We start from the raw sequence: 144,179 nt of genomic DNA, 5'->3' as shown, positions 1-144,179 counted from the left end.
ATCGCCAGGAGCCACATAGTCCTTCCATGCATTTCTGAAGGGGATCCCTCAGAAAATTTTGAAAAAAATTTAAAAAATATTTCGTTCTCAGATTTTGATGCAGAATGATGGAGAATCAAAATACAAATCATTTAAGGTATTCCGCTCAAGGATCGGATGGAAATCGGCCAAGATATGGCCATCGCCAGGAGCCATATAGTCCTTCCAGGCATTTCTGAAGGGGATCCCCCAGTAAATTTTGAAAAAAATTCAAAAAAAATTTCCTTCTCAGATTTTGATGCAGAATGATGGAGAATCGATCCATAAATCGTTTAAGGTATTCCGCTCAAGGATCGAGTGGAAATCGGCCAAGATATGGCCATCGCCAGGAGCCACATAGTCCTTCCATGCATTTCTGAAGGGGATCCCTCAGAAAATTTTGAAAAAAATTTAAAAAATATTTCGTTCTCAGATTTTGATGCAGAATGATGGAGAATCAAAATACAAATCATTTAAGGTATTCCGCTCAAGGATCGGGTGGAAATTGGCCAAGATATGGCCATCGCCAGGAGCCATAGAGTCCATCCATTTCTGAAGGAAAAGGAACTGAAACTAGAGTTTTTAGAAACTATGTATATATTAAAAAATAGTCGAAAAATAATCGAAAAAACCCGAAATAATATCCCTGAGAACCTGTAAAAATGACCAAGCCAAATGATCGAACTTTAAATTAAAAATACCTCTCCTTAAATTAAAAAGGAAACCATTCGAAAAAAAACCAAAACCGAATGGAAATGGTAGCCATTTATTTTTGGGAAGGCCATCAAGGAACTGCGCAGTGCGAACCCAATTTCTTTCATTCTGCGAATTTCATTTTATTTTTTTTCGTACCACTGGCCCCGTCTATATAATTAAATGGGCATTGGTTACGCCCAGTAGAGCCCACACCCCCCAAAATGGAATCTACCTCCTCCCCCCCCCTGGATGATGACAGGGTTTCTGGGTCTATTGTGAGCTATTTTCGGAGAAGCCGAAAACTGAAAACCGAAAACCAGCGCAACCTGATGACAATATTATTGTTAAATTGCAAAGCGCGCAAATCAAATTAACAACGCGCCCTGCACTTGCTTCCCGGCCGCAGAAAAATTGTCGTTGGCAACCACAGTGGTGGTGCAAGTACAGGGTTCACCCCCGATCCACCCAAAGCCCATCGCCCAAAAAAAAAAAAAAGAAGGTATGGGCTAGAACATCCCAGTCAGACAACCACCCGGATAACTTGGCCTTTTCCCCCACTCCCCCTACCGAGCCACCTCCCAGCCCCTTCCAACTTATCCACCAGCTGTGACCCGACAGCGTTAATGACGCACAAGTGTGACGGTCGCCCTCACCTCGCCCCCTCCAAAGGTCTTCCAGCACAGTGGGTCAAAAAGGCATCAACAGTGGTTCAAATCAGGGGGTTTTCTGAGGGAGTTTTTATTTTAGATATATTTTTAAAAAAATGTTAAGAGCGGAATTGTTTTTTAAATTATTAAAAAGTGTATATATCTATACATTAAAATATAAATTAAAATAGCTAACATTATAAAATTAAAAAAGGCTTCAAGAACTTCAAATAAAATACAAACATTTATTTTTTATATTTTGCATACTTTTTTATAACTCAATAATTAATTAATCCATTTTTTTATCAGTGTACTTTTGTGGTAGCACTGAAAAAAAAGTAAAAACAACAACACATAGAGAGGAGCAGCGACAATGCAGAGAAACGAAACAAGGAGCAGTAGCATGAATAAATGAAAGCAGAAAATCAGTTGATTTTAATATGAAATTTCACGCTTCCTCCCTCCCTCTCTTTCACAATTTCTTTTTTTTGTTTTGTATCCTTGGCGGAAAAAAAAGGAAAACGCAGTTTAATTGAAAATTATCGCAACATGGTTGTCACGCAATTATTTCACGTTATCACCAAACCGAGAAAAAAAAAAGAGGAAAGAGAGCAACTGGAAAAGAGAAAGGGGGAAGAGGGAAAGCCGGAAAGGAGTGAGGGGGAAATGAGGGGTGAAAATAGCTGCTGAGAATATCATTTATAACACGGGCATTGCGAATTTCCTATCAAACAAGTGCAACACGGGCCAGAATCTTGACAAAAAATGAAAGAAAGAGAGAGAGAGAGAGAGAAACCACCACCAGTGGTGGCACCACCTGACGCCCACACACACATCAATTTTGTATCTTTTCACGTGTTGCCATGGCGTGAAATTTTAATTGCCCAAAAAATCAGTCACCAGAGCCTTCCAATCAAAGGCCATAATTATGGGGGTCACGCCCCGCAATACAGATCAAAGGTCACGGCGTCAATTGCCAGAGGAGAGTAATATTTGTAGTAATTTTCTCCACTTTTGATCCTTTCCTAACTTTTCGCTCTCAAAATTATGGCAGTGCTGATTTTTTATGCATTTCAGCGCTCCCTAACTGTTTCTTTTCCACTCTCATTGTCTAAATTCGCCATTAAACACTCTCACTCCCGCTCTCCCATTAAGGATCCCACATTTCATCTTTCCTTTGCCTACTTTTCGCATTAGCTTGAATTCTGCTCCCTCCCACACTCTCTCTCCCTGTGCTTAAATGGCGCTGTCGCTTACACCTGCTCTCTCGGCTTTTCGCTCTCAATGCTTAAATGGCGTCGCAGCTTCAAAAACTGTAGCCTACAAATTTGGCTCTCTGTTCGACTCTCTCCTTGCGGGATCCTTCATTGCGTAGGCTTAAATGGCGTTGGTGGCTCCAGAAGTGTTGCCTACATTTGCTCTCCCACTTTCTTGGAGATTGTCGCTTTCAAAATTATAGCATACATCTGCTCTCACAGCTTTGCATTTTGTCCTTTTCCATTTGTAGTGCGTTCTGGAGGCTTGGCGAGTAAAGAGGTAAGTCATAGAAATATGGATTAAAATTAAATCATAATTTAATTATTTTTGTATATTTTTATTATATACTTATAAACTTATTCATGTTTTATTATTTTTCATCCTGTTTCTGTTCGATGGAGATCTGGTGGCCCCAAAAACAGTTATTTGTGTGAAAAATTTACAGTTATTTGGATTGTGATGGAAAAATTAAGTAATCGAAAGTGCACTTTAAAAAGGACTCTGGCGAGTGAAGAGGTAAGTCATAGACATATGGAAAGTAATACAATTATTTGTCTTTTTTTTTGCTCTATACTTATTACATTTTTCTTCCTTTTTCAGCCTGCTCCTCTGTGTGTGGAGATCTCGCAGCCCCAAAAACAGTTATGAGTGAGAATCGTCTTAGAAATTTACAGTTGTTTGGATTCTCTTGGAAGGATTTCGTGAAATAGAGATGCGCATTTTAAAGAGGATTCATGGAAGTACTAAAATAAGGACTATGGTAAGTGCTCTAGTTAATTATTTATTTATATTTATTATTATATTATTATTATTTTGAAGACATATTTAATATATTTATTCTATTATTATATTATATTAAATACATAATATTTATTTGTGTCTATTTTTACTTTTTATTTTTCTTCCTTTTTCAGCCTGTTCCCCCGGCCCCAAAACAAGAAATTTACAGTTATTTTATTGGAAGGATTGTGTTGGAAGGATATTATGTGATAGAGATGTGCATTTTAAAAAGGAGTCATAGAAGTACTAAAAAATGGACTATGGTAAGTGATTTTTTTATTTTTTATTAATATTTTATTATATTTGCTTGAAATAATCTTTAAAATATTTATTCCAATATTATATTATTCTATATATTATTGACTTTGAAACTTGAATATTTTGAAAATTTACAAATTTCCAAACTCTAAAAAATAAAACAGTTGTCAGACCTCCCATTGAGTCGCTGAACCTGCGACAGTTTATTGAAACATTTTTCATGATTTCTTAACACAAATCCGTGGTCTTGGCAACTGGAATAAACTGGGAAAAGGGGGTGAAGAATGGGAATATCCTCATAAATCATCGACACATCGATGTATCGGTGCCGGGTTGTCTGGGGCAGCCAGGGCCATGGAATTGTTGACTCTAAAAGTGAAATCCAAAACTATTATCGGGGATTTTTCACTCTCGTTCCGAGGGCACCTTTTGTGTGGTTATTTTTTGGGGTTTTCATTTCAAAAAAAAAACTGAAAAAGAAATCCAAAATATAAGAAATAAAAGCGAGGGGGATGGACATGAAATGAAAACATCAAATCATTCATAACACTTGTTTGGCTGGCAGTGATTGAGCCAACAAACAACACACACCCCGTGATCCTGACCATTTCCTTGTTATTGTTTTTAACCGAATTCTCAGTTCTCGATTCCAGTTCTCAGTTTTTTTTTGGGTTTAATTCCCAACAACCTGTTCACTTTCATTGAAGACCTCGGGAGCCTCAATTGTTTACGGAAAACATTTCGAGTTCGGGTGAATGGCTCATTGTTTGATTCGAATTGATTAATGTGCCCCTGGTTTCTCTTTTTCTATTCATACTTTCAGCGTTTCCCTTTTTGTTTGCTTATTTTATGAAAAAAAAAAAGAAGTCTTTTTTTTTTTTGGTATTTTATTGAGAAGATTCGGGGCACAGGACCTCGACAGGTTGAGTTCGGTTAATGAGGCCATCAATAAGTCAATTAGTTGACGGCAGCAGGGGATTAGGGTTGATCCCCGTTTTGTTCCCCATTCCAGAGTTCCCACCTCCTCCTCGGCTCGACTCGGCTTTCGATTTGGTCAATTAACTTGTAGGAGATGATGGCCCTCCGAGATGTCTTCTTCAACAGCGATTTTTAATAATGCCATTACGAATATGACTATTTTTGGAGGGGTATTACAATGAGAGCCCTAGATATCCCTTAAAAGGCTTGGAATTCAAAAGAAAACTAGGAGAAGTCACATGAATCCTTACTTTATAACAATAATATATTAAAAAACATGTAAATCTTTTATAATATCATCTATATAATGTCTAATTTTGATACTTAAAGCCTTAGAACTTGATTTAAAACTTAAATTTCAATACCAAATTCCATAGTTCTTGAGTTATAAGAATAAATCATACAACCCATTATCCATAAAGATTACTTTTCTTGGAATGAGGACCTTAGGGCTTTGATTCTTGACTTGTTTTTCAATTAAATTCCAACTAGATCTGTATTATAACGTAGAGTACAGAGTTTCAACTTAAAAAAGTCTCAAAATTTAGTTTTAAACTTCAATTTCAATACGAAATATCCTAGTTCTTGAGTTATAAGAACAAATCTTTAAAGAATCTATAAGAATACTATCTAATTTTGTGGTATTAGAACCTAGGACTTTGGTTTTTAATTTATTTTTGAATAGAATTCCAACAAGATACTTTGATGTTATCTGATATCTATGTATATTATGTCTTATTTTGATACTAAAAGCCTTAGGATTTAGCTCTAAACTTCAATATCAATACAAAATACCATCCATCTTGAGTTATAAGAACAAATCCCCCAGAACTCTATTAGACTACTACCTAATTTTGCAGTCCTAGGGCCTAGATATTTGCTATTTTACTTATTTTTGAGAGGAGTTCCAACCAGAACTCTATTATAAAGTAGAATACAGAATTTCAGTTGAACTCTTTTGATATTTATTTCCAAACACCCCAGTATCTCCCCCTTCTGAGGAGGATAAAATAAAAATCCTTGCGGGCAAGGTGGCTAATTTCCACACAAATTCGATTTCCGGCCCTTGGGGTCAAAGGCGATGGGCGAAATGTCATTAATCAGAGATCCCTGAGAAAGTCCCCAAGAAAGGCCAACACCAGAGGCCATAGCTCGGCGGCATAAATAAAAAAAAGGATTTCCCAAAAGGCTAAAAAGAAGAAAGGAGTGGTAAGCGTGTGGGAAGCGTGTGTTGCTAAACTGCACCATCCCAAGGAACAGGTAGAACGGCCTTGACTCCGCATCCCGCATCCCACATCCCTAATGGCATCGGCATCCCTCCCAGGCGTTGCATAAAGTTCGCTAAGCGCGTACAGGTAGACCCGCCTACGGATGACACAACAGAATGCAACCCGCAAAACCGCTCAGCCATAAAAACAGAGACCAGAGAGTCCTGCCCAAGGAGTAGGACTACCGAGAAGATGCGGGACAGTCCCGACCGATTGGTCTCTCAATTGTCTTTAGCCTTTTGTAGTTTTATTTTCTGGCCTCGCCTCGGTTTTCCGCCGGCGATGTCCTATCCTGGCCGTCCTGGCCGTCCTGTCCCGTCCTGATCCTGCCGGCTAATGATTATTCATCGGAATCGGCCTCCGAGGGCAGATTCTGCTCCTGGGCCTGGCTGCGAGTGTCGGGCATGGGGCGATCCTCCACGGCGGGCACCTCTTCGCCCTCCCCGGATATGTAGCCGGAGGGACCCACCCGCGGCTTCTCCCTGTTAATGGTGACGATCCGCTCGCCCTCTCCGGTCCAGTAGACGCCATCGACCTCACCGTCCCGCATCTGGTGATGGGGATCGGATGTCTCCTCCACCTCCGACCGGAGAGCATCCTCCTCGTCCAGCTCGGCCTCCGGCTCCACGAACTCCTGCTTCTCGGCCGTTTCGCGCAATTCGTCGCCAATATCGGCGTCGCCCCCCTCGCCGCGCTGGGTCATGCGAACGGTGCGGATGTCCTCCTTGTCCTCCTCGGTGAGGTCCTCGCCCCAGGCCTCCGTGCTGGCCGAGGCGTAGGGGCCGGCGGCCGCCTCCTCTCCCTCCATGTAGCGGCTCTCGTCCGGCTGGTCGAGATCGTCGGTCTCCTCATTGCCGTGCAGGACATCGCGCAGCTCCTTCAGCTGCATGCCCAGCCGCTGGCGGAACTCCTCGTCCTCGTCGCTGCTGAAGCTCAGGGTCCGGTCGCCGATCAGCAGCCGCAGGAAGCGCGGCGGCACCGGTCGCCCGCCCAGGAGGTAGAGCCGGCCGTGGAACAGCCTGCCCAGCAGGTCCAGCGAGCTCAGAAAGGATCGGCTGCGATTGGGCTCCACAGCGGAGGCGGTGTCAGTGGTTCTGGCAGCAGCAGTAGATCCTGCGCCACAGTCCTGCAGCTCCTGCACCTGCAGGGTGGTGTGATGGTACTCCCGCTGCTGCTGCTGGAGATTCATTTTGGAGAGGACGCGGTAGCAGGCGGCTTTGAAGGCAGTGCGTTGCATTTTGGAATTTATTTTCGAACTCGCCACAAGAAATCCCGAAAAACTATTACAATTTGAATGAGATTTTCTCCTTTTTTTTTTTGAAACCAAATAAAAAAACTGTAGAATTTTGTTTCACTAAACTGGCCAAAAGGAAAAAAAATGTGAATTTTGTTGTGTTGTTGAGGAGTCAGTATCCGGCTAGAGACTGAAAGTCACAGGCCCCATCGGTTAAATCTCAACTAAAGCCAAAGTCAGAGCTTGCTTTCTCAGGAAGTGGCAGTCAGTCCCCAAAAGATAACTCCGATCGGGGACTAGGTGGACTTCCCTCCCTGCCATCAGGATCAGGGTGCTGTCCTCGTAAAACAATTGACTTTCTGACCATTTAAGGGAAATGGGCATAAAAAGGGGAAAATCAACCAAAAAAACGGTTATAGTTTTCCCCGAAAAATAGCGAGAAAAAAAAAGGATTTAGGGAGGGTTAGGAGGTAAAGAAAATTCTTGCGAAATTGCATATTTTTTTTTTGGGTTTATGATGTCAGTGGATTTTTAGGGTTACAAGGGGTAGGGGTGCGTAACCCTAGCCTACCTACGGGGACCCTAATTATGTCATTTGGAAAGTCAAGGCTGCAAAGTCAATTGCCGAAAAAATGGCAAAAAAAAAATGGGAAAAAATGCAACATAAACGAGTGCCATAAAGGGGTTGGGCTCGGGAAACTGGAAATGCAAGCTGCAATATTGCCAAATATGTTAGAGAAAATAATCAAAAATATTAAGAGAATAGAATAGAATAAAATAAATAAAAAATGTTACAACTTAGAGACGGAAAAAGGAGGTTTTTCTTGGGGAGCACTCACACACAAAAGTTAGTAGAAATAATATTATCCTGGCAGTGGCACTGGGTCCTGCGAAAAACCCACCAGCATGTTGTCGTCAGTGTCCAGGACAATTTGCCTGCAATATTGCGTTGACAGCCACGAGAAATAATAGCCCAACAATTTATACAATTTATGAGTTTGTGTGCGACATCAGTGGTGGCGAAAGGGTTACAAAAAAAAAGGGATTTCATTCCAAAGGATGAGGAGTCTGTGGGTGGTGGCTGGTGGCTGGTGGCTGGAGGGAACAAAAAATATAATAATAGCAGAGAAATCACAGCCGAGAATCATAAATTCGGCATGTCTAATGACATGAGGGGTTACCGAGCAACAAAAAAGCAAAAATAACAGAATGTTTCAAAGACCTAGCCCGTTTTATTGTTTTGATTTTTTATGCCAGAACATAAAAGTCATTTGTAAGGGGAATCGATATAAAAAAATCAAAATAAAATTGCTGCGATTGGAAATTGAGGTTTTAGGGTTTCATTTTAAATTTTTATAAATTAAGGGTTATAGAATTGTTTTTTTAAAGGGAGGAATTAGTGAGAGCTTAAAAATAAATCCATATATCATATTATTATATCTACATATCATCCAAAAAAAGAGTATTAAAATTATTTTTAATAAATAACTTTGTTATAATATATTTTCAAGAATGAGGAGTTCAAAAACATTCCCATTTTCAGAATTATATCCATTTGTTTCTTCTAGAATTGTTCCTAAATAAATCTTTCAACAAAAGACAATTGTATCTATATGGGATAAGATCTGAAATTATAGAAAATCTGTAATATAGTTACTCCAGATTCTGGTCCTGATATTTCTGCAATTCATGTAGTTCTGAGAGTTCAATTTTTAAATAGTTTTTAAAGACTAAAGTAATAACTTGTCTCTAAATTTTAAATATCCAGCTTAAAATATTTCTATAAAGGTATTAGTTTAAAAATGTATACCTGAAACTATTATAAAATTTATTTTAAAGAAGGAAAATGTATTTCTTAACTTAGATCCATATATCCTCCCCAGAACTGTTCTAAAAAAATCCTGCAAGTAAAGAATAAATAAAAATTAGCACCTCCTATGAAGCTAGACCCGCTAAGCAGCTGTTTCCCCAGGACATTTATGAGGCCCAGTGTCCTTGGAATGGCAGACGCATCCGCAGTATAAATCAAAGGCTTCCAAGGATCTCCTCAAAACACTCTGTTGATCTCATTGTGGGCAGTGTGGAGATGGGTTCATCCAGGTCCTGGCCTTCATCCTCGGAGGCCATAACTCATCCGCGCCACGAGAGCTCTGGGCCACTGTACTGGGCCCTGGACCCTCTCTCTTACCCGTTACTCTGGGCCGAAAATGAAGCAATCAGAAGGGCGGCCAGGAAACAATGACGGGATGGGAAGAATGGTAACACTGGGCCCGGTCCGGGTAATTGTTGTTTGGCATTTTGGCCGATGATGTCACCACACACGGAGAGCCCAGCCATTGTCATTTCCTCTTCCTGTCCCGGTCCAGAACCAGAAACTTGTACATGTATCTGTATCTGTAGATGTATCTGTCTATTCTGTTTCATTTCGAGACGTTTTACGATTGTTTACGGCTTCTGTTCTATTTCTGGGAGAGAGACAGAGGAAAAGTCCCCCAACCTCCCTAAAAGCCAAAAACCCAAAAAAACCCAAACCCATTGTGGCCAAGGCACTTTGGTTTTTGTGTGTCAGCTCGTGGGTGTTCCCATACAGTGTTGTGTCCACTGTACAGTATAGCATATAGCCATCCCCCTTACCTAGTAATAATGCCCATTGCCAGGCCCATTAAGTCCCGATAAATACGCATTTGATTTGGGTCCAGGCCATCCCAGGCCATCCCAGACCATCCCAGACCATCCCAGACCATCCCAGCCATCCAGGCGGGGCAGATAATAGAAATCGAATCGGTTCAACTTATTAAATCAACCCTTTTTTTTCGCCTCTTGTTTACCCAAACTATTAGCCAAGTCGGAGTTGGGAGGTATCGGAATCGGAATCGGAATCGGCAGCTGAATCGGGGGATTTGCGGCCACTGGCCATTGAAAGTTTCTGACCCGTACCAGGAGCCTTTCTCCAACTCGGAGGGGGTCGAAAAACACAACAAATGTCAAGGCGGAATAATACAGAAATTATAGTAAACAAGGGGACTCTTAAATGCTCTATTGGGGGGTTTATTTTCTATTTTTTAATGGGACTTACTGCTACTAGCTATAAGGGAACTTGGTCTAAATAGGAGGAAGGAATATATAGGAAGATCTATTCTCTGTATGATATATTGGCTAATAGAGTGTAGTTTATAAGATTAGACACTCTAAGATAGAGTTTAGTTTTTAGAGTTTAGTATATATTGAGTCAAAATTAGATCCTTAAACCCCACAAACATACTTCCTTTCTCAAAGTTAACGGCTTTTTGGAGAGATATATTCTCTGTAAGGTGTCTAAAGGAATACCACACTCTATACACAATATCTTACAAAATCTTCAACTCTATTACCTATCTTATCCTTGTATGCACTTCTTCTCAAAGATTCTGGAGATCTGACTTTTGTAAGATCTATTTAAAAATAATTATCTCTATAACTTAACAAAAACTTAAGAACCAAAACCATATGTCACGAGTTGAAATATGTATCTCAGACACTAACCCATCCTATCCTTATAGGGAGACCCATCTTCTACAGATCTTTCTATCTATCTTCTGTAAGAAAACTCGAAATAGCCTCATGGGCCACAACCTATCCCCATTCATCCATAGGCCCTCTCCGAGTTAGAGTATCCAGCAGCTGCCAAGTAGAGTGACATAAAAATAAGCATAAAATTAAATGTGCCACATTGAGGAATGGTCAGAGAGTTGGACCCAAGGGGTTAAGGCGGTTATCCTTTTGGGTCAGCTGGGTCATCTCGGGGTGTGTGTGTGGGTGAGGCGTTTAAGTTGATTTCGTTTTGAATGTTTATTTTATTGCGTGGAAAATGACGCCAACGTGGCCAAGAAATGGAGTTCCCACTGGGCCTCTATCACCCACCCACGTCCACCGTTTTGAAATCCGTTGTGAAGCTCGTTATCCTGCCATTTTCGGGGCAGCAGAACGGTCGAGCGAACCTGGCCAGGATCGGATTGGACCAGGATTGAATTGGATTGGCAATGGTCCTTTGGCTCCAGTCGCTTTTATAGCCCAGCGATTCTATCACAGCATTACGTATGCAATAAAATTCAAATATACTCGCGATAAAAATCAAATCTTGTTGGGACATTCCACACCCAGCTTCCATTTCTAGCTTCCAAACTGTTTCAATTCCCTCTTACTGCCCCCAAAAATTTAATTTTATTGTTTAGACGTGTGCGATTTTCCTTCAACGTTGTTGCTTTTATCATTTTATTTTATTTCTATTTTTTTTTTTGGCTTTTCTATTATTGTTTTTTTTTTTTTGGAGCATTTTCCGGTCAAAGGCCATAGGGTCCGGGGTTTCATCTCCAAAGTCCATAATAATTTCAAGACGAAATCCAAAATCACAGTCCAGGTTGTCGCCAATTAAGTGTCGCCCTACTCATCATCCTCGTCCGAGAAGCTATCGTCGAAGGTGTCCATGCCGGTGCTATCCGAGTCCGAGTCACCGATGTCGCTGCGGCACAGGGGGCATCTGCGGAACAAGTGGAACCGGCGGGCGTACACGAAATTCTTGAGGCACACGGTGCAGAACGAGTGGCCGCAGTTGACGAACATCGGATTGCGCTTGGGACCGCGGCAGATGGCGCAGATGTCCTCCTCGGCGGGATCGGGCTTCTCCAAGTCCGGCTTCTTCGATCCCTCGGGCCTCTCCTTCCCGGCCCCAGCTCCGGCTGCTGGAGTCCTCGATTCGGTACCAATTCCGCCAATCAGACTCATCTTTCTGCTTTCAATGAAAAAAATATTACTTTTTTTTTTTAGTTTTTTTTTTTCTTTGAAGACGAAATTTTTCTTTAGACGAAAACTAGTAGGTCTGTCGCTCTCGGGTTGGAATTAAATAATGAGATTCACAACTTCTTGCTCGGATTATGGAAGAATTTTTGGCCACAGCCTACTTGATATGGATTTTTAAATTAATTGTTTTCTTCAAAGACATGAGAGCTTTGGTCTCATTTGTTCATCTCACAAGATATGGTCATACTTTTCTTGAAGACATAACTAATAGAAAGCCTTGGGGGTTTCTTTTTTAAAGCTTACTTTTCTTGACTTTGATAGAAATTGTAGAAGGTATAGGCATTTTTGCATTTTTTGTGACTTTGGTCTCACTGAAAACTAATTGTCAAAGCTTTGGTCACACTTTTCTTGTAGATATATGATGCTGTATAGTGGGGAGTAAGTCTATATCCTTTTTCAAGCCAACTTTCCATAACTTTAATTGCAAAAACCAAGTGCATATTTTGAAAGTGTGGTCGTACTTTCACTAAATCGCGCTTTTTACAGCTTTGGTCATACTTTTAATGGAAATATCCGAAGCCCCATAAATACGCTTCTCATCCAGATCACTTCTGAATTAGAAACCAAGCCGAAAACCAAAATATATATTCAATAAACACGAGGAGAGTGATTGAAAATGCCGCCGCCAGCCCTTGAGCTCCGAGAAAAGGTGAAAAGTAAAGTTGAGAAATCAATTTCCATGGCTTGGCTTGGCGACAATTTCTCATAAAAGGACACCGACACCGCAAGAAAAATAAAACAAAAATGCAACCAGACAAGGATACAAATTCCAGGAAAGTGACCAACTGCGGTTTCTGATAGGCCGTACGTCAGTTTTGTTTCAGGTTGAGTCTTAGTACCATTTCGAGTTACTAATGAAGTGCTCTTCTGGACACCCTATCTCCAAGTATCTGTATCTCAATCTGTAGAGTTAGAGCCCTCCTGGGGCGTGGTCGGATGCATTTGGCAAATAAAACACCTACCGACAAGGCAGCTACGAGCCTGCGGACACAAAGGAGATCCTGCGCAACTGGAACTGCTGCCAAAAAAAAAAAAAGCAACAAATTCAAGACAACAGTAGGAGCCTGGCAGGACACTGGCCAGGCAGGACCCTGGCCTAGAATCAGAATCACTATCGGGAATGGGACTGTAGCTGTAGCTGCAGGGCAATTAGAACATTATCAAGCGGCAATAATCGGCTCGTTTGCACCCAAGTGTCGTCGTCCTGCTGTTGCCTGCTGCTGCTCCTGCCTTCTGGCATTCTGTCGTAATAATAAAAAGGACACACCATCTCTGCTCTCGATATCTTGTGGAGCAAAACACAACAGGACATCTAGGACGGAGTCTGTCCTGTCTGTAGCAATGTAGCCAAATGCATTTTCATCCAAAAACCCCGAATGCAAACCAGTCGGGGGAAAAATGGTTAGATAGCCAGCCGACAATGTCCTGGCTCGGCGGCAACGGCGGCAACGGCGGCGGCGACAGTCGGCCATCAAAGTCGATTATCACAATTTTTGGGATTTGCCTTAAATCACGCACCATCACCATCACCATCACCATCAGCATCACCAGGAGGAACAATGGGCCATCGAGGGGCAACCGAACAACTCAATTAAAATTCCAGGAATGTGAAATGCATTTTCCAAGGCGGTTTCTGTGGTTTCTGTTGGCCTATCTGGGCCTCTGGGCCTCTCTGGGCCTCTGGACCTCTCTGGGCCTAATCCGTTAAATTAATGATAATGCGCGCAGCAAACTCGTAAATATTTTCGGCTTTCTGTGTAACATGTTACATGTTTGTTGTCTCTCCCCCCGCCACTCTATGCTCTAATTTCTTTTCACACATGGTGTTTTTTTTGGGAGGAGGGATTAGAAGCTTGGGGACTTGACTTGGGGAATTGATGGCTTGACCTACCACCGCAAGGATCACGACTTTATGAATCTCTAGACATGCGCAAATATTTTCCAGCCCCGCCTCTCTATTCTATTGAAGGGAACTATGGACTGACCATGACCCTGGGCGGCCATATTTGGTTAAAATGGGGTGTGGAATTAGCCGCAGGGGGGATATTTTGGGGTTCTAGTTAAGGGATGATGATGGGTTAACTAGAAAAAGGGGTGTTTACATAAATTTTCTTTAAAAAAAAACAGTTTAAAAATGTAAATTATTAAAATAATTAAACATTAAAGTCAAGAACACCTTTAAAGTTTCGATTTTTTTAAGTCAAAAATAGAGTTTGTGCAACTCCTGTCCTTTGGCTAGTGGCTTTTTAAGCAAAGTCCCCTAGTCTGGTCCTTGTCCGGCATCCCATGTGTCCTGTGGCCCGTGTCCTGTGTGTGTTGTTTGTGCCACCATGGGTTAACTGTGCCAGAACCAACGCCAGTCCCCAAATCCATCTGGTGACGAAGGCAATTTGCATTTGAAGGGGTCGTGTTAGCCACTGGGTGACTGGCATTAAATAATTAACTCGCATTCAACATTTACCAACAAGGACCTTCCGCGGGAAAATCTACAAAAAAAAAAAAAAAGGGGGAAAAAAAATAGCATTGGAGGGAAAAAGGGGAAATGGGGGAGTGCTTTTCCGGACTTCCCCCGGGGCGATGGGAAGCTCAGACAATGTCAAGTAATCCCCAAAAGAATAACATTCAACATACGTAAGTGGCAATTGAATTAAAAACCAATAATATCAACCGAAAGACAGGAATAGCAATTGGCAGGCAAACAAGGATCAAGGATCCTTCGGAGGACGAGAGGACTGTAAGCGGAACATGTGTAGAGATATTTATTTAACAAACATTGCAAAAATAACAAGCTCGGAAAAAAAAGAGGGGGTGGAAAATGTGAGGAAAATGGGAGGAAAATGCGAGGAAAACCAAACAGTTGGGGGAGAAAATCTGCGAATGCAAAATCAAAGGTGAAAAGATGTGAAAAGCAAACGGAACGTGCACGGGGAGCGTTTAACTGCCCCCGAACCTGCCCACTCTGCCACCCTGGCCCCTCTGTCCTCTGTCCCTCTGGCCCTCTGTCCTGGCCATAGCCACCCGTTTTCCCCATTTTCCATTTTCCGGGTAAGCCGCTGCCGGGGCACACATGACGTATTGGCACCAGGTCTCCCAAGGCACTGAAAGAAAACTTATTACTTCTGCTCTATTTATTCAATTTCAAGCTAAGAACTAGGGGATTTTGAAACAAGAAGGTGTTTCCTTGAAGAGAGTTTAAGAATCATGAGAATAATGTTGAAATTTTTCATATTTTTGAGGTCTAGTTCTGTATAATTTCCCCGACAGTGTAGCCTCCTTTTTGGAGCCCAGGACCCGGGGCTTCCGCTCTTCCGAGCTCTCCCAGCTCGCCCAGCTACCGGGCACTTGAAAGCCCCGGCATATCTTGATTGTTTGCATGTAAATCTACACAAAATCCCCAAAGTACCCAAGTACCCAAGTACCAGAGTACCCGAGTACCCTGAGGTGCCCAAAGGAAGCGACCAACCGACCGACCGACCGACCGACCGACCGACCGACCGACCGAGTCCTTGCTCTGCTCTGCTCTGTCGTTGCTCCTCTAGGATTTTCCTCTTTTCCATTTTGTAGCCCCAGGACCATGTGCCTGTCTCCCCCCTCCTCCCTTCTCGATGACGATAATGTCCTTGGAGCATCGCAATCCCTTGCACAATTGATCCGAATGGGTGAGTCGAGTTACCTGTGCCTTTTGGCCAGGTGTGTCGGGGTTCTTGGTCCTTGGTCTTTGGTCTTTGGTCTTTTTTCCTTGGTCCTTGGTCCTGCTCCTGGTTCTGTTTCTGGTTCTGATTCTGGTTATGGTCAGTTTAAGACGAAGTCCTAAAGGTCCTGTAAGAGGTTTTTTCTTTTTATTTAGGTTAAAAAAGGATTCGATTTATGATTTTGTAAAAATAAGGTTAGATTTTGGACTTGGAATGTTAGAAAAAATAATCAAATAAATATTTAAAAATTTAATAATTAATACTATTTTTTAAATAAAATATTAAATAATGACTCCTTGAACTAATTTCTTGATCTATTCTTGTTCCAAATTATTTATAAAAATATTTAAGAACAAAAACAAAATGTTATTTCTTCAAGATCATAGTTTTAAATTATTAATTAAATTTTTATTCCAATTTTAAAACTAAAACCCCTTTAAAAACTCCTATGGCAACAGCACCTCTTCAATAAAAACTCCCTTTTGTTCGAGCCTGTAAGTCATTCAATTGGTCCTGTAAACTTAATCCTTTAAGGACTTTTCGCCACTTCTCTTTTCTTTTCGCAGCAATCCCACATTGCGTGGCCAATTTTCCGATTTTCTACGATTTTCAGCTGTTTGTTTTTTGCATTTTTTTTTGTTTGTTTGTTTTTTTTTTTCACAACGCCCGTTGTGCGTGTGTAGCTTCTGTTTTTTCTTCAGACAGACAGGAGCTCACTTCCTCTGGTGCCCCCATTTGGGGGCATCCTGGTACAGCCAACATCCTGCATCCTTCCAATACGCTCCTTTGGCAATACCTTTATGGCAGCCACGCCCCTTAGCATTTATTGGAATTTCACAATAAACTAGGAGTGATGCAAAAAAACAAAAAAATGCAACAAATTGTGAAATAAGGACACAGGCAGGACATGCAGGACATGCAGGACATGCAGGACACCATCGGTGGCAGATACTCGTAGGCCAAAGCCAAACCATGGCATTTGTACAAGTTTTTGGTTTGGTCGGGAGTGTGTTTCTTTTTTTTTTGTTTTTTGTTTGCATTTTTAGCTTTTGGCCTGTTTTTCCCTCGGGGGCATATTGCAATTTGTTGTTGTCCTTTTTTTCTTGTTGTTGCTGTTGTTGGTGTTGCTGTGCTGCCCCCTTTTGAAGGATGTAATTAAAAAAAAAAAAAGCAACAGCAACAGCTCGCTCAGCCGGCCGGATCTGGGGGGAAAAAAATGAGCTCCGGAGCTTGTAAACTTTGCTGCACACGACACTCGAAGTTGCGACATCGCCGCACCACCAACGAGCCACCTAGCCACCATCGCCAGGCTCAGTCTCAGTCAGTCACTCAGCCAGCCACGCCCTCCCGCCCAGTTGGGGGGGCCGAGGGCAGTCGGGCGGGGCGGCCAAATCGATGAGCTGCTCTAACGATATCCATAGCTCAAAGCCAAATCTCGGCACAAACAGGATATACATATGGCTCGGCAGTCAAAGTCAATCCTTGTGGATCCGCAACGGCACTGAGAGAAAACCTGAGTTTCTTTCAACAAAGAGAGTGTATTTTAGGATGAAAAGAATAAGAGAAAGTTATTTGGTCTAGAGATTATAGGTTTTTAAGTGTCTGATTTCTAGAAATGGCTTTTAAAGGGGGAGAATCGTATTTGAACGACATACTCCTTCAAACGACATACATATTGTCTCCGATTTATGTCGTTTTGAAATTATTTCCTAACATATCGTCATAGAATTGTCAATTATATCTTTTAAGACCTATAGGATAGATTAAAAAATACATCCCAGATATGGTTTATTCTTAGTTCTTAGACGGATATATGTCGTTTTAACAGGTTCCTTTTTAAAACGACATAAATAACGAAGAAAAACTGAATAATTTATATTAAAAAGTGTGCCTGGAGAAGGTATATCCTAATGCCTTTAATGACTTTTGTAGATAGCTTAAAAAATTATAAAAACCAGAAGAAATTCTTATCTTCTTTAGGCCCTCTTATGTCGTTTTAAAATCACATTTTCAGAGCGACATAGCGCTACCAGAAATACAGCTCTTAAGGACTCCTAAAAAGTAACATTCTCTAACAAAACCCTCCCAAAAAGAGTTTACTACGAGTCTATAGAACTTTTTGAAAAGTGTACTCCCAACATCCCGGCATCCTCCTCTCAACTGTTTCCCATCGAATCTGTTCGATGATGCCGCATCCGTTGCGACTTGGGTTTTGTAGTCAAGTCAGCTTCTGTTTTCCCTTTTGGCCACCTCTCGATGCTTTTTTTTTTTTTGTTTCAGAAGCCTTTGTTTCTTATCCCCCTGGTTTGCTTTTTTTTGCGGGTATTTTCCCTGTGATATTGAGCCGGCTGGCACTCAAAGGAAAGCCAGAGCTTTTCCTACTACCATTCCCATTCCCATTCCCAGCCCCAAACCCCATCCCTGTTTCCTTGACGTATTTGGTTTAGAGTGATTTGTTTGGAACTGGACTGGGTGGTGGGAGCTGGGATCTGGGAGCTGGGATGGTTAAAGCCGGGCTAAGAGCTGCGTTCGCATTGCGATTTCATGCTTGCTCCGAAATGGGTGGCCATCAAAACTGGCCATCAAACGGAGCTGAAAGTGAAACGCTTAGTCGCCATCCCGATTCTCATTTTCTCATCTCTCCCCCAGTCGCAAATCCCCGATTCTCCGAATCACATATCCAGATTCCGTATCTCCGGACTCACTTGAGTGGACAGGGCAACAGGAGATGAGTGCCAGGGGCATCCTTGGCCAAGGACACATCAAAACTAATACAGATTTAAGCGAGTAGTTTATAACTTTATGAAATGAGTTAAATAGTAAAGCTTACTATCTTTTATCTTCTCGTTGAATCATATTCTTCTACTTCAACGAGTAACGAACTAATCTAACGAGTAACGAGAGTTATCCTTCCCCTCCAAATAAAATACATGCCATTTTTATGTTATAATGTTCTTAAATCTTCTTTAAATACAATTTTGACATGATTTTTTGCAAGTACCAGAATATATAACGATATTTAATTAAACACAAAAGTCTTGCTCCGCATGTTAGTTTGAACGAAAGCGTTGCGAAACGTAACAATGGATCTTTTTCACGGGCATGTTGGTTGCCAGTTTTGTCTAAAGTAAAAATTATTGATTTTGATATCGATTTTTTCCGTTTTGGGGGCTAGTATTGTATTCCGGGACGGATCCGTTAAGTAATCAAAAGGGGTAGCCGGCATCAGGATCAGTCTCACATCCTCCGACATCCTGGCTCGTTCCCGGTCGCTCTCTAGTTGATCTTGTCCTGTCGCCCAGAATGCAGCGAGTGGCGAGTAACGAACTGCTTGCCCTTCGGCTTCCGCAACTCGACCTCATGAGCCAGTTCGCGATGTTTGTCGTAAATGTATTGAACTCTCGACTGGCTGACCGAGTGGCGGCGGCTCAGCGGGTTGTACAGGGGCCTGCGTGGTCGTTCCTCGCCAGTTGCCTCCATCTCCTTGTCGGCCTTCTTCTCCTGCATCGGGTTCATATCGTCCAAGGAGCTGGAGGCTCCGCCAATCCAGCGACGCGGTCCGCCGACCAGCGAGTGGCCAGTGGCCTCTTTGAAGGACAGGGTCTTGGTATCGAAGTGTTTGGGGCCACCAACCGGGAGGGCGCTGAATCGGCGACTGTCTAAAGGGGTTTTAAGAAAAGATATTGTAGGGTTAGACCATAACGAGATAAATAACTGAGAAGTTTATAATGATTAGATCTTTATAGAATAAGAAATAGAAAAGGATCTATAAGAAAAGTATGAACCAGAACTTCAAGAACTAAGTTAAGAGCCATCAGAGCTTCAAATCAAAAGAGGTTAGGAAGGTTTTCTTTAATTCTTTATGAGTTTCAATATGAAAGAAAACCTTCCTCTCCTTAACTTCTATTCTACCACGAATATTTTGATTTAAAAACTCACTAAATCCCATCGTACTCTTGAGCAGCTGAACCTGCAAATTGGCACGCATCTGAATCTGACGAAGCATCCTTATTATTATAATGGTTATCAGTTAATATCACTTATTAGTTTGGTTATAATTAATCTAAAAAGCGCTTTGAATTTGGAATTCAGACTTCTTAGGCAGCAGCGGCAGAATTTTTAGCTTGATTTTCGCACAAAACAAAATTGTATGGATTAAAAAACACAAATGGGCAATACGGTTGGCGGGATAGAGAGTTCTGATACAAATGATACACGGCACACACGTTTACTGATTTTGATTAACAACTCCCTAGCTAGGTCGATGATGCCGTTTTCGATTTACGATTTTTCAAATATATATATTTAAACCCGATTTTTTCCCGATTTCAAGAATACCAGATTCAAAAACAAAAACTACTTTATATTTTTTTTTTATGATTTTTAGATTTTTTTTTTTGCCAGAGTGAAAAATAAAAATGATACGACCAGAAGAGTAAAATGTGCTCCACGAAATGGAATGAACTGAACTAAAAACCCTCACAATCGTCGTTACTTGGCTCTGAATGAGAAATCAAGGCCTACTACTCCTCTATCGCTCTACAGGACTACTCTTTTTTTTTTTACTTCTGGGGGGGCCTACTTGTACTCTGAAATATTTTCCCTCCTTTTTTTACGTTTCACATTTCCACTTGGATGTTTTTCTTTTCCGTTTTCCATTTTCCGACCCGACTACTAGTAGTGGCCAGCCACTTGCCATTCCATTTCCACCTCCAGCTCCAGCTCCACTATTTTTCCGCCATTTTTGTGCCTTTTTTTCTGGCAGACTTGCATATTTATAGTTCCGGCTGTTGACAAATATCGCGCCCTGTTGACTGACGGCCCCAAAAATCGTGGGCAGTCGGGGGAACCGGAAGATGCACTGATTAGAAACATAGTGTATCCAAAAAAAGCTGGGAAAAAATGGAAAATACGAAAAAAGACTGAAGGGAATGGCCAAAAAACTCTGGAGAGAAAAATTCTGACGAAAATTCTGTCACATCCTAGGGTTTCATGGCATTTAATTGGGGATCGGGGCTTTAGAGGGAGTTCTAACTCTATAAGAGAGGGGTTTGGCATTAATAAGTTATTACTTTTGTTAAATAATAATTGTTTTGAAACAGGTAACTGCTTATTCCAAATATTTGTTATATTTTAAATGAAAGTAGGCCATCAATTTTATACAAATTTAGACGATGAAAGCCACAAGATTGGATTTAAAAGTCAAGGAACTAAAGACAATGTTTTAAATTATTAAAAAGTTTAAACAGATAGACTCTGGCTCTTAACAGATAAAAAAATATTTCCAATTAATTTATCACTTTCAATGGATATTATTCCTTTACTTTATCAAGTAACCTTTAAAAGAAAAATCTGCCAGAGAAGACAAGGGGAGTACCGGGTATCATATAGTGGGAAATAAAATAACATTCCTTTTTAAAGATGGTATACTAGTAGTAATAGTATTAGATAGAATTATATAAAGAATAAATGGTTAAAGTGTGTTATAAATATCTGATCTGTTTCCTTAAATATAAAAATGAATCTAAATCTTCTATCTATATCTCACAAACTTGTAGATCTTGGGAAGTTACAATGTCGAAATATTTAATTAACCATCAATTTGAGGACCAAAAATGAGTTTAAAAATATTAAAATTAAAAAGAAAGAATTTTAAAATCAAGTAAAGGAATATTTTTCAAAGTTTCTACATTTTTTAAGCAAATCCTCTGCCATGAATACATAATGAGGTGCATCGAGTGGCTAGTTTGTTTAAAATATTAATAGAGAAGATACAGAAACAGCTACAAATAGAGATACAGATACAGATACAGATATAGAATCGAGTGGAGGATGCAGGATATGAGATATGAAAAGAGGATACAGATAGTCGGTGGCAGCGCCGGCGCTACACTTGTCTTTGTTCAGCAATTTGCAGGACAATGGGACAATAAAAGCCACCCAGGACTACAGGTATCACTCGCATGTGTGGATTATTAATCCCTGATCCCTATACATGGACGGCATATATATATATATTAGCATTCGGCTAAGCCGCACTTAGGGCCCATGAAGAAGTCCTGCTTGCTGCCCGATTGCCAGACAGCCAGTCTGGGATAATCCTTTATCGTTCGATCGTGCAGGTCCTTTGTTTTGGCTCTAACCAGGCTGGTTCTTCGGGCCTCTTCATTGTGCAACCGACACTTGTCCTCAGAACTGAATACTTCACTGAATAGAAAAACAAACAAAAGCACACCCGGCCACAATGGGAATACACTACTTCTTCCCTTCGGGTTTTTGGTCTTTTGTTTTTATTATTTTTTTGTCGGTTCTTGGTTTTTGGCCCAATTGATCCACTCAAGATAAATTAGACCACAAAGTATGTGTAAGCTTAGCCAAGGGATCAGATTGGATTTTGTAATTTTAGAAGGTTTGAGGACCAAACTATATGGATGGCCTATATGGATGGTTTCTGGAACTCTCAGACGGCATGTCTTCCGGTTGGCGATTGCCATAAACAAACAGGTTGAACCAGAACCCAATGCAGATGTGTTTGAAATTATGCCCATCATAAGGATAATACGGGATAGGGAGTTTATATTTTTGGGAGAAAAAGGAAACAATTAGGGAGGCTATGGGGCTATTAGTGGGAGGTCTTTGGGAGGGGTTTCAGGAGTTCGTTTTTATAGAGTTTCCTTGAAGGATTTAAAGTGGAAAGTTTCTGTATTAAAACTTCATATACTTTATAGGAAATATTTTATTAAAAAAATTTATAGAGATTCTGATAGGCAAAGGACTTATTTATAAACTTCAAAGATAGTTTTTTAGAAGAAATATTAAAAAACAAAAGATTAAATCAAATCATAGACAGAAATTGGAAAAGTTTAAGTAGAATTTAGAGACTATATAATACCCGGTACTCTTCCCAATAAATTATTATTTTTTCTTACCTGGTAACTAGTACCAGGCCTAGTAATACCTACATCTCCATCCTCTATAAAGCCAAGACCCCTGTATTTTCCCCAAAAACATATTCTAACTTACATTTTTCGAAGAAGAAACTCGGCAAGTACATAAAAAATTACAATACAGAAAAGTTTATTACGAAAAATCCATGAAAATCAATGGAATGCGAGTAATAAACCGACAAGAAAACAACCAACAAGGATCCTGGATCCCGCAGGCACCAATAAGAAGGGTCGGGGACTGAGGGGGCTGAGTGCAATTATTAAAATAATGTCCACAGGCCATTGAGTTCATAACGCGAATGAGGCCGCAATAAAATAAATAAATGAAGAGGAACTTGTCCTCAAATGAGGCATGCAAATGTTGCCAGGACGAACAATAACAAAGGCGGGCCAGGACTTCAGCAGTCATCAGCTTTATCATGGCCATGTCCTGGCCCATTCTGGCCATGAAATTTATTAAAAACAACACAACAACAACAACCCGGCCCAGAGAGTTCACAGTACAGAGTTCACAGTTCCAGAGTTGGAGGCCAGAGAAAAAAAAATAAATATATCGAAAGGGGAGGTCCTGGGCTTTCGGATGGTGGATTGCTCAATTTTCGGCCATTGGCCACAGCTGTTGGGTCTGATAGATTAAAGGCCAGCCAGATATTAAATCTGGGGCTTTCCTTCTTTTTTTTTTTTTATTTTTATTGCCTGCCCTAGCATTCCTTTGGCGCGGAAATCAGAGCGCGAGACAGCTTGGATATTATTAAAGTTATTTGAGAGATTTTCAAAAGCATCTAGGGGACAAGAAATGAGAAGCTGGTTCTTGGAGAATAGGCTGGAAAGTGGTACTAGAGGTTAAGACTTGGATATTATATTGTACAGACTACTTAGTATCAGATATGTTTATGGTTTCAAAGCGAACTTCTGTACTTCTTCTATAAAGAGTTGGGGTCTAAAGATTCCCAAGTGATCTAGAACTATATATAGAACTAAATTCTAAAGATTCTTAAGTAATCTTTTTATGAAGAACTTCATATAGAACTTGGACCCAAAGATTCCTAAGTTGTTAAGTTGTAATAGAAATAGGGTCTTAAGTTTCCTCAATAGTCTTCCATATGAAATTGGGCTCTAAGGTATAGGTTTCTAAGTAATATTCTGTATAGAGGAGAGGTCTACAGACTCTTCAATACTTTTCTTAATAGAACAAGGCCCTCAAGATTCCCAAGTACTATTCTAGAACTAGAGCCTTAAGATTCTAGGGATTTCCAAGTACTCTTCTATTTAGAATTCGATTTTCAACTTTAGAGATTCTCGGGAGAGTCTCAAGTACTCTTCTAACTCTTTGATATTGAATAGCAATATTTTTTTTATAAATATTGCAAAGTTTAATGATAATACTACCCAAGTATTACCCCAAGAACCCAAGACTTAAAACCCCTTCCCCTCAACAAAGTAAAAACTTTCTCGTATGCTGACTTTCCCACACAAACTTTGTATGAGAAATTCGCTCAATACTTTCGCCAATAAATTGTTGCAATTTTTTGCGGCAAGATAGCCCTTAAGGAAGTGTGACTGTGACCGGGAGCGATTTGTGGGATCAGGATCTGTGAACTGACCCCCGTCTGGAAAGTCCTTAACCAGCCAGAAGTCGAGGGGGTGGATTCGTAAAATAATAAAAAAAAAAAAATAAAATACAAAAGGCATGAAATGTGGCACGACCCGTGGAGGTTGTGGATGAAAAAAAAAAAAAATGAGTTGGAAAGTTCAAGTGTATAATTTCGTAACAATTGGGACAGTTTTAGTGCTTCGCCGGAACCCAGAGTGTTGGCTGGTGGTTGCTCCTGTTCGTCCTGCTAAGTCCTGCGGCCTGTGTCCTGTGTCCTGTGTCCTGTTTTCGGGCAATGATTCCCCCGAAAAACCATTCGGCGGCGGGCGACTTAAATGCGGTTTCGTGTTACACATGTGCGTCTAATTAGCGACTGTTTAACGATAACAAGGACAACAAGGACGGCGAACGGGTCCTGTAACTAATATGCCAGAAAATTAGGCACAGGGCGAGAGTCCTGCCAGGGCGAGGGTGAGGTCCTGCTAACGAGCATGAAATTATTATCGAACTACTATTAATGGGTCCTCCTCGACACAGGACAACAGCACAGGAAACTCCCTGACACTTGTCCTCCGTGAAATGTGTGAAGCAGGTCATATTATATTATCTGGGATATCCTTGGCATATCCCTGACATATCCTTGCAACACTTTTCACACGAATTCCGGCGCCACAACACTCTCAAGTACCTTTGTCGAAAAATCCACTTCCGTCACCAACAAAAATCAAATTCGATTCTTAAATCTCGGGGGGGATCTGGCAGAGCAGCTGTTTTGGATTTATCCTTCCTCCAAAAAAGGACACTAGCCATCACTTTGCATATCATCCCGGGGATTGACTTGCTTTTTCCCGAAAACGAGTCCGAGGACCGAGGCCCCAAATCGGATTTGGAGCTTTAGGCGTTAATATTTTTGGACCCCGACCGCTCCGATAAGTGAAAAGCTGCCACTGTCCTTTTGATCCTGGGCCGTGGCTTACCCTGGAAGGGGTAGTGGTGGGGTATGTTGGACTTTAGAGGGGCTTTGTGGTTGGGGAGATAATAATAGTTATTGGACTGGGTATTTTCTTATAGAATTTTCGATTTTTTAAAGAGTTTTTCATACATTCTTATGCGTTTTATGCGATAATATTTAAGCTATTTTGCATACAAATATTTTATTACAAATTCTATATTTTTATAGTATTTTGAAGCTATTTTTCTACACTCTTAGCTAAAATTTAATGGAGGTTGGGGTAAAAATCCTTTAATGAGGTTTCATTTTAAGAGTTCTTCAATAATTTACATTATTTGTTGAGTTTTAAGGAAAGGTTTCATAAGAACTTAAAAAAAGATATTATAAAATATTATTAAAAAAGAATAATGATGGAATAAAGTAAAGAACTTTATAATAATAATAATAATAAAAGTATAAAAATTCAAGAGATATTTCTAAATATTACTATGATATTATAAGTAAAGATATAGATACTTGTATTATAGTTGTGTTAAAAATATCTATTAATAGATATCTATTATCTATTTAACTATTAAATCATTTTGTATAATCTCAATTGAAATAAATTATAAGGACTTGAGGTCCTTATGTAGAATATTTTTAAAAAATTTGGACCCTTTTAGAGACTTACTTTTTGAAGAAAATAACTCGTTTCTTAGCGATTTTTTATTTTAATGATCTATCTATAATCTATATCTATATCTATAAAAGCCTGCTTCTTCCAGGGTATCCCTCCCTTCCATGTCCTTTTTTCCCCTTTTGTGATACAATACACTGGCCTCTTGCCCCGAACTTAATTTTTTTGCTCCGGCCCTCCTTTTGTTTTGTGCAAATTGAGTTACCCCCGAGAGTGGGTGTGAGGTGGGGGGTGTGGGTTTGAGGTGGGGGTGTGGGTGTGGGTCCACCCGTGTAGGTTTCGACTTGGGCTTCGGGTTCTACATTGATGCCCACTTTGTTTTAATGCGCGCTGATATGTGAGCCGCAGGGCTTAGGCCAGACACATTGGCCCAAAGGACACGACACAACGAAAAAAAAAGGGCAAGAAAAAGGGCCAGGAAGGGGGCCTGGGGAGGCGGAAATAGAGAAGGAAGACCTTAACCCCCATATATATATATATATATATATAAGGCCACACATGACCAAGCCCACACAGCTCTGTTGGGGCCGACTTGGTGTTGATTTTTCAACCGAATCGAGAAAATTTGTTGGCTGAGATCCGTTGAGGCGTAGACCATAATCAACTTCAGTGGCCAAGACTCAATTTATATTTTGGCAATAACTTGCAGCAGCTGTGCGAGAGCACTGCGAGAAATACTATCTAAAACATATTTATTTTTATATTTTTTTTAGGGGATTTCTAGTCCAGACTTCAAGTATTTCTTCAAGTATTTATCCTTTTTTTTGCCCCCAGACTAGCTGGTGTCTGGGTGTTGGGTCCATTTTGTTGTAAAATAAAATTGAAAAAGGATTTCCGCTTGTAGTCCTTCGGTCAGCCAGGCAACCAAAGTCCATCTCCTCCACCCACCAGGACATGTGAAATTTTTCGGTTCAAAGGTGTAAATTTTATTTGAATTATTCGCAAAAAGGTCAACTGTTGTGCTGTGTTTTCATTTGATTTCTATTTTTATTTTGATTTCTATTTTGATTTTGATTTTGATTCTGATTCTGATTTTGACTTAGTTGTGTTACGTGTTCCGAATGCCGGATTCGAGTTTTCTTTGCCAATTTTCAGGGACTCAGTGACTCTGACTCTGCCTCCGCCACTGACTCTGACCATTGCTTTGATTTAACTTCCGGTCATTTCATTTCCTCTCCTATTTTTTAGCTCCAAAACGAATGTAAAATGCCTTTGAATGCAACGAGGGGCAAATAATACACAATATATATATTTTTTCCTGACTTGAAAGTCAATTTGGTGAGAAACTGAAGGGAAAAAGTCAATTTTAAGATGAAACAGAGCTTCAGTTTGGTCTGAATGTTAGTTATTTTTAAGTTTAATATTTTTAATAAAAATTACTTAGATTCTGGCAATTTTCTACTACACATTGTCCCTCAGAAACCGCCTTTTTTCGTCCTTTTTTCCCAGCTGCCTTGTTGAACAAAAAATTGGTCACACGCCACCACTTAGCACTTGAGCCAGGACTACAATAATCGTCCTGCAGCTCCAAATGAATACATCAAAATCACAAATCACACCTTTTCTATTCCTCTTTCCCTTTTTTTTTTTTGTGAAAAATATTTCGTCACGCTCATCTGGGCGATCCTTATAAAGGACATCCATCCACACTACTGTACAATGTCCCGCTGTGGCCAAGCGACTGCGGTCGACCCCGCCAAGTGACAACCAAAAAGGACCAAAAATTTTATAAAATAAATGGCAGAAAGGACGAGATTCCATAATGATGGTGCATCGAATCAATTGGCAGTCCTTCGAATCGCCAATTGGCGAGTAACATTGCATTGTTGCCGATTTCTGGGCTTTGGATGGGAAATTATCTGCCGAAAAATTGCAATTTTCATGCTCGGCAACACATGCCAAGCCGCCCAAGCCGCCCAAGCCGCCCAATCCGCCAAGCCGTGTCCTGCCAAAAGGACACTCCGCCCTTGTCTCCTTCCACTTGAGAGAATGGCTCGCAGAATGGCTGTGCAGTTTTCCGTAATAATGTCATCAAATTGGTCGTGATTTAGTGGAAAATTAGGAATGCCCATGGCCCGTGGATGGTTTTTGGGAATTTTTAGGGGAAAATGTGGAGGATTTAGAAGGGAATTGGGTCAAAATTATGGACAATTTCGGTTGAAACATGGGAGTAATGGTGGAAATAGAGTTTTCTTAAATAAAAGAGGTTTTATGATGAAAGAAAACTGTAATAAGAATGAAAATTAAACCTTAAAAGCCATAAAAATAAAAGATATATGCACCTTTTTCTAGTAATATCCTCTCCAAAACTTTAAAAACACATAAACCTAAACTTTAAAGAGATAATTTCTAAAAAAAAAGACTTTAAACCGACTTAAAATCCTTTTGTTTTCAACCATTTCCCGTGGAAATTGCCGAACTGGACATTCTATTTTATTTGATAGGCCACTCGACTCTACACTCTTTACTCTCCACTCTACACTACACTCTCCACTCTCCACTCGACTCCACTTTGGAGTTTTTGTGTCATTCATCCGATGGGTTTCCGGCCAAGAGGGATCTCCCCTCTTTTTTTTTGTTTGCAGTCTCGCCTCTAAAGTTTTTTTTTATTTAAACTATTCTTTATAGTTTTTTTTTTTTTTTTTGAAAATATATTTGCATGTCGATAAAGTTTCAAACAATGGCAACTTTGTCGGCGGTTGGCATTGAGGCCGTTGAGGTTAGAGGCAGCTGGTTCTGGTTCCAGTGCTCCGTGCCGGGGCACAAATCTACCGTCTCAGGGGCGGCAATTATGAGGCCTTAATTATGATGCCAACGACTTCATTCCAGGCGGTCATGGGTGGTGTTGGTGTGCGAGGCGTGATTCCAACAAAGGCTGGTACAAGTTGGGTGCCCATTGGGTGCCCTCTGGGCTGGTCACTTCCGCGGTCACTCTAGAGAATCTAGAGAGTTAATATGGAAAGAGAATAGGGTGGTCAAGCCCAGAGTGGTCAAGCGGTTGTCCGGCATGTGGTGCAATCGGAGCAGGCTGCTTATCTACAGCTGATTTTTGATTAGGACTCGCTCTAAAGGACCTCATGCCGGGCTAATTGCCTCACGAACATCGCCAGGCTCTACCAAATTAGCTGAAGAAGGAAGAAGAACTATTCCTGAAAGGACAACAGTTGCCAAATCAGAACAGCTGTCCTTTCTAGATCAGGTAGTAAATGAATTACACAACCTATTTGGATCAAAGTGCAAATGGAAATAGATCATTGCGCCAAAAGCAGCACCCTCTCTTGATTAAGGATCTAGGATCTAGGATCTAGGAATAAGGATTCCAATTACACCCGAGCTAATGTCAAAACATGCAACTGCCCTCCAAAACAATCCAACAACTGCTTCCAGTTAAAAATCGAGCATATTGATGAAGTAATAAGCTGGAAAATGCGATCAGGTTCTCCCGAAAAGGGATCCTTTTCGGACTCAATTACAAACAAGGATAAGGAACAGGCTCTCCTATTTCCAAGTAGGTGCCACTTGTTTCTTCCCGCATTTGACAACTCAACTGGCAATTGCAAAGTGGCTGGCGGAGGAACAGGATCGGGGCCAACTGCTGTTTCTCCATAAATCAGGCCACAGACGAACTGGATTCGATTGGCGCCAGTCTAGTCTAATTTTTACACATTTTTCAAGTGTCACATTTTCTCGGTTTTGTTGTCCGTTTATGTAAATATTTGAGAGATGCCCAAAAGATACTTGAAACCAAACTCCATCCTATTGCATAATCCAATAAAATGGGCTGTAGTTGATGGTCAAGGATGGGAAAGGATTCTAAGAAAGGAGGGCAGCCAGTAGATGATATCCGATACTGATTAGAATTAGGATAATAGCACATTTTGATCTCAAAGATTGTCTTTTGAAGTTTAATCAATAAATATCGACAAGTGTCTTAGGAAAAAGTTTTATGAATCAGCTTTTTCTTCATCCTAGTAGGCTGTAGTTGATGGTCAAGGATGGAAAAGGATTCACAGAACGAAGGGCACTCACTAGATGAGATTCGACACTGATTAGAGTAGGTAGTAATCACAATGAAGGACCTATAAAGCTTAATCGATAAATATCGATAAGTGTCTTAAGAAAAAGTTATCAGAATCAACTCTTTTCCCCATCCTAGTTGATGGTCAAGGATGGAAAAGGATTCTAGGATATCCGATACAGATTAGAGTTGGTATTATGCCATTTTAATCGCAAGGAATCCCCTATGAACCTAAATCGATAAATATCGATAAGTGCCTTAAGAAAAAGTTATCTGAATCAACTTTTTCTTCAACCTAGTAGGCTGTGGCTTTTCCATTTTCTCAACCAGGCACTTGTAGGCATCACTTCTCCTCAGTTCAAGCCATACAATCGTGTAGACAACACGCCTCGTTCGTAGTCTTTTTTTTTCTACGGTCTTTTTGGCGATTTGTATTATTTTTTAAAATCTATTTTTCATTTTGGAGATTTCTAGCGACGTAGATTATTGCGAAATTTGTGGAAAATGTTGAAGCGTTTGCGTCATCAGTTGAAGGCCTTTAAGACGGCCTCTGAAGTAATAGCAAGTGAGTATTCCAGGGAGGTCTAGGCCTTCTAGAGGGGGATATACCTTCTAGCTCTCTAGTGGGTGGAGAGGCTTCTGTAATCTTATACTCCCACATCCCTGAGGTAGATCTCTAAAATGTTCCCATTTGAAGGTCGTGGCGAGGTCCGCTTGTCCTGGAGACAGCAAGGCGGCTGCCATCAGGACGCGGTTGAGGGATCCACTCTGGTGGCCCAGCTCCGACGACGAGAGCAGGAACGCCTGCGGGAGGGAGATCGGGAGCACTGGCGCCATAAGGCCACTCCGCCCGCCGGCCGGCGAAGGGAGCGGGAACTGGACCTGGAACGGCAGAGGGAGAGGGAGCTCCAGAGGTTCCTCCCCACGGGCCTGGCAGCTGGCAGTGGGTGTGGCAGCGGCAATGGAGGCGGCAGCGGCAGCGACGGCAACCGGGCCTTTCCGCCCGAGGTCTCGCCCATCGAACTGTGGCGCCAGCAGCAGCGCCGGCAGCAGCAGCGGGACGAGCGGCAGCGCCTGGAGGAGCAGCGACTGGAGCTACGCCAGCGGAGGTTGGAGGAGCAGCAGGTCCTGAAGCGCCTGCCCCTTGGACTGCCCGGTGTCCGCACCCCCCGAAGGACACCATCACCTCTACAGTGTCCGGCTGCCATTCCGGCGATCAAGTACCGGGGGATGCCCCTCCTGGGGCTGCATCACTTGGACCGGGCCAGGGCGGCGGCGATGAGCGCCCGGCGACAGGAGCTGCGGGTGCAGCGGCAGCTCCTCGAGGAGGAGCGGAAGGATCGAGAGGTGGTACCGTTCGCCGGGCCGCTGCACGCCCTGGCCCGCTTCCGGAAGTTCTAATGAGGAGGTCCTCGCCCAAGGACCCTCCCAACCAGATGCGCCAACAAAAAAAAGCAAGGACGATGAACCAAAAATAGAATCTGCCGAGACCTACTTAACCCCAGACTGCCGCAAAATTCCAAAAAAAAAAAAAGATCAAGGGACTCCCCCGCTTTAATCTTTGAATCAAAATTTTTCGGAAAATCATCTCGAAAATCCCTCGAAACTAACCTCAAAATCGGAAACAAGGCGAGTAGTTGATCCCCAGATTCAAGATACTCCATGGAGTATGTAGTTCCATCAGATCGGAGTTAGTTCCAGTGGAAGTATTACTGTAGTTCCAGTAACTCTAGAGATCAGTCAGGATGATGGGAGATGACTGTACCGAGCTGTGGATGTCGCTGAGAGATCACTGTACGTGTTTGTTTCGTGATTACAGGGAATATGACAAAATACACTACCTTTATAATATATTTCAAGAGAGTTTAGATATTATTTTGGGGATATTATACTTCATAGAACTCTCTCTCTCGCTACTGGCTGTACTTTAGGGCTTCTCGTGACACTTGAACCCTTTTTTTTTTGTCAGTCAGTCAGTCAGAATAGAGCCCATCAGCCACCCCCTTCATTAGCCAAGTTGCAGGGGCAAACAGGCCAAATACAATATTATTTTACATGGCCAAACAATGCGACGACGCCACTCGAGTTGAAAATTTACAGGTAAACACGACGCTTGCCACTTGCCACTTGCCACTGCCACAGGCCCACTGCGAAGGTGTAAAAGTCAAAACAATGACAAGAAAATTAGCTATAAATGTTGGCCCCCTTTTTTCTGTTTAACCAGCGACTGAAAAAGGGGGGCACCACGAGTGCAAAACGGTTGGCAAGTCAATAAATAAACAAGTGACTGACGAAAAAAAAAAATATATATAAAAGGGGGGGAGCCACTGAGCACACAGAAGGTTGATTAATACGGGGCCAAAGGTCGGGTTAGCTCTGGCAATAAACAATATTTAATTTTACATATGTCGGTCCTGTTTGGGGAAGGGGAATATCTGACATTTTTGAGAGGCATTTTGACAGAAAAAGATGTGACATGTTAGGGGGGATTTATTTTAGAACAGGGTTGTCATTTCTAGAAGTTTTTTTTTTGAAAATTTGTAATTTAAAGTGCAATTTAGACTCTTGTTGGTGGAATTAGACTGTGTTTTTTTTATTCAAATTTCAAAATACTATATACTACTATATATTTAAGAAAAAGTTAAAAAGAATCAGACAAATTGGCAACTCTGCAATATTTTTGTAAAATAAGTATTAATTATATTTTTGTGACTAGCTTTTAGCCTTTTAGATTCAGGGATTTTTATGTTTTTTATATGTTTTATTCAAAATTAAACTCCCTAAAACTACTTCCTTAAAAAGAAAATGTTTTCAAAATTAGAACATAGTGACAACACTGGTTTAGAGAGGTCCTTGAAAGTCCTGTCTTATAAGTCTCTTATAATAGAGATTATTTTAGGAAAAAGTTGCTTATTAATTTCAGGATATAGGATTTTTTAGGTCTTAAATATTTATATTTAATTTTAGAAATACTTCAATTAGAAAACAAAATAAAAACAGGTTTTCTAAGACAGGACTAAGTGGCAGCACTGTTTTATATCTTTCAAAATATATATTTTTTAAAGGTATTGTATATATTTTTTAAACTAATTTTAAATTAAAACTACTTAGTCTAAGAATTTCTTTAAATCACGAAACTAGAACCTCTTAGTAGCTCCTTCTGCTGATATTTTCTTTTAACTTTTAAAGTTTTATATTTTTTTTTGGTAAAAAAAAAAAGCCAATCAAAGAGAATCGTTGCTTCGACCTTTGAGTTTGGACTGCAAGCCATGGAAAAGGTCAAAGTTTACCCACCGCTGGCTGGCAGTTGATTTTATTTTTTTTTTTTTGTGTTTTTCGCAGGACTTTTCCGGGCCCGGGCCCGCTAATGCTAACAATGTTAATTAGCGCCGAATGCCTTTTGTTTTAATTGTGCCCGGCCCCGAGATTTGTTCGGCAACTAAGCCGGTCTATAGAATGGGGTTTAATGGCAGTAGGGGATGTTGAAAAAATCAAAAAAAAAAAAAAAAAAATTTTTAAAGGAAAAATAAGTGAAAGGACGAGGACGAGGACGAGGGTTAGATGGCCAAGTTAATTGCATTTCTCGCGGAAGAATGCCTTTGCCACCCGCTGGGCCAGCTCGGCGAGTGTTGGCACAACACGAATCAAGCCTGAAGGATCGCCAGGGCAAGGATCGGCCAGAAGTCCTCACAAGAGAGTCCTTGTATTCAACAAAAACCAGAAGCTAGTCTAATAAGGTTACCACTCGAATGGAAAACTATTTAAAAAAGGCAAAATAAAAGGGGTGAACTGAGCTGAGGGGCTGAGCTGAGGTGGTGCTGTGAATTCGATTAAAATTACATTTTTCACAGCAAGGAACAGGACACGCTGCGTGAATCCTTTTGATTGTTGCTCGCATTTGCAACTTGTGCATTGCATTTAATTTTATTTCATTCGAGTTTCATTTGCCAATGTGTTTCTGTTTCTGTTTCTGTATTTTATTTGATATTTTTTATTTTATTCTCTGCCCTCTGCCCTCTGCCATGCCCTGCCCATTTGATGATGACAACCCTTCGCAGGACAACCGTCCCGCACCACAGGACACTACTACTCCTGGCGAGGATCGGGTCGGAGGGGGCCAAGGGGCGGACAGGATGCAAAGCCAGCCACGTTGTGGGCTCACGTACCCGGCCACAAGCGAGGTCTACCAGAGCAACCCCCAACCAGATGGAATCATTGTGTTACACTCCAAAAAATAACTATAATTTTAACAAAAAAAAGGTAAGCAAAAGCATGGAGTTTATATAGTATTTTTTAAGGGGTTATTTATTATTTAAAAAGTATGTTAAAAGAAATACTAAATTATCTGATTTAATCTGACTTAATCTTGTTCCAAATTTGTTCTATTTAACTTTTTAAAAATCTTAAAAAATATTTAACTCTATTTATTTAACTCTATTAGATATTTTCTTAGTCCATAAACCTCATTAGTTTAGTTTGAAAATTTATATAAAAATATTTGTTTCCAAAAATCTTAAATAGTTTCATAAATACTTTGAATAATTCAGCTTCTATTTGAGCTTGAACTCGAACTCTTCTTGAACTTATTTCTCTCAGTGGCTCCCTTCGCCTCGTCCTTAGAGTCCTTGCTGGGCTGCTGCGTGTAGTCGTCATCAAAAAGGACACTTGACGGGTACAACAAAGGCCGATGTTGCGCTGCCACCGTTTGCTATTTTATTTCTATTTGCCTCATTCATTCATTTGCAGCTTTTAGTCCTTTTAGCCTTTTGTCCTTTTTCGCCCATCTCCCTCTCTCTCTCTCTGTCTAATGCCTCTCTTTCACTCACTCATCCAGTCACTCTGTGTGATGAGTCCTTCGCCGCTCCTTGGCCGCTGTGCGCCTGATTATCCTTTCAATTAAATTGTAGCGTAACATTTTCCACATCGCTGCCAGCACAGCAGTAGTCCTGAAGTCCCTGGAAAGAGACAGAGATCTCTGAAGCGAAAGAGACAGCCGATGAAGTCGACTTTTGTTCTCAAAAACTCGCATAAAAAATACAAAAATCTTAAAAAACAGAACAAAATTTCTATGAAGAGTGAGTGGAAGTGGAACAACTGGCCTTTTCTTGCCAGAGTGTGAATGCAATCGAGGGAAATGAATGCCCGAGTGAGTGGATGAGTGAATGGAATGAATAAGCGAGTGAGTGTTCATTCACGAATGAATGAATAACTGAGTGTGGCTGTTGATTTGTTGTGTTTATTTCAGAATTTTTGAAGCCATTTTGTTAATGGCCAGTGAGAAAGGCAATTGCTTTTATTATTGTTTTAATTTAGAACTCTAATCTCTTCAGTTTTATTCAAAAAATGTACAACTAATCCTCCTAAAACATGTTCGATTTCTAATCCAGCCTGTCTCCTGTCCGTTCTTCCTTCTGATTTATTTATTTATTTATTATTACATTTGACTGATTGCCGACACCAGACACCAAACACCAGACCATACCAGACCTACCAGAAAAAAAACAAGAAAGGAAAGCTAACTTCGGGCGGAGCCGAAGTTTATATACCCTTGCAGTTCAGTCGCAGTCCGATAGGTGGCGCCACGCATCTATATTATTAGATATACAGCGGATCGTATATAGTCGGCCGATCCTTATGAAATTTGGCATATCGAATTATTTTGACCAAAGAAGCATACATTGAAAATCCCATCCTTCTAACTTGAAAAACAACGAAGTTATGCCATTTCCGATCAATCAGTTATATGGCAGCTATAGGATATAGTCGACCGATCTTTATGAAATTTGGCAGATCGTATAAGTTGGACCAAATAAGAATCCATAGAAAGTCCCAACCTTCTAACTTGAAAAACAACGAAGTTATGCCATTTCCGATCAATCAGTTATATGGCAGCTATAGGATATAGTCGACCGATCCCGGCCGTTCCGACTTATGTACTACCTGCAAAGGAAAGAAGGGTGTGTGCAAAGTTTCAACTCGATAGCTTTAAAACTGAGAGACTAGTTTGCGTAGAAACAGACAGACAGACGGACAGACAGACAGACGGACAGACAGACAGACGGACAGACGGACAGACGGACAGACGGACATGCTTATATCGACTCAGGAGGTGATCCTGATCAAGAATATATATACTTTATAGGGTCGGAGATGTCTCCTTCACTGCGTTGCACACTTTTGACCAAAATTATAATACCCTCTGCAAGGGTATAAAAATGTAGAAAAAATTCTAAAAAGCTCATGTATTATGAACAAGTTGATTGTCGTGCGGAGCTGCCCTGATTTGCGTTGATTTTCGTTTTGTGTTTGAAAATCATATTATATGTCATATCATCTATTATGCAGCGTTGCCCAAATAAAATCCCATTTAGGCCCAGGCCAAAAAAAAAAAGGCAATGGGACGGACGGAAATAAATGGAAGTGGCATTAGAATCGAAATCAAATTCAGAGTGCCAGTCTTAATCCTGTAAAAAAATCAAAATAATCTCATCAAATGCCAGATATTTTATCCCTTTGACATATTTTGTTTTTTTTTTTTTGGTAGAATGGCAAGTCTTTTGCCCACTTTTTGATGAAAAATATTAAAAACTTAAATTCTTAATCACTTTACTGTAATCGCCAGTGGCTAATAGTTTTTCTGGCTCCAGAACCAGAACCTTTGAGTGTCAAAATGCGAGTACTCGAGTGTTGACCGAAAATGGAAATTATTTGGCCAGGGGCGGAGAGAGGTTCGTTTGAAAAGAGGTGAGCAAATACGAGACACGTTCAGATAACTAATGAAAAGCGGCCACTGGAGCGCCGAAAAACAGGTACAGTGGAGTCTGATAGGAGTTCTCCACAATACCAATTATCCCCGCCCAGCCAGGCTACACTGTCCCTCATTTTTTTTTTGCATGGCATTGATTTGAGAGGCAAATAAGGAGGCTGCCACTGTTCCAGGCAAACATCGAGCTGGCCAAACTGGCTGGCAAACAAGCAAGTCAGTCAACAAAAATTCAATGTCTGCCTCCAGCTTCCCTCGTTTTTTTTTCTCCATTTCCGTTTGGTTGGGCCAAAAAAAATCTATACTGGGAGGAGACATAAAGGGGCAAGGTAAAAGGTCCCTCAAAGGTGCGTTTATCGCCAGGACGAAATCTCAGTGGCAATGGTCGGTCGGTTGCTTTCTGTCATGCGATATCCTATATCATCACCTTTGTGACAGGACCAATTCAATCAGCGGTAATTATGTCGCATGTAAATCGTATCGTCCTCCCAAATCTGGAGCTGCAACTGAAAATTGAAAACTGAAAACTGAAACTGAAACTCAAGGCGAGGGTCAGGGATTAGTCCTTGATGTTTATTAAAAACACACCCAGGCAGCGGAGTAGGGAGGTGATTATTCCGATCCTTATCGAAGGGTGCAGGGTCCTGGTCTTTACTCCATTCACAAGTTACTCAATATTGCAGTGCCGGATGTCGGGCCGATTGCCATCTAAAGGGATCACCTGAGAGCCAGCCGGAAAAGGATCTTTCTCATTCAAGGACAATACGAAAATGCATCCCACACAGGTGAGTCCTGCGCCGATTTTTATGAAAATATACAAATAACATACTATATATTATAATGTATGAATAAATAACAAGTTAAGATCTAGGGATGTAGCCTTTCTTCTGGGCCATCACATTTTCGTGGCGATTTCCCCACGAAATTAAGGGGTTTCCCAACTTCCGTTCTTGGCCCCCTTCCGGTCGCCATAACTCTGCCATTTGATGCCCGATCTGGAAAAAGTGCACCATTCTGTGATCAGAAACAGAAATACTTCCATTCCTGATTTAAATCGTAGCTTAAATATCATTTTAAAATTTTTCAATTTTTCCAAGGGGTTCCCCTATAAAACTGAGGGTTTTCCCAACTTCCGTTCTAGGCCCCCTTCCGGAAGTCATAACTCTGCCATTTGATGCCCGATCGGGAAAAAGTGCACCATTCTGTGATCAGAAACAGGAGTTCCTCCATGATTTAAATCGTAGCTTAAATATCATTTTAAAATTTTTCAATTTTTCCAAGGGGTTCCCCTATAAAACTGAGGGGTTTCCCAACTTCCGTTCTAGGCCCCCTTCCGGTAGCCATAACTCTGCCATTTGATGTCCGATCGGGAAAAAGTGTACCATTCTGTGATCAGAAACAGGAGTTCCTCCATTCCTCATTTAAATCGTGGCTTAAATATCATTTTAAAATTTTTTCAATTTTTCCAAGGGGTTCCCCTATAAAACTGAGGGGTTTCCGTATTTCCGTTCTAGGCCCCCTTCCGGTAGCCATAACTCTGCCATTTGATGTCCGATCGGGAAAAAGTGCACCATTCTGTAATCAGAAATAGAAATACTTCCTTTCCTAATTTAAATCGTAGCTTAAATATCATTTTAAAATTTTTTCAATTTTTCCAAGGGGTTCCCTTATAAAACTGAGGGGTTTCCCAACTTCCGTTCTAGGCCCCCTTCCGGTAGCCATAACTCTGCCATTTGATGTCCGATCGGGAAAAAGTGTACCATTCTGTGATCAGAAACAGGAGTTCCTCCATTCCTCATTTAAATCGTGGCTTAAATATCATTTTAAAATTTTTTCAATTTTTCCAAGGGGTTCCCCTATAAAACTGAGGGTTTTCCCAACTTCCGTTCTAGGCCCCCTTCCGGAAGTCATAACTCTGCCATTTGATGCCCGATCGGGAAAAAGTGCACCATTCTGTGATCAGAAACAGGAGTTCCTCCATTCCTCATTTAAATCGTGGCTTAAATATCATTTTAAAATTTTTTCAATTTTTCCAAGGGGTTCCCCTATAAAACTGAGGGGTTTCCGTATTTCCGTTCTAGGCCCCCTTCCGGTAGCCATAACTCTGCCATTTGATGTCCGATCGGGAAAAAGTGCACCATTCTGTAATCAGAAATAGAAATACTTCCTTTCCTAATTTAAATCGTAGCTTAAATATCATTTTAAAATTTTTTCAATTTTTCCAAGGGGTTCCCTTATAAAACTGAGGGGTTTCCCAACTTCCGTTCTTGGCCCCCTTCCGGTAGCCATAACTCTGCCATTTGATGCCCGATCTGGAAAAAGTGCACCATTCTGTGATCAGAAACAGAAATACTTCCATTCCTGATTTAAATCGTAGCTTAAATATCATTTTAAAATTTTTCAATTTTTCCAAGGGGTTCCCCTATAAAACTGAGGGTTTTCCCAACTTCCGTTCTAGGCCCCCTTCCGGAAGTCATAACTCTGCCATTTGATGCCCGATCGGGAAAAAGTGCACCATTCTGTGATCAGAAACAGGAGTTCCTCCATGATTTAAATCGTAGCTTAAATATCATTTTAAAATTTTTTAAATTTTTCCAAGGGGTTCCCCTATAAAACTGAGGGTTTTCCCAACTTCCGTTCTAGGCCCCCTTCCGGTAGCCATAACTCTGCCATTTGATGTCCGATCGGGAAAAAGTGCACCATTCTGTGATTAGAAATAGAAATACTTCCATTCCTCATTTAAATCGTGGCTTAAATATCATTTTAAAATTTTTTCAATTTTTTCAAGGGGTTCCCCTAGGTTTTCATAGAGACTCCTCCAGATAAAATGATTAAAAAGCTTAATAAAATTTGTTAATTATAAGAATCAGTTCTTCCCTTAGATAACTTTGTTAGTAACTAGTTAACATTTGTAGGTTTTAAATAATAAATTAATTTTTAAATACCTAGATGTTGTTTTTCGAAACAGATTCCACGAAAGTTGTTTGTGGCGACACCTAGAGGTAGGCTTGCGAAGCAGCGCTTAGTTCCTGTTTAGACCTTCAGATGGCGCTTCAGGTTGCGTTTTATATCCGCTAGGTGGCTCTAAAGAGCGTTCTAAATATTTTGTTTTAAAAATTAATAATTAAAGTTCCACTCCCAGTCCCTTAGTGAATAAAAGCCGTTAAATATTTATGTATATTTCGTAACAAATCGAAAATTGTTTTTATTACTTTCTGATCAAAATCATACAACGTTGTCAATTCGTTTTTTTTTTTTGTTTTTTTTTGTTGATTACTCAATTATCGCATTATAATGTGTCTTGTTTATGTTTATGTTTTGGTTTTGTGTTTTTTTTTTTCTTTTTTCGTTTTGTATTTTTGTAATCTTGTTTGTTTTTGTTTTTGTTTGTTTTTGGTTTTGGTTTTGGTTTTACGTTTGTTGCTTGCTTTCTTTAATAATAATTTATAATTATAATAATTTATATAATAATATTTTTATAATATTACTTGGTAATTTATTAATTCCCATCAACATATCTCCCGTGGGCGTTTCGAGGGTGGGTGTGCCGGAAGAGGGGGCTTTTAGTGAGTGTGTGTGTGTGTGTGTGTGTGTGTGGGGAGAGAGAGGGGTCTCCCCTTCCACTAGCCACGCCCTCGTTAACGCCCTTCCGCCTTCGCCTCCACCACGCCCCTAGCGCCACCGGAAGCTGGCTATTCTTTCGCTTTCGCTTTTGCTTTCGCTTTCGCTCTGCTTTGCATTTTTTGCTTTTCTTTCTTTACTTTTTTGTTTTTTGTTTTTTGTTTTTGTTTTACTTTACTTTTAATGCATATGATTTTTGGTTTTTACTTTTGTTTCTGGTTTCTCTTTCCATTTAGTTTTTCTTTTTTTTTAATTTTATTTATTTTATATTATATAATGCGCCTGCTGCAATAATTTTAGTTTGTAAAATTAACTAATCGTAAAATGTATGTGAGTGTGGGTGAGTCTGAGTGGGTGTAAGTGTGTGTGTGTGTGTGTGAGTGATGTATCTGTCTGCGATCTTTCTTTGTGGGTGTATGTGTGTAGTGTGTGAGTGTGTGAGTGTGTAGTCTGCCTGTGTGTGTGTGTGTGTGTATGTTATTTACAAGTCTCTTGTCGCGTGTCTTAATGTTAAGTGTTTCATTTCCGGCATTCCGCCATCTTGCCATATCCGTTTCCGGTTGCTGCCTTAGAACTCACTCCTCCACTTTATTGCATAATGTAATTATTTGTATTAGACGTATATATATATATACTTATATACCACCTTGCACCTTGCTGCTGCTAGTTGGATTATGTGTATGTATTTCTCTCTGTGTATTTTTGTATTCATACCCGATACTCGTAGAGTACTCTAGGATGTATGTGACTGTGTGTGTGTGTGTGTGTGTGTGTGTGTGTGGGTTTTTGTGTATAATTTATTACTTAGATTGCTAAAAATTCACGTTTATATCCTCAATATAGGGGCTTTCATATATGTGTATGCCATGTATTGTATATAGATTTGTTTGCCTCTCCGGTTCGGTAATTAGTATAGACTAAAAATTCTCCTTCACTGTTATTATGCATATTAGTATATGTGTGTGTTTGTGTCTGTTTAGTGTGTGTGTGTGTGTGCATATCGGTGGATATATCCCCCTTTTCTTTCCATACTTTATGTACTTTCGAAAAAAAAAAAACACACACACAAATATATCCCCAAAGCCAATATGCACACATAGCACTCGACCTAACCTCTCTCTACTTTCTTTCTTTTTTGCGCTTGGAAACTCTGTTTTGCTTTACTGCCATTGCTATCGTTATCGTTATCGTTACTTTTATCGTTACTTTTATCGTTAATCGTAATCGTAATCGTAATCGCTTCGTTTCGTTTCCATCGTTTTTTTTTTGCTATCAATAATAAATTGATTTCGTTAAATAATTTTAATTGTATTATACTTATATGGGCCTTAAGACTTAATTACTGTTTCTTGTGTGTGTTTTGTTTCAAGTTTTCTTTTTTCTTTTCTTTTCTTTTGTCACTCATTTGAAAATTTATAAACTGAGGACGTTTTTCTTGTCTTCTGTGTGTGTGTGTGTGTGTGTGTTGGTGTGTTGGTGTGTGCTAGTGTGTATGTGTATGTGTGTGTGTGTTATGTATATATATATATGGGCGTATATATATACCTATATAGCTTCAAATTAAAGCTTTATTAACCATGCTCGCGTTTTGTTTTCGTATTAACAAAATTAAACGTTCCATAATAATCGTACTCAAGACTCAATAATCGATAATCATAAATTACGATAACTGCACGTTATAACTAGTTAAATGTCCATTACCGTTACCGTTTACCATTTACCATTTAATCATTTAATCATTATTCATTTATCATTAGCGTTTACCATAAAATACAGTACAATTAATAAAAAAAAAAAATATTTCGTTCATTTCGATCTACGGTCTTTCGATTCTGTATCGATATATATCGATACTCCTCGGATATCCATTTCAGATCCCTCCTTCCTCTGGCTAGTTTTATGCGGTATTTTTTTTTTTTTGAGTTTATCGATAGGCCTGTATATCTGTATAATTATGCTATATCCATATACCTAGTTATATCTGTGTGTGTGTGTGTGTATATATATAAGAGATACAAACTATGTAGAAGTACGCTTAACGCCTAAAAGTATTCTCTAGACTCGATCTCCTCCTCCAGCTTGCATTCTTTCATACGGTTTTTTTTATTATTTATTCTTCTTCCCTTTTTCCTCATTTATTAGCATTTCTCTTTTAGCTCTTTTGCTGTGGTTGTTGTGCATCATCATCCTGTGTGGTTGTGCTTCTGTGGTTCGGTTGTGGTTGCAATTGTGGTTTGTGAGTCGATCGATTCTTTTCTCCTCTTCGATTTATCTTCGATTTATCTTCGATTTTTTTGTATCGATTTTTTTTTTTTTTTCAAGGGAAACTGTGTGTGTGAATATCTAAGGGGTGGTGGTCTTTCGATAGGAATGGGAAAAATGGAAAGTAATCGACGTCTTTCGTTGGATATGTGCGAGTGTTTCTAGTTCGAGAGAAAAAAGTTGGATTTTCAAAATAATATGGAAATAAAATTAAGGGATTGGATTGGGTAGCATTCCAAAGGGGAAAAAGGGGTTGTGGAAACTATCGGTTATCGGTTATCGGTATCTGTTATCGATTCGGTTTAGTCTAATATTGCGTGTATAAGTTGCGTACTTTTTTTTAGTGTACAAATATGAATGCTTTATTTTGTTTTTTGTTTTGTTTGCCATTTGTTACTGCTTTAAAATCTTTGTTTTTACTTCAGTTCTTTTTGAATTTCATTTTGTGTAGATTTGTTGTTCTTCTTGACTGCTTCGGCATCTTTTCATCTCTCGTCCCTCCATTCTCTATTTATAGTTTGTTATTTTTTAGTTTTTATTTCATTTTTGTATAAATATTCAATGCATTATTTAATAATTTCAATTTACCATTATTATTTATTATTTATTATTAATTATTTAGTATTCGTTATTCATTATTAAGTTTAATCAAAATTCCTCTAGTTGAAGGCAATCGGCGAATATATTTGAAATTATTTATGCAATTATTTTACATACGTTTTTTCCTTTCATAATTGGTTTTTCTTTTGGTTTTTGAGTTAAATTTACATTACATTAAGTTGACTAAACTTAAGATCTCCTGGAAAACAAGTTGAAATACAAATAGTTTCTTACTCTGTCGGCTTTTCTACATAATTCTCATCATAATCTATCAGAGCTTGCCAGCTTGTCGTTTTAGTTTTTTGTTTTCTGTTTTTTTGGTTAAAAAGTCATCTGAATCTGGAAAACTTAGGTGTAATTTTGCTAAAGATGTCTCGCTCTACGTTTACCAACTAATCATCGTCCATCGTCGTTATAAAACATTCCCTTTATGTATATATACTGGTGTGTATATGCTTGTATATGTATCTATAGAGTATATATGCATGTATATATGCTGCCCCAACATCTCTGCACATATATATATCGATATATATCGATATAGTTATGTTTAGATCAGAGCGTGTCTATGTACAAGTCGTATGGCTGTGTTAAAAGTTAGGCTTACTCATAGATACGTGGCTAAATTGGTTTGTTTAGTAAAAAAAATTCCCGGATCTTATACCGATCTGTCTCCCACGACTATTATCGACTATTATCGACTGACTTTGACTTTCCTTGACTTCCATAGACTTTCTCCATCTGCTATATACACGGTTAGCTGGTTTATCGATCGTTCGGTCTCACTTTGAAATCACTTTAAGGCAGTTTTCCTATACACTCCGTCAAATGCTTCTGAATTCTGGCCATCAACGAAATAAATCTCATTTTCCTTCTCATTTTTGGCATTAAGCTATCGAAATCGTACGGATTTGTGTTATCGATAATCACAAAATAAGGAAATGAAAGGAAAGCAAGCATACTTTTCTGCTCTTCCGCTTTGGCTTGGCAAAATATTAATTTATTTTCTTGGACTTGAACTTGAACTTGAACTTGGACTGTTTTAGGAACCTGCTTTTAATCAACAAATTAATCGATTTAAAATGTACGCTAGGCTGGAAGACAATAAATTATTCGATTTTTTCGATAGAAAAAATTCAAAAATAATAAGAATTAAATGAAGAATACAATCTGGACTTTCGATTTCGATTACAAAATAGCCTACTCGCGCCTCTCACTAATTATTGTCTGCTATTTGTTCACACACACACAAATTGATATACGCTAAGTGCCTAAAGTAAGCCAGTGCCTCAATCCGGGATATCGGATATCGAATATCGGATATCGGTCATTCGGTTATCGGTTTAATCAGTTTAATCGGAAATCGGGGGAAACGAAACGAAGGTGAGGATCAAATTCGAAGGCCTTGTCAATTATTATTATTAAATTTTGTTTTTAGTTTAGATACGCTTTCTAGATACGAGTTTGAATTGATTCTCAAATATTTTTGTTTCGGAAATATTCAGCAATTTTGTATATATAATGTATATATATTTTTTTGTTTTGGTTGCTTAGTGCTATTAATTGGGTAATGCTCGATTTGGTTTAGCTTCGTAAAAATTTGTCTGAGAATGTGAATTGGCAGTTTCAATTTGTATGCAATATCTATGGTTGCCTTTTTTTTTTTTTTTGTTAATAAATTTTGTAAGATTTCTTTTTTTGTTTGTTATTTTTAAACATTTTTGTTGCTTTTTTTTGTTTTTACAATTTTGATTCGATTAGTATATAATTAAAAAATGTTCTAATAAAACAGTTCTCACTATTCGATTCGATTCGATTCTGCTAGGGGGTCTTTCAACTAAATTGTAATTATCATTATATCGTTACCATTGCGCTAATCACTCACTAATTTGATTTAAAATATAAGTTACGAGTATTTCACCAATATGCTTCACTAATTGTTGCTTTTAGTTCGTTTCATTGCGTGTTTTGTTTGGCTTGAGCTGTGAGAAATTGACTTTCTTTTTGCGTTTTCTTTGGTGCTGGAGAAAGGGATGGACAGAGGTAACTAGAAAGAGATAGATTAGGAAGAATGGTAGTAGAAGAGATCCCCAAGACAATAATAATACCCAATAAACAATGATATGTATACAAGTCTCGTAATTTTTTATTGCACGAAAGAACAAATGAGAAAGTACGTTAAAAGTTATAGAACTAAAGCCTAAAATACATAATAATGATACAAAAAAAAATAATAATCAACCAGAAAAATCAGTTATCGGAAACAAACAAACAAGCAAACAAAACTTCCGATATATATCGATTAATCGATAAAAGAAATTTAAATCAAAATAAAAACTAGACATTTGGGGAAAGTAGGTTTGGAAAAGAGTCCTTAAACAGAGAGAGATGGATAGAGAATAAGAGAGAGAGAGAGAGAGAGAGAGAGGTGGAGGAGAGAAAAGTGCTGTGCTGTGTGTTTTGAAAAAGTGGACAGAACTGTACCGGAAGTAGTGGTGGAACTTTGGTGTAAAATCATCGATGTTACCGTTAGCTCTGCCTGCTTTCGTTTCTGTTTTTTTGTTTCAGTTTCAGTTTCCGTTTCCGTTTTCGCCTGCGCCTATTGCTTCTAGGGAATTTCCGTGGTTTCCGTGTGTGTGTGTGTGTGTGTGTGTCTCTATGAAATGTCCTTCTTAACATCTATTTATTCAGCTAGTATAATTTTTCTTAATTATTTTTATTTTTTTTTTTTATTTTTTAGGTAGAGTAAATATTGCGGCAAAAACTTTGAAAAATAAAGTTTTGCTTGTTTGTTTGTTTGTTTTCGATTCGATTCCGAATCGCCTTAAGACTTGTTACGATATTTTACAATTGCTTTTAGTTTGTTTTTTTTTTTTTAATTATAATTTATTTATTTTTTTGTTTTGTTTTGGAGTTACGAGTTACGAGATACGACTTGGATTGAGCTACACTATATATTCTGTTCAGTTTTGTTTTTTGTTCTGTGTGTGTTTGTGTGTGTTTTTTTTTAACCTAACATTGTAGATCATATACGTATCGCTTTAAAACTATCGACTAATGGCAATTTCCTTGTAATATGCTTACGTTTTGGTATGGTATTCCTTCGCTTCGGTTCGCTCTCCTCTATAATTACAGTTTAATTATCCTCGGATATTTAATTATTATATGTTACATTTGCTTTTCGTTTACCATTTCGATTTCATTGCGTGTCTGTTGTGTGTCTGTTGTGTTTCTTGTATGTTTGTTGTGTGTTTTTTGTATGTCTTACCCTACTGATACACGCCAAAAAAAAAAACGCAGACAAAAAATGGTTCAGTTTGAACTAGAATTACATTTTACTTTACTTAGTTGGCTATAAGCTGTTTCAAAAAAAAAAAAGAGTACGCTAAAATTACTTATTAACATTTATTGTTATAATTATTGTTTTTTTGCTTCAACATCTTACTTTCCCCCCACTTTCTCCTCCTAGAATTTTTGTTTTCTGTTTGTTTTTTTTTTTTTGCTAATTTTAATGCGTCTTTATGCGGGATAGTTGCGTGAGAAAAGACGAACTATGAAATAAAAATAAGCATTTGAACTAATCTCGATTTCCCGATCAACAAATAATTAAATAAATACCGTGAGGTGAGGCTTTAAATTCCTGGCGAACGTTTCGGCAATTCCTGATTTTTGAGACAAGGAACCTTCTAATATTTTTTCTTAAATTTTTGGAAATTAATTCCTTTCGCTTTGCTTTTCTCCGGCATTGCAGTTGTCCTTGCTCTTGACCTCCTTTGATAACCTCCTCCCTCCCGCCCTATACTCATCTATTTTTTTTTTATGTTTTTATTTTCATTAACTATTTAAATTTGTTTGCATTTGTTTTTTTTTAATTCGGTTGGCAGTGATATTTTGTTGTTAGATTTTCATCTCTGGCTTTGCTTTCTGGCTGTGTTTTTCGTCATTGGTCGTCCTTGTTTTGAGAGAGACAGATAGATAGATGGAGATAGGTATAGATGAGAGAGAAAGAGACGGGAAAGGGTCAAAGGGTCAACGGGTCAGAGGGGAAAGTTAAGAGATCGCTTTAATCAAAAGGAAAACTTTTGAGGCATCTGTGACTTGGTATTTTTGGTCCATTTATTAAGTGTATTAATTTGTTATTTTTTTATTGGAAAAGCAGCCTTCTAGGGAAAGCACAAATAATGGCGCATTGAAATCGATATTATCGATAGTTATCGATAGAACTTCGATAGTCAACGGAGCAGGAAGGTGCGCTTCAAAAAGTTTTCTGGACGGATATTACAATTTGTAGCACATAATGAACCTTTCTTTTCTTTGTTTTTTTTGATCGGTTTTTGCTAACTACCTAACACGGGGGGTTAATGGGGGGTGGGGTGGTGGTCTGGGTCAGAGGTCAGAGGTCAGAAGCAACTGCAATGCCTGCTATGTGATCTTGGGGAATTGTCGCCGAAATCCAAACTGAACCCTCGATGCATAGGACTGTTATCGTACTGTTATCGATATCATTACACTCGATTGATGTATGTAAGTGTGTGTGTGTTTGAGTGTGTGTGTGTGTGTGTGAGGCAAAGCATTTTCCTTTTGGTATGATTTTTTAGTATTTTTTTTTTTGGGGGGGAGGGGTGGCTATTAGGATTATCTTTAAGGGAGAGAGTTGAGTATGCTCTATTATTAGTTGAGTTAATTGATTTATGCTGCGAATGTATGCTGCTCTCTTTTTCGATAATCGATCGATAATAATATATGTATTATATACTATAATGTAGGTGTGTGTGTGTGGATGTGTCTGTATGTGTGTGTGTGAGTTTTAAAACATTTCCGTCTCTGTCTGTCTTTGTTTTTTATTTTATTTTTCTTTTTTTTGGTTATATAATGATGCGCGCTATAGTTTCCATTCCAATTTAAACTATTTAAATGTATTTTTTTTTTTTTTGTTTTTTAGTTTTTCGGTTTCGGTATTCGGTATGGTATTTTCTGATATTTACTGATATTTTTTGTTCGTTTCGTTTCGCCTCGGCATTTTTTTAATCCTTTTCTGTATATATAAAAAAAAAAATTGTGTTTTTTTGCTTTTTTTTGGTATTTTTTTGTTTGCTTTTTTTCATCTTTTCATCATCATTTGGTATTTTTTTTGTTTTTCATCATTAGCGGGTAATACAAATGCTTAGAGTTAGACAAAAAAAAAGTTTGTTTTTCCTTTCTCTTCATATATATACTATATATATATATAAATATGTATATATAATGTATATATACATATGGATTCTCGCTCACATATATATGTATATATATATATATAATCATATACGTATGTTATGTAGAATTATTTTGTATGCTTGACTTAGTTAACCTACATTCGAATACATGAACACTTCAAGATATCATTGTAATAAGTAATTTAATTGAATTGAATTTAATTTAATTAAACTGTTACATTTACTTCATACTTCTTTCTTTTCTTTCTTTTATTTTTTATTTTTTATTTCGATTTATGTTTATGCATTTTCCTTTGCTCCTTTCGTGACTATTCTTTTTGCGCTCTCGTTGTTCGCTTCTTCTTGTTGTTGTCCTTCCTCTTAGGCTACTAACGAGTGGTTATCCTTCGAAGGATATGCTAGCCCTCTAGCCTTCGTGTTGTTGTTGTTTCTGCATCGTTTATGGTGTCCTGCTCTGCTCAGCTCCTTCCTCTAGGTGATAATGATGCTAGTGATGTTGATATTTTATGTTTTTTTTTTGGGTTAATACAGAAATGCAATTTTCCGCGGGCGTCGTCTCGACTTTGTTGATGTTTGGTTTTAGTTAACGCTGCATGACAAGCAAAGTGCGATGAGTCTGTGTGAGTTGGTGTTTGTGAGTGTCTCTGTGTATGTATATGTATGTATGTATGTATGTATGTATGTATGTGTCCTACGGGGCGTATGATTGATGATAGCTATAAGCTATATGTGTATCCGTTTCCGTTTCCGTTTCCGTTTGTCCTGCTCACACTTTGTTCTTGTCCTTAGGGGCAACTTTCTATGGATCGCAGATCGCTTAGCCTTCCCAGCTAAGATCCTTTGACTCGTGACCTTGTATCCTTGTGACCATTGACCGGCGGCAGGCGCCACTTGCCCCCGGTCGCCGTGTCCTGTCCGGTGGATAGCAGTCCTTAACAAGGACTCTGCTATTCACACGCATTTCCTGTTGTTACATTCTCATTTGATTTAGATTTAGTATTTTTTTCTCAATTTTCAATTATCCTTTTTTTATTTTTTGTCCGCTATCCGCTTCCGATTAGTTTCTGCCCTGTGTTAGTGTGTTGCTGTTGGTTTCTTGGTTATCGACTATCGATAGACGCCTGCTATCGATCATGGTATTTAGTGACCATGCCGGATTTATTTCAAAATGATTTCAAAATGACTGCGCGCTGACGATAGTTTTTTTGGTTGTATTTTTGAGATACGTTTTTTTTTTAAATATTTTTGAAATTTTTTTTTGTTGCGGTTTGTAGAATGGTGATATATTTTTGGTTTTTTTTGCAATTTTTTATTTGTTGTTTTGTTGTTGTTCATGAAGCGGCTGCTGGCTGTGTGCTGTGACGATTCTCTAAGATTCTCTAACGACGATTCTTCTCATATGGTATCAAGTCTTGTTTAGTTATTCTTCTTGTTGATTTTTAGTTGAGTTTTAAGTTTTGAGTTTTGAGATGGTTTTCAAATGGAGACGACAAATTGCATTTTGTATTGCTTCTAATACTCCCAATATCATGCATCCTGTATTTCACCTTTTAAGCCAGGCACCCTGTGGTGTTGGTTATGTCCTAAACGATTCGCTAAGTCCTGTACAACATCACGAAATATAACCGTATCTATGTTTTCACCTAATAAATACAACAAAAACCAATCGCCCATCTTTGAACGACGAACGATTATTTCAATAGCGTCACGACGCACTAACCTGTAAATTTTATTAAAAAAAAAATAAATATATTAATAAAATATTATATAAAATATATAGTATAGACTTACCTAAATCGCATACGAAATAAGTAGACCCTCATTCGAGGTGAGAATATAATAACCACCCTGTATATTAGCGTTAATAATGTGAGAAACGTTAATAAGATGAACCAAAACCAAAGGAAAATGTAAATTTTCTCATTAACAACGTTTAATGGTAAAATGCAAATGGCGTCGTGTTTCTCCACCTAAAAAAAATCATTAATATTTATATATATTTTTAATAAAAAAGTGTATTAAATACTCACCTCCCCACTTGAACCATATTTAAAAAATGTACATTTGGTCATTCTGGGAAATATGTAAATCATCGGATCCATGCGATCTTCCTGATCGGTCTCCATATAATCTATCACATCCAGGCCAAATGTCATAAATTCGCCATCGAAAAATCGATTCATAAGAAACATTTGACCTGAAAAAGGTGAAACAAAAACAAAATGTAGCAATTAGCAAGTCAGCGATTAAATCGTAAGATATACTATTCACAAATCCATTCCATTGTTTACACCCACGATCACTTAATTAATGGCTTCTTTCCTTTTCCCGCCTTTTCTTGCCTAACCAGCAAACCAGTCTTCTTCAGATTTTTTTTTTTTTACATATTTTTTGCTGTAAAAACGGCTCGGACTTCTGACTTTTTCCAAGTCGATACACTTGATTGATCGTTTGTAAATGAGGCGGCAAATGATTTCGATTCGGTTTCTGATTCTGATTCTGATTCCGATTCAGAATTCATTCACCTTGCGGCCAATTAATTATGGCAGATAAACCGAATTTTCACTTTCGTGTGATCCATCAATTGTTTGGGCTAATTGCGGCTAATTGGCCGTTGAAAATGGAGGTCAATGAACAAACAAACTGGACTGCCTTTTCTTCTTACAGACACATACATATGTATATCTTTAAGGTAAATACAAGTTTTTATTTCGCCAGAGAACTCTTTTGTTAATAAAATTCATAATATATAAATATTTGGAAACAGATCTGAGAAATATTGGTCTGTTTTTAATAAGATATTAAGTGATTTGAAAGAAAATAATACTCTGGCCAGAATAAGCTATTAAAATCAAACGTATTTTAGTCGATTTTTATAAGGCAAGGTGTAGAAGATGACCTACACACTTCAACTTTTAGTACTAATTAAATTAATACAAAAAAATAATAATTTCTAACAGATTTCACTTGAAATACAAATTATTTGAATAATAAAACGAAAGTTACTGGTAACTATTGGCTTTTAACTAGTAACTAGTAAATAGTAACTGGAAACTAGTATATAAGTAACTAGTAACTTGTAACTAGAAACCAGGGGCAAGTATCTAGTAACTAATAACTAATTATTAGTAACTTTTCTAGTAGTAACTAATGACTAGTAAATAGTAACTAGAAAGTAGTATATAAGTAACTAGTACCTTGTAACTAGAAACTAGGAACTAGTGCAAAGTAAATAGTAACTAATAAGAGGTAACTGTTCACAAGTAACTAGTAAATAGTAACTAGAAACTAGTAATAAGTAATGGGTAGCCCTTTATAAGTAACTAGTAACTTTAAACTAGAAAATAGGGACTAGTAACTAGTAACTTTTCCAACCAGTAACCAGAAACTAAAAACTAGTACCTAGTAACAACCAAAATAGCCTGTTTTATGCTTTTATTTCCCAAACTGTTCTCTGGCGCCTTGAAACTGTATAATATTGATGAGAAAGAATTCCCGAAAATACTCTCCAGCCCCTGCTGGCTAATTGACCCATTTAGAATCGGATGGGAAAGGGGGGGTGGAAAGGCATTTAGCCAATTAGACAATGCATTTAGGTTCTGTTTCTCAACAAACTCCCCTCGCACGACGAGATGTCAGCCATTTTATAAAAACGTGTATTACTCGCATTATTATTGTTTATTTCTCATGTTTTCTGACAGTTCATTATTTTGTCAGATTTCGGATTTCAGCGTGCGCCCCACGAGGGGACCGACCCACCAACACCGCCACAACACAGTGAGAAAAAAAAAACATTAATTTTGTTTATTTTGATGTGGGTCGTGGGCCGAGCGGTCAGTCGATAAAAATTCGTCATTGATTTTTGTTGGCAGAAGGCAGAATATCGATGAAAATTCGGGGGAACAATCCAGGTTAAAGAATGCCAATGAAGCGGCAAATTTATGCTTTAAACCAGAACAACAATTGTTTACTTTGCTTTTTTTTTTTTGTTTTCTTTTAAATCTTTTTAGTCTTTTTATTTTGTCAGTGTTAGAGTACAGTACAGTACTGTATTTGGCACCTGGAAAATGGAAATTGAGGAATAAATTGAATACAAATACCACTCACCTATCACATTTATAAGGGCGAGCAGCTCACACACGTAATATCTGTACGCCCACCAATTGTGATATCTGGAAATGGAAATGGAAATGGATATATGGAATGGCATCCAAAGGGAAGTAATTAGCAATGATTCAGAGAGAGTCCAGGGATCGCTTCCGATCCGGTAAGTATATAATAAATTTCCTAAATGTTTGTTTAACTTTCCTTTTGTCTCAACTGAGATCTTGTTTTTTTTTTTTTTGGTCTGTTTCTGTGAGTGAATCACAATGGTTTTCTGGCGAAATGTTTCAAAATAATGGCTTACTTTTTTTGAAAAAATTTATAGGAAGTATATTGGCAAGTTTTAAATATTTATTTTACAAGATTTTCACTTTAAGAATGTTTTTAAGAAGTTGCATTTTCAAGAACAGGTCATTGTTCCTTTGAATCATTTATTTAAATTAGATTTGTTTATTGTTTTGATTGCAGAGTATAAAAAGTGACAGGAAAATTATTGCCAGAAAGGGATTTTATTATATATTTTCTTTTTCTTTTGTTTAATTTTTAAAACAAACTGGCTTTGTTGGCCTTTGAATTAAGAGAAACTGTTGCATTAATTTACTTCTAATTACTACTCAATATAATAATAATTTTAGTGAAATATCATAAATACTCACCTTAAATTTTCCCACAAATAATCTAAAAGTAATTTCTTTTTTTGTTTTTTCTCGGCTTCGGAACAAATGCCTATGTCTAAGTCCATGATGAGCGCATGAATCTTGCCACCCTCCCAAGATTTCCACAGCCATCTTGGTGTATAAAATAAGATTGCCTGCAAAAAGAAAATGGGAAATTAAGTAATGATATAGTAGTGCTATATAAAAAGTATACTATATATATATTATAGAGGGGAGGAGTGATCTGCAAAGGTGAGCTAGCTGGTGGCTTTGAGTTGTGTGGGCGATTGTCGCATTGGAACTGTCGTAAAACAAAACGATCTACTCTGACAAGTGACATTTGCCAGCTGTTTTAGTTTCTAGTCAAAGAAAATAAAAGTAAAGTCCATAAGAGTTCCACTTCCAGACGCTGAAAGGCATTAGTGGACGACCTTCCCCGGAGCTTTATAATTTGCTTTGCTAATTCCATTCCATTGCTATTTGGATAGAGATGTAGAGGAGATCTCCTCCTCCCCAGCGATGTCAATTAGCCATGAGCCATTAGTCGCCGGGTTTACCTACCACAATACCACTAATAATAATAGGATATATGGGTCTATCCGAGAGACAGACAGCCAGACACGAATTCTTGCTTAATTGTACCTCATAAAGTGGGATATATTTGGGGGGATTGGTTCTAGATTGTAAATTACTTAAGGATTAAACTTTAACGAGTAACGAGTAACTAGTGGCGAGTAGCGAGTAACTATAGCACTTAATAGCTACTATTGACAGACAACCAGACACGAATTCTTGCTTAATTGTACCTCATAAAGTGGGATATATTTGGGGGGATTGGTTCTAGATTATAAATTACTTAAGGATTAAACTTTAACGAGTAACTAGTGGCGAGTAGCGAGTAACTATAGCACTCAATAGCTACTTATGACAGACAGCCAGGCACGAATTCTTGCTTAATTGTACCTCATAAAGTGGGATGGATATGTTGGGATTGGTTCTAGATTATAAATTACTTAAGGATTAAACTTTAACGAGTAACTAGTGGCGAGTAGCGAGTAACGAGTAACTAAAAAACTTCATAACTACTTCTATTTGGTATAGTATTAAAAAAAATGAGATAATAGAAGATTCTTTGGTTAAGAAACCCCCTTTAAGAGGTATTTAAGACATCCAACCCATAGAAACTCTTCCCATTAGTCTTGTGTATTTTTGTGGCATGATTTTTAATACCCCCGACCCGATGACAAATTAATAATAACTTGTATCGTAAATTATTCGGGGGAATTAGATTCAGAACATCAGACCAATGTCCAAGAGTCTTCAGACAGACGGGGATTGTGGGCTTTTCTTCTGGTCTTCTGGTCCTCTCTGGTGATTGTGCAAAATAGTGGGTTGTGTTTGCTTTGGCACATGACAATGTCGCCGTCTCCTCGCCATGTCTGCTCCATGTGGCAGGTGGTAATCCCCCACATTTTATATTTATTTTATTTAGTGTATGGCCTGGGAGGTGAGAGTTCAGTTTGTTTAGTTTCCCGCCCAACTGCCGGCTGTCCATCAAATCTATAATTTCCCATCCCCCTCCTAAAAAAAAAAAAAAAAAAATAAAAAAGAAAATAGAACACGCGCTGGAGATCGTGCTTGAAAATTTGTGCATTTCCATTTCTCAGATTTCAGGTTATAATTGTACTTTATTTAAAAATGTTCTTGTTGCATTCCATACTGGACCCAGTGTCGCTGGCATTTTGGCTTTAATTGTTTTGGCCAACATCTGCGGCACATTCTACACTCTAATGACGGCAATTGTAAGGCACATGTTCTACACTCAAGGATGGGGAACTATGAACTACAAGTTATAGATTATAGATCATTAAGAAATATTTAAAAGAATATACAGATATATCAGAAGAAACAACTAGTGTTCTGAAAACCCTCTAAAAACCCTTTCTTTTATGAAAAATTAATACAAAAAATAATTATAATTGCCACCACGACTGTGACGGGAATAGAACTTGTGGGCACGCCTTGCCGGAAGTGAAATGATGCGTTTGATTTTCTTTGCTTTTCGGCCCCCAATCGACTCGGGTCTGGGGTCTGGGGTCTGGGGCTTGCCCTTTTCTGTATACAATTGCTGTAAGAAAATTGCATTTCCCTGACGACAGGCCAAATGAGGAAGACTTTTCCCCCAGGGTTCTGTGCGTGTGTGGAAAGCCATTTGGCAAGCGTTCAAATCGCCACAAAACCATTTCGCATAAATGCAACCAGAAGAAACTGAAACTCAAACTGAAGTTGCTGGGGCAGTCGGGGAATCAAAGCAAAAGCCACACAGGGCACCCACTGACTTGGGCGTCAAAAGGAAGCCAGAGACATGCTTCTTGACAGATTTCCAGAGACACTGCTAGCAAAATTTGCTATTAAAAATAGGATAAAATAAATTGAAACACTTCAGAGCAATTTTGATTAGAAAAAGTAACTTCTTTAGCAGCTTAAACTCAAAAAGACTGGTCTAGAGTGTTTTTTCTATTAGATATTCATAGTTTTGATATTTTAGATGATAGTATTCATAGCCGGTACTTGCTTATAAAGTGTATTTTGTATCAAAAATAGTTACTTCACTTATAAAATCTTAAAAAAAACATAAGATACTTTAAAAGACATAGAAAAGAAACAAAAACATAAAAATTACAAGCCTGAAGACTTAATTCTCTAAAAAAAACTATTAAAATGGGATTTCTACCCGGTACTTGTAGGTAATTTATACTTTAAACTAAAAGTTAAAACTTAGAAGCTAGAACTATGAGACTCATACCCGGTACTAATGAAAATATTCTATAATACCATAGACTTTATAGAGATATACTGTTAGATTAAAGATAAAAAGGTTATAGAAAAGGTTCCTCAATAGATTTCTTAACAATAATTATTTAAAATTATATACTATATATATATAGTACCTCTATAGTACCTTTTTCTTTAGTAATAGTTAGTAAAAGTACCGTCTATAAGTACCATTTTGAATCTATAATAAAACACCCATTTCTCCTGCATTTTTATGACTAGTAATTAATATTAATTAAGAGTGCAGCCCAAAAGGGATCACCTAGGAAGTGTCTGGGATCTTATTTGATCCGATCTGTCACGCCCCCCTTCCATCCCATTCTGCTGTCGTCTTCGTAGATTTCAAATCCAAAAAATTATGGGGGAGGCCAAAAATATCCAAACATAAGTCAAATATAAACAGCTCCCACTCCAGAAACCTTACATATTCCCATGGTGGCTCCCTTGGTTCCCTGTTCCCGATTCCCGATTCCCTTTTCCCTTTTCCCGATTTGAGATTCCCATTTCCCATTCCCATTCCCATTCCCGGTTAGCACATCCATGGCGTTTTTGTTTCAGCAATTCTTTGGCATCTGGCCAGAAATATTATTTCACTTTTATGTTTGTCTGCGCCTTTTCAATAAATATCTAGACATGCCGGTCCGGGTCGTACAGAAGAGATCAGGCGGCCCATAGGATATAGTGTTTGTAGAAAAAAAAAATAAGAAAGAAAAGAAATGCCAATTTTTGACATATCTGAGAAATTGATCGAATGGGTATTGATGGGTGCAAGTCTTTTAATTTTTACGACTCTGTCCGGCATTGTCCAAGTTTAATGACTGATCTTTGATCGATTTTTGGGATGTTGGAATGTAGATCGGGATGCCTGGGTCTCTGGATTTATGGTAATTGGGCCAGGTGTTGTTGTTTTGGCCATTTCGGGGTTTTTATGGCTTTCGGATTCGTCTTTAAAGTCCTCTATAGACCTCTAGAGGTGTGTTTATAATAGAAAGTGATCACTATAATTACTTAATTAATTAACTTAAACTAACTAATTTAAATATAAAATATTAATTTAGGCGAATGCGTATTCTTATCTATTTTTCTATTTTTTTTTTGTTATTAATAAATCGTGCTTCAGAAATTAAAAATAAAAGGGGGGAAAGTGTAAATTATAGAAACGCGTCTACGCGTCATTAAGCAGGGAGAATACCATGATAAATGTATTTATAGGAATTTGGGTGACTAGAACGTCTCTATAATCGCTCTGTGACACTAACCGAGAAAACCAAAAAAAAAAATCGACAAAAAAAAATAAAACAAGAAACAAAGTGTGATAAAAATATACATTTAATATTTGTACATTGTTAGCGGGAAGATATATTGTGTAACGTGTCTCTATCTCTCTCTCTCCATTGAAAATATATATATAAGAGACAAGATCTATATATGTTTATGGATATATATTATATAGTATGAGTGTCTCAGCCATATGTCTCAGGCCCATGAGAGCAACGTCACCGATTTCGGATGGAAAATGGCATCCGTGACACAATCAATCTCCTTTAAGCGGTGCCAGCAATTAGCGATGACAGTTTTTCACAATCAGGTATATCAGGGGGGGACACTGACTGAATTAATAAATTTAAAAAATTCTATTTATTCTATTTGGCTTCAGAGATCCCTTGGGATAGAAACCCATCGATTGCCGATCAATCACCCACGCCCATCCGCCCATCCACCCATCCACCCATCCACCCACCATCATCTACGTCACAGCTCGAACTATCTTCTATCTTTGTATCTTTGAGATACAAGGCCAACAAAGAAAAAAAAAAACAACGCACACCCCAGAGATACTTAAACAATTCTATTTGGCTCACAAAAAGCCAAAACCGCAAAACCAAAAAATTTCAAAAAAAGTGGAACAAATATTTTGGAAATTGGAATCGTATGTATTTCAATGGGACGACGCCTGGGGCGGTGAGAAATGTCTTAATTACTTAATCCATCAAATCATTCAACGCCCCCCACTATACAGAAAATAGAGGAAAAAAATACAGAATAACAATCAACTGATCTATGGGTCTATTTTCATATCGAACTCTATTTAATTTTTTCCTCACATTTGATGCGCAGGCGTAGCTGGAGTGCCTGGATCGGATCGCTGATTTATGGCATCGATTTTTAATTTTTATTGGGCCGTTAATGTCGGAGCAAGTGCGATTTGTTCTCAGTGATTGATTTCCCTCGATCATCTCTCAGAGCGGATAATTTTAGCATAAATAATTCAGACAGATTGGCATTGAAGATCTTTAGATATCTTCTGTATTGTTGAAGTATATTTCCTTGGCTCCATGAAGAGTTTCTATGTCCGGTACTGGTAGTGCCTGGTCATCTGTCTATATATCTTTTAGATCTCAGGGACCGCAGGGATATGATATTATGATTTATGTAGCACTATCTCAGAAAATTTCATCCAAATCGGTCGATTTTTAGAGTAGTTATAGAGGTTTTATTCAACTCTGGCCTTACTGGCACTCAGAAGTATGCTATACATTTTTATTTTCAGATTTTCAATATTGCAAGGATATTTAGAGAGGGGATATCGATTGTATATCGATTCTCCATCATATTGCATCAAAATCTGAGAACGAAATATTTTTTAGATTTTTTACAAAATTTTCTGGGGGATCCCCTTCAGAAATGCATGGAAGGACTATATGGCTCCTTGGGATGGCTATATCTTGGCCGATTTCCATCCGATTGTTAAGCGGAATACCTTAATCGATTTGTTTATCGATTCTCCATCATTTTGCATCAAAATCTGAGAACGAAATATTTTTTAGATTTTTTTCAAAATTTTCTGGGGGATCCCCTTCAGAAATGCATGGAAGGACTATATGGCTCCTTGGGATGGCTATATCTTGGCCGATTTCCATCCGATTGTTAAGCGGAATACCTTAATCGATTTGTAAATCGATTCTCCGTCTTTCTGCATCAAAACCTGAGAACAAAATATTTTTTGGATTTTTATCAACATTTTCTGGGGGATCCCCTTCAGAAATGCATTGAAGGACTATATGGCTCCTTGGGATGGCTATATCTTGGCCGATTTCCATCCGATTGTTAAGCGGAATACCTTAATCGATTTGTTTATCGATTCTCCATCATTTTGCATCAAAATCTGAGAACGAAATATTTTTTTGATTTTTTTCAAAATTTTCTGGGGGATCCCCTTCAGAAATGCATGGAAGGACTATATGGCTCCTTGGGATGGCTATATCTTGGCCGATTTCCATCCGATTGTTAAGCGGAATACCTTAATCGATTTGTTTATCGATTCTCCATCATTTTGCATCAAAATCTGAGAACGAAATATTTTTTAGATTTTTTTCAAAATTTTCTGGGGGATCCCCTTCAGAAATGCATGGAAGGACTATATGGCTCCTTGGGATGGCTATATCTTGGCCGATTTCTATCCGATCCTGGAGCGGAATACCTTAATCGATTTGTATATCGATTCTCCAACATTTTGCATCAAATCTGAGAACAACATATTTTTTAGATTTTTTTCAAAAATTTCTGGGGGATCCCCTTCAGAAATGCATGGAAGGACTATATGGCTCCTTGGGATGGCTATATCTTGGCCGATTTCCATCCGATTGTTAAGCGGAATACCTTAATCGATTTGTATATCGATTCTCCATTATTCTGCATCAAAATCTGAGAACAAAATATTTTTTATATTTCCCCTTTATTCAAGGAGAAAAAAATACAACAAAATGGCTAGGAGATATGAGCATTAGTCTTAAAAGCCCACTGTATTTAATTAATTGTCTCTTGCACCTGCTCTCTTAGTATTTAGACTCTGCTTCTTGCACCTTCTTTCTCCTATTTTCTCAAGATTTTGTTGCAAGATTAAAATAGTGTTTATTTTATGGCGAATAATATAATTTAATCACAATTATATTTTAAGTTTAACTTAAACTAAACAAGGATTAACTAGTTACTGATTTCCTCTTAATAATATTAAAAGAAAATAATAATTATTTAAGCGCTTCTCTTAATTTTTTCATTACTCCCATCGCAGTTTCAAAATCTGTCCCTTTACTGACGTCACAGCTTTCAAAACTGTCGCTTAGGGCCTCTGCCCACTCTCTCTTGCTCAAGTGGCGCAATGGCTTTCCAACCGTCGCTTACTACTCTCACACCTGCTCTTTGTCGCTTTCCCTTGCGCGCCTGGCTTTCCTTGCGCTCTCAACCCGGCAATGCAGCTACAAAAACTGTCGCTTAAGCCGCTGCTCTCCTAGCGCTTTGCGCCGGCTTTCCAGCCTGCCGCTCATTCGTGGCTCTGCCATTGCCTCTCTCGGTTCTGTTTTTTTCTGCAATGGCCGCGTGTGAAAAGTTTTCTTTAAATTTAAATTTAATTAGAGTAAAAGTGAAACATTAACTAGTTTGGTGATAAATATCAATTAGTGTTTGGAAAATTAAATGAAAGTGATTTAGTGAACAATTTAGCAACAGGGCAGTGTTTTTTATTATATTTTTTATATTTTTTTTCTGTTAAATGTTAAAAAACTTTGTTTTTAACTTGTTTTTAATAAAATTTCGACGTTTCAGGCCCGAAATGTGTGTTAAATGGTCGTTTAAAGTGCAATAATTGTGGGTGCTCCCAAAAATCTTTGCCGGCCGCCATTTAAACACGCATGTTCAGGCATTATTACGCATTACTTCATTCCACGCCATTCCACTGCCATGGAAGAACAGTTAGATTTTGGATGAATGGCTTCAACAGTGATGGCAGTCGACTGATAGTGATGCTCATTTTGAATAATTTATAATTCATTCTGCTTATGGATTAATAATGTAAGTAACTTTTATTAATTTATTTTTTATCATATTCTTAAAAATATATTTCTTATTAGTTTTTTAAATAGTGAAATAAAGTGAAATAATTATGGATGCTGATGACGGCCATTATGGAAGATGGCTGATTCTATTTGGAATGGAGGAACAGTTATGTTTTGGATGTAGGAACTAATCAGAGATGAATAGAGATGCTCAGGCGGAATATTTATTTCTTCAATTTATAAATTAATAATGTAAGTACCTAAGTACCTTTTATATATATATTTTTTAATATATTGTTAAAAATATATATCGTTCTCTATTTTCTCATAGAAAAAGGTGAAAAAAAGTGAAATATTTGTGGATGCAGATAACGGACATTACTACGCAGTAGACATCATGGAATTTGCAATGGAGGAACAGTTATATTTTGGAATAATGAAACAAAAGCAAATGGAAATGGAAATGGAAATGGATATGGAGAAATGGACTTGGAATATTCATAAATTTTTAATGCACTAATAATTATGGAATAATATGGTGAGTGCTTTCAAATTATTTATTTATTTCATTGCTTTTTTGCCTTAAAATTTTTTAAACAAAAAAAATTCGATTTAATTTTGATTTAAAACTAAAAACTTAAAATTTAAAACTAAAACTACAATCTGCTTAAACAATTTAAATCATTAATTCTTGCCATCCATAAACAAAATATTAACGTAAATAAATTAGATATTGCTTTTCATTAAATACAAATATAAATTATTTAAAATTTGATATTAAAAAAGACCTGCTTAAATTATATATATATTTTTATATCAATAATTATTATTACCATATATTATTATCACCTCATATTATCTTTCCCCAATTTCTTGTTACCCTTTTTTTTTTTTTCTATTTTCTACCATCCACTACTTGTGGATGCTGTGAGATTAGTGTGGGCCACTCTATTTTTTGGGAGAGTTATTCCGTTAGGAGCCAATGAATAAAGGAAAGTCTCCCCCTGGTGGTACAATTGAGGGGAGGGTGGGAGATAGGTTCAATGTGAGAGCGAAGTAAAGAGAAATGGAAACTACATACTTGATAATTGGTACTCTTTTGGGAGGATCACAGTGGGGGAAATTATTCGATTTTTATGATGGGGGTTTTATTAATTGAATGGGTTTGGGACTTTTTGGGACTTGGGGAATTTCTTATTCTGTTGGTTATTTATTTTAGTTTTATATTAAAATTTATGAAATATTAATAATATAAGCTTAAAGCTTAAAATATTAATAATAACAGAGTTTTTATTCTTTGTCATGAGAAATTAAAAAAAAGAAGGTATTCCTATTCCAAAATATTTTATGGAATTAAAAGGATCACCATCCCATTAACTATTTCCCAAATAGTAACATTTTCTTCCCACAATTTGCAGTATTTCCTAGTACCGACCTGAAAGAAGAGGCAAAAGCAGACCCATTGGTAGTATTTGTAGTGCTTCTTATCGGCCGGATCGCCGTCGGAGTTGCCGATGCCCGGATAGGGCACCGAGACGCCCTGCTTCTTGAGGAAGAGGCTCTTGAGGGTGTAGGTGGACTGGATCCAGCAGTAGGTGTTGAGCACATCCTCCGGTATATCCTTGGTGTGAACGCAATCAATGGGATTGCCCACGTACTGTCGGGTGGTTATAATTAGCGAGAATGACATCAGAATCATCACAGTTATTGAGTAGTGCAGGCGGAATACTATCGAATCGGTTTTAACGTGACTAACCTTTACGAGGTTTTTCAGGCCACGAAATATATCTAACATGGTTTCTCGTCAGCGAGCTGGCAAGATCAGATCGGCGATCGCTACTTTCTACTTATCTTTTCTTTTCTTTTTATATAAATCTCTCTTTTTGAATCCTTCTTTTTTCTCGCTTTTCTTGTGTTTTTGTTCCTTTGTTATCGATAGTATCAGAGTATCGATATGTGACTGTAGATCGATTGTCCGATTTCGTGACTTTCCTGCTTTCTTTTGCGCGGCAGGCCCATCATCGGCTCATTGGCTATTCGGGACTCGAATTCGAATTCGAATTTCAAATCAAATTCAAATTCAAATTCAAAACCAAAGTCCAAATCGAAAACGATATCGATATCGATGTCGAACCGGAACCGGAAGCGAGGCTGCTGGTTCCGGTGGTGCGGTTGGCGCGGATGGCTCAAGTGGTGCGTGATATTGTGGTTCTGATTCAGATTACAGCAGTGGCTCTCCAATTCGAAGGGTTGCGACGTGTTTTTTACGGAAATTCGTCTGGCATTCACAGAGCTGAGCATTTTTGGGTCCTGTTTCTCCGTTTCTCACCGAATCCTCCAAATCCTTAAACACTTACATTGGCACTTTGGTATTTTGTTGGATATTTTTTATATTATTTTAGTGTTTTTTGTTAACTGCTTGTCATTGTTTATGGAAATGGGTTTATTTTTTAGTTAAAAAAGAGATTTGGCATAATTTTCTATATTTTCACAAAGTTAACAACCCCTTTTTATAAAATTATTCCCTTTTTTTATAATTATTTGAGTAATTAGGTTTATTTTTGGCTCAATTTCAGATTTATTTTTGGAGAATTGCTAGCAAAAAAATGATTTTATTTTTATGTTTAAAAAAATCTAACAAAAAAAGAAGAAAAAAAACTAATCTCGATGGGAAGAATATTTATTTTTTACGCTCGGCAGCATTGAAAATTGCGCAAAGAAACAAAACAAATAAAAAACGCTTCGGGCATATAAATAAAATGTGGCATCAAATGGATGCCCCCCCTACCCTACCCTCTAATTCTTGGCATATGTTAATAAACTTATGCTGACTGACGTAGAGGGGGTGCGGGGAGGTATTGAAACTGTTAAAAAAAAAAAAATATATATATATATATAGAATAGAAAAAAAATAAGAAGTTTCCAAATGAACTGTAAATTTTAAAATTGCAATGTTTATAAACAAACTTTCCCGCCGAGTTGCCGATAATAAAATGAAAACAACAACAACAGCAAGAGTGGGGGGGGGGGGGGGGGAAGGGGGGCTAAGAAATAGTCCAAAAAAATAATCTGAAAAAATTGCGTATACGCACACGTGGCCTGGCCCGAAAGGCAAAGTCAAAGGCGAAGGCTGACCAGAAGAGATGTTAGGGAGTATAGGTGCCCTATACTCCAGATATACAACCTGAACACTGGCCTGCTGGCCTGCTGGCCACTATGGCCACTATAGAGATCGGGCCAAGGCGAGAATCGTTAATCTATTTCGTAATCCAGCAGCGTCCAGTCCGGATCAGGTCCCCCAGATTTGTTTATAAAACACACAACAGAGCAACAGAGCACCAGCGGCTTCCTGCCCCAGCCTGCACTTGACATTTCAACGAAAATATTTCGTTTCTTGTTGCTCGGATTGTGAAATATGCCAGGCATGCTCTAAAGATAATAGCCTTGCCATGTCAGGTCCGATCCATGGGGCCGCAACTACTGGAGAGGCGGTATGGTAAGGTAGGGTAGGTGCGATGATGCATTCTGGGGAAAATCCAGAAAGAAACAAACGCGTGCCTCTATAATTATGTTCTTAAATTGTTTTCTTTTCTATTTCAACGGCATTCCAAGAACGAGAGCAGTGACTAATTGGGATTTTCCTTTGAAAATAGAGACAAAAATATCAGAATCATATAGAACAAAAATCTGCACATCTCGTAAAAATGGAAAACAAGAGTCGATGTCGATGGGCTCGATTTGAGATCACTTTCGAATGCATCCAGAGCGAATGCTAACAAAAACATATTTTCCTTGCCGATCAAAAGCGGACTGGACCGGACCGGACCGTACCGAGTGCACTTTGAAGTCTGAAATGAAAAATCAATTTAATTTTCCCCCCCGATTGTATCTATGGATCGGATCTATGGAGAATCCCTTTCATATTTCATAATTTTTCTTTTTTCATTTTTTTTTTTGTTGGAAAACACATTCATGGCAGCTGTGTATGGATTATGAATCGAAGATCCCTGGCTTACCTATTCTGATTCAGTTGTGATGAGCATATTTTTAGCCCACCGCCTAATCAGCCTCTGTATATTTATATTAGAATGTTTCGCAAACCCAACTAAAATAAACAAGGCGCCACAAATGGAATATTTCATTCACCTTTCTCCCATTTTCCATCTCCCATTCATTTTAAAGTAAAGCCCAGTAGTAGTAGTCTCCAGAACTTAATATTTCATTTTTCAACAATGTGCGAAACGATATGAAACAATAATGAGTTTCAAAAAATACATATATCTTTATATTATCAGAGATCGGAGTCTATATGGTTTCTAGGTCTATATCTTTTTGGTTTTTTGGGTTTTTTTGGTTTTCGGGGGCAACACATGGCCCCGCAAAATTCGCAGTCGGTTTATTTACTTTGTAAAAGTTAATTATGATGAAGCGGTGGCCCGCCTCGCACACACACACAACACACAATACTATATACAGTCCCAGAGATGACTACCCCCCCCTTCACAATACTATATCGTATATATAGTAGACGTGCGTGTCTATATAAAAATATAAATTCTGCGGGCATGTGGCTTCCTACAACACCCATACACTATATAGTATATGTTATGATCCCGATCCCACAAATGCAGTCAATGATCTCTCGTGGGTGTTTTTATTTTGTGAAAATATAGAAATTATTTAAGCCATAATATTTTCTGCACTTTTATTCTCCCTTACACTCCTTACACTTGGAGAGTTATCGGATTAATCGGTTATCGGTTAGAATCGCGCTTTTAAAGCGCGTGTCACGTGTCCGACATGGTCGAGCACTTTTTTGTTTTTTAATTTAATTTGTATTTTATTATTATTATTATTTTTTTTTTTTTGTGTACTCCACCACCAGAAAACTTCACATTTTTTTTATTTTTTAAGAGATCGCACTCAGCACATTAAAAAAAAATATAAATTAGTTCTCGATTTAAAAAAAAAAAAAACGAAACAATTTTTGAAAAGAAAGTTTGATTTTTTGAGGGAAAATTGGATAATTGGTGATAATTTTCCCGCTTTCTATAGATGTGTTTTGTGTAGAATCGATTGTAGAATTGGAGATCGGGGCGGAGAGTTCGAGGACTTTGAGCAAAAAAAAAGAGCAGGAGCAGGATGAGACGCGCGCGTTCACTTTGCCAACGCAACAGACACTGGCGGCCACTGGTTATTGGCCAAGAAAACAGTTCTGGCCGCCACTTCTGGCACAGCTGACTGTCGCGGAGAGAGCGATGCTGCCAGAGATAGAGAGAGAGAGCCAGCCGGCTGGCAGAGCAGATCTCGGATGTCTAGTCGCCAAGCACGCACACTTCCGGTGGGCGGTGGAGAGAGAGGGTCCACACAGAGAGAGAGTCATAGAGAGAGAGGGTCAGAACTGGCTATACCGTTGCACTTGCCGGCCGTAAACAATGGAGCTGGAGCGGCCTATTGGTAGTTGCAACAATCTGTGGCCAGCAGCCAGCAGCCAGGCCCGAAACCAAAAACAAAAGACCCCCAACCCCTGGTGCCCCGGCCCAACTCCCCCCAACTGCCACTCCCAATCCACTGGCACTCCAGCCCTTTGTTCGTGGAACCAAAAATAGATGCCAGTTCTTGAATTTGTTTGAAAAGGAAGTGCAAATAAATATTAAAATTAGTTTTTAAGTTAAAAAGAAAGGGGTTTTCAACTTAATTCCTAAAGATTTTTGAGATATTTGAGTTAAAAAGGAATATTTTTAAGCAAAATACTGGGCATTATTTTATTTTGTATTTTAAAAAAAGTTTAGAAAAATATTTAAGATCATTTCTGATCTGAAAAGAATCTGAAAATTATCAGTAAAGACTAAAAAATATACAAATAAATTCAATATTTTAAATTTAAAAATACTTATTGGAAATATTAAAGAAATATAACTAGAATTCACTAAACTGGCTTCACAATTAGTACTTTTTTCGTACCAATTTGCTAGTTTTCAACGATTTCTAAACTTTGAAAACTTGAATATTTTTGAAAACAAATATTTCGAAAAAAAAAAGAATAGAGTATGTGGCTTTTTCGAGGCACTGTACTTAATTATTATTTGCATATTTGTATTTATTTAACGGACTAGGACTAGGGACTAGGAAGGATAACGCGGAAAAGGACAGCCGGCAAGCCGACCAGGACCCGATGTTCGATGATTTGAAGCGACAGGACAACAGCTGAAAGCTGTGAGAAGGACTCGGAGTTGTAAGGATTCTGCAGGAAGGGCACTCGAAAAAAATGAGGCTTTCTTAAAAATGCAAAAAAAAAAGACTAATTCCAGAAGAATGTTTGTCCAAAAAGACAAGGACTATAGTTTTTGAGGAAATAATGGTTTAAATATTAAATTTAATATTTAAACTCTTAAATATTTCTTGAAAATCTTTCTTATAAATGGCGAGGAGTGGCTTTTCGTAGAGCATTGTTGTGATTTCCGCTCATTATTGCAGCAATCACAGAGACTGTTGGAAGGAGGGAAGGAGGAGGCAGTCTTTGTCCTGTGGCAGGACACAGGACATGTGACATGTGAGTCGGGGATTTATGCGTATTTTGATTCTTGCGCCTAGACGTCATGCGGGGCATATCAATTGGAGTTTTATGAGGACTAAGGGGCACTAAGGGGGCACAGCTGGGAGGCTGGCAGGACTGGCAGAGCTGGAGTGGCAAATAAAAACTGTCTGACATATCCGCTGGTCGATTTGATTAAGTTGTCCCAGCGCGAGTATATCTTTATAACTCTATATGTATCTCCATCCTACAGATACAGATACAAATACAGATGCAGATGTAGATGTATCTCAGATGTGTTACTCAGACAGCTGCCGCAGACGCCACGAAATTGGAGAGAAGTCCTCCAGCCGGCCATCAAAATTCAATTGGTTTGGGGGAACTACGTGAGACGCCTATCATACTCCACCCCCACCGAAAACATGTCCTTTTTCCTTTTAAATATATATATATTTTGTATAAAAATATATCCATCTTGAGACAATGGCGGATCCCTCTGCATAATTCGGCCATTAGGGAATGTTTCTTGGCCATCCGACAGCAGACAAAGTGACAAAAAATAAAATGAAACTGAAAGACAATGTCCGGAAAGGCCTTGCCTCATTAATGCACAAAAAACATTACCATCGCCCGGATGTGAAATGCATATACGGTTTCTGGCCTGGTATTGGTTTCTGGGCCCAGCGCCAAATGTTGCATTAAAAGGGTTTCCCGCTCCTCCTCCGTTAATTATTCTCTTAGCGAAAGGTGGGATTTATTTTTTGAAGCCAATTAGGGTTTCAATTTTATAGAAATTGTCAGGAAATCAACTTAAACTCTACAATAATTTATAGAAACAAGGAGTAGTTTTCCATAATTCCATATTCCATCAGCAGAAAAAACAATGAAATCTCTAGACAATCGTTAATTATATATAGTATAGTATAGTATTTTGGGATTTAATGACTTTACAAGGCGGGGGCTGGGCCGGGCCGGGGCGGCATACAAAGGAATACTACAAGTCCCATAAAACTTGCGGCTATTGGGCAGCTAAAGAACTGAGATGTGGGGAAGCATATAGTCGTATAACCTAGTAGACATGGATCTACTATATATCCCCCAACCCAGTCCAACTTTCATGTAGTTTCTCATTTCCCGACAGACCCAGACCACCCCCTCTTCTATAATAATAATTTTTGTTTTTGGAGATCTTCTCGTTATAATTTTTATGATCCAGAATGGGAAAAGAGGAGAAGGAGGAGAACCGCACACGCGGATTTTATGATAGGATGTCAAATGGTTGCGTCAGTTCTGGTTGTGATCGGAAAGAAATATGATTTGTAAGATTGGATATCAAGAAAGTGTTTTAACGAGCAGGTTTAGTACACTTTTTTTGGGCATTCCCCAGGGGTGGTGGCAGGTGTGAGGCGTCGGGGCAACAAACAAAAAAGAGACCTCATAAATTATAATTTTTTCAGCACCCGACTGCTCAGCGGGTCGTCGGCGTAAATAAATAAAATTAATGGAAATATCAAGCACACTGCGCATAAAATTGATAAAAGAGATGTTCTTGGGAGGGAGAAATCGGAAAATCCGGGAAGAAAATCCGGGAAAATCTAAAGAAAATCTAGGGAAAAACTGACTCCAGTCCACGCCCATTCGTTTTGGGTTTAAACGGGGTCAAGCGATTGCATTCAAATATAGTATTTTTTTTTTTTTTTTTTTTTTTTTTCATTTTAAACAAAAATAGCACAGACAAGAACAGAGCCAGAGAACTTCTGGAGAATCGGAGAAAGCGATTCTCCAAAAATAGTTCTCGCTTCGTTTTCCGGTTGCTGCAACTTCTTGCCACCAATGTAGGAGAGGAGGAGTCTAGGAGGAGGTGGAGATGCTGCAGCGTCTGTGCCGCATTAATGCATCATGGCCAGTATTTTCATCGGGCCATCACCATCTCGATTTTATGATGGCCAACAAAAGAGACAACGCCTCGGAAAGTGCGAAAGGTCATTGTTGTTGCCGCTGATGAAGGTGGCATGGTGGCATGGTGGCATGGTGGTTGTCTGTTCTGATGGTCGGTGGCAACAACAGGCGGGATATATTCCCCAAAGGGCTAGTAGACTAGACGACTAGTTTTGCCAAAAAAATCACACTTCTAACACTTAAAGGCTTAAATCTATCAAATAATTGTTCTTAATTTCAAGTATTTTTGCTATTATAAAGTCTAAAAAGTAGGATTTATGAGTTTATTTTCAAATATTTTATATTTAAAAGCTTAATCTTAAAAATTATCTCCTTAAACAATAAATATAAATATAAATATTTGATGTTTTTAAACAAAAAACTTAAACTACAATCCATAAACCCAAAAGAAACCGTATTATATATCCCATTTAATTCCTTCCTCTTAAAAGCTTTCTCCATAAACTTTCCCCAAAGCTTGTGCTTTTTGCAACATTTTCCCTTCAAATGCCTAGAGAGTTTTCCATCCAAAAGAAAGCTTTTCCCTCAGCTTTCAGTCAGTTGCAATGCCACAAAGAGAAAGCTTTTCAGCTTTTCAACTTTCCAACTTTCGCCGCTAGGTTAAAAATAGTTTTTTGTTTCTAAGCTAATCACTTACCTGAAAAAATAGTGTAAACGCTACCCATTGATAATATTTTGTGTGCTTTATTGTTAGAGGGCCGCGGCCCTGTGAATTATGAACTCCGGGAAAAGGCACCTCGGAACCTTGCTTCTTCATAAACGCATCGACCACTGTATACGTTGAGTGTATCCAACAATATGTGTTGAGAACATCTTCGGGAATGTCTCTGTAATGGATCATAAGAGTTTAATTTAAATAGATTAATTCTAAAATTAATCGATAAATATCGATAACTAACCTTGTGTGTACACAGTCTATGGGATTTCCTACGTACTGCCGCGTCGTCACAGCAATCGAGAATGTGATCAGTAATATAACCGTTGCGTTGGTGTGCAGGCGAAAAACAGGTGAATCGATTTTGACATGAGACACCTGTTTATCCGTTTATCGATTGTTTTTTCGTTTATTTCGATTAATATTTTTATTTTATTTTTTTTTAGGAGTTTTTTTTTTGTGTGTTGTTGTGAGAGATTGTCAAAAGTGTTATCGATTGGTTCGATTCGAGTTGTGTGGAACGAAGAGAAAGAACATTATTATTAAAGGTCATGGCAGAGGTTTCAATTTCAATATTTTCGAAAATCATAAATTTTTAATTCAAAATTGAAACGAAAATCGAATGATGAGAGAAATCTCTTGAACGCAAAACGTTAGCTATGTCTGTTCTGGATGGAATCGAGAGATCTTGAGTTGTCTCTCGGGTGCTTTATATCTTTGTATTGGGGATTATATATATAGATATCTGGTTATGTACATTCATATAACGTATATATGTATATATAAGGCTAGTTGGAGCGAGATGACTCGTTTTCAAACAATTTCTGTTCCGTTATTTTTTTCGCAAAAAGGGTCCTTACAATTATCTAACTGGCTTACAAATTAAACAGAGGTCTCTCCATTTTCAAGCTGAATTTTTAATATTTTATTGTTTTATTTAACTAATATTTGTGTATTCAACTTGCAAATGGATTGGAAACAAATACAATTCTTTTTGGAGAGTTCTCGAATTCTTTTCAGTATTTTTTTGGTATTTTTTTTTTTAATTCAATTATTCTAGGCAGTTAAGTATAGTAAGGTGTCACAGCAATTGTTTAGACTTCCTCAGCTTAATTCCTTTCAAAAAAAAAATTATCAAAACAAAATAAATAATAAAACTATGTTTTATGTGTATGAGAAAGAGATAGAAGATAGATAGAGAGAGATAGATAGATAGATCGATAGGTGTGAGCGAAACAAAAAGTTATTGAACTGCTGGGAATGCAAATTTCGTTATAATTTTGCATTTTTTTGTTTTGATTTTTTTAAAATGGCGGCCACTGAAAATTTCCGATCGATAGAAATGATTGAGATTTATCGAATGATCGTACTGTGGAACCAATCATAATCATAATCGATTTTTCTGATGATTATTAACGATGACCACTTAATCGATATTTTTCAAAATGTTTATTGCTTGACTGACTGATTGACTGACTTGATTGACTGACTGACTGACTAGTTTGAAAAAAAAAAAAAAAAAAAATTAAAAAAGAAAACACAGTTAAGAGAGGGAGAGAGACCTGTGAAATTTCGATAATGACTTAGTTCAGAATTTGATTTTTCGATAGTTTTTTTGAATCGATATATTTGGATTGATATTTGGATATGCAGATCAGATCGATTGGTTGAGATTGAGATTGAGATTGAGAGAGAGTGGTTGGTTGGTTGGTTAAGTGAGAGAGTGGTTCGATTTGGATATTGGATTTGTTGTTCGTTTGTGGCGGCTTTTAGCAGAGGTGAGTTTCGTGAGCTGAGCTGTGGTGAGATAGTCATACTTTAAGAGGTGATTTGATAACTGAATTCAACTGCAGTGGTGAGAGAGAGAGAGATCGGAGTGGTCTGTGATCTGTGATCTGTGATCAGTGATCCGAGTGGTCTGTGATCATGGTGAGTTCATAAACTTTGCTTGTTGGTGAATTGTGATTTGGTGGTAGATTTGGTGAATTGGTGAAAGTGGTGGTGGTGGTGGTGGTTTTAGGTGGTTTTTGGTGGCTTGTAAGGTGGTGTGGTGGTTGTTTTGTGGTGAAGTTGAGAACGCGAGAGCGAGCGAAACAGAGATAGAGAGTGATCGAGTGAGTGAGAGAGCGTACAATACAAAAATTAATTAAATATATAATGTAAGTAATTGAATGTTAATTGAATTAGATTATTAGTACGTGGTGAAAAATCTAGGTGAATTTGAGCTTGAGATTCAATTGAATTTGAATTTGAATTTAATTTAATTGAGTTGAGTTTTAATATAAATTTGAATTGGAATTGAATGTGTCGAAAATGTACGAGAACTGCTTATATAAGTTATGATGGAAAATCGCTTTACGTTTAATCTAATAAAATCAAACACAATACACAAGTTTAGAGTGAGACAAACAGACATAGAGAGCGAGAGATACATATACATATTATATATTATATATAGATATATATATTTTTTTTTTATATACTGAGAGTGAGAGAGAGTGTGTGGTAGAGAGAGAGAGAGAGACAGATAGCACTGCAAAGCTGGGTTCTATGCTTAAATACTTGTCCTGATTTTTTATTTTATTTGTTGGTTTTTCTTTTTTTTTAACCAACACTTTGATGGTCTAGATAAAAGGGTGTTCTATTTTAATAATAGATAATAAGATAATAAGTTTTGATTTTTTTAAAATAATTTTCTAGCCCACTTTGATCTAAACCATAGCATACTTTTGAGAGGATTTTTAGCTCTACCTGGTTTTTGATTCTGGTATTTCGGTTTATAGCTTTACAATTTCGATTTAGTTATAACAAGATTTTGGTATTAAAGTATTTAAGTGTTTACTGTGACTCTTGGATCTTTATTTAGTTAGCCATTGTTTCAGCTAATTTTGAAACACAAAATCGTAAGGATATCAATTACATCTGGGATAAGAGCATACAGTGAGAGAGCTATTATTTAAATATAAATATATATATATATATGGTTCGTATATATAGTAGTTTGGTTTTGGTTTTTTGTTTTGGTTTTGTTTTTAGTTTCAAGTTTGGTTTTAAGTTTCTTTTGTTTGTTTTTGGTTCTCTGTTATTGTTGATGTCACTGGTTATATTGTTGCTGTTTTTGATGTTTCTTTGTGTTTTTTTGGCTGGCCTTGGAGTTGTCTGGTATCTTGGTATCTTGGTATCTTGTAGTTTGGATTTTGGATTTTGTAGTTTGGAGTTAAAGAGTTTCAAGTTTGTTGTTTGGTTGGAGTTTGGTTGGTTTCGGTTTATTTCTTTGCTGGTTTTGATTTACTTTCATGTTATATATTAAAGACTTAAAGCTGACAGAGAAATACATACATGTATAAAGATAATATATATAGAGTGTGGTTTATTAACTTGTAGTTTCTTTATTTTTTTGTTTTTTTTTTTTTTAGGTTACTTTTGCTTTTTCTTAGCTGGCTTTCTTTTTTGCATTTTGCATATATATATTTTTTTTTTGGTATTTTTTTTCTTGTGGGGGTGGGGCAGGTGAAAGTCGTGATTTTGCGTGAGATAGAAAGAGACAGATCGAGTGAGTTTATTTTTATTTTCTTTTTTTTTTTTTTTAAGATTGGTGAGTGAGTGATTCCGTGATTGAGTGATTGAAAGATTTGTGAGTAAGTTTTTATATAGTTCTCGTTTAAAGTCAATTTGATTTTCTTTAGTTTTTGGTATTTAATTGGTTTCGTTTTAAATTTTTTCTTCAAGTGTACTTATACAGATACAAAGGAATTCTGAAATAGAGGTTGTTTTTTGGCAGCCGGCGATTTTAACTTGATTCTGGGGGGGGATCGAGTGATTAGCTTCCAAAGTGAAAGAGATACAGGAGTTTCGGGCTTCAAATAGAGACAGAGTGATGGTGAGTTAACGTGAAAGATCGAGACAGATATTGTAGATACATATAGAGAGAGAGAGAGAGAGATATATAGAGGTAGAGAGAGAGAGAGACAGAGCGGCGTGATACGTGAGATAGAGACAGAGAGCGTGAAAGTGTGAAACTAACGTGATTCGGGGGAAGAACACGGAAATCTCCAAAAAAGTATGCTATGAAATATTTCATTTCAATAATATACTAAAAAAAATACTAAAGAAATTAAAACTAACACTTAACTCCATTTTAATACTATTCAGTTCTAATTTAATACTTTTTATAGAGATTTCTGGTTAAGGATCAGAGGAGGATAAGGATTTTCAAAAAAATATGGGACTTTGTGTGCTTGGCGCGTGTGAGAAATTATTTGGTTTTTTTTTTTCTTTGAAGCTTTTTCAGTATTTTGTAGTTTTTTGGGCATTTTCTAATCAAATGCTGACTGGTGATTCTTAGTGAGTTGCTGATTCGTGACTAAATAGTGACTTTGGTGAACTCGTGATGGTGACTTTTTGGTGTTTGTTCGTGTCCTGTGCTTTTGGCGTGTTGTTTCACTTTAGGCTGTTTTGGTTTTTTTTTTTTCTCTGGCATTGCATCGATTGGGATCATTACTTTTAGCTTGTTTTTTAATGTGGATTTTGGTGAGAGAGAGATAGAGAGAGAGTGGCAGAAAGGCAGATTTCATCACAATTGGCGCAAAATATATATCGTTTTTTGGTATTTTTTTGGTTAGCATGAGAGTTCTATTGGGATGTTTTTTTCTTTTGGTTCTGGGTCCAATTCGGCAGAGTTTTTACTTTTTTTCTTCACTTTCGAGGGGGTCTTGGGGTCAAAAAACACACACACTAGGCGTTAGAAAAGGGGGGGAGGGGGCAGATCAGAAAGAGATGGGTAGGGATGATGTAAGACCAGAAAGAGATAGAGGAGCGATGATCATTTAAAATCGTATTGAAGCGTAAATTAAAAGCGTAACGAAAACCATAAAGCGAAAGTGTCTACGGAAACTGAAATCGAAACGAGCAAAGCAAAATGGGACTCGAAATGGGACACCCATAAAACAGAAACAGGCTAAAGGATATAAAGGATATAGAGGATATGATATCCTTATAGCCATCCTAATCCAGCGGGAGTACAGTGCAGACCATAGAGCTAAGTGCTTAAATGAAATAATAATCATCATTGGCAAGAACCTAACTAATTTTATTTGCTGCTGATTTTCTGTTGCGATTCTGCCACTGCTGGCTGTAGTTTCTGTTCTATTCAGTATTCAGCTGCCATTTTGTCGGGTAACTAATTTCCCAATCAAACAGATCCCTACACCGCCATCACGTACTGTACTTAGTGTATCCAGAGAGATCCCCCAACCTCCTCCTAAAGAGACAGAGCAATCCTTTGACCAACCCAATCTGGCCGAGTGCACCCTTGGGTTATAATGAAATTCAGCACAAGTGGATGAACAATGACTGCTACTGCTGCTTCCCGCTTCGAATATCCTTGCCAGCCAGCTTGAAGTGTGTAAGTAGCATGTGTAATAAGTATCATGTGCGCTGGACTGACTTACTCAGGGCTGATTAACGAAATGGGGGGAATGGAAGGGCTCTTCCCTATTCCTATAACTTGCTGCATGCCTCCTTGCCCATCCTGCCTCACTGACTGTCTGACTGACTTATGCCCAGTAACCATAACAATGAATTTTATGCCCAATGCCCTGCCCTGCCCCGCCACTGACTGTCGACTGTTAGTGCCACTGCCACAGCACTGAGAAAAGTTTCAACCCCCCAAGTTGGGCGCTAATTGTTGAATCCTTTAAAAATTCAATTTTTCATAGCATACTTTTATGGATCAAACAACTATCCAAACATTATTGTTTGAAATATATATTTTCTTTCGGTGTATTCTGCCTTCAAATGGTAAGCTCTATGGCTCCGGCTCGTTTCTGCTATTAGAACAACATTGGCAATATATTTGGGGCAATAAAAATAAGCTTTTGCTACAAGAGGAGGCACTGGCACTGGCACTGGCTTTGTATTTGTATTTGTATTTGTTATTGTTATGGGTCCTGCCGCAGTGCTTGCCACTTACGCTTCATTAGGATGCGTCTAAGAACTCTTGCAGCAAGTCAATAATAAATTGAAGCCAGCTTGGGAGTCAGAGTCAGTGGAGTCTCCGTCTCCGTCTCAGATTTAGTCTCAGTTTCAGTCTCGAAAGTGCCAAGTGCCTGGTGGCAATAAACAAGCAAACAACAAGGACAGATACACATCAGTGGGCTGGGCCACCACGCCCCTCCTCCCTTGGTTATATAAAGCCTAGCTAGATTTCCCCTTTCCATTCCCCTTCCCCTTCCCCAATCCCCAAAGTCACACATCATTGAAGTTGACTTTAAATTGGCGACTTAAACGAACAATTGGCCCAGGACTAAAAATGAAACAGGAAATGTGAAAACAAACAAGAGGCATTTTTGGGTTTCATCTTGCAGGGTGGTGGTGGTGGAATTGGAACTATATTTTGTGTTTTACAGTGTTTCTGGAGGGGGGGGGGGGAGTTTTTATTTATCTTCATTTGGTATTTTTTTTTGTCAGTCAGCAGGCAGACTGGATGCTTTCACTTATGCAATATACAAATACAAGGGATTATAGTAAGATATTTATGTAGATATGAGTATATTTATATACGGATAGGTGTCGGGAACAAATATATATATATATATATAGTATAGGTGTAGTATGTAGGTGTTTCAAACCATTATTGAATTATTATTCACATTCGTCGGTTGATCGGAGGAGAGCTGCTGGCTAAAAAAAAAACAAGTACGAGTAACTCGAAGGCTTATTTACACGTGTCCAGGCTTCGGGGGGATGAGTTGCTTTTTGATATTTGACTTTTGGGCTATTTATTGGATTTAGTTACGAAACAAAAAAACAAAAGCGTGCCACAACAAAAGCAAATTAAATTCAATTTTAATTGAAAACATTGTTCTACGTGCTCTTTTTTTTTTTGTTTTTTTTACAAATTTGCTTTCAAAGACAATGGAAAGAGATAGACAGAAGGGCAGTAGAGAGAGAGAGAGATAGAGATAGAGAGAAGATAGTATTAGAGGTGCATGCTTTTCGGGGTTTTCAGTTTTAAATACAAAGCCAGGGTTGCCAAAGCTGTTCAACAAAATGCAAACAACAATGTTAAGCGGTGGCGGCAGTCTGCAGCAAAATAATCGAAACTCTTCCATTGAACTGTTGCTTACTTAGAACTAGTTAGTTATATGATACAATAGATAGTGTTTAGAGGTGTATTATTATAATATATACGGTATAGATATAGATATCAGGTGGATAGTGTCGGGTGGCATCAAAATCAAATACGAAATACGAAATACGAAGAGGTGTCTTATTCTGTAGTGTTTTCTACTCTTGGTGTGATATTGTTTGTTGTTGGGGAATCTCTGTGGCTCAAGTTGCACAATAGTATATTAAATAGTATATTTATTTTGAGAGTATTATATAGTATAGTTTGGAGGTTAGTATATGCAGTATATTTGATAGTATTTTACGGTATATAAATGTATTGTTTGCTTTTGTTTTTTGGTTTTGGGGATTACTTTTTATTTTTCTCCTTGGTTTTTGGTTTCGGTTTCGGTTTTGATTTCATATTTTTTTTTTTTTCTCGTTTATCGAAATTTCAAAAAAAAATGAAAACAAAAAACAAATTTCGATAGTTCTGAAACTGAAATAGTTCGAAAATAGTTCGGATGTGATGTGAGTGAGATACAAATGGGTGGGGCGGGCGGTACCCGGCCCGGTGGGTCGGTGGGTCGGTGGTTCGGTGGGTGAGCGTGAAAGAGACACAGAAATAGTGGGAGAAAGAGTATAATATATATATGTATATTGTATATATGGAGAGACAAAGAGAGACAGAGAGCGTCAGACGCTTTGTTTTTTTTTTGCTGATTTCTACACAGAAATTGCTCGATTGCCAACATATATGCTGCCTGTCCGTTTAGCTGTTGGTATTTTTTTTTCATATTTTTTTTGTTTGTTTGGTTTATCGGTTTTGATTTAGATATATATGTATATCGTATATAGATCGCTTTTGTTCGCTTTGTTGTTAACCAAATTTAATACAATTGAATTGTAAACACACACAAGCGCACGCAACACACGCACACACACAAAAACATTGAAATTAGCAGATTTGAGTGAGAGAGACAGAGATACAGAGAGAGAGAAGAGAGATCGAGAGAGAAAAGTTGGTATTTTTTGGTATTTTTTTTTGGGGAAAAGGGCTGTGTGGTTGGGTTGGTTAGTGGGGTTATCCTCTTCTTCTGCTTCTTTGTCTTCAGAAGTGGCTACTAACTTGCATCAAATGGCTCTTTCAAAAACAAATAGCCCAAAAAGAATACTTTTGCATACTTTTTTGGCCTCTTCGAACCGGAAGTATATTTATTCTACAGATACATAGATATTGTATTTGGTAATTTGTGATATTTGTTTATACTTGATTATGGTTATTTGTATTTAGCTTTAGTTTGTTTTTTTTTTTTGTGGCATTCGACAAAAAAATTTGTTCGCTTACATTTGCCTTCTCTGAAACTGTTTTTCTTTTTTCATATTTTTTTTTGCGTTTTCAATCAATTAAAATTGCACATTTTCAACAACATCAACAACGACAACTACTTTTTGGTATTATGAGTATTATTTATTGTTATTTTTTTTTTGTATTTTGTTTTTTTTTTTTTTTGTCCTTTAGATAGATATATAGATATATTTATATTTTTATAGAGATATATGTATGTACGGATATGCATATAATATATATATGTATATATGTATGTATATTGAGTATGGTATATTATAGATATATTTAGATTGAGTACGAGTACGAGTAGATAGATATTAGATATTGTATATAGATGGTGTGGAGAGTACGATAGTTGTCAGCTCGATAGTTCCATCGTTGGAATTATCAAGATTACCGGTAAAAAAGAAATTGGGAAATTATCAGAATCAAAATCATAAAAAGCACATATTTGAAAAGAAACAACGCTTACAATTACAATAACAATTACAATTACTGGAAAATGATACAAAAAACACAACATTTTTGCTTGCTCTTTTCAATTGCATTGTGAAATCGATTAAAAAAATAAATCGAAATAAAGAATATGTATCGATAAGGAAATGAAAATCACATATGTATGTCTACACCGATATACGTACAACTGATTACACATACACATACAGACAAGCATACACATACACAATGCGACATACTTAAGATTGAGTTACCTACTTGCACACATACATACATACATATCGTAACATGTATCGATATATCGATTAATTGAACGATCTAAATGATCTATTCAAACGCATATGTATGTATGTGTGCTGGTAAGCTGGATTATAGTTAGGCTGGCTTAGTTGGTAAGTAAGATTTGTTAGTTTGCACTTGACATTACGAATACGGATACAATACCACAAATGCCGAGAGAGAGAGAGAGAGATATATATAGAGATATTCATAGTTATATTGATTGATTACGATACGTTACGGTATATATGTATATATATATGATTGGGTATTGCCACCGACATTTTAGAGTTTGCTTTGCTGAGATCTGATGATCTGATGATTGAAACACTTCCGTGTACGTTTACGCTCAAGTTACTACTGGGATATATGGATGGATATCCGGCAAACAATACAACAAATTATACAGTTGGTACATGTACGAGAGTAGCATTATAGATATTTATGTATAGTACGAGTATGCATATTATAGAACACAAGATAATGCAATTGATTGAGTTGTTGCGTACAGTTTTACGGCTTAAGACACGTGCAAATTGTTTTTCATTTCGTTGGATAGGAAGTTTTTTTTTAGGGGGGGCATTGGTTATCGGTTATCGGTATCGGTATCGGTTTTTGGTAATTGTAATTGGATTGTATCGAGAGGGGGCATTTAACTACTTGATTTTGGGGGGGGGGCTCTAGGGCAGCAGGTTTACTAAAAAAAAAACTTAGGTAGTGTTTGTACTAGAACAAAAAATTATCATCTCAAATTTTGTTTATTTTGTGGGGGAAGGGATAGTGATGTGCGCGGTGTAGGGCAGGGCCAAAAAATTATTTGGTTGGGAATTATAAGGATTATTAGCGTTTTTCTTTCCTTAATCAAAATTTTAAAAAGGATTTTTTTTTTTAGGTAATTCAAGGCTTATTAGTCTAAACTTCAGGTTCAGGGTTATCTGGACTCATAGAGAAATATATAAATAGAGTGAGTGAGAGAGAGAAACGGAGAGAGAGAGAGAGAGAGAGCGACAAAGAGAGAGAGAGAAAGAGATACATAGGGGGTTTGTTTGGTTCTTGGCGATAGTTCCACACGAGGAGGATTGTTTCAAGTTTGCTCAATTTCAAGTTTGCTTTTATGTGTTTTTTTTTCTTTTTTAATTTGTTTTTTTTTTTTTCAATTCTTATGCGCGTTTAATTTGATTTTTTAGAAAAATATATATATATAATTTTTTAAACACAGAACACCATATACGCGGCAATAGAGCTATTTAAAAGGGCTATCTTTTGTTTTGCAGTTTATCGATAGTTAATGAGATCCTTTATGCCTTTGATTAGCATTCGATAGTTATCGCTTCAATTGCATTTAGTTGACCTACTTAACTCGAGTTGTTACTTAGTTAAATACGCATAAATAGTCATCGTTATTGATAGATGTGGAAAATCATAATTGAAATCAACTGAAAAGTTAACCTTGGCTGAGTATTCTTTTCGATTGCCAGCTTATCGTTGTCATAGTATTTCATAGTATCGGTTTCTTATTTATCGGTTATCGCCAGGCAACGCCAACACTTTACTATACTTTTACAAAGTCTGCGTGTGTGTGTGAGTTTGTTCTTGATTGTGTGTATTTGTGTGTGTGTGTGTGTATATTTAAGATAATGTTTAGATTAAATTTACTAGAGAGAGAGAGATAGAGATAAATTGAGAGAGAGAGCGAGAGAGATACACCAAAAGAGAGTTATGGGCGCCAAAAAGAGACAACAAACTTCATTTTGTATTAAATTTGATTTGGTTTTCAGCTTTGAGATTAAATATTTGCTTTGTTTTTGCTTTTTAGAGTTAAGATTTGATTTGTATTTTTGGAATAATTCACTTTTTTTTTTCGAAGACGTTGACAGCATATTGTGTGGTAGCAGGCGAGCAATCTGTTATCGTCGGTTTAGGGTTATCGGTTATTGGTATTTTTTTCTGGTATTTTTTTTCTGGGTGGAGCGGTGCGGCTGCGTTTTGACAAAATATCGATTTTGAATTCTGGAATTCTGGAATTTGCATCCCCTGATTTATTTATTCACTATTCTGTTATCTGCATTTGAATCTTCCTGGAATCGCGCTTCAAAAATGAACAAAAAAGATGGAATAAAGACAGGTGGAGTCGACAAAGCCAAAGGAAGGTTAAGAACCGATAAGACATCGCTTAGTGCATCTAATTTGGGGTTAGGTTTCAAATCAAAACGATAATCGATTAAAAAATATATAAAACAATAACAATTTAAGCTAATCAACTACGTTTGAAGAATATATTCCATTAACTAAGATAGATTTATGCAAAAATCAAGGCAAAAAATGAAAATAGAGAGACGGAAAGAGGCAAGAGAATGGGAGAAAATAGTAGTAGTTCCCTAGAGGAAAATCGATAGATAGACCGGAAGTGGAGTTTGATAAATTTGATCTCGTTATCGGGTTATCGGGGGGGATAATCGGGTGAAGAGTGGGGGTGATGAGTTTTAAATGAGAAGAACTAGAATTGGTTGAGTTGTAATTACCATTTTCTATCACTTTGCTCTTGGCGGGGGAGTGGGGATGGATATGCGTGGCCGCGTGGGCGGCACCGCACACACACGCACACGCACACACACACACACCGCCAGCAGTGGGTTTCAGAGCCAGTCTATCGGCTATCGATAAATCGCTGCCACTGCCGCTGCCGCTGCGCGTCGTCTTCGATGAGATTTAAGTTTTCTCTCCTCAGTTTATTAGTTATTGTTCGATATATTTTGATTGATCGCTAATTCGTTGATCGATTATTGCTTAATAGTTATCAATTATCGTTTTAATTATCGATGAATTGCTTTTCGGTTTCGGTTGTTTCGTTCAGTCGCACAAGCTAAGGCCACCTTTTAACGAGTTGCCCTGTTTTCAATTTGATTTCTTATTTTTTTTCTTCTTATTTTTTACGATTATATATTTTTATATTTTAGATTTTAGATTTTGGTTGCTGGTGCTAAGTTATCGCGCGATACACGATACAATTTGATTTTACAGTTCGATTGTAAATATTTGTTGATTTTGATTTTTTTTTTTTTTTTTTTGGATATATATACGTGGCTATATGTACATACAAGTTATCACATTTGTTAGCATTATTCGATCATAGTTCATAGTTCTTCTTGCTCGTAATTCACCGCATCTGGCACCGATTGCCATTATTTCTGCCGCACTCTCAACTGTCTCTGGTGGCCGTTGTGTTTTTGCCTTTCGATAATTTCGATTGTTTCGATAACTTTGTCGCTGTTGCTGCTGCTGTTGCTGTTTCTGTCGCTATCTGGGAAGGATCCGTATGGGTGCTGGTACTCGGATGCCATGGAGCTTCAGCTTCCTCGGCTGTTGCCGTTGTGGCCTCGGCCTCCTTGTTATCGGTTATCGATCTGCCGATACCATGGCCATTGCCAATAATATTTTCGTATCCGTTTCCGGTTAATGGTTCGGAGTTATCGCTGCTTCTGCTGCTGTTGCTGGGCAGGGTTGTCAGGGTTGCCTCATAGCCGCCATCGTTTCCGTAACCATTTCCACTGTAGTCGACCTTTGAGTTCAAAGTTCAAAGATCGATATCGATATCGATTAGTGTGTTTTTTTTTCCCCGTTTTGTTGGTTTTTGAGTTTGATATAAAATATAGAAGCATGTTGAGGTTTTTAGTTAAAATCACCCTGCATTCGATCCAAAGGGGGACTCAGAGGGGGGAACCATTATGTATATATCAGTTTTTGTCACAGTGTAGAGAGTGTAGGGTTGACCTTATTCTTAAATATGTTAGAATGTATATATCTAAGGTTATGTTATAGCTTAAATAAAAAATATTGCTTAAAATTTTGATGCCACAATTTAGTTTCAAGAATCAAACAAAATCATCAAAAAAAAGTAACACAGTCACACAAACAGCAAGAAAGAGATAGATAGTTAGATAGATTGAGAGAGAGATAGAAATAGGTAGACAGACATAAAGATATAGTAACGATTACAATTACATCCATAGCTAATTTATCGATTATTACAGCCAATTACAAACGATAATTCAACACAGAAAGAGACACAAATAGAGATTATCCTTTTGTTTTTTTTTTTTTCGAGTGTGTGTTAGAGTGAGTGTGAGTTGGATAGAGAGAAAGAGAGAGATATATAGTCCGCGAGAAAGAGATAGAGATGGGAATGTTGGATGGACAATGGTTATTAATGGACAATGGGCTTAGAATGGGGTCTCGATGACAATTTTCAGCGCTCTTTTTTCGGGGGGAGCCGACATAAAAAGAGATAGACAGATGGGGGGATACTCGTACATCAGAGAGAGAGAGACAGAGAGAGAGGTAGTGGAGGTGTGGGAAAGGGACAGCCGCTTTGTTTGGGGTCATCATTTTCTTGAGCCTGTCTTTTGTTTGTTTGCTTTTTTTTTTTTTGTTTTTTTCGGCCCGCTTCTTATATTCATATTCAAAATCCTACTTGATGAATCTTTTGCATATTAATTTCATTTTTTTTCCTTATTTTTTTATACTCTTTTTTTTGTTTTTTTTATGATGACCTTTTCTTGTTGCAATTTATATGAATGTTCATTTGGTTTTTCTTTTTTTTTTTGTCTTTTGTTCTGTGATCTTTTGAAAGAAATGTTCTCACGGTAAGTACATTATTACGAGTATTGTTATTCATGCTTTCTTTTCGCTTTCATTTGCATTTCGCTTTATTGTTATCATCTATGGGTCTGTCTGGGTTATGGTTATATGGGAAATGGCAATGTTTCAAAAGTCATGGCCACTAGACTCGAAAATGAAAACGGAAACGAAAACAAAAGATATGGTATGGGTTATATTTCCTTTCTTTCGAAAGAAGAAAAACGTTGAGGAATGGTCTGGACTGGGATTTTCCCCACCCTTTTCTTATTTTTCTTTATTATTCGATTAATTCGATTAATCTCCAGCTGTTGGGTATCTTCAATCGATGATTATCGATGATGCCACACACAGGCATCTCTGTCAAGTCCCGAAGTTGTCGATTTTCGATGAGTTGGTATTTTTTGTTTTTTTTTTTTTTTGCTTTTTGGTATTTTGTCGATAAATGGTATTTGATGGAAGGAGTAGAGATAATGGTGGGGTCAGTAGTAGTATAAAGTGTAATTTACATTTTGACGTTAACATATTGCTCTCGGTTTACTTTTATTTTGGGTTTTGGTTTGATTTCTCTTGTATTTTTTTTGTTTTTTCTTGGTTAGTTTTATTTTGAAAAAAATTGGTAGTAGTAGTAGAGTAGTAGTAATAATAAGTAGGTAGTAGAAAGTAGTGGTAACATATTTTCTTTTTTGCTTTTCGCTTTGCGGTTTTTTTGGTTTTGGTTTTTTGACTCAATTCGATTTTTTTTTATATTTTTTTTGTTTGGATGATGGAAAAATAGAATATATATTTTTTATTTTTTTTTTTTGGTTGGTTCGAGTTGAGTTTTAGTTGTAGAGTAGAGTATGGTATGGTATAATCAATCAATCAACCAAAGGCGGTATAAAAATAGAGCAAGTTCATATGGATTAGTACAGTTGTTAAAATGGAAACAGTTGACACTCACCGATGATCTACTCACTTGCATAAACGCATAGACGCCGCGTAAAAACTCCATGTTATTTTGTTGCTCTTGAGAACCCTTTTTGGTTGTGCGTTGGGCCCGACTTATATACTGCTTAACGGTGTCCGCAACAAGATGTGGCTTTAGTTTGCGTGATAGTACCCTAAAAAATAATGGATAATGAGGTTTAAGAGATATTAGTAAGAGTTTTAGTTTAAATAGAGGTACTAGGTACTATAATTAGTTAGCTTAGATTCAAGTTAGTAGTTTAGAAAAAGGTTTAAAGATTGTTCAGAGGAGAGAGACTCACTCTTGATCGGGGTCACCATAATCATATTATTACTATTTAGTTCTACTTTGAGTAATTTTATTCCAATAGCTCTTTTGTTAGATCCTACAACGACTTCATCTCTCAAAAAGCTTTAAAAAACAATATAGTTTTCTTGCAGAATAGAGGTGAGCCCGCCTTTGGGTATGTGGTTTTAGGTTTATTCTCGGTCGAGGTCACCATTTCCACCTATTTTCCACCTAGCCGGCACTTGGCCCTCAGTTCTCCGCTCTTCTCGCATCTAAATTGAAGCGCTAAGCAAATTGTCACTTGAGAGGTGCTCGCTTTTCTCATCTGCTAAACGGAAACACTTTCCGCCTGCCTTTGTGCTAATTGGCCGCACTTAGTGGCGCCACCCACCCACCATCCACCTATCCACTTGCCACTTTTCTGACTTTTCCGAGTATACCGCAACGGCAGACGACAGTATATGAGGTTGGGGTTATGGTGTTATGGTGTTTATATCATGAAATATGCGAAAAAGGCCGCAGGAGGCAAGAGGTCAGAGGTAGGATGGTGGCACGATGATAGTTCTCTCTCTCTCTGTGTTCACATGAATGTGTTTTGTGTGCTGAGGTTTTGGAGGAGAGATTGTGTTTGTCTTGGCTGTTGAAGCCTATGTAGATGCCGGAATATTTTTGCGGGCCAGGCTAATTGAAAATCCTCCTCTGTGGCTGACGACTTTACGCATTTTGTGCGAATTGACAACGCAGATTAGGCTTATCGTTTAATTGCCGCAAGCAACAGGGAGGCCAGGCCCAGGCCCCTTTTCCAACTCAATTTTCATCTCTATTTCATCCAGAGATGCTTCCTACTTCCTACTTCCTACTCTGACTCTACTTCCCCCTTGTCTGTCTTCATTTTCATTTCCATTTCTCCATGACAAGTCTAGTCCTTTCGTCCTGGCTTCATGTCCTGGCACACACTCACGCATAATTCCAGTTTTTATTAGCCAAGCTTTTAAGCTGCGACTAACCAAAGAAATGAAGATTGCGACATCCAGTGAGAGAAATAATAGACTATATTTTATAGCTATAGATAGCTCTATTTAGATACTATTTCTCTCAGTGTAGAAAACACCCCGGAGCGGGACAGCGGCGATGGCAGTTGGCTGATAAGACCGAGGCTTCATTACTACTCTATTGACTTAAGCAGCCGACAGCCGCAATGAGTGGAGATTTTCTCTGATTTTCCCCACTTTTCTGTGGATTAGCAGAGCATTTAATTGGATTCCCATGTGAGCACAAAAAAAAAAAACAAAAAAACTCCCAAGATAAACCCAAGGGAGGGGGAAAAAAAAAATCTGTGGAATTTAATTTTTGGAAAAATGCAAAAATGAAATGTTTCTCCGCCAGAGAGAGAGACAGAAAAAAAGAAAGAAACTAATAAACTTAGCTCCAGGCTGGCTGGCTGGCTGGCAGCGCGCATTTCCGTTTCCGGTGGGCTCCTAATTTATTATTAATGGAAAAAATAAAAAAACAAGCCAGCGGAGGAAGTAGAGAGAAGCGGCAGGGCTGATTACTTTTGACTGCGACTGTGCTTTCCTTTTGCCAACTGAATTTTTCGTTGGACTTTTGGACGCGATTTCGTGTGCATATTGACTTTTAGGGCACGCCCCTTCTCCTCCATCCACCGCCTACATTTTATTTTATTTAATTTTTTTTTCTCTTGCCGCCAGGGGTCAAATAAATTCGAGTACAAAGCAAATTGCAGTGGGCAGGCACCGAAGGGCGTGGGGCTACATCTTTGCCGGCAAAATTGAAAATACTTAAAAAGCATCGCCAACAGAATTGCCACATTTTTTTCCCTCTTCTTTCTCTTATCTCTCTGGGGTAGTTTTTTATATATATATATTTTTTTTAATATATATATAATCAATAGCTTTAAAATTCCTTTTATTTACTGCTCACAGTTTTTAGTGAATAATAGGTTACTATTTAATTTTTTTGTTTGGAAAAGTGTGGAGAGAAATTGCAAAAATGTATTTGGTTTTTAAAAGATACAGTTTTAAAGCCAAATTCTATTTAAAAGTTTAAAATTTACTTGGGAAAGTGGAGGGGAAGAGAAGAGTATCGGGTATCTTTTATTTCACAGACTCCATTACAGGCTGTCTTAATATCTCCGGTAGTCGTAGAGTTAAAAGGATAAAGAATATAGTATTGGAATCTTTCTTGGCAAAGTTTTGGACTAAAAACTATTCCAAAGTTTATATAATTAAAGTTAGATTCAAATACTTTCTGAAAATATAAAAACTGAATGAGAAAAAATCTAAAAAATGTTCCAACTCTTGTTGTAATGTGTGCTGGCTCCTTGAGAGTTCCACTCGTAACCTCTTACTACTCTTTTAGAAATATTATGACTTCTGGAACTTTTAAAAAAAAAAAACTGCATAAGGAAAACCCTGCTTTTCCTTCTCAAATTCAAATTTTGGGGCCTGGTTTCGGCATTTCATTACAATTCCAAATCGCGAAAAGGGGCTTGTCGGCTTGGCTTTCTTTTATTTTACTTTCTTTGTGGTTTCTTTTTTTGGGATTTCCTTTCAAGCTTTTTTTTGTTTTATTGAAATTATTTGACCTTTCGGCTGTGAGCGGCACAAGCTTTTAATTTATTATTATTTTCTTAACCGCGTTCACCTTCTGCTCCAACTGTTCCACTTCCTTCGTCCTTAAGCACTTTTTTTCTGCCTTGTTTTTATAAATTTCTGTTTTTTTTTTTTTTTTTTTTTGGCGGTTTTTGGTTTGTTTTTTTCCGGGTTTTTGTTTTGTTTTTTTTCCTCTCGCCTGACAGGCGTAACAGAAATGTTAAATTGCGAAAAATAAATCTTGAAATTGACTTGGTTCGGGGTTTGGTTTTCAGGTTTTCTGGTTTTCGGTTCGCTTGTCACCAGCCCAGTCGCCCTTTCTATATATATATATATTGGTATAACATTTTTTTGTTTTATTTATTTTGCTTTGGGGCTCTTTTTTCCACTTTTTTTTTTGTATTTTACAAACTGTCGCCTTTTTGAGTTGCTGCTGACAGCGTGAAAATCGAGATAAATGTGTTGGCGCGACCGCCCGCCGACCCCGCCGTCGTTTGTTTTGGCGGTTAAGAGAGCAGTTTATTTAATTTTGAAAAAAAGAAAAAAAGAAAAGGAAGCCGACAGCAAGCAGGTCGCCCGGAAGCCGAAAACACCATACAAAAAAAAAAGGTCAAGAGGTGAAGGTGCGGAAATTTTATTTCAAAATCAGAAACAGAATCAGTACAGATTGTTTTGGGGTTTCTTCAGATCAGATTATTCTTATAAATAAATTATAAATAATTATTATTAATTATTAGTTATTCTTAATTCTTATAATTTATTTACTTTTAATTTTTTTGTTAAAAACTATCAACTATCCACTTGAACAAAAATATGTGAAAAATATTATGATATTATGAGTAGCGTATCTCGTATCTTAAGCAATGCGGCACCAACTGATGCTGCCACAGATAATTGCAGTATCTGGCAGATACTTTTGCAGAAGCAGCGCAGTTGCAGATGCAGTTCGTGGCTGGAGGGGGAAGAGTAGCAGCAGTAGCAGTAGCAGCAACAGACTATATGCCTCTGATATTGTTATTTTATTGCTCAGTTCAGCCTTTCTTCTGCTCTTTTTTTTTCATATTATTTTCTGGCTCGTAATAAGCGCAATTAGCAAAGGACATGGGCTGCAAAAAAATAAAAAAAAAATAAAAAGGATTAAGCAAAAAAATGAAATAAAAAGTGAAAAAAAAGCAAAATATTACGCTCAAGTGAGCAGAGAGCGGGGGATAATGGATAAAAAATGGTAAAGAAAATATATAAAATATAAGATATACAATAAGAAACAAAATAAGGTAAAAATAATGTAAGAAAGTCCTTAATAGATACTTTGAAAGCCTGACAACCCTTGGGTGATTGTGCTGTGACAACCCTATTCCACTTAATTGCCAACTACAGTTGGCTCTTATGTCCTTTGTTGCGGTGAGTCCTTCAAGACTACTGTTGTTGTTGTCCTCTAATTGCTCCCTCTACTTTAGGGGGTCAGGGGGTCAGGAGAAAATGCCAATGCCAAAATAATTGTGCATAATTCCATTTTCCATAGTCTGTCGTCCTTCGTCCTTCGTCCATGGCAGGACGAATGCAATATAATAGCAGGCTATTTGCCGTGGAAGCCCAGCTCGATGGCTAAATATATTTATATATTAATCGGGTCATAGTGCAGGGTAGGGGTTGCCATCATTAGCATTTTAAATCAGATATGCACTGTCATTAAAAAAGGACTAAACAGATAGCGGCATGACAGCTTAATTTATGGTTATGTAATTCAAATGCTTTGCTTATCGACTTAATTGGATCTTTTATTTATTCTCCACTACTCTTCTTCTAAAATAATTAAAATATCAGACTCATTTTCTGACAGTGCACTTAATAGCAGCGCCTCTATTCTTATTTATTTTTTACTTTCCCTGCCTAGCCATAAATTTCTGGCTCCTTTTGTTGGCCGTTAATTAGACCACACTACCTGTCCATCTACCATCTACCATCTACCACTGCCCCCTAAGGTCCTTCGTCCATCGTTCTGCGATGACCCCTAGAGATGGCAGGTTAGCATGCATACCTTGTCCTACTTGTGGCTTCAATTTCCGCTGCCAGTTGCATTCAACAAAGCAACATTTTGTTGCCTTTTCTTTTTCGACAGTCCTTACCAGCCTTGTCCTGCTTTTCGAATCGGGCTTTAAGGATCCACAGGAGACAGGGGAGCTGACAGGAGAGAGAGAGAGAGAGAGTAGGTGGGAGGGGGGAGTGTCTGTAGTCCTCCTCACCTTTTTATACCCTTGCAGAGGGTATTATAATTTTGGTCAAAAGTGTGCAACGCAGTGAAGGAGACATCTCCGACCCTATAAAGTATATATATTCTTGATCAGGATCACCTCCTGAGTCGATATAAGCATGTCCGTCTGTCCGTCTGTCCGTCTGTCCGTCTGTCCGTCTGTCCGTTTCTACGCAAACTAGTCTCTCAGTTTTAAAGCTATCGAGTTGAAACTTTGCACACACCCTTCTTTCCTTTGCAGGCAGTATATAAGTCGGAACGGCCGGGATCGGTCGACTATATCCTATAGCTGTCATATAACTGATTGATCGGAAATGCCATAACTTTGGTGTTTTTTAAGTTAGAGGGTTGGGACTTTCCACACATGTTATATTTGACCAAAAAATCTTGTGTGCCAAATTTCATAAGGATCGGCCGACTATATCCTATAGCTGTCATAGAACGATCGAAATTGGCATAACTTTGATGTTTTTTAAGTTAGAAAGATGGGATTTGGTACAGATTACTCTTTTGGCAAAATAAATCGATATGCCAAATTTCATAAGGATCGGCCAACTATATACGATCCGCTACATATCTAATAATATAAGATGCGTGGCGCCACCTAGCGGACTGCGACTGAACTGCAAGGGTATATAAACTTCGGCTCCGCTCGAAGTTAGCTTTCCTTTCTTGTTTTTTTTATTATTGTCTTGGGCGGGGATTTGTGCGCCAAGCTTTTTAAATGAGGACAACGCACTCCGTACTCGATTCCATTTAAGTGCTCCAGACACACACACACTTGCTTACCCACTCCCACACTCAGTCTCTCCCTCTCCCACACTCCCACACTACCCACTCTCTAATGTCCTTAGAGGACTGTGAGGAAAGGAATAGAGAATCATCAGTGGGGGGAATGAAAATAGAATGCGTAGGAAGTAAGTCATTTCCGGTTTTCTCACTTTTTTTTAAAAAAATATTCTGCTTTATTGGTTCAAGGATATTTTAGTCCCTAAATCTTAAAAAAGGGATGTGTATTTTTCTCTCATCTCTAGCATTAATTTTGATATGATTTGCCTTCGACACAAGTGCCACTCCTGAGATTCTCCTCAGTTCTCCCAGATATGTCCTTCTCCCAGAGATGTCCTTCTCCCACTTCCTGGCACTGCGACACATGAAAGTTATTACACTTATTATTATTTCTTATGAAGAAAATAATTTTATGTGCCAGAGAAGACTTCATTTGTGCGGCTTGCAGCGTGTTGATAAGAGGCAGGGGCGTGGCAGGATATTATATATATATGTGTGTGTGTGTGTGTGTATATTATATAATAATATGTAATAATGACTATATACTCTGGCAGCCTCTAGTTCTTAGTAGGAGACCGAATTTAAGGTCCTTTCATTAACTTATTATGCCGCCTGGTTGTCGAAGCACTTTCTTAAATCCCTTTATTTATGAGATTATTTTCCATAGTCTACTTTTTGGGGCTATGCTATTTATTTTTCTTTTTCGCTCAAAGAGTCGAGCAGTTTTTAGTTTTAAAATTCAAAACGCGCCAGCTACCGCCTCGATCCATAAATAATTCCCAACTAGAGTTGAGCAGTCAGCCGCAACAACAACAACAACAACCATGCCACACCACCACCACCAAAAACAACAACAATAACAACAATAACAATAACAGAGTCTAAAAAACAAAAAAAAAACGGAATCAAAAACAAACAACAACTGAGAAGAAAATATTTTTTAATGTGCACTTTATCATCATCATGTCAGGCTAAGCGGTTAAAGGGGGGGGGTCTCTACTTCAAAAATACTAAAAAAAAAAAAAAAGAAATGAAAAAGAGAAAAATATACAACAACAGAAATGACATTTATATAGACACGCCCCAGCGCCCCTAACACACAACCCAAAAAAAAAAAAGAGAGACCTGCCCATCCGCCCACTTTTTGGCTTGCTACCCCCCCTTAGGCCCCACCCCGCCCCTCATTGTGCAAATGCTGTCCCATTTGTCAGCTGGCACAAATTTGCATAAGCGCACTCTGGCAAGCGGTCGGATGACTTATGGTTGTCCTGCCTGAACCAGCACCCCCCCTTATGACAAAAAAGAAGGCTGTGTAGAGGCCCCCTTCGTCCCTAATCTCACGATCCAAAAATTTCTCGTTGAAATTAGCTGTGAAATGCCAACACAGACACTGAGAGAAAAAAGTTATTAAGAAAGGATATATTATTTTACAAATATTTCAAATAAAAAACCCCCTTTTCTTCAAGTGTTTAAGAAGAAGAACGGCAGAAGGGCAGCGGAAATGACATAGAAATGAAACAGAGAGAAGAAACAATGGCCAGTACAAGATGGAGGGCGGAAGAGGTCCTGGTAAGGGGCAAATAGTGAGGGGGGGAGGGGTACCCCTACAATGGTGGCCATCTCCCTCGCACCACCCACCTCCCACCACTCACCACTCACCTCTTACCGCAAAACCCAAAGGTTTCGGGCCAACACACACAATGGCCAAATGACTTGGCTCCGAGGGCGGATGAGGATGAGGATGATGACGACAGCGATGACGACAGAAAAGGGGGGGGGGGGGGGGGGGGGGGGGGGTTCTAACTCCTCCTTGCTCCTCTAATCCATATACCCCTGGGGAATAGCTATATGGGTCACGGGGGCTGTCATCTAAGAGGCTCAGAGGAGTTAGAGGCGGGAAGCTGCCAGGAACTAGGGGTTCTGGTGAAAGGGAAGGGACTCTAAGGCTCTAAGGGTCTAGAGGCTATTAAAGTAGTATCTGGTACTAACTAGTACTACTAGTAGCTTTCTTTGGAAAAAGTTAAGAAAACTCACAGCTAGACCCCGACACTTGAGACCTCTTTCAACGCAAATCACATCACACTTTGTGGTTCGAGAATCTCAAGAAGTGGAGAGTGGTCTTCTGCCAGAAGGAGAGACAGCAGAAGAAGCATCTTTAATGGCTCCCCAGGAAAACAGGCAGTCCAGGGGGTGGCAGGGTAGAAAAGCGAAAGAAAAATGTCGAAAGAAATATAGCAGCATCATCATGAGCCCAAGGGGGTTAAGACACCGCCACCGCCACCAGTAGCCCCACCTCCTCGGGTCCTTCATCTCCTGCTTGTCGTCGTCATTGTCATCGTCATTATAAGCATAATCTTTAATAAACGAGTGAACACCAGGGAAGCTCACCAACTCTCAAGGGGGGCAGGGGGGACAGGGACAGTAGAGGAAAAATGCCAAAAAGGAAAAGGAAGGAAAAGCTAGAGAGACTCCGTGGGAGGGAGGGAGGTAGGCGTCAGTGTGCGATTTTTCAAGTGAACGAACTTTTTAAATTAATTTAGACATAAGCAGCTCTTTAAACTTCTTCCCAGGAAGCGGCTAAGCAGTTGAAGTTTTTCCTTCTCATTCTCTATCTCTCTCTACCTCTCTACCTATCTCTATCTCTGCTCCTTTTTTTTCACAAAGTTGGTAATGTGTCTACCCGACTCTGGGCCCTACTCTCTGCTGGCCAAAAGGAAACGTAATGTACACTAAATGGATATTTAATTACACTTTGCTTCAAGGAGCCCATGGGTGGCTCCTGTCGGAGGAGGAGAGGAGAGAAGAGGCAGGGCAGGACCAGGCCAGGATACACTATATATATATATATCCCTGCACCTGGGCATCCTTTTGAGTGGCAATTTGCGATGGTCTAGAGATGGGCAGTCGCCTTAAGTGCTGGCTACCAAAAGGATACCAGAGACCAGACCAGAAATTGGTATGGAGATTGGGGGAATCACAGAATCACGAGCATCAGTTGTCAGTTGTCTATGGGCCCGTTTAATTGGCCAGGTTTATATCCTTCCACAGTTGATTGGCAGAGTCCTTTTTATGATGACTCGCCAGGATGATGTTCCATAAATGCATCCTTAAAAGTGGGCAACTAAAGCGGCATTAATGACATTCCACAATCAAGTGAAGTCAAGTCGCAATCTAAACGAAATAATGGAGAGAAACTGGCCATTATCCTAACCAGGATCGGAGGATATGCTAATAAAGGACATGCCAATCGAATTGTTGCTTAAATATGCATTACCACTAGCAGTTAGATGCATAATTTTCTCAATTGTTACCAGCCAGCCAGCCAGCCAGCCTGCTAGCCAATATTCAATATTCAGTTGGGGGCATAATTAATTTTCATTGCGAGGGCCAACAGTGCGTATGAGTAATGTGAGTGGAGGAGGTGGAGTAGGCCTAGGACTAGGCAGGTCCTGGGGCCCTATTGGTTTAAGCCAAGTGGCTTGAACAAATTTAATATTTTAATTCTCATATCGAAATGTTTGTTTTATTGTCCCTTCCCAGGGATACAAATTTGAACTGAACTGTTCTGACAAAAGTAAATAAATGTCTACCTTTCACAGAATATATATAATATATATATATATATAATATATAGTATGACATGGCATGGCGAACTGAAGTCCGGACTGGACAATGAAATTTGCATAAAGCGGTAAACAAGTGAAAGCCATTGCGATATTAAAAAGCCCAGCAGGATATTATGAAATGTGCAGCAGGAGCAACTTTGCTGGAAAAGGACGAGCTCGAATCGATCCAATCGCCCTCTTCTGACCCCTCTGGCCACACTGTACTCTGCTGCTGCACTGTGTACTGCCCACCCCTTCCCCCCTTAAACCGCTTAAGTCCTTTTTCCGTCAAAGGGACCACAATGTTTTTGCATTCACACGAGCTTCCTTTCCTTTCCGGCCCTGCCAGTGGATTAATTTCTTAATAGTTGTTGAGTTCGAGCTCCACTGCACTTCCCGCTGCTTCCTCTCTTCCTGGCCTCTGCTTCCAATATCCTTCAAGGACTTGTCTAGTTTCTCATAGAGTGCCAAAAGGACAATGGTCTCTACAGTGCAGGTCTCTCTTTTTTTTTCTAATGTAACAGGGACCAGGCTACAGGCTATAGAGGTGAAAGGATTAATGAGCTACAGGATAGAGGCTATGGGCCACAGAATAGGGGCTACAGGAGCTACAGGATAAAGGAGCTACTGGAAACAGCCTACAGGAACTGGGAACTGGCCATAAGACCGGGTACGGGCTCCTCCAACCGGCTACAGGCTCCTGAAACCGGGCTACAGGCTATAGGGACCGGGCTATAGGCTCCTGGATTCGGTTACAGGCTCCCGGAACCAGGCTACAGGCTCCTGGGACCGAGCTACAGGCTCCTGGAACCGGCTACAGGCTCCTGGAACCGGCTACTGGCTCCTGGAACCGGGCTACAGGCTCCTGGAACCGGCTACAGGCTCCTGAAACCGGCTACAGGCTCCTGGAACCGAGCTACAGGCTCCTGGGACCGGGCTACAGGCTCCTGGAACCGGCTACAGGCTCCGGGAACCGGGCTACAGGCTATAGGGACCGGGTACGGGCTCCTGGGACCGGCTACAGGCTCCTGGGACCGGGCTACAGGCTCCTGGATCCGGCTACAGGCTTCTGGAACCGGCTACAGCCTCCTGGGACCGGGCTACAGGCTTCTGGAACCGGCTACAGGCTTCTGGGACCGGGCTACAGGCTATAGGGACCGGGTACGGGCTCCTGGGACCGGCTACAGGCTCCTGGAACCGGCTACTGGCTCCTGGAACCGGGCTACAGGCTCCTGGAACCGGCTACAGGCTCCTGGAACCGAGCTACAGGCTCCTGGGACCGGGCTACAGGCTCCTGGATCCGGCTACAGGCTTCTGGAACCGGCTACAGGCTCCTGGGACCGGGCTACAGGCTATAGGGACCGGGTACGGGCTCCTGGGACCAGGCTACAGGCTCCTGGAACCGGCTACAGGCTCCTGGGACCGGCTACAGGCTCCTGGAACCGGCTACAGGCTCCGGGAACCGGGCTACAGGCTATAGGGACCGGGTACGGGCTCCTGGGACCGGCTACAGGCTATAGGGACCGGGTACGGGCTCCTGGAACCGGGCTACAGGCTCCTGGAACCGGCTACAGGCTATAGGGACCGGGTACGGGCTCCTGGGACCGGCTACAGGCTCCTGGGACCGGGCTACAGGCTCCTGGAACCGGCTACAGGCTCCTGGGACCGGCTACAGGCTCCTGGAACCGGGCTACAGGCTATAGGGACCGGGTACGGGCTCCTGGAACCGGGCTACAGGCTCCTGGAACCGGCTACAGGCTCCTGGAACCGGCTACAGGCTCCTGGGACCGGCTACTGGCTCCTGGAACCGGGCTACAGGCTTCTGGAACCGGCTACAGGCTCCTGGAACCGGGCTACAGGCTCCTGGAACCGGCTACAGGCGCCTGGAACCGGCTACAGGCTCCTGGATCCGGCTACAGGCTCCTGGATCCGGCTACAGGCTATAGGGACCGGGTACAGGCTATAGGGACCGGGTACGGGCTCCTGGGACCGGGCTACAGGCTCCTGGGACCGGGCTACAGGCTCCTGGAACCGGCTACAGGCTCCTGGAACCGGGCTACAGGCTCCTGGATCCGGCTACAGGCTCCTGGATCCGGCTACAGGCTTCTGGAACCGGCTACAGGCTCCTGGAACCGGCTACAGGCTCCTGGAACCGGCTACAGGCTCCTGGAACCGGGCTACAGGCTCCTGGGACCGGACTAGGGGCTCCTGGAACCGGCTACAGGCTCCTGGAACCGGGCTACAGGCTCCTGGAACCGGCTACAGGCTCCTGGATCCGGCTACAGGCTTCTGGAACCGGCTACAGGCTCCTGGAATCGGGCTACAGGCTATAGGGACCGGGTACGGCCTCCTGGGACCGGCTACAGGCTCCTGGGACCGGACTAGGGGCTCCTGGAACCGGCTACAGGCTCCTGGGACCGGGCTACAGGCTCCTGGAACCGGCTACAGACTCCTGGGACCGGCTACGGGCCGGCTATAGGCTATAAGAGCCTGTAGCCGGTTCCAGGAGCCCGTACCCGGTCCCTATAGCCTGTAGCCCGATTCCAGGAGCCTGTAGCCGGTTCCAGGAGCCTGTAGCCCGGTCCCAGGAGCCTGTAGCCGGATCCAGGAGCCTGTAGCCCGGTTCCAGGAGCCTGTAGCCGGTTCCAGGAGCCTGTAGCCCGGTCCCAGGAGCCTGTAGCCCGGTTCCAGGAGCCTGTAGCCGGTTCCAGGAGCCTGTAGCCCGGTCCCAGGAGCCTGTAGCCGGTTCCAGGAGCCCCTAGTCCGGTCCCAGGAGCCTGTAGCCGGTCCCAGGAGGCCGTACCCGGTCCCTATAGCCTGTAGCCCGATTCCAGGAGCCTGTAGCCGGTTTCAGGAGCCTGTAGCCCGTCCCAGGAGCCTGTAGCCCGGTTCCAGGAGCCTGTAGCCGGTTCCAGAAGCCTGTAGCCGGATGCAGGAGCCTGTAGCCGGTTCCAGGAGCCTGTAGCCCGGTTCCAGGAGCCTGTAGCCGGTTCCAGAAGCCTGTAGCCGGATCCAGGAGCCTGTAGCCGGATCCAGGAGCCTGTAGCCCGGTTCCAGGAGCCTGTAGCCGGTTCCAGGAGCCTGTAGCCCGGTCCCAGGAGCCTGTAGCCCGGTCCCAGGAGCCTGTAGCCGGTCCCAGGAGCCCGTACCCGGTCCCTATAGCCTGTAGCCCGGTTCCAGGAGCCTGTAGCCCGGTTCCAGGAGCCTGTAGCCGGTTCCAGAAGCCTGTAGCCGGATCCAGGAGCCTGTAGCCCGGCCCCAGGAGCCTGTAGCCCGGTCCCAGGAGCCTGTAGCCCGGTCCCAGGAGCCTGTAGCCCGGTTCCAGGAGCCTGTAGCCCGGTTCCAGGAGCCTGTAGCCGGTTCCAGAGGCCTGTAGCCGGATCCAGGAGCCTGTAGCCCGGTCCCAGGAGCCTGTAGCCCGGTCCCAGGAGCCTGTAGCCCGGTCCCAGGAGCCTGTAGCCGGATCCAGGAGCCTGTAGCCCGGTTCCAGGAGCCTGTAGCCCGGTTCCAGGAGCCTGTAGCCGGTTCCAGAAGCCTGTAGCCGGATCCAGGAGCCTGTAGCCGGTTCCAGGAGCCTGTAGCCCGGTTCCAGGAGCCTGTAGCCGGTTCCAGGAGCCTGTAGCCGGTTCCAGAAGCCTGTAGCCGGATCCAGGAGCCTGTAGCCGGTTCCAGAAGCCTGTAGCCGGATCCAGGAGCCTGTAGCCGGATCCAGGAGCCTGTAGCCCGGTTCCAGGAGCCTGTAGCCGGTTCCAGGAGCCTGTAGCCCGGTCCCAGGAGCCTGTAGCCCGGTCCCAGGAGCCTGTAGCCGGTCCCAGGAGCCCGTACCCGGTCCCTATAGCCTGTAGCCCGGTCCCAGAAGCCTGTAGCCCGGTCCCAGGAGCCTGTAGCCGGATCCAGGAGCCCCTAGTCCGGTCCCAGGAGCCTGTAGCCGGTTCCAGAAGCCTGTAGCCGGATCCAGGAGCCTGTAGCCGGATCCAGGAGCCTGTAGCCCGGTCCCAGGAGCCTGTAGCCGGTTCCAGAGGCCTGTAGCCGGATCCAGGAGCCTGTAGCCCGGTCCCAGGAGCCTGTAGCCCGGTCCCAGGAGCCTGTAGCCGGATCCAGGAGCCTGTAGCCCGGTTCCAGGAGCCTGTAGCCCGGTTCCAGGAGCCTGTAGCCGGTTCCAGAAGCCTGTAGCCGGATCCAGGAGCCTGTAGCCGGTTCCAGGAGCCTGTAGCCCGGTTCCAGGAGCCTGTAGCCGGTTCCAGGAGCCTGTAGCCGGTTCCAGAAGCCTGTAGCCGGATCCAGGAGCCTGTAGCCCGGTCCCTATAGCCCGTACCCGGTCCCTATAGCCTGTAGCCCGGTCCCAGGAGCCTGTAGCCGGATCCAGGAGCCCCTAGTCCGGTCCCAGGAGCCTGTAGCCCGGTCCCAGGAGCCTGTAGCCGGATCCAGGAGCCTGTAGCCCGGTCCCAGGAGCCTGTAGCCGGATCCAGGAGCCTGTAGCCCGGTCCCAGGAGCCTGTAGCCGGATCCAGGAGCCTGTAGCCCGGTTCCAGGAGCCTGTAGCCCGGTTCCAGGAGCCTGTAGCCGGTTCCAGAAGCCTGTAGCCGGATCCAGGAGCCTGTAGCCGGTTCCAGGAGCCTGTAGCCCGGTTCCAGGAGCCTGTAGCCGGTTCCAGGAGCCTGTAGCCGGTTCCAGAAGCCTGTAGCCGGATCCAGGAGCCTGTAGCCGGATCCAGGAGCCTGTAGCCCGGTTCCAGGAGCCTGTAGCCGGTTCCAGAAGCCTGTAGCCGGATCCAGGAGCCTGTAGCCGGTTCCAGGAGCCTGTAGCCCGGTTCCAGGAGCCTGTAGCCGGTTCCAGGAGCCTGTAGCCGGTTCCAGAAGCCTGTAGCCGGATCCAGGAGCCTGTAGCCGGATCCAGGAGCCTGTAGCCGGTTCCAGAAGCCTGTAGCCGGATCCAGGAGCCTGTAGCCCGGTTCCAGGAGCCTTTAGCCCGGTCCCAGGAGCCTGTAGCCGGTTCCAGGAGCCCCTAGTCCGGTCCCAGGAGCCTGTAGCCGGTCCCAGGAGGCCGTACCCGGTCCCTATAGCCTGTAGCCCGATTCTAGGAGCCTGTAGCCCGGTCCCACGAGCCTGAAGCCGGATCCAGGAGCCTGTAGCCCGGTCCCTATAGCCCGTACCCGGTCCCTATAGCCTGTAGCCCGGTCCCAGGAGCCTGTAGCCGGATCCAGGAGCCTGTAGCCCGGTCCCTATAGCCCGTACCCGGTCCCTATAGCCTGTAGCCCGGTTCCAGGAGCCCCTAGTCCGGTCCCAGGAGCCTGTAGCCGGATCCAGGAGCCTGTAGCCCGGTCCCAGGAGCCTGTAGCCGGTTCCAGGAGCCTGTAGCCCGGTCCCAGGAGCCTGTAGCCGGATCCAGGAGCCTGTAGCCGGTTCCAGGAGCCCCTAGTCCGGTCCCAGGAGCCTGTAGCCGGTCCCAGGAGGCCGTACCCGGTCCTTATAGCCTGTAGCCCGATTCTAGGAGCCTGTAGCCCGGTCCCAGGAGCCTGTAGCCGGATCCAGGAGCCTGTAGCCGGTTCCAAGAGCCTGTAGCCCGGTTCCAGGAGCCTGTAGCCGGTTCCAGGTGCCTGTAGCCCGGTTCCAGGAGCCTGTAGCCGGTTCCAGGAGCCTGTAGCCGGTTCCAGAAGCCTGTAGCCGGATCCAGGAGCCTGTAGCCGGATCCAGGAGCCTGTAGCCGGTTCCAGAAGCCTGTAGCCGGATCCAGGAGCCTGTAGCCGGTTCCAGAAGCCTGTAGCCGGATCCAGGAGCCTGTAGCCGGATCCAGGAGCCTGTAGCCGGTTCCAAGAGCCTGTAGCCCGGTTCCAGGAGCCTGTAGCCGGTTCCAGGTGCCTGTAGCCCGGTTCCAGGAGCCTGTAGCCGGTTCCAGGTGCCTGTAGCCCGGTTCTAGGAGCCTGTAGCCCGGTCCCAGGAGCCTGTAGCCGGATCCAGGAGCCTGTAGCCGGTTCCAAGAGCCTGTAGCCCGGTTCCAGGAGCCTGTAGCCGGTTCCAGGTGCCTGTAGCCCGGTTCCAGGAGCCTGTAGCCGGTTCCAGGTGCCTGTAGCCCGGTTCCAGGAGCCTGTAGCCGGTTCCAGGAGCCTGTAGCCGGTTCCAGAAGCCTGTAGCCGGATCCAGGAGCCTGTAGCCGGATCCAGGAGCCTGTAGCCGGTTCCAGAAGCCTGTAGCCGGATCCAGGAGCCTGTAGCCCGGTTCCAGGAGCCTTTAGCCCGGTCCCAGGAGCCTGTAGCCGGTTCCAGGAGCCCCTAGTCCGGTCCCAGGAGCCTGTAGCCGGTCCCAGGAGGCCGTACCCGGTCCCTATAGCCTGTAGCCCGATTCTAGGAGCCTGTAGCCCGGTCCCACGAGCCTGAAGCCGGATCCAGGAGCCTGTAGCCCGGTCCCTATAGCCCGTACCCGGTCCCTATAGCCTGTAGCCCGGTCCCAGGAGCCTGTAGCCGGATCCAGGAGCCCCTAGTCCGGTCCCAGGAGCCTGTAGCCGGATCCAGGAGCCTGTAGCCCGGTCCCAGGAGCCTGTAGCCGGTTCCAGGAGCCTGTAGCCCGGTCCCAGGAGCCTGTAGCCGGATCCAGGAGCCTGTAGCCGGTTCCAGGAGCCCCTAGTCCGGTCCCAGGAGCCTGTAGCCGGTCCCAGGAGGCCGTACCCGGTCCCTATAGCCCGTACCCGGTCCCTATAGCCTGTAGCCCGGTCCCAGGAGCCTGTAGCCGGATCCAGGAGCCCCTAGTCCGGTCCCAGGAGCCTGTAGCCGGTTCCAGGAGCCTGTAGCCCGGTTCCAGGAGCCTGTAGCCGGTTCCAGAAGCCTGTAGCCGGATCCAGGAGCCTGTAGCCGGATCCAGGAGCCTGTAGCCCGGTTCCAGGAGCCTGTAGCCCGGTTCCAGGAGCCTGTAGCCGGTTCCAGAAGCCTGTAGCCGGATCCAGGAGCCTGTAGCCCGGTCCCAGGAGCCTGTAGCCGGATCCAGCAGCCTGTAGCCGGTTCCAGGAGCCTGTAGCCGGTTCCAGAAGCCTGTAGCCGGATCCAGGAGCCTGTAGCCGGATCCAGGAGCCTGTAGCCCGGTTCCAGGAGCCTGTAGCCCGGTTCCAGGAGCCTGTAGCCGGTTCCAGAAGCCTGTAGCCGGATCCAGGAGCCTGTAGCCCGGTCCCAGGAGCCTGTAGCCCGGTTCCAGGAGCCTGTAGCCGGTTCCAGAAGCCTGTAGCCGGATCCAGGAGCCTGTAGCCGGTTCCAGGAGCCTGTAGCCCGGTTCCAGGAGCCTGTAGCCGGATCCAGGAGCCTGTAGCCGGATCCAGGAGCCTGTAGCCCGGTCCCAGGAGCCTGTAGCCGGTTCCAGGAGCCTGTAGCCGGATCCAGGAGCCTGTAGCCCGGTCCCAGGAGCCTGTAGCCGGTTCCAGGAGCCTGTAGCCGGTTTCAGGAGCCCCTAGTCCGGTCCCAGGAGCCTGTAGCCGGATCCAGCAGCCTGTAGCCGGTTCCAGGAGCCTGTAGCCGGTTCCAGAAGCCTGTAGCCGGATCCAGGAGCCTGTAGCCCGGTTCCAGGAGCCTGTAGCCGGTTCCAGAAGCCTGTAGCCGGATCCAGGAGCCTGTAGCCGGATCCAGGAGCCTGTAGCCCGGTCCCAGGAGCCTGTAGCCGGTTCCAGGAGCCTGTAGCCGGATCCAGGAGCCTGTAGCCCGGTTCCAGGAGCCTGTAGCCGGATCCAGGAGCCTGTAGCCGGATCCAGGAGCCTGTAGCCCGGTCCCAGGAGCCTGTAGCCGGTTCCAGGAGCCTGTAGCCGGATCCAGGAGCCTGTAGCCCGGTCCCAGGAGCCTGTAGCCGGTTCCTGCATCCTGTAGCTCCTGTACCCTGTAGCCCCTAGCCTGTAGCTCCTGTAGCCTCTGGTCCTGTGACTTGAAAAATCTCCCTTTTTTAAAAAAAACACAATATTTGTTCATTATTTTGCAGCAGTCCTCTAATCCCTTTAAAGAGCCGAAAAGTGTAAAGTGCAAGGACGAGTTTCCCACTTGGCATTTATGCTGATGTTACAGGACCTGCCAGCCTGCCACCCTGCCCCCGCTCCGCCCACCACCTGCTGGTCATTCAGATTTCGCAGCTGGCGGCGAGTGAAGTGAGTTCTCCTCAAAGGGCACAAACAGCGGCAGCCATTTCCATATTTGTTTACAAATACAATATGTGGATGGTGACGGGGGAGGGGGAGCCAGCCCTCTTCATTGAAAGTTTAAATTCTTCTTTGTTATTAATATTTCAACAACAACAACAACAAAAACAACAACAACAGCAAGAGCAAGAAAGGGAAAAATGAAAGAAAGGGAGAGAAGCAAACTTTTCATATTTGCGAGGAGTGGGCCGCAAAAAAGTATGCTATAAAAAATTTCAACGACTTTTCAAGCGAAATAGAGCTAGGGAATTTGATTTTGAAGAGTCTCTTGTTTTTTTTTTATTTATATTTTACTCTCTCTATCTCCCCCTCTCTCTCTCTCTCCCTCTCTCTTCCTATATCCTTTTTGAAAATTACTATTCAAGCCGCTGTCTTCAGGACTGCAGGACCAAGTAATGCACACATGTGCGAGCTGGTATTTACACGCCTACATGCTACATGCTACATGCCACACAAGCGTAAGAAAATATTTGCAGATATACTGCCACTCCCACTGCCACTGCCACTGGTACTGTTACTGGTAGTGGTACTGTTACTACTACTACATGTGCATATATTTTCAGCCCCCACTGTTTCTTGTAGCTTAACTTTTGTGTGTACTTTTGTTTGGTTTTCTTTTCACTTCGCCCCCCATCCCCATTCCCCTTACTTATTTTATTCTTTTCCCTTCTCTTTCTCTGTAAGTTTGCTTTGCAAGTAATATTTTTTGAATGCAAATAGGAAGGAAGGATGGAAGGATGAAAGGATGGGAAGTGTAAGCAATTCCCACTTTAAGTCCTTGCCTCTTAAGCTAATTGAGGCTGATGGTGAAAGGATTAATTGTCAATTATAATTATTCCCTGATTTTTATAAGAAATCTTTAGATCTAAGTTTAAAATAAGCCTTTTTCTTTAAAGAATTTATGACGAAAACTAATACAAGTCTCTTACTCTTCTCATTTCAGCTCCTAAACCCAAGACTTGAGGTTCAACTCTGGCTTTAAATATCTTTAAAAATAAAAAACCTAAAAAATTGTAACAGAAACCTTAACTTTTCAATAAAAACATAAAGTTTAAACAAGCCTATCTCCTTATTTTCTGGGAACTGCAGCCAAAATGTAGATTTCTAATCAAGAAGAAGGGAAGAACAACTCTCCTTTGAAATCAAATCCATAGCCTGGGAACACTTTGCGCCCAAGGCTGTCAGTCAAGCGAGAAGAAGCAGTAACTATGCAAAAATATTTAACAGGGAGAGGTGGTTGGGAAGGAACAGGCTCTCGGCTCTCGGCTCTCGGCTCGCCAGCCCTTGAAGGCATCGATACGCTTCACTTTATTTACATGCCATGCATATTTGAGTTGATTTCCATTTCCATTTATGTTTCAATTTATTGTTCCGCCATCCAGGACACTCCTCGCATGGCAGCTATTTGCATTGCCAGCCGAGCTAATAAAATTTGCAATGCATGCGACGCTTGCATATGAAATACAATTAACAAATTGCCGAAAAAGCGGCCAGGAGAGACTGGAGGCCAGAGACCAGAGACCACCCACACAGAATAGAACCTGTAATAATACCTCCCAGAACCCATAACCCAGAACCCAAAACCCATCCTTCAAATTCCTCAAAAAATATGGCATTCGAAATCAATAAAATGTGCAGTTGGAGCTCTGGCGAAATGGAAAATTGCAAATGGCAGGAAATGAAATGAAATAAAGGTGGCAAGGGTTGGAGAGGGGAAGGGGTTGGAAGTGGCGGAAAATGCAATAACACCTACGTGCGATTTTAGATTTTGCTTCCTGGCACTGCCAATGGCACACTGGCGCTGGAACTGGCAGTACTTTTCCGAGGAAAAGCCGGGAAAGTGCTGGCCAAATGGCAAAGTCAAGTTTCAGGCTTGAGGGGCGGCGGGAGGTCATGGTTATCGGATTAGGAATTTAAAATTTTCCAAAATAGTGTTGGAAAGGTTATTTAGAAACAATAACCAACAGAGATTTCAAATAGAAGAGCCTAAAAGACCCCAAAAAGATCTTAATTATGGTTGATATTTAGGAAAATCTATAGATGCTAGATATTAGCAGTGTTGATTTTATCTTTTAGGCATAAATACAACCAGTGTTGGGTAATTAATATGAAAGCAATCCTAAAAAAGAACCACAGAAACCTCAAAATAAAATCCAGTTATGGATGATAATTGATAGATATTTGAATAATCTCTAAACACTAATTAGTAAGAGCCACTAGTATTGAAATACTGTTATCTTAAAAACTGCCCCCAACCAGTGTTGCATAGTCGAGAAAAACAGAGCCAGCTAACTGTTAAGATGCATCACGAACTGCGAGAAAGTTAGAGAAAATTCATTTACTCGCGAATCTCTCGAACACTTTATTGACTCGGTCACGTGAGCGGATTTTGTGAGTCACGTTTCGCGAGTTTTTCCTTCAACTTGCCCCTTGAATTTCATTTTCCTTTTTTCCTATTTGATTTTTCTGGCTTCTGCTGCTCCCCTTCCCTTCTCCCGTTTTTTGTTTTTATGGCCGAATTTTACCTTTCAACTTTAATGATAAAAGTTTGCAGCTCCCGTTCGCCGTTCACTGGCTCTCTAAGCCATAAAAGACTTATTGCAACGGCCTAACAAGGCGGCGCTGCTGCAGTGGCTCAGTGGTGGTGCAGTGGCTGGGTGGTTTGGGTGGCTGGGTGATCGGGTGGTGGTGGCTCTTCCACCATGTCCATGCGCATTGGGCTGGCCATTCGTTATGGGTCGAGCGTTTGGACGTTTTCCAAATTTATTACATTGCTCCGACAAGTTTCGCGTGTTTCGCCTTTGCGCCTACACTTCACTTAGCACGAACCACCCATTGAACCATCTATGGAACCACCCATCGAACCACCCATAGAACCATCTATAGAACCACCCATTCCGCCCTGGAATCCACGTCAGGTGAAGTGCAACTTTTTGCACCTAAGAAATTGTGCCAGGATACCTAGTCCTTCTGGCCTGGCAGACGGGAATTTTCAGTAATAAGTTGCCAGAGAAAGCTGGCAAGGAGCTGCACTTGGAGAAAATGAGTTCAAAATTCAAAAACTTGATTTTAAATGTTTTTTTTTCTCAAAAAATAGAAAAAGAGAGGATTATTTCAACTGAAATATAAACAAAATGGATTTTGATCTCTTTTCTTTAAAAAAAAAATTATATTTTAATTTTCTTTTTATTCTCCTTAGCTTTTTCTTGCAGTGTGGTGTTGACAAGCCCCAAAAAGCGCGGCTCAAAACGTAAACATGTTGAACGACTCGTCGTCATCGTCATCGTCTGACTGGCTTCACCGCCCTCTCCCCTCTCCCCACCCCCCAGCCCCGAGCCACTGCCTCCCACTCTCCACCCCACTCCCAACTATATATATATATATATTTTTTTTTTTTGAGTGCATTGAACCCCGCCAAGGAGGCGCTTAAAAAAAAAAGTCGAAAAATGCAGCCGGCAGAAAAATGGTTGGCTGGAAAATGAAGGGCGGATTGGTGGAGGGGCGGACAGGACGAGAGGCAGTATATCCTGATGCTCTTCACTTTGCCACTCCCACTCCCTCTCCCACCTGACGCCCTCGCCCTCGCCCTCGTCCTCCAAAACCCATCAATTGCTGGCGGCGTTAACATTCTTTAAAGATTTATGTTCAACATTTTCAGCGATTGTAGCTTTGAATCTCCACGCAGGAGGAAGGGAGGAAGGGACAAGTCGGTTGGGATGTTGCAGTTGAAGGATACTTTTTTTTTAAATATATATATTTAATTAAAAAAAGGATTTAATTATTTATTTTTAAGATATAAGGTAGTTAGAAGCCATAATAGCCCCTTTTTTTCGTATTAGTTTTGACTCTAAGATGACTTTGTCTTTAAAATATATATTTTTAATTTATTTTTATTATTAATATTAATAATTATTAAAAATATATCTTTTAAACTATTTTTAGTCGCTTCTTTTAAAGAAGAGCATTTCCCAGTGCGACTTCCCTTCCAAATGCCACTTATTACGACTGCAGTTTGTCGGTTCTTAGTCAAAATAAATGCCAGCACCCCCCTACTGATGGCTCCTGCGAGGTCCTGCCTGTCCCTCCCTTCCCCCACCTGCTCTTGCCAACTTAATTCGACCATTTTCCAAGGGCTTTTCATGTGCGTCCAGACGCAAAAGTCAAAATGTGTGGTTCAATGAACGTTGAGTGCTCGGCTGGCCGCCTCTTTTCCCCCAAATTCCATTTCTCCCATTTCCCATTTTCGAATTTAATGCCGCTTTAAGCCTCTATATAAATGGGCGTGGCCAGTACCCTCAACTGCCCCCTTTTGATAAATCTTCATCACTTAGCCCGAGTTGTGACCAAATTGATTAATTGCCGCAAATAAGCGGAGCACTAAGGACTAGGACGGATGATTGCCAAACTTTCGCCGCAAATCAAAAATAATCCACAAATTTTCGAGGTTATCCCCCGAAGGACATGGCACTCCAGGACATGCCGGGATAGCCCAGGAACTGAACGTCTGACAACTTTCGTCACGTAGCCGCCCATCAAACGGAAATAATTTATCAAAAATTCAGAGACACAGGGAAAGAGGGGGTGGTTGGCTGTACTTTTGTATTAAATAATGACTCGATGACCACCCCCTTATCCCCTCTAATTAGAAAGGACTAATTAATAAAATGGAGAGAGGAAGAATTATAAATCACATTTGTAGAATTTTGATTTCTGGGTTTTTAGGTTCTAGGTCCTTAGTCCTTGCTCCTTACTCCTTAGTTCTTGTCTTGTTCCATGTCCTAGTCCTGCTTCTAGGAGCTCTTCTTAGTCCTGACCCTGTTCTATCCCCCTATCCCCTTCCCCCTTCATGCAAATGTAAACAAGCCGGCTAAACGGCATAAACCAATTATGGAAAATGCGGGCGCACTTTTCAAAGGGATTTCCCCCCACTAAACACCCTCCCCCTCCCCCACCCCCCTTCTTACCAACTCGAGGGTCAAGCGGCAACACTTTTTTAATTAACTCGCTTTCCCAAAAAACTTTCCTTCCAGCCACGAGGATAAAAATCACAAGAAAATTATACATTTTTTTTCGGTTTTTTGATTTGTTTTTGGGAAGTGGAGAGAGAGTGGGTTAAGAGGAAGTGTGTGGGGGGGGGAGGGGGAAACTTGGGAATATAATTACCAAAAATTATGCTAATGTCTGGGAAATGAGGGCCCCAGGACTTGAGAGGCCTGCATCCGAGCTATTTACTTTGTCTCATCGGGGTAATTAATCCCAGAGGGGAGAACTTCTTCTGGAAACATTAAAACAGTCTAGGAGGTAATACTTATACCCGGTACTCGAGGAGGAGGTGCTTCCTTCTTATAATCTTCTATCCTTTTGAGTTTCTTGCACTTTTCCTAAGCATTTTGAAGCCACTATGACAGCTGGGTGCCAGGGATGCATCTAAGGGCAGTGTTGCCACCTGAATGTTGCAATCGATAACTGCATTCTGCCTATCGTTTGTCTATCGGAGATAGTAGGCCTCGATTTTGGCCCAAAAACAGTATAAAAGGAGGCCCTCGGACCTTTCCAAGCCATTAGCAAACTGCTCCCCAAGCAGTTAGCTTTTCACTCTTCCCTATTTATTTTTATTTTCATTTTATTTATTAATAATTATTAATATTTAATAATTAATAAACTTGGTCTCTAATTCTAACTCAGCTCTCACGAGTTCAGCTGCTTTTCTTATTTATTTTTTATTTTATTTCTAAATACTTTGGAGCCTCAAAAGAACTTGCTTGAGGTACCAGTTTGGTCTCTTATTTCCTTTTATTTTTTATTCCTGTGCTTCTTTGCTTATTTATTTATTAATTATTTTTTATTTGAAACTCTCCCGACTTGCAATCGTTATAGCTTGGGCTTCAGCTCCTTTTCTCATTCACTTTCTGCAATTTTGAAGTTCTACTTTCTTGTTTTATTTTATTTTACTTTTATTTCAATTATTTTTTTAAGTGGGAATCTCAGTCGTGAGACTCCTCTTCTCTACTCGCTTGAAGATTTTCTTGCAGGGCTCCAACGGACTGTTCCAAGAGTCTGGCTCTTCCAACTAGACATCCTAGTTCTGATCCCTTATTTCCTTATTTTACCTTCGATTACTACTTTTTTCCCTAAAGACCTGCCTGAACTGGGTTCCACTGAAGAATATCTTCTTTTGAACAATTTAAATATTTTTTAAAAATATAAAAGAATTTTATTTATAGTTTATTAATTTTTTTTCTCAAGAGAAAAAAGCCAAGAATTCAAATTTTAGAGATAATTTTTTTTAATTGATCATTTCAAAATTAAAAAATTTAATTTCAAAAGGTCCCGGGGTTTCTTCCGAGTTGAACTGTTTCATTGAAAGTCTAAATTATGACTGGCGTAGCCAGTCCCGGCGGTGATCCGCACTTTGACTTTTTTGGAATTGGAAGGGCCCCTGGAAAATAGAAAACAAAAGAGAGGAGCAGAGCTTGAGAAGCAGTGCTAGAGGAGATGTGCTAGAGGAGCAGAAAGAGTGGAGCAAAGCTTGAGAAGCAGTGCGAGAGAAGCAGTTTGAGAGGATCAGAGCTTGAGAAAAGCACTCGATAGGTCAGCGGGAGAGAACCAAAACTAGAGAGTGCTCCAGCTTTTTGGGGTGGACAATCTCCAACAGGGTGGCCCATTTTCGAATGTAAAATTATATTTCAATTATAATTATTAAATATTTATTAAAAGTATTATATGCGAACAAAAAATGCATTCTATAATTCTTTTTAATTTCAAGGGGCCCTTAAAAGTAGGCAAGTAAAATGTGAGACTAGGAAATATTTATGCTTTAAATTCGTTAAAGAGATTTTAAAAAAATGTGTAAGGAAAAAATACTTTAATTTTCTTTGTTAAATTATAAAAGAAAAAGAACTATAATTGAAAAAAAACTTTAAAAATTTGTTAGCAATTATCATATTTTTTTAAAATTTTAATTCATCATGTCAAAATTAAAAAATTTAATTTTGAAAAGTCCCGGGGTTTCTTTCGAGTTGAACTGTTTCATTGAAAGTCTAAATTATGACTGGCGTAGCCAGTCCCGGCGGCGATCCGCACTTTGACTTTTTTGGAAATGGAAGGGCCGCAAAAGAAAATGAAAGAGATGAGCAGCGCGAGAGGAGCAGCGCTAGGGGGAGAGAACCAACACTCCAGCACTCTATGGGGAGAGTGCTCCAGCTTTGAGTGTTCCATTTGAGATGGAGACTCTTCAAAATGGTGGACGCGATCCGCACATTGAAATTTTTGCAAATGGAGAGCCCCAAAAAGAAAATGAAGGAGAGGAGCAGAGCGAGAGGAGTAGCGAAGGGGAAGAAGAGGAATATGGCTGCCATCTAATTAAGGTGGACTTACTCCAAAAGGGTGGACCGTATTTTAAAAAGGAATTGCTGAATTAAATTGGAATTTAAAAAATATTTCTCATCCAGATTTTGATTCAGAATGATGGAAAATCGATCTATGTACAATTCGATTAAAACCACCCGCTCAAAAATCGGACAAGAATTGGGAGAGATATGAAGATCGCCGAGGAAAAGCCTATCAAAAATCTGCCGGTTGAAAAAAAGGTGATTGAAAAGAAAATAAATCACAATTGTCCTAATCCTTGATTGAAAAAAGAAATAGGAGAACTCGAGAATAAAATCGCAAAATAACTGTTTTTGTACTCTATCGCTTTGTCCGCTTTTGGCCACCGTGAGAGGGCGGAGAGAGAGAGAGTGTGGGCCAGCATGGATGAGAGCAGGTAATGTCGGGAATGAAGTGGAAAGTGGAGAGATGAAAGTGGAAGAGTTTTTTCCAAAATGGATCCTGGAACATATTTCTGGCCGTTTCTTCCTCTCGATATTGTGGAGAAAGAACGGTAAAGCGGACTAACGGACATGTATTTTATAAAATAATTAAAATTATCACTTTATATAAGATATCCCTTTGTTGATTTTATATTTTTTATATTGAAATATACATTCATATATTTATAAAAATTTTTATAAAAAAAATATATTTTTTATATTTTTAAAATGAAATAAAAAGTAAAGAAACTTACATAAAATTTCCTTTCCATTTGATGTTTTTCATTCATATATATTTCCTTTAATATTATTTTAAAATAATTTTTTTTTTCAGGTAATTGCTGCTCCTAATAAACTGTACTTTCCACTTGAGACTCCTCGGGCCATACATGCCGCACACACACCACCGCACTCACTCACACGCACACTGGATGGAGCACCCCCCGTGCACTTTTCCATTGCAATTTTTGGGCTGAATATTTGGGGGAAATACCACTTTAAGACACTAATTAAATAGTTTAACGTGTTGGCTAATAGTTGCACTAATTAGTCACTAATAGTTTTTACTTTTTCTGCCGCAAAATACAAAAAAATTCACTAAAAATCACACGCGGTTTCAAGGCACGTCTATTGCGTAATACTGGCACGAGAGAAATGGGAAGGAAAGCGCAAAAGAAGAAGCCGCCATGCCGCTCTGAGCCGCCATGAGCGGGAGAGGATCTGGCGGGCAGAGCCATAGAGTGCAAGAGCAATGGTGGGTGTGAGTAGGGGCCAAGGGGGGATATGAATGGATCGTGCACTGGGAGGGCAATTAGGTGAGAGCGGGTGCTCCATTACTCTGGCCTGGAAGAGGAAGTGAGAGGACATGAAGTGAATATGTGGATCTTGTCTATGGAAAGTAAGATGGCACTCAGGCCAAAAAGAGAAAGCAAGAGGGTGGCCTTAAGGCTTAAGCGGATCTTGCACTTAGAAAGGGAGAGGGCATAGGTGGGAGCCGATGCTCCATTACTCTGCCCTGGTGTTAAAGTGCGACCACAAGGTGGAATATGAATGGATCTTGTCTTGGGAAAGGAAGATGGCTCTCTGGCCAAATAGAGAAAGCAAGAGGGCTGCCTTAAGCGGATCTTGCCCTTGGAAAGGGAGAGGGCTTCGATGAGAGCTCAACTCCCCCCTCTTGATGGCAGAGATTAAAAGAGAAGAGTGCTTGCCAAATTCACTCTCGCTTGAAAGAGTCTCCCATTTCTTGAATAATTGACTTTTGTTTTAAAACCCTTAGCCCTGGCCGCCATTATTATTATTATTATTATTATTATAAGCAGTCTTTTTTTATTTTTAGACTCAAGTGCCAACAACTTCCCTAATCTCATTATCTGTGCGTTGAGCTTGAGCTTTTCATAATCTAAGCGCCACTTCCATAAGCATTTTCCCCGCTCTTAGGCCTCCCACTCCTGGCCCGATTACCCCTTGATGTACTTGCCCCCCTCCCCTAGTACTACATACATACATGTATGGGAGCAAAAAAAAACACGCACAATCACGTAGCCGGGCGGCGAAATGTCAAAGTCAATAAAGAGAAATTCGGTTAGCTTCGGTGGCTGGCAGTCAGTTTTCTCTTTCCAACCGAACAGCCTACAACAAAAATAAGAGTCGTCCGTATCAGACAGACGACGACATCGAATTCGGAACGTGGCTATAGCCACCAGGTGAGTTACCACGCCCCCCCCCCTCCCCCCTCCCTGCTACACATTACGCGCTACTTTTTAAAAGTCAGGCAGAAAAATGTTTTTTAAACGCTAAATTACTTTTGAATGGCAGGTGGGCGTGACTGCGCATCGTCACGGGGGCGTGGCACACAGCGACAGCGTCACAATTTCATTTTGTGCTTCCTCATTTCCCCCCCACCCACCACACACCACCCACCACCCATACAGCCCCGCGACAACAGCCGCTTTGTCACCAGCGACTAGTGGGGGGGAGGGGCAGGGGTGCTTGGGGTGCTGCCGGTGGGGGTGGGGTGCTGGGGGTGGCGCTTTTTTTTCGCGTTGCGTTTGAAGAGCGGAAATGCTTATCCCAACACTTGAGCGTCACGTGCTGCCCCCCGCTCTGCTGCTGCTGCTGCCTCTGCTTCGGTCTCTGCCTCTGCCGCAGTCGACTTAGACACGGGCTTACTCTTTTAGTTTTTAACTTTTAGTTTTTAGTTTTTAAGTTTTTTTTTAAGAATTTTTTAAGTTTAAAAGCCTAAACTCAGCCTAATTTTTTCCTTAAAGACTCATTTTTCAAAGCCTATTTTTGTATTTATTTTTTAACTTAACACTAAGAAACTATATACTCTACATATATTTTAAATTTTTTCCAAAATTCTAATTCCTTCTGCTTAGTTGCTTAGTTATTTTTTTTTAACTGCCACTTTTCTTCCTTAAATTTTCCAAAATTAAAACACAAAAATTTCAAAATTCTGAATTTATGAATAAATTTTAAAAAATTAACTATTTAATCCCAGCATAGTTGCTTAGTTATTTATTTTTTAATCGCCGCTAAATCTTAATCTTTATTTTCTTAATTATTTCTTAAAAAAACACCAATCAATCCCTAAACTTTTTAATAAATTTTAATGAAAAACGACGGGTATTTGTTGGTAATCCCCTCTATAAGAACTACCCCCCCGCCCCTCCTGAGAGTCACTAAACCTCCTTAATTCTTTTTTTTTTTTTTTAGAAATAACTGTGCCACGGAGGCGTAGAAAGAGACAGGGAGAGTGGGGCAGAAAGAGACTGGGGCAGGGCTTAGACTCTGTGGCAGAAGAGCCTAAGGTCGTTGTCGTTGTCGCTATGGCTCTTGTTGTTGTTGTTGTTGTTGTTGTTGTTGGTGGAAAAGTGGAAAAGAGGAAAATCCCTCCCGCCCACCTGGCAGGTAGGAAGAGGGGGGAGGGGGCTGCTGCCCTGTAGGTGTTTTGAATGTTTAGCTCAAGTGGCTTTTTAAAACACATTCTATGCTAATTAAGGGCCGGGCCAGAGCCTAAATGAGTTGTTGCTGTCGTTTGGGGTGGTTCTAGGGGGGAGGGGGGATGGGGGGAGGAGGCGGGGGAGGAGGTGGTGGCTGCCATTTGATAAGCAGTTGCCATAAGATTGGCAACAGCCCAGGAGAGCCTAAGCAGATCCTGCCAATGTAATCAATGGAGCACCAGGAAGTCCTACTCCTCCCACTTCCATTCCTCCTCCTCCTCCTCCTCCTCGTCATCATCATCATCATTGCTTATTGCGTAATCCTTAAAGAGGGTGGGGAGGGGGGGAGGGGGGGAGGGGTAGTCCCATTTAATTAACGAATTAACAAAGCCAGAAGTTTTTGTGGTTTTTAAGTGATTTCGGGCCAGTCTGCGGGGGCAAAAAAAAGGGTTTTCTGTTCAAAAAAAAAAAAAAAAAGGGTTAAGTCAAGAGAGGAAGTCAGACAAGGACAAGGACGAGGAGGAGCAGGGAAGTCCTGGCAAACATTTTGCGGCCTTGTTATGGCATAATTGAATTATTGCCAAACCAAAAAACAAAATGGGCCAAGACGGCAAAGTTTCCTTCAAGTCCTTATTATTTTTATTTATTTTTTTCGTCCTCGCAAAAAAAAGGCTCCTTTTTGGAAGGCAAGAGAATTGAATTAGGACTTTAATTGAGGAGTTTTTGTGGCAGGCAGGTCCTTGAGAGAGCACAGATCCTTGAAGGCTAGGCCGTCTGGGAAAAACCCTCAACACTTTAGCCTTGACTCTATTTTTTTTGTATTTAAAATCTGAACCCTAAACCTTAACCCTTAACCCCTCATCTAGTAACCCTTTCCTTTCGTGTCCTCCCTTAGGCACACTTCGGATCTGGGATCTGGGACCGGAGCTCAGTATTACTTTCGGTGTTAGGCCCACAACATCAGACACGTTTTCAATCCCCCACCCACATTGAAAAAAGAGTATATATTTTGAGACAATTTTTAAGACACCATAACGACGGAGGCTATGCTCTTCCATCTGGCCATCATGGTTGTGGCTTCGTGGTTCGGCTTCTTCTGGATGCAGTGGCTCTATCTCTATCTGCTGGAGCGCCTCTTCGCCTGGATAGCCCACCAGCTGGAGGTTACTCGCCAGAAGCGTGTACGCGAGGAGATGGAACGTCTTGGTTTGGATTTTCGGTTCGTCAAGGAGCAGGAGGACAAGGACAAGGAGGACAAGGAGGAGCAGGAGCTATCCCTTAATGGTCGCAAGCCATTCCGGCGCAACTACCTCGATTTCCGGGGCGGCGATGGCGGAGATATCAACGATCTACTCTCGCCGCCCATCAAAAACCGCTTCAACTGCCGCATGGAACAGTGCTGCGACGTCCTGTCCGCGGGCCTCAGTCTCGTCCTGGAGGACGAGGTGACCCCTCGGTTCGTGGCCGCCCCCGCCCCGGCTGGGGAATGGAATCTCCTCACCCGCAATCTTCGCCAGCGCAAGCGCTACCTCAACTGGCAGCTAAGGATCGCCTGGCTCATCGGCTGGATCATCCGGTATGTCCTGATGCTGCCCATGAGAACGATCGCCTGCTGGGGCTGCCTCCTGATGATCAGTGTGGTGACAGCGGTGCTGGGGCAGCTGCCGGAGTGGTCCTTCAAGAGGAAACTGGTGGAGCTGGTGCTGCGACAGTGCTTCCGGATCACGGCCTCCTGTCTGCCGATGATCCAGCGCTTCCACAACGTCCAGAACCGGCCCACCATGGGCATCTGTGTGTGCAATCACACCAGTCCCCTGGACGTCCTGGTGCTCATGTGCGATGCCCACTACTCCCTCACCGGCCAGAAGCACGACGGCATCCTGGGCGTCCTCCAACGCGCCCTCTCTAGAGTCTCACCCCACATGTGGTTCGATCGCCAGGAGTTGGGGGATCGTGAGGCCCTCGGTCTGGTACTCCGGCTCCATGGGACGAACAAGGACCGTCCGCCCATCCTCCTGTTCCCGGAGGGCACCTGCATCAACAACACGGCCGTCATGCAGTTCAAGAAGGGCAGCTTCGCCGTCAGCGACATCGTCTATCCGGTGGCCATCCGCTACGACCGGCGGTTCGGGGAGGCCTTCTGGGACAGTACCCGCTACTCGATGCTCCGCTACATGCTGATGGTGGTCAGTTCCTGGTGCATCTGCTGCGATGTCTGGTACATGCCGGCCCTCCGGCGTCGGGTCGACGAGACTCCCGTGGACTTCTCCAATCGCGTCAAGGCCGCCATTGCCGCTCAGGCGAACATCGAGGATCTGCCCTGGGATGGGAACCTCAAGCGGCAGGCTCCAGTCCGGGACTGGCAGTAGAATCGAGGCGAAGACTCTAACCTAGAACCTGATCTTGATGACCAACCGGATGAAGACCTCTAATTAGAACCAGGACCCTTTAGAACGTTATTTAGAATCGAAAACCGTTTGCTAACATTTTCCACCTGCTTTTGTAAAAATTTCTAGCGAATCCGTAGGGCATCCCAATAGGCAGCACCCAACAACCCAACTAGCCATTAACTGGACTATTAGGAGAGACTAGGAGCTTGCAACTTTGCATCTCGACCTCTGGAATCTCGGAGAGGAATCAAGAATCTGGAAGCCATCCTCCGAGGGCTACAGATCGCAAAGAGGTGTAATAAAAGCCATTCATTGGCAAGAGAGTGTTAACAAAAGATAATGGTTTTTATTGAGAAAAGGGGGGCTTGCTGGCACTCGGGCGTATGCGTAATATCACCTAGAGACTTGAATTGCTTATAATTTCTATAAAATATGAAGAATAATGCAAATAAACTCCTTTTACGTCACTTTTCAAATGAATCTGTACTACGTAGCCTTTAAAAATGAACTCTTAGGCTTACGTCAAAGCGTAAGACTCAAAATGAGCTCACATTACGTATACGTAATATTACCAAGAGACTCGAAATCCCACAAATTATAAAGTATAACTCAAAAGAACTCCTTTTACGTCGCATTTCAAATGAATTCCTACTACGTATGCTTCGAAAATGAACTCTGATGCTTACGTTGAAGCGTAAGACTCAAAATGAACTCACATTACGTATACGTAATACATAAAATGAACATTTATAACGTATACATAACGTTTCAAATGAACTCTTATAACATATACGGTATATAAATTACGTATTACGTATACGTAGTGATTAAAGTGAACTCTTATAACGTAAAAGTCATGTTTTGAATGAAACTCCATTACGTATAGGTAATATTTGTAATAAAGAACATTATATAAGAGAATTTTGGAATAAAAAATGTTTAAAAATATTATAATTGCAAATAGGTAGCAGTTTTCCCTAGAAATGAGAAATAGAATGCGAATTTCGTAAGAACTGCAAGAACTGCCCCAATTACGTACCGTAAGTACCATAAAGATGGAAAATAATCAAGAAAATGAATGAAAAATATATTCCTTAAGGACTTCATGACCTCAGACTCGACAAATGGAGGTGATTGGGCAATAAAATTTTAAAATAGATTACATAAGCACACTTTACGCATTACGTAGTCGCATATAACAGTTATAAAAGTGAATCCGACACTCTTTTGTAGTTTAATTATTAAAATATAAGTTAAAATACCACTTTTCATAACTAATACCATCTAACATCGCTATCTACTTGATTTTTGAAAAGACAACCTACCGTTTGGGCTGAACAATCTTGCGCTCGCCGTGACGTATGGAGGCGTTGGGTCCGTACCGCCCCAAGAGGGCGCTCTGGGATTGTGAGACGCCGCCGGCCGCTGAAGCGGATGCCGCTGTGATCGCCGCTAAACCGCTACGTAACGAAGTGCACGGGGCATGGCCCAGGCCCACGCCGAGGGCTGACTGCGAATGGACGGCATAGTCGAGACCGGGCAGCTCCAAGGAGGCGATCGGATGGATCCTAGTTAGGGAGAGCGTGCTCTCTAGTACCGTGCTGAGGAGCGGGGCGCTGCGGAGGGATCTCAGGCTGCCGCGGCGTGTTAACGAATCCGGTTTATACATCCGGAAACCGGATGGGGAGGGACTACCAATTAGCCAGTCCTCCTCCTACTGCTCCTCCTACCCTCCCAATCTTCTTGGTTAACTAACTAACCTGCCTGCCTGCCTGTCAGTCACTTCAGGGCGGGTTATGGGTGATTTGTAATTGCCGTAAACGTTCCAACTCCGGTTAGGGCTTCGCTGGCGACTTCTTAGATGGAGTTATGGAGCAATTACGCTGTTTATTGTGCAAAACTAGCGGGTCACGCAACTAGCTGCTCTGCACTGCTCTGCTCTGCTTTGTTTAATTATTTTTTTGCTGGCTGGCTGGCTGGACATTCGATTGTTTGCCTCACGTGCTTCGGTACTTGCGTGCTTCCCTCCTCAATGATGGCAATGGAAGTGGCAGTGGCTACGGCTATGGCGTTTTGTTGCCACAAATGTTTCAACAAATTGCTTGTCGCTGTTTCTGGGCTGCTTTGCATATAAGATTTGATTTGTCAGATGGCAGATTGCAGATTGCAGATTGCAGATTGCAGATAGTGATTGAAAGTGGACACGAGGGACTAACTGACTAACTGACTAACTGACTGACTGACTGACTGACTAACTAACTGTCTGTCTCTTCATGTATTGCTTTTGCAAAAGGACTGGGACGGAGGGCGTGCGAGGAGACTGCAATTAGTGCACAACTAATTGATGGATTGCATTGCTGACACTAGTACTCGTACTAGTACTAGTACTAGTGCCTAATGAGTCTGATTTCGCGGCAGCTGTCGGCTAAGTGATTCATCGAAAGCAGCTCTGATGGATGGGCACTTGACGCTAGTCGCCAAATCACAAATCACTAAACACTAAACACTAATCGCTCTATTCACTAATCAGATCAGAGAGCTCTAATGAGTTGCCGTCCCCAGAAGGCCAAGGACTTTAGATTTTCTATTCAATAGAAATGAGAGCATTGTCGAGAGTTGAGAAATATATATTTTAATTATTTACATACAAAGACCAACCCTTTCTTTGCTAAAAAAAATGTCTCTAGAGATAGTCTGTGTGGGAGGTTTGGTAGATATTTACAAGATTCTTAAAGCTATTGAAGAAGAATAATGGAAAATCTTTAAAATGCCATTTCAAGTCTCCTATTTTGAAGCCTAAAATTATGCTATACAGTTTATATAGTCTGCTTTTGGGCTGTCAAGTGGGGAGAACTAGGAAAAATCACTTTAAAGAGCTGTTTGAGAGTTTCTACTATCGCATGAGACTCACTTAAAGCTATTGCATTAAAATAATATCAAATCTCCAAAATGCTTTCTCAAAACTCCCATTTCAGCTCCCAAAAGTATGCTATACAGTTTATATAGCCCACTTTTGAGCTGTCAGTTATGGAGAGCTTAGAAAAAACACTTTAAAAACTATATAGTTACTACTTAGACTAAAAAGAATGTAATATCTCCAAAATGCTTTCTCAAAACTCCCATTTGAGAGACTAAAAGTATCCAATAGAGTCTACTTTTAGGCTCTTAGGCATAGAGAGTTGAAAGACAAACAGTTTAGCAAGTATTTTGAATAGAAAGTAACTACTTAATCATTAAATGAAACTCACTTGTGTCAAATCTAAACGAACGATGATGAACGAACGTTGTTTTTCTTGATAATGGCAATGGCATTGGCAGTGTTGGGGCGTTATGCTGTTTATTGTTGTTGGTTTGTTTGTTCTTCTGCTTTTTAGTTGTTTTTTGTTTTTTTTTTTATCGAGATTCGTTGTTTATTGTTTTTTGTTTTTTTTTTTATATTTTTATTTTTTGGGGATCCTTCAGGGCAGCCCTTGGCCGGCCGCCCTCTCACCTTGGTGGACTCTTCTCAGTCGCTCGATTCTTCCCTCGCTGGTTTTCAATATTTCTCCGTTTTTCAACACTAAACACTGCACTTTTTTTTTGAAGTTTTTTGATTATTTTTGTTTTTTTGTTGGATTTGTTTATGGAACTAGTTCTGAATTTGTATTTACAATAATGTCGCTAAGTCGATTTGATTTGTTTCTTGGGTGTTTCTTTTTATTATTTAATATTATTTTGATGATGGGAATAACGAGAGTCGAGCTCAGAGAGGCAAGACTGACTGATTGAGTGGGTGACTGACTGACTGACTGACTGATTGATTGACTGATTGACTGACTGACTGACTGACTGACTTGATTAACTGATTGGACTGAGAACCTACGTGAATCGAATCAAATGGGCAACCACCGAGTCTCACAATCGCTATCCTTGCGATACAATCCAGGGCTGCATGTTCTGACAGGGTTGCCAGCTCTTTCTCTGGCCATTTGCCACCGAGTCCAATCCATGGCTCCAATCCCTGCCACCTTCGGCTCGGCTCCTTCGCTCCTTCCTCGCCTCGCCTACCGCCGCGCGATCCGATCACTCACCGTCGCCACTCATCCGACATCTGTTGCCGTTGTCCTTGCTCTCCTTCTCTCTCTCTGTCTCTCTCTTGTCCTTGCTCTATTTTAGGTCTATGTCCTGAGCGTTATAGCGCTCTTCTTCGCTCGTCCTGCGGCGTGAGTGGAGTGTTGGGGGGAGTGATGCGTGGGGCAGCAGTTCGGAGGCAAGTCTCTTCCAAAAAAAAAAATAAAAAAAAAACTGCAAAGAGAGAGAGAGGGGGGGAAAAAGGATATTATGAGTGATATAATGGAATTAGAGTAAATTTTAGATTAAAATGTGTTGCCTACTTTTAGGCTGTAAAACTTTTAAGAGTGAAATAGAGAGAGGAGTGATAGGGAGTTTAGTTTTAAAATTATTCTGGAGGTAAAAATTTCTCATAAATAAAATGACTGCCTACTTTTAGGCTTGCTGACCCCATCATCTCACAGCTCTTTAGTTTTCTTTGCATTATTAATGACTTCAATTTCTTGGCATCACAATTTTTACGATAAACCTCCTACTCCTACTCCTCCCTCCGATAATAATCGATAAATATGAAATTTTCTAATCGGGATTTTGCTTTCCATTTTCCACACTTTTTGTTGCTTTTTTTGTTTTTTTTTTCGTGACCTATCTAGAATCAAAGCATATTTTTCGGCGGGCTGGGGAGGAAGGGGCGTGGCTGTCCACGTTAGGGTCATTCCTTAAGGAGGACGAAGGACGAAGGACTCATGATATTGGCCACATTTTTCCACTCAAGCAGGAGTTGGAACTGTGGGCGTGGTGGACCACAGAATGTGATTTTTTTTTTCTGATTTTTTTTCAGAGCCACTCAAATACAGCTTCTCAGATTTTGCTCCGATTTTTCCCGACACACTTTTCCACCACAATGGGTGGGTGTATGGGTGTGCGATGTGGGTGATTACGGGCTGAAACTGAAAAGCCAGAGGGAGAATGTAAGCGAGAGGGAAATTTTTGTGCCCAACAGCAAAAATAATGAAAGTATTTGCTTTGCTAAGCACAAAAATATGTCAAAGTAAATTTCTCTTCATTTTTTTTTGTTTTCTTCTTCTTCTCTGCCCAACCGACCTCCTTCTTTGTATCCTTTAAGCGCCAGACTGTGTGTGTGTGTGTGCGAGTGTGTGTGTGAGTGTGTAAAAGGGCGGGAGTTCACTTGGGTCGCGGCTCGGTTGCGTTGAAATGCGTCGCACGTAGCCATGTAGCAGATTTTCTTTTTAATATTTATACGACGGGCTACCCCCTCTCCGCACTCTTGGCGGAAAACTGCAGCAGTTAGATACTGCCACTGCCACTGCCAGAGTTGCCACTGCTCCTGGTGTTACTTGCCACAGTGACTGTTACTCTCAAGTCCCTGGGAATCCTGGGACTTTATTTCGAAATGGGATTTCTGGTTTCATTTTATTTTTATTTTTACTTTTTTTTCTGTGTTTCTGTGTTATTTGTATTATTTTTTTAAGGATTTGAATACCCTGTAATTAGAGTTATTTGTTTTAAAATTTTACAGGTTCTATCTTAAAGAAACAGATACTATTCTAGAGATACAGATACTACCTATAAGATTTTTTTGAAGCCTTCTTTAGCTCCAAATTCTATCTTTTAATAATCAAATTTATCTTTTTTTTCTTTGGCATTTTTCCAGGGTATTCCCTTCTTCTGATCCTTCAACATCCTTGACTATTTTTCACGTGCTTCTCTCTATTTTTTTTTTTTTTTGTTTCCCGGCTCGTTTCTGCTTAATGCGAACTCGTTGCGGCAGTTAAAGTTGCAGCAGCGCTGGCAGAGGCAATTGTAATTAACTTTTAGATGGCTTTTCTGAGTTTTCCAGCCCCCCCCCTGACTCCCAGAGCCCCTTGGCTCTACACCTCTTGGCTAGTTTCGTCCGCCTCTAGCCACCCAGCCCCCAAAAAACATGTGTATGAAGCCTGAAGCCCCTTCGGTTCCTTGGAAAATGAAATGCGTATTCTTAGCCTCAAGGAGCCACTACCGTCTACCGACTACCGACTGCCACTGGCTTTGGCTTCTCTCCTTTTGCAATTGTAATGAGATTCAAGGAACACGCATAGAGGAGTACGGGAAATGCTGGGGAAAATGAAAATGCTGGGAAAAAAAAAAAATAGCAAAACGCTGGAGAGCACAAGGGCTTCCAAATGGGATTCTGGAGGCATTCAGGCAAGTTTATTAGATCATTGCGGCATGCCCAGAAGCAAATTATTAAAGATTCCACAAGATTCTTAAATAGTAATAGTAATAGTAACTGGCATCTTATAGTTAAGAGTTTAAAGTTTAGAAATACATCTCCAAATATTCATCCAAAATGCCAATTAAAACGGAGAATCTCTTGCCAAAAACAATTAGAGAAAATTTCTAAAGAAAATTGCCAAACAAACCATCGAGTTATCCTGGCAAACAAGTGACATTTAAATACAGGATCTGCTCGCCCTCCTGTGCCAGTCAAAAAATGCCATTTAAATGCATGAAACACACTTTTTTGGGGTGTCACTTAGCGCCTTGAGCTTTGTTTAAAAACCAGTGTCCCAGAGACTGTGTGTGTGTGTGTGTGTCCTTTTTGGGTATCCCCAGGGTATCCTTGGGCCAATTTAACCCCATCAGGAAGCGCTTTGTCTCGGCGTCAATTGGCCCTGAGTGCGTGTGTGCTCGAGGGCAATGAATTGCTATGATTTATGTCTCCTCTCAGAGGCTCTGGAGCTCTGGTTCTGGTTCTGGAATTCACAATTTACATTTGGCTTGGCCCGACTTTAAAATTTATTTTTTTTGGCCAAGACAAGAGGGCCCGCGGCGTCAGCTGTTGGGAAAAATGTCGGAAAAAGCCAAAAAAAAAAAAAAAAAACGAGGATAGGGTTGAGAGTAAAAATGAAATCGAGGCAGAAAAATACCCATATCATGCTGCTCGGTTCGGCTATATGATATATCACGATTACTGCTGACTATGGCTTATTTGGAAATCTGCTGCTGCTTCGGCCAGAAAAAGGGAAATGCTTTCTCCACGCTTTCTTCCTGGTTTCCATTTCCAAAAAATACATCCTTGTTGCGGGCTGACGGGTAAACAAGCGAATCCATCAATCAACCGCACGTAAAACGCACACAAAAGTGACAATGTGGTTAGGCAGGGATTGCTGACAGAGTGCCTAAGCTTAAGGGGTGGTGGCAACCCTGGCCCCAAAAATCCTAACCCTAAAAAAAAAGCAATTCGATATGCATGCTTCGTACAAAATGAAATTTCAGACATCACAGAACCACAAACAGAATTGGAAAGAAGTCGACGGCGGCGGTGGAAAAAGGAAAAAATTTGAAGGCTTTTACCAAAAAAATGTATTTTTTATACACTTTTAGGGGGTGTTGTGGTATTATTGTTTTACAAGAGCTCTAAATGTCATTAGGGTAGTTGGTAAATGCAGTTTATAAGCAGCTTAGCTGACGGGCCTTGGAGCTTCGAGTTTTTATTCAGAAAGGGCTATTTGTTTGTTATTTGTTAGTTGGTTTTTTTATATATTTTTTGGTATTTTTTTAAGCAAAAGGTCTTATCTTTATGATTAAATCATTTTAATTGAAGAAGAACATAAACAACTCTGTGAAAGTCTCTTTTTTAAGAGCCCTGTCCGTCTGTCCACAAGTCTCTTGATTTTTTAAAAATATTATATTATAGGTATTATAGGAAAACCCTTAATCTTAAATAGAAGAGTCCTTGGAAGGTCTAAGAAGCTCTTTTAAGCCTAAGTCTGTCCTCTAAACTAGCCTCTTCATCGAAGAACTCCCTAGTCTATAACCCCTAGAACCTTTAGCCTCTTTTTCATCCCATAACTATGTAAGTAACCCCTAATCCCCTCCCCGTTTATGAGTCACAAGTCTTGCATGTAATTTCTTAAAAATCTGTAGCTACTCCCTAAAAAGCATAACCATTCTCCTGAATAATGGTCCATTAGTGCTCGTTTCCTCTAAAAAACTTTACCTATAAAAAGGTTAGTTGTAACCAAAAAGTAACTGAAACTGAAGGAGTAACTGGAGCGGGAAACTCATTTTCCGAGAGAGGGAGAGTACAAAGTGCGAATCATAAAGAAGCTCCTCCTCTTGAAAGAGATTCTCTTGAAAGTAACCGCGATTTGTCAGGACAATCGTGGGCTTATTAAGGATTTTTATTTGCCAAAGGATGGGTTGTCCTTGCCCCCTCCCTCTCTCTAAGCTACCGTCATCAATATAAAGTTGGCTTTTGGAAAAGCGACATGATTTCCGCTACTTTTGACTGATAGACTCGTACTTCTTTGTTCGAGTTTATTATTCTTAGCAAACTGCTTCCACTTGTACTAAATCTTGGGCACTTTCTTTTGTATATTTTTTTGACTCTGGCCAGATATATGTACATGTGTATCTGCCAGATATATAGATATTCTGTTGTAGTGGCAGCAAACTTTCTGTTGGTCGTAAATTTTATGAAATAAAATGGCAATAAAACAAGTTCATGTTTGGATGTTTCTGTATATTCTGCAATTATTTGATTACTTTTGCTCCCCCAAAAATTTATTAGCTAAACAAACATTTCCAGAGGGGGGCCTGGGGGCCTGGGGGGGGGTAGGGAAAACATGGAAATTCACACACAACATACAACACACAACATACACTCTGGGAAGGATAACTTTTGCCAAAGCACGTTCTCCACTGAAGGGATGAAGGGAAGGAGAAGGAAGGATGGAGGCCAGAGTGCAAATATTGAATTAATCAAATTTCATTCTCTTGTGTGTAATTATTCGTGAGATTATAGCCGCAAAGGTCTCTGAGCCACAGCTCCTTTATTTGCTTTCCTTAATTTTCAGAAATTCATGTCTCACCTCCCCAGAAACAAAAAGTTCAGGCCCAAGGTAGCTCAGTTAATTATAATTATCAACCTAAATAGGATTTAAAGAATTGCCAGTCTAGGGTCTAAAAAAAAAGACTCTTTAATTCATAAACATTTCATTGAAACACCTCTCCTCTCCTCTCCTCTCCTCGTTATGCAAATATTTGTCCTGGACTAAGTCCTAAATCACAATACCTGCGGCCTAAGTCCTTGATAATCCTGCCCGAAACTAGCCTAAGTCCCTCGCCACACACACTGTGACAGGCTTTTGTCAACAGGCCCCAAAAATTTGTCAAATCGACTTAAGCTACTTAGGGATCTGGCAGGACTAGTGTGGAAAAGGACACCCTGCCCCCCTCCCCAGTGATGCGTCGATAATGCGATTTCAATGCGCATATGCGTTTATCACATTAAAAGACAATTTGTCGTATTAAAAAAAAAAAAGGAAGTGACGAGGACAGAACCCAAAAATACCAGATCAAAAGCATTTCGAGACACAATCCTTTTTTGGGCAGGACACAGGCAGGAAAAAAAAAGAGAGAAGAGATGAAAATGCCAAGACCGCGAATCGAATCCAATCGAATCAATAAAATTCAAATTAGTTTTGGGCAATCAGGGAGTCTCAGGATCAGGCTCAGGCTCAGGCTCAGGCCTAAGCATCCAGCCTCCTTCAATCATTTATCCATTGCCATGGCAGGAGTAAGAAATAAAAGGATTCGCCAAGGACTCCCCCACTCTTGAAACAAAGAAAGCCAAAAGCTGGCTGACTCCTTAAGGGTGGTGACGGAGCGGAGCTGCTATCTGGACAAATCAAATCAGAATCAAGTAATTTGCCATGATTCCTCGACGCTCTGACCGCAAGCTCAATTAAATTACCAAAAATCCAGAGAAACGACAAGGATTCTCGCATAACTGAGTTTTGTAGACGAGCTGATGCTCTAGATGAATAAATATCAGGATTTATTTAGTATTTCTAGCAAGTGTGGCTCTCTTTTGTGTCACTTAAGAGGCTGGTCACTCTAGAAATAAACAGCTTACTGTTTTTATTTAAAGAAATATCTACTTATCTTACTGATTTTCGTTAACTATGCAATTCTATTTAGTTTTTATTAAAAGTGTGACCTTATACTCATCACTTTTTCCTTACAAGAGAGTCTGGACACTCTTGAAACCTAAAACTTTGTATTCTTATTAAAAGAAATGTTTAAATATTTCTTTTCTACTTTAGAAGACTAAATTTCAATAAAGACCTCCTTATTTTTAGTATTTACTGTAAGTATGACCTAATTTTTGTTTAAAAAATGCCTCTGGGCAGTCTAGAAACCTTAAACTTCTACAGAAACCTCTTCAATTGACTCGCAATTTGATAACTGCTTCGCAAATCCCCAAACATTGTAATAATAATAACAATAATGTAAAACATTGCCAAAGATTGCCAAATAAAAAATTTGATTCGATACAGCTATTCGGAGGTTTAAGTTAATTCGATCGATTTGGATTTCGATTCGAAGAGCACTTTAGTCCCCGAGTTGGGGAAAACCCCAACTTTATATCGCAGTCAATTGAACCGAAATAAGCCAGGGAAAGTGTGTATCCCCTTCGATGGCTCTCTCCCCTTTTGGAGGAATGGTGGAAATGGTGGAAAATATCCCTGACCCCACCACGGATTTGGAACGCCTTGTCGCTTCGTTGGTTTTGTTGGCGATTTGCATCCCTCGTTTGGTAGTGGTAGTGGTAGTGGTCCTCCCCTCGTGCCGCCAAAGAAAACTTCTTCTCAACTCCAATTTAGACCATACTATGGGCTAACCCCCTTACACCCTTACAGGACATGCAGGACATCCCTCAGCTAGTTTGTGGGTCATGGTGGCTGCGGCCAAGGCGTTAAGTGTCTTGGATTTATTATTAGATTTGTCTGCTGGCTGCTGGAAGGATGTGTGTTATGTCTTCCTGTTGTTGATGATGCCAGTGTGTGGGTGCAGAGTGAGAAAAGGGGGGTTACTCATAGATATAAGGGGGTAATTGGAGAATGTAAAGAAAAGTTCGATTTTAAGGGACATTTGTGGGAAGAATTGGTGGTCTCAGATATTCAGATATCAAATAATATTAAATTAAATTTTAATTGAATTTTAATAATTTGTATTTCCCCTTTCTTTCAGTGGATTATTTCGGGTGCGTGGCAAATCTGAACAAATATGCCTGGCAACTTTAGTTAAAGTTGCTCCCAACTCTCGCCCAAAAAGCGGCAGAGCACCAGGATCGGGACCAGAACCAGGCCTTGTATCCTTATATCCTTGTATCCTTGTAGGGTAGACCAAAGAGGAACGCTAATGTGGTTTGTTAGTTTTTCCTGGCAGCCATTAAAAGGCTTTGTTATGGGATTTGTGTACGTGTTGAAATTTACAAAGTTTTTTTTTTTTTGCTTTCCTCCTCCAAACCCCGGGAGCTTGCAGGACTCTCCAGGATATCCAGACTGGCGTGCCGTATAATAATCAATTTAGGTGAAATTTTTGGCCAAACAGCTTTAAGCCCATAAAACGTTTGTAGCTCAGCGAGTGTGCGAGTGTGTGTGTAGTATCCTGGTATCCTTGCTATATCCTGGCAAAACCGATTATGAGCATCTTAAGAGCAACAAATTTGCTACGCTTTATGGCCCTGGAACTTGAGTTTCTTCTCGGCAGGATAAGATTGAAAGGCTGGCTCCTCCACCCCCACCCCCACCACCTCCTTCCCCTCCTGCTGGGAGATGGCGTGGAGAGCCTGGCGTATCCTTGCTGCACTTCAAGTGTTGCTCAAAATTTAATGGTCGGGCCCGGAAAAACAAATAAGCAACAAAAACACACACTCACTGACAAAGGACTCCTTCCCAATCGCCCAATCGAAATCAAATTTGAGACAAAAGCAAAACAAATAAGGACCAGTGTCTCAGGCACACCATATTTGATGAATTTTATTTAAAGAAAGTGTGGCCAGAGGTTAGGGCTTTTGCTTTGTCAGCCAGTGTGGCAGAGGTGGTTTTATTTTAATTTAATTTAAGTTCTTAAAGACTTTACAGAAGCTTTATACAAAATAAAAAGATAAAAAAATAAATAAGAAAACAATATATTATAATATAGAGAATAACTTAGACACGTGTGTAGAAATTTGTAAGAGTTCCATGGTTAAAATTTGCAATAAGGAATGAAAAAAATAATTAAAATAAAATAAGAAAAGAAGTAAGTCTCCGCCGAAGAATTCGGGGGCTCGGAAAGTCGCAGCCCCAAGAACTGTTCGATGGGAAAGCCCAAGGTTTTAAATAAAAAGTAAACATCAGAAGGAAAAATATTTAATAAAAAATAAAATAAGGAAAGAAACACAGAAAATAAAAAGGCCAATTGTCGAACAAATCCAAGGTATTTCATAATAATTATAAAAATAAATAATAAAATATTTAGAGGAAACGGGAATATTCCCTGGAGGATCTAGACAAGAGCCCCAGACTTTTGTTAAATAAAAAATAAATGAGAAAAATGAGTCAAGAAGAGGACAAACGCCACAGATCTCACAGATCCGAAGCTTTCTAAAAAATTGAGTGAGAGCCCAAACTGGATAAGAAAAAGGAGAATACTCCCTGGAGGATCTAGACAAGAGCCCAAGGATTTTCAAATAAAAAAAATGAGAAAAAATGTATCAGGATCAGGACAAGCGCCACAGATCTCACAAAACCGTGGCATTTAACAAAAAATTAGGAGGAGAACCCAAGCGGAGCAGTGTATGCGTCGTAAGTAGAGCCCATATTAATATAATTTGTTAAATAATAAATAAATAAAAAAAGCAAATCAGTAAACAAAAACAGAGAACCAGAGAGAAGGTCCAATGAATAAAATAATTAATTTAAAAAAGGGAATTGAAAGTATGAGTTGTTCGCTGCTTTGGATGCAGCGAGCAACTGAGTCTGGGAGGAGTAGAGCCTCCTTATATACCCTCAAAAGTCTAAATTCCTATTTGCAACACTGGTTGAATGCCATTTATGAGCTCTTGCAGCACTGGCTTATGGTTTAGTGTTCGAAATTTCGAAGCCTACTTCATATGTGTTTTCCAACACTAGCTTAAGTTTCGATTAATGTAATTAAAGGCTATTATTATGGATTTGAGCTTTTTGTAACTCTAGTTTCAAGTTCTAATAAGCAAACTATATTTCTTACCGTTGAGAAGTATTAAAGATAATATTTTTTGGACTATAAGATCTGGAGATCTGTAAATCTGTATATAAAATAGATTCCTTAATCGATTTATTTATATTCTTCAATACTATTATATAGCAATGCATCGATATAACTTCGTTTTATCGAAAAAGTTCCATCACTTCTTGAAAAGCGACAAGTATGTGAACTTATGGAAAGTAAAATATAAGTAGAAACTTTGTTATTTTTTACTTTTAATATTTAATTATAATTTGTGACATTTTAGGAACTACGAACTAGGTGTTGGTAACAGCAGAATGGATGGAGAGTGCAGAAACTTTATGATAATCCCTTTTTCCCTATTTTCTTTATTTTTTCTTTTAAGGATTTGATTTTAATCGATTTAATTATTCAATTTCTATCTCAAATCTAATAAGGAGCAATGAGGGGCTGGTCACATCATCGTTTTAGAGCAGGCCTTGAGAAAAATTTGACAAGCTCTCTCGTCATTACAGGGCGCCCTTGTCCCTCCAAAGTACCGGGTATTAGCATAAAAAAAAAAATACAATATTCATTGCAAATTCGCGAAAAGCTCGAAGGTAAAAAGAAGATTTGTTCCAGCAGCATTTCGGCGGCAAATTTTCTTGGTTCTGGCTGTGGCTCTGGCTCTGGCTCAGTGAAAGTTAAACAAATTCATGAACGCAGATTTGCAATGACAAAATGGTTTCTCGCCCAGGGGGTCCTGCCGTCCTCCAGTCCTTCCTCCAGTCCTGCTATCCTGCAGCCCTAGCATCTAAGTATTCCTAGCCCCGGGGATATATTTCTGGCGGTGCCCTAATCCCCATCTCTTCTCGTTTCTTCTTTTATTTTTTTTGTTGGGATTTTGTCGTCTCGGTTTTGGTTTTCCAGTCTGACTTGTGTTTTTTTCGTCTCAGTCTCCTTTTTTTTTTTTTTGTTCATCGGTTTATTTTTATAGTTATTACACCCAGAGCCTTTGTCGTGGGTTGTCTTTATTGTGTCAACTCTTTGGCCGAGGCAAGGTTGGCTGGTTGGCTGGTTGGCTGTTTGGCTGGATTGTCCTTCCCCCGATCCTTCTCCGTGCATCCTCTCGAGCACCTTATTGTTCTCATCGCCCCATCATCCATCGTCGTCGATTTCCTCGCCTTTCCTCCTTTGCGGTTGTTGTTTCTTCGGCTTTTATGTGGTCTGTTTTAAAAGGATTAAGCTGTCGTTAGGTTTTTGTTCGTCACGCCCCCTGCTCCGCCTACCGCCCACCATCCACCACCCACTCTTTCTGGATTTTCTTTCTGGCTTTTTTTTCCTTTCTTTCTTAGTGTCACAAATATTTCTCGTTGTTGTGTTGCTTTCTTTGAGTGCGTCTCGACTTCAAGCATCGATTATCCATAAAAAGCTGCAGGTCCTGCCAGCGGAGAAGGACAGCACTAGCCACTGGCAGAGAGAGAGAGAGATTGCAGGCAGGGAACAGGTCCTGCAAAATGGTCAGCTTCTGTTGCATCTCACGGATTCGATATGCAAATCAGATTGGATTTTTATCAATTTGCCCGAAGGATGGCTTCAGATTTAAATTTATTTTTATTTTTTTTATAGAGAAACTGCCAACTGGATGGGTTTTCATATTTTTTTTTTAGGAATAGAACCAAGAAGACTCATAAAAGGTTTAAAGTAGAGCCCATTGTTATAAAATAAAAATTATTAAATAAAATAGAAAAAGATTTAAAAGGCTTTAAAAAAGGAGGGCCACAGAACTCGTGAGAGCAGAGTTAGAATTAAAGAGCCCAAGGATTTTCAGTTAAAAAAAATATATTTAAATAAAAAAATAAGCAAAGAAGAAAAGCAATAAAAGAATTAATTAGAATTCTTTAAGAAACGCATTTAAAAGAAATGCAAGGAGCTGAACTCGTGAGAGCTGAGTTAGAATTAAAGAGCCCAAGGGTTTTTTAATTTTAAAAAAATATTTAAATAAAAAAATAAGTAAAGAAGAAAAGCAGTAAAAGAATTAATTATAATACGAATGCAAGGAGCTGACCTCGTGAGAGCTGAGTTAGAATTGAAGAGCCCAAGGTATTTCAAATAAATAAATATAAAAAATAAAATAAAATAAGAAATCAGCAAATATCAGCATGAAAAGGAGCTGAAGCCCAAGCTATTTAACGATTGCAAGTCGGGAGAGTTTCAAATAAAAAATAATTAATAAATAAATAAGCAAAGAAGCACAGGAATAAAAAATAAAAGGAAATAAGAGACCAAACTGGTACCTCAAGCAAGTTCTTTTGAGGCTCCAAGGTATTTAGAAATAAAATAAAAATTAAATAAGAAAAGCAGCTGAACTCGTGAGAGCTGAGTTAGAATTAGAGACCAAGTTTATTAATTATTAAATATTAATAATTATTATTAAATAAAATGAAAATAAAAATAAATAGGGAAGAGTGAGAAGCTAACTGCTTGGGGAGCAGTTAACTAATGGCTTGGAATGGTCAGAGGGCCTCCTTTTATACTGTTTTTGGGCCAAAACCGAGGCCTACTATCTCCGATAGACAAACGATAGGCAGAATGCAGTTATCGATTGCAACATAAAGGGGGCAACTCTGCCCTTAGATGCATCCCTGGCACCTAGCTGTCAAAATTTGGAGAAAAAGCTTAGCTGAGAAGACCCAAGCGGCTGGTAATTACGTAAATACGACACCCTGCGGCCCGCGGCGAGGCATATGCGTGAATTATGCGAGTTGTTTGACTTTCGCAGGTAATCTGAGTCACCTGTCAACACGGCGCGGCAGAAACTCAAACAGAAGGCGGCAGGCCGAGATGGAGATAAGGCGAAAGACAAAGGTAAAGTCCGTGGGAGAGGGAAAAAGCAAAAAACAGAAAAGAAAACAAAGACAAAGGCAAAGGGAAGCGGAAACCAAACAGAAAACCGAAACAGAATCGTCCTTTTTCTGCATTTTTTTTCCTTTGGAAAAAATCAACACAATGTAGCCAGAAAGTCGAAAAGGTGTCCGACAGCAACGAAAGTAAAGAAAAAAAAAAAAAAAAAAAAAGGATACGCAACAGAGTGGTAGAAGGACATAACCGGCAAGGACCCAAAGACAAAAGGCGGCAATAAACCTGGAATAAATGGCTCGAGAGCGGCTCCTCCGAAAAGGTGTTGGGAAAAAAGCATATTTTGCTGTTTTCTGGCATTCTGGCATTCGAGCGAAAGGGTTAGGACTCTCGCAGCCATAAAGCCGGGGAATGACTTCAAGGAATTGATATTCCTTCAAGTTATCCTGAACTTAAGATGCTCTATGGCAACACTTTAAGAAGTGAGTAGAAAAATCATGTCTTCCAAACCACTACATTTCTTTAAAAGAAAAAATAACCGAAACATCCTATATATGTAGATCCTGAATCCCTATACTCTCTCCAGTCAAAAAGGGTATTATTTATATCCTGCGATAAAAAATAATAAAATTTTAAATGTAAAGGACTGGGCAGTGGAATGACAGCGGAACACATACATACACATATCTCGGCCCAAAAAACTGGGCTAAAAGGGGAAGGCTTTAGCATATTGTAACGCTGCTCGTTTTGCGGCTTGTACTTTCTGTCTGGCCTGGTCTGGTCCGGTCTGGGGGAGGAGGACCTGGTCGGTCTGCCCTTCTGCTTTTTATGGCCACGTTTGATCGGACCTTTCCCTTCCCTTTCCCCAAAAAAAAACCCCCCAAAACCCACCGAAAAAAAGCGTATAATCCCCTTCCATGTGTGTGGCTAAATTAAATGCCGCAAGAAAAAAAAACCGATTGGAGGCTGAGTGGATTTTTACCTTTTTTTTTTTTGTAAAGTTGCTTTTGTTTGGTTTATACACACTTGTGTGTGTGTGTGTGTGTGTGTTAGCCCAAGAGGTCAGCGGACAGGTGAGGCAGATGACATCGGACAGATTGGGTTGGCTCGGGACCCTCCCCAGGTTGATGTCCGTCAGGTGTGGACTGTGGATTTTGGACTTGGGGTTCTGGATTCCACATCAAGGTGAGATCATTATGACAGGGAAATGGAAATTAATGGCCTAGGAAGTCAGTCTGGGCTGAAAGAGATGGCTGATAGAAGTTATTGTAGAAAAAAGCCTCTTTTTTACTTCAAATAGTTGTTATTCTTCATCATACTAGATCATAATCCATAATCCCTAATAGAAGAACTACAATATATCTAAATCTAATACAAATATAAGTATTTTATGCTTTTTTAGTGTTTTTTTGAGCCAAGTAACCAACGCAGTTATGAATCCCAGTCTAAAATAATACATGGTCACACTAAAATAAACTTATTAACTTCCTATTCTGACCAATTAGCTAGGATATCATACCTGGTACATCTTTTGGATGTTATTGTTGTAAGGAGCCCCGTTTTTACTTTAATAACTCATTTTTCTTATGATATCTTCATAAAATATCATCATAATATCATATATTTGTAATTAATAGTCAGAAACTGTATGATACCTGGTACTTACTTTTAAAATAATGAAATTTTAAGTTAATATGAGTCTAAAATCCATCCCAACTGAATAAGTTATTATAATACCTTGTATGTAATACCTGGTACTTCTTATACAAGATACTATAACTTCTCACCCACTTTTTACTCCTAGAATTTATTGTAGAGCTCACAATGTCTAATACCCGGTACTCCTAAAACAATAAATTCTATCCACTATAACTTCTAACCCTCTTTTAACTCCAAGAATCCAGTATAGAAGGAAAATTCTACCATCTATGACCCCTAAACCCCGGAAACCCCCTCATAACCTTGACTTTTAACCAACTATTTGTCCCTTTTCGAGCGAAGAGCCATCTCTGGGCTGGTAATTAGCATATGGGCCACCTCCACCTCCAGAATGCATATCTATAATTGCCAGATCTCGAGCCAGTGCAATCATAGTTAATGCAAAGTGGTCAGCCAGTAGTCTCTCTCTTGATTTTTTTGTTTTGTTTGCCAGGATTGTGGCACCTATTTGCCAGGATAGAGCTCCTGCCTCCTGCCTCCTGCCTTCGAGTGGCTTTTCAATTGTGTGACTCTCATCTCTCTCACCTGACTGCTGCTCCTGCTGCTGGTGGCCTTATCACGACCTTTTGCGGCCTATTCAGTTGACCCTCCATCCTCTGGTCCTTTCTGGCTCTCTGCCTTGATTTAGGCACGTAGGCGTGCTCAAGTCTCACATACCTATATACACTACGTTTCATAACTATAAGGCGGGGTGGGTCGGGGCTATATGGCAGAACATATTTCAGACGGACACTTTAAACCTTTAACCCGGGAACCAAGTGCACACCGTAGGCAATTTGCCCGAGACTCATTATACTCTACAGGGCTCAAGGGGTGCTCTGCTTTTCTTATTTATTTTAATCATTTTAGATCTTAAGTTTTAGATCTAAACTTCAAACTCTTTACTCTCTCACCCCTTAAACTCTTTTAAAATTTATTTAAAAAATATGTATGTTAAATAAAAGGGTATCTGTGATTTTCTCTGATTTTCCATTTATTTTTCCAGCATATGCCAGCAAAGGGACTCTTAAAGGACTCTCTTACTCCTGCTCATTTCAGTCTCGGCATGCTTAACCCTTTTTCAGTCGACCAGGCCACTTTTATTGCCCCTGTCCCTGGTCCTTGGTCCTTGGTCCTTGGTCCCTTGTCCCTTTCACCTTTTTCCCCCTGATCCTGTTCCTGCTCCTGCTCCTGTTCCTCTGCCTCCATGCGAATTATAAACTATTGTTTACACAAAGCGGAAGTCCTGGGCCAGCGTCTGCCATATATGCTTCATTAAATTATGCTTTATTAGCCTTTCGGGACTTGAATATGAAGTAGTGGCTGGCAGCCATCCAGCCATCCAGCCATCCAGCCTTTCAGCCGCCAGGACTCACCTCATCAAAGCCATAAAATTCAGCGCATGCCTTTGGCCCCAAAAACACACTCTGTGTGTGTGTTCTTGGGCCATATGTTGTACGTGAGAGCCAAGTCCAAAATACAAAAAAAAAAAAAAAGGGGTAACGAGAAATTTATGTTTTTGTCAAGTGATAAAATTTTTAGCTTACACGAGCAGTTAACCGAAACACAAAAAAAAAAAACAAGAATGGGAAAAAGGTAAAGAGGTCAGCGGGGTCAGAGATAGTGAAGACCATAAATTGAAAATTCAATTTCTTCAAATGTGTGGAGCGGCTCAGGCTTACCTGATTCTTTTTTTTTTTGGGCCGCATTTACGATTTGTTTGGGTTGGGAGGGAAGTAGTAGCCAGCCAGAGAGGGAATGGGCTGGTAGTCGCATCTGAGATACTGAAGTAGGTGCGTCAGGAAGTATAAGTGGAGGTGTGTGCCAAGTTTCAGGTCAATAGCTTCACAAATAAAGGAGTTATTAGCCAAAGAATCATATTCGCGGACACACGGACACGCGGACAAGCTAATAAAGCAACTGTAGATCATCCGTTTATTCCCTATTTAAGGCTTAAACTGAACTATATAGTCCAAGAACAATAAAAAGGTTGATAGCTTTAGAAATAATTGAATAATTCGCAAAAAATACAACTTGGCGGACACACGGACACGCGGACAAGCTGATCTAGTAGATATAGAGTATAGATTTCTATTCTATTTTGATCTAAATCAGAACTATGTGCTATAGATACTATAAAAATCTTGATAATCTTACAAATATAGGAATAATTTGCCAAAAAAACACTTTGGCGGACACACGGACACGCGGACAAGCTGATCTTATCCCCGTAGATCATAGTTCTCTGCCAAAAAAAAGAGTATCCATCACCTACTATACTATACTATATATACTCTCTCCCCTTCCTAAAAAACCAAGTTAATTTTTGACCCTTTTTCCACAAGGCCTTTTGTTTGTCCTTTCTATACGGTCTTTTGTTGTTGCCTTAGCTGGTGCTGTCCTGTTTTTGTTTTGTTTAAGGACCAAGGACTAAGATAGCCCCCCTTTTCGAAAAGTTTATTTAGGCCATAGTTACTGACTATGCACGTAATTGGCGTCCGTCTGCGAAATGCAAATTGATCATTTTCCGCTGGCGCACTAATTAGTCAAATTGTCCCACAAGGATATGCAAGGACGAAGGACACCCAAGGGTTAAATCAACATTCAAAACAACAGAGGACAATGAAGAAGGACCCATCCAACCATCCATCCATCCATCCATCCATCCATCCAACCATCCATCGCTCATCATCAGCTGATTAGAAAAACTGGGCGACTAGATAAACACGTTCCTCAATCCCAAGCCCCCAACCCCGTTCTTTTCGTCCTGCAAAGGACATCAAAAGGATAATTTTCTGCTGACCGAAGACAAAAATTTCATCCTCATGCCTCGTTGAGAGGTTCGATGGGGATCAAGGTAGAGAAGCGCCTCCTCCACTGCCTTGAGACACAAGGATAGTGTCTCTGAAGTGCTCACCTCAAGTGGGTGGACTAGTGTGTGGGTGCAGATGCTAATGCCGATTCTGGTTGGAAAATATGCAGTTTTTTCTGAAACTAGACTGCCTTTTTTAATTAAGGCTTCGAGTCTCTGGCTGGGACGACCTTCCGAGGAACTGCAATCCACTCTGGAGAGGCCCCTTCATCAATTCAATGTCAATTAATGGCACAGAGTGCTGCTTCGAGGGCTTCGAGTGCTAATCAAGATCGACATAAAAAAGCAATCGAATCGAGGCAGATAGTGGGGATATAGTAGGTAGTAGGGAAGTAGGTAGTGGAACCAAAGCCAGTCTATTAAAAGGATGATGAATCTGTTGGCCATTGAATCGAAAACAGAAAGAGGAAGGAGTCCAAAGAGTCCATAAAGTCAAGATCTATTAGAGCTAAGCTATAAGTAGTTTTTTTTAAGAAATATTCTACCCTTTTAAGAGCCTATTTCTTATAGAATTTTTCCCATTTAATTACAAGTAATACCCATTTTTTTCAAGTGCCTGAATTTTTAGTCGAAACCCTGACTGTTCAGCCATTCAAAAGTAACTTCCCCTTGACTGCTCGCGCCAAATAAATTGGGAAATAAAAGCCACTCTCCAAACTCCCAAATATCACAGAAATAAAATAAAATATATATCCTGTATCCTGTATGCGAATTCCTAATCGATGGCAGTCAGTTCCCTGGTCAGAATAAAAACCAAAAATCAAATTAAATGAATTATTTAATGAAACGCGGGGGAGGCGAGAGATTATGTGAGTTACGATCAAGAATGTTTTATGAATGTTTATGGGCATGGGCGCGTAAAATCTATTACGTCACAGCCTCACTTTGGAGAGTCGCTCGCTTTATTGTCGCAACGGCGCTCGTAACTCAAAGGACTCCCTCGTCCAGTCCAGTCCAGTCCAGTCCTTCCCCTGCCTCCTTTTCGGCATATCCTTGCGCCCATCTCACCTAATAAACTGCACTTTCCCATACATATGGGATACCTTAACTTTTTCCAGAAAACTAACATGATTTTGGGAGCTATTTTGTAATATTATTTTAAATTTTGAATTTATTTTTTTGGTTTTAGACTAAGTTTTAAGCTAATTTGTGGAGGTTTTTGATTAAAAAGGAGAGTGGAAACTCTTTTTTAGCCTTTTTTTAGGAGTTTTTTGGCTTTTTTTAGGTCGATTTTGGAAAAAAACTTTTTTATTTTGAGATTCAAAAGACTCTACTATAAGTATGTATTATTTCTTTTATTTTTTAAAGATGTTTAACAAGAAACAGGGTTGCCATGTCTCAAAATAAACTATTTCTATTTATAAATTATTATTTCTAATCAAAAAACTATTATTTTTTAGTCTTAAAACAATACAAATGGCAAAAATCCATCCAAAAATATAAAATATGGTCAACTATGCTGAAAAATAACACTAATTTTGATCTGTTTTAGGAATAAATAATAACTTTAGGATTGAAATGTAGTATTTTTATCAAAAATAGTATGAGTTGTTACCTAAATTTCATCTAAATAATAAATATTTATTTTAAAGACTATTATTTAGGCCTAGAACTTTACAACCATCAACTAAAAACACTTTTCTTAAATAAAGTTTCCCTCACAACCCCTTGAATGAAAAATCTCTAGAATTGCTTCAAAAATACCTTTCCATCTCCCTTGGTCCCTTCTGCCATCACTTCCTTTCAAAGAATTACATATTTTGTTTAATTTGAATCCCAAACTCATAAACTTGTGAAATTCTTTGGATTTTTTGCGCCTCAATCGAAATATTTTGTGTGGAGTAGAGTGTTTGTGGCAAATACCTCGATATCTGTTGGATTTTTTTTATTCAGCCACATAACTTTCTCCCACTCCGGGGCAAGTTTAGGGGCAAGTTGTGAGGCAAGTTTAGGGGCAAGTTGTGGGGCAAGTATATAAAATAAAGATGACTTTCATGTGCCTGCCATGCATATAAATGATAAAAATATATGCTAACGTCTGTGCCTCTGCTTTAACTTTTGCCGGCTCCCTTATCCTTGTGGCCATTAATACTCTGTGTGTGTGAGAGTGTGTGTGTACGAGTGTGTGTGTGTTGCCTTTGATTGTATTTGTTTATATGTCCTGGGAGCCAACTAAAGCGAAGGTTAATGGCATGCTTAAGTTTCAATTATTGGTAATAGAATTGCCCTGAAATCGAGAATGATTTTCTTTCTCTATCTGGTCGGTGGAGGGGGGGGGGGGGGCTATCATGCCATCTCTTTTTGGCTAATTAGGTGGGGTGTTGCAGGGGAGGCTGGAGCAGATGGGGGCGTGGCTTATGGACACACATCCATCTCTGTCCGGTGATTGATGTTTTTGGCGACAAGTCTTGTTTTTTGAAAGCAAAAAATTAAATTCCCATATGGGAGTTGTTCTCTCTTTTGGAAAGAGATGGCCTGATGCAACAGAGAAAGGGATGGAGCTAGTAGGGGGGGGGGGGGGGGGGGGGGGGGGGGAGAGAAAGAGTTGCAGGGATATCTAAAGGATTTAAGTCCTCGAGGGCTATTTTTTAGAGGACTTTCCATTATTTTCTTAGTCCTAAAATCATTTCTTCCTTATTTTTTAACTTTTTTGTCAAAAATCTCACCATAATCCTTCCTTAAATTTCTATCCCCTTAAATATATATATTTTTTAGCTTCTCTATAGTTAATTAATAATTTAATTCCCCTCTTAAATTCCTCTCAAAAAAAGAGCCAACCAAGCCGCATTTAAATTTATTTCTTTTTCGCCCTTTTTTTGGTTGACGCTGCACGTTGCACGTTGCAAGTTGCAAGTTGCACATGGCAATTTTTTGGGGCCACCCTAGAGGGGTTAGAGGTTACAGTAGAGGGTCGCCAGTCGCCGTGATAGAGCACCAGGGGGTCCAAGGAGGAGGCAGCCGGGCAGGGAGGCATCCAGGCCAAATGCCAGAAATAATGGCTCTGCCAGCTCAAGAAAAATTGCAAACGAAAAGTTTTTTAACTACACTGACTGAGGGTGGGGGGTGGGGGGGTGTAGCAGTAGAGGGGGCGTGGCCGGGCTGGGTTGCAAGGATTGCGTGTAATTTGGTGGCGGGCTTAAGAAATGCTTCTGGCCCAGTTTTAATGCCAGTCGAACGAAGACAGTGAAATAAAGACAAGTTCCCCCCAGAGTGCTGCTACCCCCGGGAGGAGTCCTTTATCCTTGCAGTTAGTCCTTTATCCCTCCACTAGCCAACCCTGGCCGCCCCCCGCTGCGGTGGTTAAGGTGTGCGTGTTGTAATTACAGCCGCGCAACGGGAAATGAGAATTTGGCCAAACGCCGCCACCGCCACTGCCGCTGCCACTCCGCCAGGACTACCAGGACTGCCAGGACTTTAAAAGGTTTTCCTCCCCACAACCCCTTTTTTACCCGCCCGAGGGGCGGAGGGGCTAAGGAGAGTTCTAAAGTGAATGAAATGGAAAAACAAAAAATAAATCAAACACCACTGGCCAGTAGATGTTTGGGAGAAGCTTCTCCTTCTAAATTCACCAAATAAATTGCTGGAAATTAAACTTAAACAAGAAACTGTGCTTTGCATTTAAGGATATTTAGGATTTAAGGACACAAAATGTCTGTAAAAGTTAAGTTATAAGTACTCTTCTAGTCTTCTAGTTTTAGTTTCTTGTTTAAATTATAATTATAATTAAATTTGTACTTTATTAAAAAATACTTGTTTAAGGAGGGGTGACTGTACTCTTTATACTACATACACTTTAAGGAAATATATCTCTAGGATTCTCTAGAATAGATGCTATGATACCCGCTACTTTTCTAGTCTTTTTTCTTTAGTCTTTAAGGGGAAGTTGAACAAACTTCTAGTCTAGATACCCGGTACTCTAGTCCTTTCTAGTAGCCCTAGTAGGTTCTGCCTCTTATAAGTACTATATTATTACCAATAATAATACTAAGGGGTTTTCTGGAATAAATACTTTGAACTTTTCTCCAAATAGATCCATGGATTATTTTGTTCTTTATAGATATTAAAATTATTTTAATAATACAAGAAATATCAGAAAATAATCCCTTAATAAGAAGATTGTCTCATTAATCCCAAAAATCGTTAACTATTTCCTAGTTATAGTTATAATTCTAATTCTATTTATGGTCCTCCTTCCATAAGCCCTCTTCCTTCCCCCAAAGTGAATCCCCCCGGTACTGTTCTCTAAATGATTTCAAAAATTACTTAATTTCCAGCCTCATTTTCATTTTCATTTTCATTTCTGCCCAAAATCCAAATAATTCCCCTCTTCGAGAAAACAAAGTAAGATCCTGCTGTGCTGGAAAGTATCTCAGCTATGCCGGCTTTTGGCCAACTTTTGGTCTATAGTTTGGCCTACCAATGCCACGCCCACAAGGCACCACACCTCCCACCACCCATCTCTTCCGTTAAGAGAAGAAGAGCGTTAAAAGTTGAGGAACGCTGACAATTTTCTTGGCTTGTTTTATCCTCAGGAATTTGATTATGCAACAATAAATCCTTTGGTCCATTTGCCAGGACAGGACAGGCGGAGGGCAGGGCAGGACAGGAGGGCGGTAGTGGGCGTGGCCAAGCCAGGACGACGGTTGGCAAACAAAGTTTCATGTGCCTTTTTGGTATTTGGGGCGCTTCTCGGGGCGCTCACGTGAAATTAGCATGTGAAAATATTTGTCAAAGATTTGAGAAAAATTATGCGCAGTGTTTGCTGAAACACACACTGACTAACACACACACACACACATGTGAACAAGGCAAACTTTGCAGAATTTTAATTTGAAATTTTCGACGAGTCCTGTGCGTGTGTGTAAGTGTGTGTGTGTGTGTCCTGGCCAAAAAAGTTTGGCTGCCTGGCAAAATATTTGCCAAAAACGAAAAATTATGCAAAAAAAAAAAAAGAGAAAAAAATCAAAAAAAAAAGAAAGCAAAGAGAAAGTAGGGATGAGGAGGAGGAGGAGGAGGAGGAGGGAGGTGGAGAAAAAAAGAAATTATGTGCCAACATAAACTAAAGCGAAAATCGCTTCAAAAACTTGTTTGCCAACTTTCCCCCTCTCTTTCCAGCCAACTCAGGTCTTCTCTCTCTCTCTCTCTCTCTCTCTATAAGCTATTTACATAAGTCGAAACTGAAACCGAAATACTATATGCTTCCTCTTTTTTTTCTTCCTTTAACTTAATTTTTTTTTGGAAAATTCTACAGTCCCTGTCTATAGTACTCAGCCGGCTGGAAAAATGCCTTATGCTTCTCGGTTTTAAATGAGTTTTGGAAACTTTTTCGAATTTTTAATTGTTTTTTAGACTTTTATAATTCATACTTTTTTGTTTTCGAAATTAAAGGTTTGATTTTCTTTAGTTTTTTTTAGGGGAAATCTTTTACTTTGCTTTAAAAAATATATTATTTCTAAGGGTTTTGTTTCAAAATATTTAAAAATCCTTTCAAAACCTTACCAAAATCTTGTTTTTGAAATTTTCTTACCTTTTTGCCTTCCATTATTCTTTAAATATTTTCAAATTTTTCCAACATTTTTTTCTAAATTCTTCGTGTTTTTTAAAAATCTTTCAAAACTTCCCCTTGAAACTTTTAAGATTATTTTCTTTCTTTCGAAAATATTTTTTAAAACTGTTTCAAATCTCTATTTTGAAATCTTTCTTGGCTTTTCCAACTTGGCTTTTTTCTTTAAGATTCTGTTTATTTTTCAAAAATTATCTCAAAACTTTACACTCAAAAGTACTTTTAAAAATTTCCTAACAAATTCTAAAAAAGAGAACCCTCATACCCCGTATTTTTGGCCTCCAAACTTCATAGAATCCTGTTTTTTTTGAAACATTTTTTTTACTGAAAACCCCTAGTAGGTCAGAGTTTAGAAATTGTCGTCCTCTCGGGGCCTTGAATCCTTCTCAATGGGTGTCCCTGGTGGTCTGGCGACCCTTGCCAAGGGAAGCCAGGGGCGGAGGCCAAGGGAGCAGCATAAAATACGGGAAGGATTAGCGACACAACAAGCGTGCAAATCTCCCGGGGAGGCAGCCAGGACATAGAGTCCTTGGGAATGGGGCGGGGCGATGGAGGGTGGAGGGTGGAGGGTGGAGGGTGGGGCACTTGCCTTTTGTATGGACACGCCGGACTCAATGGCCGCTTTTAATGGCATCGAAAGAGATCCGATGATGACCAAATGCCAAAACAGCCAAAGGGGCTGGGCGGTGGTTGGTTTTTCCTTCTTTTTTATATTTTTTCTCTTATTTCTTTTTGGGTGGCACGATGGTGTCCAATTACGTCGCATAAACAATGCGTTTTTTATGGCGTTCGCGATTATGGTAACAGCAACAACAACAACAAACAGTAACAGTAACAGTAACAGTAAGAGAAACAACAACAATCGAAGAACAACAGAAAAGCAGATAAGCCCCAACGACGCCGCCAGCCACGCTGACGTATACGTGATTTTTTGTTGCCTGCCGGCCCCGATTCCATAAAGTACACATGGATATATAAACCAATACAAGTGTATATGGGGGTGTATGGGTGGTTTTTTTGAGTCAGGGCTATAAAATATATACCCTACATTTTAAATTACCACAAAAACATGTCTTCAAGGAAGTAATTAAGGCTTTAAAACGAGGTTTATGGCTCAACGGTTAATTTTTTTAAGGTTTTTATGTGAGGGGTTTTTAATTTGAATTTAAAGAGTTTTAAGTTTTAAGTTAAGAGCTTTACGGGGCTTCTACTAATAATAAGACTTTCAAATAATATTTAAATTAAATAGTAAATAATAGTTGGTTTTTTGTTGCATTTTTCGCACTCTTTTAAGTCATATTTTTTTTAGAATTCTTAATAGAATAATTTCTAGGCTTTAGTTTTATTAAAATATATATTTCAAATATAAAAGAATAAATTTTTTATAACTGAAGTGCTTATAAAAAAATATAATATAATCAATTTTTGTATTTAAAATTTAATTTTAATTTTAATACAATTAAATTATAAATTTCCTTTAAAAAAAAAGTAAGAAAATAAAAGTTGAAAAATATTTGTGGCCTACTTTTTGGGGCAAACTGAAATAACGAACCCCGAAAACCGCTTGCATATCGCTTTCCCTGAAAATCATATAATCCCCTTTGTGTTGATGAAGCCCCCCCCCTTTTTCCGCTCACCAAGAAGAGGAGGAGGGGGAGCAGTTCCACGTCATTTTTGCGTATCGATGACGTCGACACAATTTTCGTTACATTATTTTCTGTGGCATTGTTTGATGCCACACCCCCCTATCGGGCCTGCCCACGCCCCTGATACAGCCCCCCCCCCCCCCCCCCACCCCTTGGCAAACAAACACATGCATAACTGGCTTTCTTGCTGTTTCATGTTTGCTGCTTTCTCCGCTTTCTCTCCGCTTTCTCTGCTTTCTTTGTGTATTTTGTAATTCTGTGTGCCGCCATCGCCCTCTCCCTCGCCCTCTCCCTTTGTCTTGTTTTATATTTCCGCTGCTGGTGCAGTTTCCAGCCCCCCTTCTAGACCTCCCCCCCTTATGAAAATATGTACTAGCACCCCCCCTTTCGAAAATAATACCATACCATTCCTGCTCTTTTGTCAATTGACAGTGAAAACTAACGATTCGGAAAAGCAAACGCACTGTGAGTAATATTAGTTTGTAATTTGATTTTATGCTTCTGTTTTCTTTTCTTTTTTCCCCCCTTTCGATGCTTTTCTTTTCTTTTCTTTTTTTTTTGTTCTCACAGGGTTAACTACAATTGCAGGCAATTGTAACAAAATACAACAAAAAATACAGAGAGAGGGGGTTGTATCTGCAGGGTTGTGGACTAGATGATACCTGGTACTTCTTAGCCTACTGGCATTTATTTTCTGCCAGTTTGTTCTAGAAATCGGTTCTTAGACCTCTTTGATCTTAGGATTTTTTAAACTATATGATACCCGCTACATTTTATCCTTTTTTGTCTATTTTAGAGTTGAATTTCTTAAAAAAAGTCCTTTAAGTTCAAGAAATAGGTTCTTATCTGTCTTAAGATATCTAAATTATGTGATACCCGGTACTTATAGGACCTAAATTACAAGATATCCGGTATTTCTTCTACTTTATCCTACTTCTTCTACTTCAG

At 40.2% G+C, this 144,179-nt stretch overlaps 5 protein-coding genes and 1 long non-coding RNA gene across 11 annotated transcripts; 3 read left to right on the top strand and 3 right to left on the bottom strand.

The window, feature by feature from the left end:
* Positions 1-6,127: 6,127 nt before the first annotated feature.
* Positions 6,128-7,338, bottom strand: LOC6498779. Its single transcript, XM_001967200.4, has one exon. The coding sequence runs from the start codon at positions 7,137-7,139 to the stop codon at positions 6,243-6,245; it is 897 nt and encodes a 298-aa protein (XP_001967236.1). The 5' UTR covers positions 7,140-7,338; the 3' UTR covers positions 6,128-6,242.
* Positions 7,339-18,600: 11,262 nt separating this feature from the next.
* On the bottom strand, positions 18,601-20,177 carry LOC26513656. The gene is made up of 2 exons (XM_014903818.3): positions 19,604-20,177; positions 18,601-19,323 (listed from the first exon to the last, which is right to left on the bottom strand). The coding sequence occupies exons 1-2, from the start codon at positions 19,668-19,670 to the stop codon at positions 18,941-18,943; spliced, it is 450 nt and encodes a 149-aa protein (XP_014759304.1). The 5' UTR covers positions 19,671-20,177; the 3' UTR covers positions 18,601-18,940.
* A 10,024-nt stretch (positions 20,178-30,201) lies between these two features.
* Positions 30,202-31,707, top strand: LOC6498773. Its single transcript, XM_001967198.4, has 2 exons — positions 30,202-30,419; positions 30,552-31,707. The coding sequence occupies exons 1-2, from the start codon at positions 30,359-30,361 to the stop codon at positions 31,253-31,255; spliced, it is 765 nt and encodes a 254-aa protein (XP_001967234.1). The 5' UTR covers positions 30,202-30,358; the 3' UTR covers positions 31,256-31,707.
* An 8,078-nt stretch (positions 31,708-39,785) lies between these two features.
* LOC6498777 (innexin shaking-B) lies at positions 39,786-118,761 on the bottom strand. 5 transcript variants are annotated; one of them, XM_032452224.2, is made up of 9 exons: positions 116,845-117,203; positions 84,664-84,823; positions 70,137-70,270; positions 69,875-70,064; positions 53,077-53,231; positions 52,424-52,488; positions 50,347-50,513; positions 50,108-50,286; positions 39,786-50,036 (listed from the first exon to the last, which is right to left on the bottom strand). In XM_032452224.2, exons 1-9 carry the CDS (start codon positions 117,186-117,188, stop codon positions 49,844-49,846), a joined length of 1,587 nt encoding a protein of 528 aa, XP_032308115.1. In that variant the 5' UTR covers positions 117,189-117,203; the 3' UTR covers positions 39,786-49,843. The 5 variants fall into 5 exon arrangements, with proteins under 5 accessions (XP_032308115.1, XP_001967233.3, XP_044573375.1 ...); XM_001967197.4 differs by lacking the exons at positions 69,875-70,064; positions 70,137-70,270; positions 84,664-84,823; positions 116,845-117,203 and adding an exon at positions 62,179-62,799; XM_044717440.1 differs by lacking the exons at positions 39,786-50,036; positions 50,108-50,286; positions 69,875-70,064; ... (1 more) ...; positions 84,664-84,823; positions 116,845-117,203 and adding exons at positions 62,179-63,158; positions 65,472-65,622 and having other exon boundaries at positions 50,320-50,513.
* LOC26514978 lies at positions 60,196-103,430 on the top strand. The gene is made up of 4 exons (XR_004310262.2): positions 60,196-60,759; positions 60,819-60,995; positions 61,075-61,281; positions 103,320-103,430. It is a non-coding gene; the product is annotated as an uncharacterized LOC26514978 (long non-coding RNA).
* On the top strand, positions 111,756-115,854 carry LOC6504375 (glycerol-3-phosphate acyltransferase 3). Of its 2 annotated transcripts, none has more exons than XM_014903963.3 (2): positions 111,756-111,890; positions 114,025-115,854. In XM_014903963.3, the coding sequence occupies exon 2, from the start codon at positions 114,176-114,178 to the stop codon at positions 115,496-115,498; it is 1,323 nt and encodes a 440-aa protein (XP_014759449.1). In that variant the 5' UTR covers positions 111,756-111,890; positions 114,025-114,175; the 3' UTR covers positions 115,499-115,854. The 2 variants fall into 2 exon arrangements, with proteins under 2 accessions (XP_014759449.1, XP_001967094.1); XM_001967058.4 differs by having other exon boundaries at positions 111,773-111,890; positions 114,156-115,854.
* Positions 118,762-144,179: the final 25,418 nt, after the last annotated feature.

Source organism: Drosophila ananassae, chromosome XR, assembly GCF_017639315.1.
Source record: "Drosophila ananassae strain 14024-0371.13 chromosome XR, ASM1763931v2, whole genome shotgun sequence".
Classification (NCBI taxonomy): Eukaryota; Metazoa; Arthropoda; class Insecta; order Diptera; family Drosophilidae; genus Drosophila; species Drosophila ananassae.
Note: the sequence above shows the minus strand (reverse complement) of the source record. Positions and strands in the feature narration are given on the sequence as shown.

Bases quoted from the DNA above. Each gene is read 5' to 3' on its own strand.
- LOC6498773 (XM_001967198.4), top strand. From the start codon at position 30,359: ATGTTGAAGCGTTTGCGTCATCAGTTGAAGGCCTTTAAGACGGCCTCT. The intron at 30,420-30,551 runs GTGAGTATTCCA...TCCCATTTGAAG, and splicing joins GGCCTCTGAAGTAATAGCAA to GTCGTGGCGAGGTCCGCTTG.
- LOC6504375 (XM_014903963.3), top strand. From the start codon at position 114,176: ATGCTCTTCCATCTGGCCATCATGGTTGTGGCTTCGTGGTTCGGCTTC.
- LOC6498779 (XM_001967200.4), bottom strand. From the start codon at position 7,139: ATGCAACGCACTGCCTTCAAAGCCGCCTGCTACCGCGTCCTCTCCAAA.
- LOC6498777 (XM_032452224.2), bottom strand. From the start codon at position 117,188: ATGTATAAACCGGATTCGTTAACACGCCGCGGCAGCCTGAGATCCCTC. The intron at 70,271-84,663 runs GTGAGTGTCAAC...ACGGATAAACAG, and splicing joins TGCAAGTGAGTAGATCATCG to GTGTCTCATGTCAAAATCGA. The intron at 53,232-69,874 runs GTAAGTGATTAG...TTCTTTTTGCAG, and splicing joins CGTTTACACTATTTTTTCAG to GCAATCTTATTTTATACACC.
- LOC26513656 (XM_014903818.3), bottom strand. From the start codon at position 19,670: ATGCTTCGTCAGATTCAGATGCGTGCCAATTTGCAGGTTCAGCTGCTC. The intron at 19,324-19,603 runs GTGAGTTTTTAA...AAACCCCTTTAG, and splicing joins CAAGAGTACGATGGGATTTA to ACAGTCGCCGATTCAGCGCC.